Source organism: Notothenia rossii (assembly GCF_949606895.1).
Source record: "Notothenia rossii genome assembly, chromosome: 1".
Taxonomy (NCBI): domain Eukaryota; kingdom Metazoa; phylum Chordata; class Actinopteri; order Perciformes; family Nototheniidae; genus Notothenia; species Notothenia rossii.
Window position 1 is genome coordinate 37,943,598 of NC_136912.1, and position 144,179 is coordinate 38,087,776.

General features: G+C 42.1%; 4 protein-coding genes across 4 annotated transcripts; 2 read left to right on the forward strand and 2 right to left on the reverse strand.

Moving 5' to 3' along the window:
- Window positions 1-23,209: 23,209 nt before the first annotated feature.
- On the forward strand, window positions 23,210-28,004 carry LOC307019044 (uncharacterized protein; the record flags this gene model as incomplete). Its single annotated transcript, XM_079649650.1, has 5 exons — window positions 23,210-23,260; window positions 27,108-27,293; window positions 27,382-27,560; window positions 27,646-27,737; window positions 27,925-28,004. Exons 1-5 carry the CDS (start codon window positions 23,258-23,260, stop codon window positions 28,002-28,004), a joined length of 540 nt encoding a protein of 179 aa, XP_079505776.1. The 5' UTR covers window positions 23,210-23,257.
- A 69-nt stretch (window positions 28,005-28,073) lies between these two features.
- LOC307039082 (uncharacterized protein) lies at window positions 28,074-32,913 on the forward strand. Its single transcript, XM_079680862.1, has 9 exons — window positions 28,074-28,270; window positions 28,412-28,529; window positions 28,607-28,698; window positions 28,810-28,927; window positions 29,238-29,354; window positions 29,470-29,661; window positions 29,907-30,059; window positions 30,331-30,530; window positions 30,699-32,913. Exons 1-8 carry the CDS (start codon window positions 28,112-28,114, stop codon window positions 30,528-30,530), a joined length of 1,149 nt encoding a protein of 382 aa, XP_079536988.1. The 5' UTR covers window positions 28,074-28,111; the 3' UTR covers window positions 30,699-32,913.
- A 4,360-nt stretch (window positions 32,914-37,273) lies between these two features.
- Window positions 37,274-54,396, reverse strand: LOC307025397 (uncharacterized protein). The gene is made up of 5 exons (XM_079660029.1): window positions 54,143-54,396; window positions 52,733-52,898; window positions 51,153-51,425; window positions 37,705-37,748; window positions 37,274-37,323 (listed from the first exon to the last, which is right to left on the reverse strand). Exons 1-5 carry the CDS (start codon window positions 54,353-54,355, stop codon window positions 37,321-37,323), a joined length of 699 nt encoding a protein of 232 aa, XP_079516155.1. The 5' UTR covers window positions 54,356-54,396; the 3' UTR covers window positions 37,274-37,320.
- Window positions 54,397-59,553: 5,157 nt separating this feature from the next.
- On the reverse strand, window positions 59,554-86,075 carry LOC307019048 (E3 SUMO-protein ligase ZBED1-like; the record flags this gene model as incomplete). Its single annotated transcript, XM_079649665.1, has 3 exons — window positions 59,554-59,642; window positions 83,773-85,425; window positions 85,856-86,075. The coding sequence occupies 3 exons, from the start codon at window positions 86,073-86,075 to the stop codon at window positions 59,554-59,556; spliced, it is 1,962 nt and encodes a 653-aa protein (XP_079505791.1).
- Between the last annotated feature and the right edge of the window lie 58,104 nt (window positions 86,076-144,179).

Genomic DNA, 144,179 nt, shown 5'->3' on the forward strand with positions numbered 1-144,179 from the left:
TTGCCCGTGGCTTTAGGATTATCGGTAGTGAGACCCGTGCTGCATTTTCCTCCGGTCAGATGTGATATAAAAACAAAGCGATTATTTTTGTTATTGTAAACTCACGTGGATTAAACTACATATATTAGTGTATTCACTTCAATTCGCGAACATTATGATACATTACATGATCGTGAGGATGATGATTGAAAATCGTTTGTTTGAGCCGGGCTGCATTTCCTGATCTAAAAACATAGCGATGGTTTTCTACTTACGCCAACGTGAATTAAACAACATTATTTTTTAAAATAAAAACATGGTGATGTTTTGTAAATGATTACATGTCTCTTATTTAGCACAGAATATGATCCTATCCGTGACATATGGATCTTAACAAATATCCGCTATATCAGTTACCTGTAGATCTATCAGCTGTTTATTTCACATGAGTTCCAGTGTGGCAGCTTTTCACGGCTCCCCCTGGTGGATCCATGATCAATTGCAGCTGGTTTCATTATAATTACATTTATTTATCAAGGAGGCGTATCAAGTCCTGCGGGGGGATTTTCCTTTTCAGCAGGGGCCCACCCCGTGTAGATCACGGACCCGCACGGATAGGCGTCTGAAATGAATCGCTACATCTGTAAGTCTCTGAAACCTGGGGAAAAGCAGTGAGAATAGAGGGTTTGGGGAAAAAAGATGAATGTTCTCCATAGTTAAACACTTTTGAGACCAATAGACAGACCAATGCCATATTTTGACCAAGACACATGCAAGTGCTGTGAATAGAGGCGTGGAGCAGAGCCAGACAGGATCGGGCTGCGAGACCCCACAGAGCGCACCCAGAGAGCTCCTCGCGGCACATGGCTCTTGCACCCAGACTGCACCCAGAGAACAGAATGCTTCACATCCAGGAAAAGTGATTGAATCCTGGGTATACATGTTTTAAATAGTAGGATGCCTCCAGGGCGCATCACCGCATTTTACAAGCCAGGGGAGGTGTCTGAATCCTGGGTAAACATTGTTTAAGTGTTTTTAAATGTGTGGAACAGTGTTTTGTCACTTTCAAAATTCTCCTGTCATTGACCGGAGAAATTGGGTCGATGTTGTATTCAATCTGGCCATTAATATTCCAGTGAGACGAAGTACGTACATTGACCGGAGTGATCCCATGTTAATTTTGTCCAAAGACCGGAGCATTCCCTAACCCACCATCTACTTACAGGTTCTTGACTCAGCCTTTGCCACGCTCCAAGATGGAGAGGAGCTCTTTGCTCAATTCTTGAACACACTCCAAGACCCTGGTGAAAGGCTGTCTGCTTACCTTCAGCGATTGCAGCTTACCTTGAATTCTGTCGTCAAAAGAGGAGGCATTTTGACAAGTGAAATAGAAAAGCATCTCATTAAACAATTCTGCCGTGGATGCTGGGATAACACAGTCATAACAAACTTACAACTTGAACAGAAAAAAGACAATCCTCTTTCCTTTTCAGAGCTTTTGCTCTTGTTACGCACAGAAGAAGACAGACAACTATCCAAGGAAAGCCGCATGAAAAAACACATCAGTTCGTCCAGACAACGAGTACAAGTGAGTTCACAAAGCACTTGCGCTTGTGACTCAAATTCAAAGCATGACTTCAAGGCAATTGAGGATCTCAGAACGCAGATGAATAAACTGCAGAGCCAGCTCACAACTTTGATTTCTCAGGCACAATCAAGACCTGAACCAAGTGGTTTCAACAGCAGACCTGCGAGAACTGCGATGACACAACACTCAAACAAGCCTAAACCTTGGTACTGCTTTAGGTGTGGAGAAGATGGTCACGTTGCTACATTATGTAGTAATACACCCAGTCCAAATCTGGTCGTGGCAAAACGAAAGCAGTTGCAACAAAAGCAACAGATGTGGGACGGAAAGAACATATCTTCCAATCCATCAAACTAAATGCAGCCCTTGAGGAAGGACAGACGAGGGCTGCAGCGGACGAATGTCCTGTAAACTGGTCTCCTCCATATCCATACCAGTTACCAAAAGGACTCGTTGGCACTAAGAGCACAGAACAAGTGAGCATAAAAGAAACACAATTTAATTGTCTGTTGGACACAGGTTCACAGGTGACTACAGTTCCCCATTCTTTCGACTGTAAGCATCTCTCCGATCAAGAAATCAAACCTTTAATGGATATTCTTGAAGTTGAAGGGGCCAATGGTCAAACTGTGCCATACATGGGCTACATTGAGCTTGACCTTACTTTTCCTGTTGACTTTGTTGGTGAACCAGTTGAAGTACACACTCTTGCCTTGGTGGTGCCTGATGTTAAAGATTCTCTGTCGTTTGTGCTTGTTGGAACCAACACATTGGATGTCCTTTACGAAAAATACTTGGATCACAATGTGCCAGAAAATCCTCGTCTTCCTTATGGATACCGAGCTGTGTTGAAAATCCTGGAACTAAGGCACAAGCAGTCAAGAAATGGTTATCATGGCATTATCCGAATGCATGGAAAGAACCCACAAACTATTCCAGCAGGAGGAACTGTTGTCCTGGAAGGAGTTGTCGCTTCACAGTTTTTGCAGTCGGAGAAATCTGTCCTTGTTGAGCATCCGTCTTCTTTCTCTTTGCCTGGCGGCTTGATGGTTAAATCCTTTCTAGTTGACCTTCCCAGACATCAGCCATACCAGTTGCCAGTAGTCATTACGAATGAATCCGATCACGATATTGTCATCCCTGCAAGATCTGTGGTTGCAGAAGTAAGTGCTATTCAGACAATCTTAAAGGAGCACAGCGTTTCTGATCCAATTCAAGCCTCTTCATCAGACGTTAGACTCTCAAAACTTCAGAGTTTCGACTTTGGTGACTCCCCACTATCACCTGAATGGAAAAATCGCATTACGGAAAAGCTCAATAGCATCCCACAAGTCTTTGCAAAACATGATCTTGATTTTGTCAGAACTGATAAAGTTACTCATCACATCAAACTTTCAGAAGAAACCTCATTCAAGCACAGAGCAAGACCAGTCCATCCTCAAGACATCGAAGCTGTAGGGAAACATCTTCAGGAACTCCTTGAATCAGGAGTAATCCGGGAATCTGAATCTTCCTTCTCATCACCCATTGTGGTGGTTAGGAAAAAGAACGGCAGTGTTCGACTCTGTATTGATTACAGAAAACGAAATCTACAAACTATAAAAGACGCTTATGCTCTGCCAAAGCTTGAAGACACATTCACAGCACTCTCCGGTTCTAAGTGGTTCTCAGTACTCGATCTGAAAAGTGGATATTATCAAATCGAAATGGACGAAGCAGATAAATCGAAAACTGCCTTTGTGTAACCCTTAGGATTTTGGGAGTTTAATCGCATGCCCCAAGGAGTTACGAATGCACCGAGCACTTTCCAGCGCCTCATGGAGAAATGTATGGGAGACATGAATTTGAAAGAGGTCCTCGTCTTCATCGATGACATCATTGTGTTTTCCTCAACATTAGAGGAGCATGAAGCCACGCTGATGAAAGTGTTGAATCGGCTAAAAGAGTTTGGACTGAAACTGTCCCTTGAAAAGTGTATGTTCTTTCAAACATCCGTCCGCTACTTGGGACATGTTGTTTCCAGTAATGGCGTAGAAACTGACCCAGAAAAAGTTGCAACAATCACAACCTGGCCAGTACCCAAAAACTTAAGAGAACTTTGATCATTTCTTGGCTTTGCTGGGTACTATAGAAGATTTGTAAAAGACTACTCTGCAATCGTCAAACCCCTCCACAATCTCACATCTGGGTATCCACCATCACAGAGGAAATTAAAACTAACGTTACGTGCAGAAAAATACCTGAATCCGAAAGAGCCTTTTCATGGCCGTTGGACGTCTGTATGTCAACATGCCTTTGAAACAGTCATCCATATACTCACTACTGTGCCTATCCTTGCTTTTGCTGATCCTCAAAAGCCTTACATCCTTCATACTGACGCCAGCTCCACTGGCCTTGGAGCTGTGTTATATCAAGAGCAAGAAGGAGTTATGAGAGTAATTGCCTATGCCAGCAGAGGACTTTCGCGTAGTGAATCCAATTATCCAGCTCACAAACTCGAATTCCTTGTCCTCAAGTGGTCCGTAACATAAAAACTCAATGACTATCTGTATGGCAATCCTTTCACAGTGGTGACCGACAGAAACCCTCTCACTTATATTCTAACATCAGCCAAACTGGATGCAACCAGTTAGAGACGGCTTGCAGCACTATCCACCTTTTCTTTTAAAATCCTATATCGTGCTGGGAAACAAAGCCCAGATGCCGATGGACTTTCCCGCAGACCACATGGTGATCTCATTGATGATCAGAAATCAATGAAGGAGAGGGAAAGAATTTGGAAATTCGCCCAACAGCATCTGTTTGATCCTGCTTTGATCCCCATTGAGCAATCCACTATACAAGCCATTTGTGATAGACAGCTCATTTACAGTTCAAACGACAGCAACCATACTATCGCTCTTGTGCAGTCCATGTCCACTTCAACTGATGTACTACCGGACAGTTTTGTAAATGATTGTCAGTTTGATTCCTCATTCACTCCTCAGCTTACTGAGACTGAGCTAGCAGAAACACAAAGAGCAGACCAAACCATCAGGCATATCATCTCTCAATTGGAACATGGGGAAACAGTACCACCTACTTTGAGGGATGAACTCCCTGAGTTGCCCCTTCTCCTCCGAGAACTGAATCGTTTGGAGTTCCGGAACATCATTCTTGTTAGAAGGAGGCATATAGGAACTCAAAGCTCTCATCAGATTGTCTTAACACCTGAATTCCGTCACCAAGTCCTGACCAGTCTACACAACAACATGGGTCACATGGAAATAGAAAGAACTCTAGACTTGATTTGTGCCAGATTTTATTGGCCAAGAATGTCCACTGATGTCTACAACAAGATAAAAACGTGTAAGAGGTGTGTAAAAAGAAAGGCTTTGCCTGAAAAAGCTGCACCTCTTGTAAACATTAGAACCTCAAAACCTCTTGAACTTGTCTGCATGGATTATCTGTCGTTAGAACCGGACAGAAGTGGTACTAAGGACATTCTTGTCATCACAGATCACTTTACCAAGTATGCCATTGCTATTCCCACACCCAACCAGAAGGCTAGGACAGTGGCCAAATGTCTATGGGAAAACTTTTTCATTCACTACGGAATTCCAGACAAACTACACAGCAATCCGGGACCGGACTTTGAGTCCAGGACAATAAAGGAACTATGCCAAATCACAGGAATTCATAAAATAAGGACTACACCATACCACCCAAGAGGAAACCCGGTTGAGCGTTTCAATCGTACACTCTTCAGTATGCTTGGAAACTTGAAAGAGTCGGACAAAACGCATTGGAAAGACTTTGTGAAACCCCTTGTACATGCCTACAACTGCACAAAGAATGACGTTACAGGATTCTCGCCATACGAACTCATGTTTGGACGGCAACCGTGCCTACCAATTGACTTAGCTTTTGGACTACCTGTTACAAACAAACAACATACATCTCACTCTCAGTATGTCCAAGATTTAAAGTCTCATTCGGAGGAAAGCTACAAGATAGCAACTGGAAACACAGAAAAGAGCATGCAGAAGAACAAAATAAGATTTGACAAGCATATCATTGCTGCTGATCTTTCGGTTGGAGACCGTGTCCTCGTCAGAAATGTACGTCTGAGAGGAAAACATAAGCTATCAGACAAATGGGAATCTGAAGTGTATGTTGTCGTCAAAAGAGCTGGAACATTGCCTGTCTACAAAATCAAAGCCAGAGAAAAAATATAGTCCTCAACGTACCTTACATAGAGATCTTCTTCTTCCTTGTGGTTCAACCCAGTCTCACGGTATTTCGTGTTCACCAACACGATTTTTAATCTATTGATTCGTGTTCACCAACACGATTTTCCCCTTTTTTTCGTGTTGCACAGCACGATTTTAAAAGCAATGTATTTCTATTGGTAGTCTTTCCCCTTTTTTTTTGTGTTGCACAGCAAGATTTTAAAAGCAATGTATTTCTGTTGGTAGTCTCACGGCATTACGTGTTATAGGAAGACCGGAAGCTGTTTGGTTCATAAAAACATGTTCTTACTCAATATCAAGCCACGATTATTGCTTTTATTTAAAATCGTATCATTTCGGACTTTTGTTGCTGTCTGTGAGGAAAATAAATGGGGCTCATTTTTCCTTCTAATTTGTTATTCTTTTCAAAATAACACACTGTCATTTAGTCAACAATAACACACAATTATCCTTGTTTTTATTTATTTGTTTAATTCTATAATCTCTGGCTTTTTTGCCGTCCTTCAGGAACTGAATTTCAAAATAAAAATAACCGGAAACAGACGTAGGCCTATAGGGGACATTTCGAGCAACATCGAGTTTAGGATGGCTGAAGACACTACACTACCCATAATCCCCAGCTATCGTTTAGGACTACAGTCCCCGTGATTAAACTTCAAGTCGGGATTGGATGTTGGAGTGGCAGTGTGCCAAGGTTACGGACAACAATTAGAAGTTGCCAGTATTAGACACCAATTACCAATTAAAATGAACCGATTAAACATCTCTCTTACACAGTTTAAACGTATTTCAAGTGGAAGAATTGTTCGTGTCTCCTCTTCGTGTCTCGGGAAGCTGGAAGCTGTATTATTTTCAAAAAATATATATATATTTTTTTTTTAACCATACTTTACTTACCGTACTTTACACAACATTGAGTCAAACATTGAGTCAACATTGAGTCCAACTTATCCTTGTTTTAATCCTTGTTTTATTTAGGTTAAATTGTTGTTGTCGGTTAATTTTCCATTTGATTGATTTTGGTTTAAAATATAATTATTTTTTATTTATTATTATCATGTTAGATGTTTAAACTTTTCTGCATTTTATAAGGCAATATATACTTTTTTGTTTTTGTCCGTAGGCTACTTAGGTTATTAAAGAGTTATCGTGTCAAAATATAGGAAATTTATTAATATTTTATTGTACAATCGGTACAGGAAATTACATAATTCAGAGCACCACCTATTGGCCAAGGACGCTGCCACCGGCATTGCGATCCAGCCTCTGACAAAGTAAATTGGGTCACTAAAGTCTGATAGATGTTTTGCTTAAATTTAATAATTGGGGCTTTTTTTTAAGCCTTTACTCGCATGGTTCATCATACATACTGAACTGTTCTAAGTCTGAGAAAAGCTTTCGCCATAATCAGCAAAGCAACATTAATGTGAAATTATTCTTGCGGGCGGCTAGCTAGCTAGCTCACGTTCAACATAAGCTTAAACTAGTTTAGCTACATTTATATCAGCTCATAAGTGGTGTGTGAAAAATATTTGTCTTAATTACGGCTACATACGTCGGTGTTAAAGTGTGAGTTATACGCTATCTTAATCGCTTTTGTTTTACACATGACAGTACTAACACTGGCCGACATTTTAATATATGTTTGGGGGGAGGGGCATAGTCCACGTCCATGTGCTTGTTACGCGTATGAAACAGGAAACACGTAAATGAACTCAGTCTGTCTAAAGTAGTTAAACCGTCAATGTGCATTTAAAAAAGCTAGTTTCACTACATAATTCACTTTTTCTGTTCTCTCCTGCAGCTCCCGTACCCACACCACAAACCCATACACTGATCTACACCATCATAAAACCAACGGCACTTTTAAGAGCCAAACTCAACCTATCTCTCTGTCTATCGATTGTTAACTGTGTTCGTTATTCTCCCGTCCAGGAGAGAAGCTTTAAAAGGAGACTAAATGGAGTCTCTGTGAAAGTTCAATTGGGTACTTTAATTAAAAAAGGCGCGGGTTGGACACAAGCATGATATTGTTCAGTCAGACAAACAGCTGTGATCCGCTCGTCGATAGGGAAGAGAAGAGAATGGATCTCTCCTCCGGTGCTGTTTATATATCCTCTGCTGGCTCCTCCCCGCCAGCCGGCTCACCTCGTCTCCAATGTCCGTTATTGCATTTAAACAGAGGATAGGTTCTTTTCACATTCAATATATGCTTAACACGCCGTTTCTCCTCATATTCTCTTTCATCACTTTTCATTTAACACATTCTAAACGCTGTAATCAATACTCTAAACAATACTTCTCGGCTCGTTTGGTTTCCGGTCATTCCGGATGTTGTCACATGCTACTCTCGTCTGTAAACAATAATGTATTCAAATAAACTGTACCTTCATTTAATATTCAGCATGGTATTATCTCGACATCTATAGTTGTAGTGTTAAATCAGTAGGCTTCGGTTTGCACCACTCCATGTCATTTCGCTACTAAATTCACCTCTTCAGGAAATCGTATATTAGCCACATGCTAAATGCTAACCGTAGATGAAGGATTTTCAGAATAAAAGCTTAACTGCTTGTGCACAAGAATTTCTGGTTTTTCAGTATAAAAGAGCATTAAAACTGACGGCATGTTTAAACTACATTTCCCCATTAAAACATTGATTTTAATTTCTAACAGTCCCTCCTTACACACCTAAAAGGTGTGTATAATACTGAAATCAATGAGTTCTTCATCTGAACTTTGCATATTACATATCACATATTAACAAACATACAATCAAATGGAATGGTTTTACAGCCAGCTTTACAAAAATACAAAATAAATTCTTGTCTGTGTTCAAACATAAAAGTTTTCCCTTGTGCATAACTTCTAGTGTTTACATTCAATATCATTCTTCAAAATAGCAGCAATGGCTTGGTATCAGAACATTTCTTCCTCCCTCCTTTCACAGAAACCGTTCTCATACCACGCTCAGTGTTAAGGCACTTGTTTTTACAAAGTGAAAAGAAATAAACCATTTTAGAATAGCAATAAAATAGTCAAGTCAAATAAAATAGACCATCTTGGTATAGTATAAAATAAATTGAAAATAAAAATACACTATCTTGGAATAGTATAATATAAATTGAAATAAAAATATACTATCTTGGAATAGTATAAAATAAATTGAAATAAAAATATACTATCTTGGAATAGTATAAAATAAATTGAAATAAAAATATACTATCTTGGAATAGTATAAAATAAATTGAAATAAAAATATACTATCTTGGAATAGTATAAAATAAATTGAAATGGATTGGTTCCATGGTTTCATTTTGCTCACTTCTTCTTATGATATCATTTAAAGAATCACATCGGCTGGACATTCATCGAACAATCTCATCTCTGAACATCCATATAATTTAACATCATTCAAACTAACTCGTCATTTTCATCAACATCTGTATATGGGGGTGGATCGTCCTGTTCTACTAACATTGGAAACTGTCCCCCCATTTGATATTGACCCCTAGCATATTCCTGGTTGAGGGCCCCATTAATCAGTCGGTTTACACAAGCGCGGATGCAGGTTGAGAAACAACAACTACCCAGTGCCAATGTCACGATCACACCTGAGACAGAGATCAGTCCATTTAGTAAAAAACCCTTGTACTTCCCCAGCCAGCCATCCAAGAAATCCTCGAGGGGGTTCTTCTCTATCCCACTGTTGTCTGCTAACTCCATGCTCAGAGTAGTGAGTCCTTTCAGAGCCTTGGTTACCGATCCATCAGGTGAGGTATTGTTTGGGATGAAAGTACAACATAATGTTCCAAACATTTTGCATACTCCCCCTTTTTCTGCCAACAACATATCTAGGGCCACTCTGTTCTGCAAAGACATCTGGCTGGTCTTGTCCAGTTGTTCACTTCGTCCCTTCATCGCATCCTTGGAGTCATTTATGAACCTCTGCTGATTGTAGTAGATATAGTTAATCCAGTCCATGTTCTTATTTATGGTGGGCCAAAGAAAGATGGATTCCAACCCTGCTAAGATCTGGTTTCTAGCTTTAAACTCATCTGGGACTCCCCTGGGCACCCCTATGTTGTCAATGTACACAGTGGAATCAAAACTCCCTCTACCGACTGACCTTTTGGCTCTAGTTGCTTTGGGTTGGACCGCCATGTTTGCTCGGCCGTCATTGGTACTGTATAAAAAGGCATCACTAGCTGTACCAGAGCACAGGTCCCTGTCCAATCCCGTGGTAAAACTGAGAACAGGGTTTTAGTACCACAATACCACCACACATCTGTTCTGGGATACTGCCTGATGGGCATGGCTATACCTGGGAGAAAATCCTGCTGGCTTAAAATCGTTGTAGAATTGCACCACTTAAGAGTACCTACTTCTATACCTTTTAGGTAGTCCCTTGTGATGCAATCATAAAGTCCCTCGTAAGATGTGAAATCAGGTGGAATGTCATTCATTTTTACCACTGGATATTTTTGTGCAATGTCGACACAATCTGCTGGGGATTTTTTCCCATAGAGTTTGTACATACAGAGCTGTTCTCTTGGGTTATTGTGGGCGTTAAATGGAAATGGCACTGTTCCCAAACTTGGTCGGGCAGCCGCACAAGCCAGACAGTCCGCCATCTTGCTCTGCTTAACAGAATAAACAACCCAGTCTAACCAGGAATTTGTGTCCTCGTATCCTGTTTCTACTGCTATGACTTTCTGTATAGAGGTCGTACTCAGATAGGTGACCAATGGATTGTTCACAGATTTAGCAGGGAGTATTTCTGGTTCTCGTTTAAAAGGGGATTCAGTATATATTGGGGCGAGATCAGGAATTATATCAGCTGGTGGGTCAATTATTTTCACTAAAATTGATCCCATTGGGTCATTTCCTGGAACTTCTATCCCCATCAATAAATGGAATGCAGTGACGTCTCCCTTTTTCTTGAAATGGGGAGTGAGTGCGCTTTTAAAAGCAATTATTATTGGATTGTGTTTGTTCATGCCTCCACTATGGCGACCTTTGGAAAAAGATAGCTGAGACCTAAACGTCAACCCAGGGGGATTGTTATTTCCTTCTGCCCTAGCACTCCAATATACCTTCTCTGAACTGGGACACCATGAATTATCATCTGGCCGTCCCCAAGCATGAATGCACCCATAAACGTCATGGCCTGTTTTGTCTCGCAGCTCTCCACATACAACCACATCACACACATCAAGACTGACCGTAACCGCTTCACCTCTGGGGATGAGTATTTCTAACCCTTCCTCCTGTCTCTCCGCTGTTCTTTTGGCTCTGGGGATAAATGGAAGTCTATCAAACACAGTTGAAGGTTCATTAGTGACATTGGCATTTTCTACGAGTGCACGAATGGATTCGGGTTCTTCATGATGCTGTATCCCCTTCCCAACCAGGAAAATGCCAATTGTGATGAACAGAGCTAACAATGATATTACGATTCTTATCCCTTTGGTGCCCCTTAATTGTTCTGACTTCTTGAATGGCACTTCATCAATTTTACCCATGGTTATATCAGTTCCAAATAATGAAAGCAAAAATAAATATATAGAAAATAATAAAACAAAAATATTGGACTCTTTTTTGAATAGTAAAATAAATAGGTCTCAGATCTAAAACAAGAATGGTTATTCCGTTTTAGTATTCAATCTACAAAACCTAAAGACAATTCGTCTTTTGAGCTGTTTCTATCTTAATATCTCTTGATTTGTTATTTGCTTTGTTCCAGCTCTGCCAAATCAGTACTAACTTCCGAGAGCTTTCTGGAAGGTGCCGATGCAGGGCGACAATGTGTCAGGTGGTGCCAATTTGCTCCTTTTTTACCTTTTATCCGGAGAGCGTGTGAAGTTCTTTCAACTACTTCCCACGGACCCGTCCACCTGGGTTCAGCCCACTTTCTTTTGTGAACTTTCAACCTCACCCAGTCCCCCGGCCGTACAGGAGTCTCTTCTGGTGTCTCGTCTGGTGTTTCTGCAGTTCTCTGAACCTGTGTAGACAAGACTTGGATAATATTACTCAGAGCCCTGACATATTCATCCACTTCTATTTGTCTGATGTCTAAAACTGGGCCAGTCCCTCCTTCTCTAGGAGGCCCAGGCATTGGCCGACCAGTTAACAACTCATGGGGTGAAAGATGTGTTTTAGCACCCTCAGAAGATCTCATTGACATGAGTGCCAGAGGCAAAGCATCTACCCATTTCATGTTTGTGCCAAAAATGACTTTTGCTATTTTCCCCTTTAATGTTCTATTTGCTCTTTCTACTATACCCTGAGATTGTGGGTGGTATGCTGACCCAAACTTATGAATTATACCGAAATATAACTCAACTTCCTCCAAATGTTTGCTTGTAAAATGTGAACCATTGTCTGATCTTATTATCCTTGGCACTCCATAACGGGGTACGAGTTCTGTTTTGAGCCATTTTATGACTGTCTTTGCGTCTTCTTTTTTGCAGGGAATGGCTTCAATCCATCTCGTATAACGATCTATCATTACTAACATATATCTAAACCCTCTGACCACATTGTCTGCTCCCATGTCTGTATAATCAATACAAATGTCTTTGAATGGGGCTTCTGGGACTGGATATCTTCCCATTGGGCACTTATATGGCTTTTTTACATTGAATGCATTGCACGTGTCACAGTCATTAACGAAGTTTTCAACCATGTCCTTCATGTAGGGATGCCACCACTGTTGTTCAATGTCTTTTGTTGTTCTTGCTTTGCCTACATGAGTGGGACCATGTGATTGTTCTATTAGCAGGTGGCATAACTTTGCAGGTGCGACTAAACGGCCGTCGTGGGCTCTCCACAGGCCATCTACTTCCTTTGCTCCCTTCTGACTCCATTGATTCTGTTCATACACTCCAGCATATTTTTGCATGTCTTTGATGTGTTCAGTGGTTAACTCCTCTTGACTATTAGCCTTTGTACATATCATTTGCTTGCTGTACCCTCCTGCCTTCTTTGCTGCTTTGTCTGCTGCATCATTTCCTCTGGATATTGCATTGTTCAATATTTGATGTCCTTTGCATTTCATTACTGCCACTTGTGCTGGCAACAGCAAAGATGTCAGCAGGAGTTTTAGAGCTTCGGCATGTTTTACTGGTGTCTTAGCAGATGTTAGGAACCCTCTTCTGATCCACTGTGGTCCGTCTATATGCACTGCTCCATAGGCATATGCTGAATCTGTATAGATGTTGACTCGTCGTCCCTCTGCATGCTCCAAGGCTTTGGTGAGTGCCACTACTTCTGCCAGTTGGGCCGAAGCAGGTTGGGGGATGATTTCTGCTTCTATGGTTTGTACATTTTCTCCCTCCTGCCGGACTACTGCATAGGAGGCCACATTCCCGTCATCTCCCTTGTAACAGCAGCCGTCACTGTAGAGAGTGAAGTCTGGTTGGTCCAGAGAATCTCTTTCTAAATCTGATCTTATCTTGAGATCCTTTTGGGAGACGAACTGACAGTCATGGGGTGTGTGCTCTTCCGTGCTCAGTCCTGTAGACATGTTTGTTAAACCACTTTGGTATGTTATGTGTGGTTTCAACAGACTGGTCTGAATCTTGATTTTCCTGATTGGGGAAAATGTGAATGCCTGTGAATTTATGAATGCTACTACTCCATGGGCTGTGTTTACTTTCAATGGGTGGCACATTACCACATGTGCAGTTTTCTCAATGACTTTTGCTAGTGCAGCTAGGTGTCTTGCACATCCTGTCTGGCCCAGTTCTATATTGTCTAGCTTTGAGCTATGGTACATCAGTACCTGTCTCACTCCCCCTTTTTTCTGAAACAGGACTCCATTGACTACTCCACCTGATTCAGAAACATCAAGGCAAAAATCATCGTCATAATCCGGAGTGGAAAGGTGTGCCGCTTGACTCAGGGCTTGCTTCGTCTTCGTGAAAGCTTCTTCGGCCAACAATGTCCACTCGAGAGTGGCTTTTAGATTTCTGTTTCCTGCTTCTGCAATTATGTGTCTCAGTGGTTGTGTCAAATCCACATAGTCAGGTATGTACGTCCTACTGTAACCTGTCAGGCCCAGGAACGCAAGCATTTGTTGCACTGTTTTGGGCTTTGGTTGGGAGAGGATGGAAGTCTGTTGTGCTGGTGTCAGAGTTAGACTGTTTGAGGAAATCATCCTTCCCAGGAATGTAACTGTTCTCCTTGCGATCTGTGTTTTTTCTCTCTTCACCTTATAGCCCACATTGGCCAGTAGGATTAGCAATTGTTGTGTCACAGTCAGACATGTTGCTGCATCTGGCCCGGCTAGCAGCAAATCATCAAAATATTGTATCAAAATTACTCCCTCCGGTAGGTGCAATGCACTGAGGTCTTGTTTCAAAGCACTGTTAAATAGTCCTGGGCTATCCTTGTAACCCTGTGGCATCCGATTATAGGTATATCGCTGTCCTTGGTACGTAAAAGCAAATATATCCTGGACTTTTGGATCTAATGGTAAGCAAAAGAATGCATTAGCTAGATCTATCACTGTGAAATATTTGTGACCTGGGTTAAGATTTTGTAGTGCTACATGTGGATCGGGAACAGGAATATTAGCAGTTTTAGTGACATTGTTGACTTCTCTCAGATCATGGACCATTCTCCATCCCTTGTTTCCAGCTTTTGGTACCGGCAAGATGGGAGTATTCCAATTTGAGCCGGTGTGCCTGATTACTCCAGCCTGCAACAATCCTTGAATGGTGTTTCCTATCCCATCTATTTGTTATTGCTTCAATTTGTATTGCAGCCGCCAACATGGTTTGTAATTTTCCACCAGCTCCACTGAGACTTCATGATTCACTAATCCAACATCGTAGTCTCCGGTGGCCCAAAGATGTGTAGGCACCTGCATTAGCATTTCTTCTGTGTCCGGATGGTTTGTGTGTTCTCGGCCATGATCTCTGTCCAATTCTTGCTTCTCCAATAGTCCTCGTTCCTGGCTGTTGTTCCCAATCCTCCACATTGTCTGGTCTATCGATCGCCACAGAAAAGGTGATTCTGTCGCCATCCATTCAGTGTTCAATGCAGTCTTTATCATTGGACCCAATGATCTGGACTCAGCTCCTATGGTCATGGCGAGTGTGACATGAGGAACAGCTTCTTCAGATAGATTGTACCATTGTTTTTGTTCTGGTGTGAGTTTTACCGCTGCTGCTACACCCTGCGGTCCTACGTAGATGTCTGCCACAGTCAAATCTTCCATTCTTCCCTCTTTATCTTCCATCCATGCATCTTGATATTCTTCATCTGGTCGCCTAAGATAATTGTACGTACAATGTAGAGGATCTTGCGGGGGCCCATAGGATCCTAGTGTATTTATCCATGGTTTCCAGGCCATGTATGTTCTTTGGACATGTGGAGTATCGATTTCAGTGGTGATCAGGCGGCTCCAGTACACAGTGGTTGTGTCATTTTCTTCGCCGTTTTCTGGATTTGCTGCCATCATCATGATTCTCTGTTGTCCGTCGTATGTCTGGTGGAGTGGTATCTGGCCTGGAAACTGGATTATCAGCCCATCTGGTGTGCATAGAATTCTCGCTCCTGATTTTACGAGCAGGTCTCTCCCCATCAGATTTATGGGACAGTTTGGGGCATAGAGGAAAGGATGTTGCAGGAGCTGCTTCCCAATTTTTGTGACCAATGGTAATGTATATCTCTGTACATCAATTTTTCCCGAGTATCCAACTGTTTTGAGGGTATGATTTGAGAGTGGTGGTGGTTTTCCCTTCAATCTTGTCAAACAGGAAGCTGTGGCTCCTGTGTCCACCATCATTTCCACCTTCTCCCCCTCAATCTCACAGGTGACCCATTGGTTCATCTTGGGCTGGAATTACATCACCTGTGATTGGATCCTCTGGGCCTCCTCATACATATGGACCACTCCAAGCTGTCAGAGGCATCTGGTTCATGTTTGGCACCCCTCCTCCTCCTGGTTGTCCCTGAAATCCTCTGCCTCCACTAGGCCCTCCCCTCTGTTGATACTGTGAAGGCATGTACATGGGTGCTTGTGGCTGTAGTTGGACAGGGGTATACACAGGCGGTTGCTGTGCTTGGGGATGATACTGTTGTGTCTGGGGCTGTTGAAATTGCGTAGGGTTGTATTGTAAAGATGGTGGTGGGTTTTGTGTTTGTTGATTTGGACAATCTCTAGCCCAATGGCCCGGCTGACTGCATAAGTAGCATCCCTCAAACCGGAAAACTCTTCCTCTGCCTCTTCCTTGGAAACCTCCTCTACCTCTTTGTTGGTTCTGCATCTGATTTTCTGGCACTATCTGAGTTTGAACTGTTTGAGGCGTCTGCACTTCTTTCTCTGTTAGTATGACTTTTGCTGTTACAGCTGGCATCTGCCTTGTCAATTTCTTGTTTGTATTAGCTTCGTTATCTTTCTCAGCTACCTGCATCTTCAATAGTCTTTTCGCCAGTTTCTTTGTGTCTTCATCTTCTTCCACCATTGTTTCCTGGTATTTCATGTCGTGGTGTATGAGATTTAATCTCCATTCTTCTGGGAGTTTAGCTTCCAATCCCACGACATCTCCCAGGCTTGCCTGCACTGATTTGGGAAGGGCTTTTATGACTGCGTTCTTCCACAACATTATGACAGCTGGCGAAGTGTCATGTCGTTCTCCAGTGCAGTCCTCCCACACTCCTTCACATTTCTTCAGGAAGGCATGCATGTCTTCCCCAGGCTCTTTTCTCAGGCTGTTGAGGGCATGTAAACTGCGTGTTGTTGGGTAAATGTGACGAATGGCAGCCCAATACCTCGACCGGATTTTGTTGAATGAAATATCATCTGGAGAGTTGGTGCATTTAGCCTTGGAATCCACTGCTCTTGCCTCTAGTCTTCCCTCTATCCTTCCAAGCAATGCCCTCATGTCTCCCAAGCACAGGTGGTCTTGGACTGTGTATTTCTCCAGATCATTCACCCACTTCTGTCCTCCTTGGGTGAGTGGAGGTAGTTTGGCCACTAAAGATTCCATGTCCCTGTGAGTCCATGGTTGGTAATCAAATCCTCTTCCAGCCGCTATCAATGGCATGGAGGTATGTACTCCTGTCCTGGTTCTTTGAGAGGTCTTGTTTTTTTAGTTTTGGGGCATGTCCCAGAGTAATGTTGCTCATTTTCGTCACTACTAGTATTCTCAGTAGGAGTTGCAAGACTGCGTTGTTGATGTGATTGTTCATGATATGGGGAGTGTACACTGGTTTCCGACTGTGCACCGTCATCATCTTCCTGTCCTTTGGAATAGTCAGGAGAGTAGTTTGTTCGGCGTGTTGTTTGTGATTTTCCCCATGTTTCTGTTATTTGTAGTTTTCTTTCTTCCTTTTCTTTGTCCTGTCCATTTTTTTCTACCATCATCTCCCGGAATCTCTCCTTTTCTTGTTGTCTTTGTTTGTCTGTCCTCATCTCCTGGAGTCTTTCCTCTTCTTGTTGCCTTTGTTTGTCCTGTTGCACTCCGGACTTTTCCTGATCATCCATCCCTGTGATTTTTTATAGTAGCAGAGAGAAAATCGGCATGTCCGAACCTGCCATAGATGATGCCTCAGCACTGGGAGGTTTCTTGTTGGGCTGGAATGACATAGGTGTTCGTAATGTGTTTTGCGGAAGTTGATGCTGTCTAGTCATGTCCTTCAATTCTTGCATTTCGTGTTTGAAAATCTCCCGCAGCTGGTCAGATTTACTGTGTAGCATTCTTACTTCATAGTCCAATTCTTTAACACTTCTTTCTGTGGGGACATCGTCGAACTTCAATATTCCTCCTGAAACATTAAAAGTTGGGGCTTGTACTGAGGCTTGAGAGAACAGTTCTGATTCCATTATGTAAGGAGGAGGTTTCTGAGGCAGGTCTGGATAGAGTTTTGGAGTTTGGATTATTGGAACTTCTTCTATTTTTTCCGCTGTGTGTTCCTGTTCTAGCGGATTTGGTTTTTTAACGACGTACATGTTTGCCGTCACTGTTACAGAACACTTTAAATGGAGCATCAGACTTGTAACATGTACTTTTCTTATCTCCGCTTTGTTCATAGCAATCTTTGCAGGTCCATACCAGGAGGGTTGTCCGGCTTTGATCCATGCTTGTTGCTCTCGCAGGTATTCTCCATTCTCATGGTCAATTACAGATTGTCTATGGGCTTTCGTTGGTTCAGGCTGATTATCTGCTGGAAGCAGTCCTCTCGTTTGCCACTGTTCCAACAGTTTCTCATATTGGGTCCATGTCTTCCATCTAAGATTTGGAACTGTTGTAGCATCTGATCTGATTTTTACCCTTTCCTTAATATCTGCAGTTGTGCATGGTTCTGCGTCTGGTCTCAACTTAGTGTCTTTAAGTGACATGTTCTCTTCCTATTCGAATGAAATTATGAAGTTATCAAAGATTGAAGCACTAATCCTCCGACTAGCACCTTTGTTCCTGATTTTAATATCCTATGTCAACCGATCTTAACTTTAAATCAGGTTTTTTTTTTTTTTTTATATTATTAAAGTAAATTAAAATATAACATTTGTGCAAATTCTAAATTGTTTAAAATAAAAATTTGTGCAAATTTTAAATTGTTAAAAATAAAAATTTTACAGTGTACAGTATAGTTTTTACTTTGAAATATGAAAATAGAAATCTGCGGTAAAAATCTAAATCCACTGTGTACAGTGCATACCGACGTTTATGAGATTATGCAAATGTCTCAACTTAGTTAGCTTCAATAAAGTGGTGTTTGAATATTCTACAGTCTAGGTTATGTTATTATGTAAAGTTTCTCATCTTATAATTAGAAACCACTTTGCAATTCTATTCTGGCGATCAAGCTTATGTTTATTTATAACACTTAAAATTATACTTCACATGGTATGGTGTTTCTTCTATTTGTGTAATAATTCTGTACTACCACCAGAGTGCGCTATTTTAATTTCCTAGCTTAATCCACTAGGGAATAGCTGTTGTGGTGTGTTGTTTTTTAACAAGGAGAAACTTATTTTCCTTAAAAGTATCTTTAAAATAGGAAGAACATTAAACCATGGTTAAACAACACAGCACGTAACCGCCAAAACACATTTGCAAGCAGGAATATTTCAAAAACCGCCAAAACACATTTGCAAGCAGGAATATTTCAAAAACCGCCAAAACACATTTGCCAGCAGCAATATTTCAAAAACCGCCAAAACACATTTGCCAGCAGCAATACTTCAAATCTTTGGAAATACAACAATCCTTCCCTCTAATATCCAAAAATTGATTCAGCCTTCTAGTTCCAACTGTGACAAGAAGTATTATTCGTTCTTCACAAGATGGAGGTCAGGAAAATGCCTCATTGGAGTGAAACCAGCTGCATAAGAACAAAGAAAGGAGTGCTTTGAATTAGCATTTCACGAAATGGCGATTGCCCTGTCTTTGTTTTTCCACATGTGGGGTGTAAACAAGATGGCACCCGATTATTTCGCACTCTGACCTGTAGACAAAGAGATTTGTCCATGCGGCTCTCAGGTGGGAGTTTAAACAATGGCTAGGTGATCTTTAAACGAACAGTAACAAAGTAAACCACTGGTGTGGTATTATAAACCCTGAAATACAAGCCAAAACAACACTTAGTTTAAAATAACAACATTTCTATCTAGTTTACTATGAAAAAATGGGCTACTATGAAAAAATGGGCTTTATCTTATTGATATCATCACTTAAAGTTAGGAACCCTTACGCACTAGCTATAAACCTGTTCACGTAATATTTGACTTTATAGTCGACTATGGGCTTTATCTTATTGATATCATCACTTAAAGTTAGGAACCCTTACGCACTAGCTATAAACCTGTTCACGTAATATTTGACTTTATAGTCGACTATGGTTAACTGTTGCTATTTGGACACGCCAAACTGGGACTAATATGGAGACCTATCAGCCACTGATAATAGACCGTCGTCTTATTACTGCACTGCTGCTGTAATTATTTCCGATTACCGTAACCCACCCGCAATATCTTTTTTTAAACAGAACAGTTTTAACCACTGATAAAGGCTTAGACCTTAACCAAGCCTTTCTTGAAAAGGACTTTCTTTAAAGCACTGACTTCGGTCTTAACCCTGAGTTGATTCACTATGCCCCGCTGGTTTTCACTTACTCGGCCCTTAACCGATTCGCTATGTCTCCAGATCTTAACAAAAAATCGTCAAATGGGCTATATACCCTTACGTCATAGGCTAAATAACTATTAACGTAACAAGAGACACCCATGTGAAAGCAGCAAGGCACCTATCCGAAGTACAATGTCCACACACTATATATTTAAAATTCAACACCCACACGTGGTTAATAGCATGCAGGGTTAATGGAACAAAAGAAAGTGTGAACTCACCCTGCTTGTGACAAAACAACGCCTCGTGGTTTTAGGGTGATTATTTTATCAATTTGGGTTGTTTTAACATTAAAATGCACAGCTATTTTCAGGATCAGCCGGCTGCCATCAAACACACAAATCTAACTTTGCCTAGTTTAACTAGTGAAGAATCTTTGTCATAACAGGCATCTTCTTACCGATTGATTTGAGCTCTTGTGTGTCGAATGGCTGCAAGCGTCTCCAGGAAACAGCCGGTTGGTTTTCTCTCCTCGGTCAGCGAGATCACGTCAGGGGAACTCACCAGATTGTTAACTGTGTTCGTTATTCTCCCGACCAGGAGAGAAGCTTTAAAATAGGAGACTAAATGGAGTCTCTGTGAAAGTTCAATTGGGTACTTTAATTAAAAAAGGCGCGGGTTGGACACAAGCATGATATTGTTCAGTCAGACAAACAGCTGTGATCTGGCTCTCGATAGGGAAGAGAAGAGAATGGATCTCTCCTCCGGTGCTGTTTATATATCCTCTGCTGGCTCCTCCCCGCCAGCCGGCTCACCTCGTCTCCAATGTCCGTTATTGCATTTAAACAGAGGATAGGTTCTTTTCACATTCAATATATGCTTAACACGCCGTTTCTCCTCATATTCTCTTTCATCACTTTTTATTTAACACATTCTAAACGCTGTAATCAATACTCTAAACAATACTTCTCGGCTCGTTTGGTTTCCGGTCATTCCGGATGTTGTCACATGCTACTCTCGTCTGTAAACAATAATGTATTCAAATAAACTGTACCTTCATTTAATATTCAGCATGGTAGTATCTCGACATCTATAGTTGTAGTGTTAAATCAGTAGGCTTCGGTTTGCACCACTCCATGTCATTTCGCTACTAAATTCACCTCTTCAGGAAATCGTATATTAGCCACATGCTAAATGCTAACCGTAGATGAAGGATTTTCAGAATAAAAGCTTAACTGCTTGTGCACAAGAATTTCTGGTTTTTCAGTATAAAAGAGCATTCAAACTGACGGCATGTTTAAACTACATTTCCCCATTAAAACATTGATTTTAATTTCTAACACTACCTACCTTTCTTATAGTTATTGTCTCTATCTTTTTCTATCATTCATTATCTATTTCTTCATCTATCCATCTCAATCTTACAATCTGTCTCTCTATCTCTGTTTGTCTCATACAGCAGCTGTTGCATATCTGTTGTGTCTGTCTGGCTGGCTGTGTTGCAATGGAAACAAAACACAACCCAGACCCCAATAATCCCACATCCAAAGAAGGGAAACGCATGGCTCTTGAGCTGAAGCATGAACACATGCTAGCAGAAGCTAAGGTTGGTGTTTTAACCCATATTACCTCATTAATTTCCCACTTGAATTTGGCACTATCTGTTATCCAAAAAATGCTGAACAGGCCAAGAGTAACTGGATTTTGGATCAATGTATAGGGCCTTTGCAAAACGGTTCATCATTACAACATGGGGGGCAGAGGCTTACTAAATAAAGCTTGTTCAACTTGTTTTACTTCATTAGTTGTATATGGTAGGAAAAACTTGAAGCAAAAATGTTTTTCAAGTGAATGAATTTACTTTTATTTGTCCACTGTCATATGATATCAGTTTATCAGCAACATCCACCTTACATGAGTTGTTACTTGGTCACAGAAAGCAGCTGAGGAGAGGAAACGGGCACGCTCTGTAGGAGACACTTTACAGTCCCCTAAAAGGGGCTGTGTAGGACGTGGCAAGCCGAGAGGGAGGCATGGAAGGCGACGCCAAGGCTCAGCTACAGGTTGAAATCCAAATTATTTTACATTTTTATGAATTTACTAAGTAAATGGTTGGAAAATCGAATTAAAAACATAGTAATTGCTTGTTGAGGGTCTACAATAATTCCAATATATAAACGCATAGTGACACTACAGTCGGAGACATTCCCACTGTGGTGTCATAAGAACTATGCTTTATTTAATTTCACAAGCTTTTAAACAATAGGTAGATAATACAAATCATCAGTTATCTGTTGTTAACCCTCTGTGTGATGTTTTACCCCCCGACTGAGGGCTTCCAGTCTTCCAGTGTGGAGGTTCTGCGTACTGAACCTTCAACACAACACGAATTTGGTAAATCACAAAAATGTTTTAAGTTTAAAACTAAAATCAATTTTTAAATAAATTGTGTTAGTGAGAGAAAATAACCTTATACACAACTGACAGTTCAGGACTCGAACGAGGAATGTAATTCAGTAAAGATATTGGCCAGTTCCATACTGAGCAAAGAAATGATCCTTGATTTTTAGTGTTCGTCTTAAATATAGTCATTTACAGTTAAAGTTTCCCATTCTGTTCACAGAAAAGAATATGGAGAGACTCTCTGACATTCTTTCCTCATGTCCTCCTCCTGAGCCTAAAAAAAGCTCTGCCTCATCCTGGTCTTTTCGGCAGCAGAAAGCATCAGAGCACTGGAAAGAAATGAGACCACACCACCTACAATGCCTTCTAGAAAAAGAGGCTGTTGGTCATCCCCTGTGTGGCCTCTGCCACGAGCCGGCTGTTATTAGGTGAGATAACATTTACCTTTATTTAAATTACTTTACCTAATTGTAATTTTTCAGTATTAATGCTCAGTGCCCTGCTATTTCAGCTAACATGCATGACTTTTGGGATGTTAGAAAACTGGATACCTATAGAAAACCCACATGAATATGAAAGTAATTCTAAGACGTTAGAATAATTTTGTATTTCCTCCCAAGGTGTAGAGAGTGTCTCCCCGAGGAGTGGTTCTGTGGAGACTGTGATGTACTAAATCACAAGAACCAGCCACTCCACAACAGGGACAGTTTAATGAATGTTTTTTTTAAACCAATTAGTCTAACAACGTGTGTTGTTAGAGTGGGAGGTGGATATGACACCCATGACCAAGGTATGCTCTCTCAAACTTGCATTTTGATGTTCACATGTCTCTTCGGCCAGCATATAATGGTAATTAGTGCTTTTTTTTTTTTTGACAATTTGCATATTGCCAACTGTGAAGGCACCCAACTGCTCCTGTAAAGGCACAAACTTCACTGTGGTACCAGGCAAACCAGTGATTTTAATTACCATCAATGGTAAACAAATATATATATATATATTAGGGATGCACCGAATATTCGGCCACCGAAAATTATCGGCCGAAAATGGTTAAAAAAGGCCCTTTCGGCTTTCGGCCGGAGCCGATGGAACGTGTATTGGCAAGATTCTCCACGGAAGAGGACAAGGAGTTGGCAGGACCCCCGGCGATACAGATGATGTTGAGGCCTCCAACGAAACAGGACATGGGATTGGCAGGGCCCCCGGTAAAAGAGTAGTCGGCGGGGCCCCCAACGGGACAGGACCCAGGGCCGGCAGGACCCCCGGCAGAAGAGCAGTCGGCGGGTCCCCCAGCGGCACAGGACATAGCGCTGGCAGGACCCCCGGCAGAAGATCAGTCGGCGGGCCTTCCAGTGGCACAGGACATAGGGCTTGCAGGACCCCCGGCAGAAGATCAGTTGGCGAGCCCTCCTGTGGCAAAGGACATAGGGCTGGCAGGAGAGTAGTCGGCGGGGCCTCCAACGGCACAGGACATAGGGTTGGCAGGACCCCCGGCAGAAGAGTAGTCGACGGGGCCTCCAACGGCACAGGAGTAGGGACTTGAGTGGAGACTCAAGAGGAAACTTGAGAGTTGACTTGAGAGATGACTTGAGAGGGATCTTGAGCGGGAACTTGAATGGAGACTTGAGAGGAAACTCGATAGGGAACTCGAGAGGAGACTCGAGAGGTGACTTGAAAGGGAACTCGAGAGGTGACTTGAGAGGGAACTCGAGAAGAGACTTGAGAGGGAACTCGAGAGGTGACTTGAGAGGGAACTCGAGAAGAGACTTGAGGGAAATCGAGAGGGAACTCGAGAGGTGACTTGAGAGAGAACTCGAGAGGTGACTTGAGAGGGAACTCGAGACGGAACTCAAGAGGGAACTCAAGAGGTGACTTGAGAAGTGTCTTGAATGGGAACTTGAGAGGTGACTCGAGAGGTGACTCGAGATGTGACTTGAGAGGGCTCTCGAGAGATGAATTGAGAGGGAACTCGAGAGGTGACTTGAGAGGGAACTCGAGAGGGAACTCGAGAGGTGACTCGAGAGGTGACTTGAGAGGGAACTCGAGAGGTGACTCGAGAGGATACTTGAGAAGAGACTTGAGAGGAGACTTGAGACGGTTGGTTCGCCAACAGAACACGAGGGGCTGGAGTCGGCTGGAGAGCCAACAGGAGACGAGGTGCTGGGGTCGGCCGGTATGCCGACAGGACTCGGGGAGCTGGCGTCGGCTGAACAGTCAACAGGAGACGAGGTGCTGGAGTCGGCCGGTATGTCGACAGCACTCGGGGAGCTGGCATCGGCTGAACAGCCAACTGGAGACGAGGAGCTGGAGTCGGCCGGTATGCTGACAGGACTCGGGGAGCTGCCGTTGGTCGATACACCGACAGGACTCGGGGAGATGCCGTTGGCCGGTAAGCCAGTCCTGGAGCCGAAACTGGAGTCCGAACCATGGGTACTGGGGCCGGTACTGAAGCCAGAACCATGGCTGTAAGGTCCGGTTCTGGAGCCGGAAACATGATTGCTGGGGCCGGCACTGGAGCCGGGACCATGGCTGTAAGGTCCGGTTCTGTAGCCGGAAACATGGCTGTAAGGTCCGGTTCTGGAGCTGGAAACATGACTACTGGGGCCGGCACTGGAGCCGGAACCATTGCTGCTGGGCGTGGAGCGGAAGCCTGGATCCTGGCTGTGTAAGCTAGGTAATGGAGTATGGAAGCATGGATGCGTGGGCCGGTACTGGTGCACGGATCCATGGCCTTGTGGGCCGGTTCTGGAGCAGGGACCTTGGCTGCTGGGGCCGGCACTGGAGCCGGAACCATGACTGCTGTGCAAGGAACTGGAACACGGGTCTATGGCTGTGTGGGATGGTACTGGAGCACGGTACCATGGCTATGTGGGATGGTGCTGGAGCCGGAACCATGGCTGTTGGGCACGGAACCCTGGCCTTGCGTCTCTTAGGAGTTTTTTGGAGGCTTCGTGGACCTCCAAACGCCAGACCAGACCCCCAAAAAAAGGTTCAGAAAATGAGGACTGGCTCTCAGGGCTACGTGAAAAAATCCTAAGCCACTCGGGCAATAAGCTCCAGAGCCACGGCTTGCGAGCAACCTCCTGACGTGCCTCCTTCAACGCAGCCTCTCTGCCCCGTCTAGATGAGGAGCCTTTCCACGTATAAAAAATATACTCCAGAGAGTACCCAAGACGTTCCGCCTTTAGCATCAAAAGGTCTGCTGGGTCCATTTCTGGTCAGTTCGTTCTGTTACGATTCCAGGCACTTAGTATGTAGGACCCAAATGCAGACAGGGAGGCAGAGGTAAAGTATTGTGAGATACTTTATTTTTCCATTATTTAGCAAAAATGAACAAAAAGGTAATCACCAAAACTCCAGTCGAGATGACAAAAAAAAAACAGAGGACAAAAAATGAAGGTGCTCACGCAGTGAGGAATCAAAAACCAAAGAGTTCCAAAAGCATAGACCTGACATGACAATAGACAAGACGAACTGACACTGAACACTGGGAGACAGGGGAATTTAAACACAGGATAACAAGGCACAGGTGAAAACAATCAGGGAATTAGACACACCAGGGAACTAACGACAGACATGAAAAACACAGGGAAAAGGACCAGACAATAACCCAGGAGGAAAAACATGACAACACCCAAACCTAGACAGACAACACTAAAACCTGTGACATAAACCTGGGGGTGTGACAGTAACCCTCCCAACCATGCCTAGTAGGGATGCACCGAATATTCGGCCACCGAAAATTATCGTCCGAAAATGGTTAAAAAGGCCATTTCGGCTTTCGGCAGAAAGGGTTTTAGAAAATATCACCGAATGTCAGAAAACAGGGTTACGTTGATCATACTCCGCATATTTGTCCGGGTTTTTTTATTTCAAGTGGTGGAGTAATCCCGAAGTGGTGAAAGTCTTTGCAGTTACACCCCCTCGAGAAATGTCAGCTGAACACGTTTTACAAATCGCAATCCGCGCCTCTCTCTCTGATATTTTTAAATATCTCCAAGCGGCAGACATGTTGGCTGTGAGCCAGCCGCGAGCATGGTCGTGCGCCGTGCTTGTCGCCGCGTTTTGATTACGTCATCACAACAACACGTTACCAAACTTATAGGTGCATTTGTTGTTGTTGAAGGCCTGGCTGTTACAGTCTTTATTTACACTATTTTGTTGTAGGCCTACTGGCCTAGATGTTTATGCAGTTTTAAAGCACCTTGGCTTTGTTCTGAATGCACTTTGTTGTAGTTATCCTACAGAGAAAAGAAAATGCACTTGACTTGGAATTAATGTACTGTATGCATTCAAAAGTGCTGAATAAATGTTTTATGGACCCATAATAGTGATTATTATTTAAGTTAAGCTTTGCCATAATCATGTCTTTTTCCATAATCAGGTAGCTGAACAACATTGGGAAAAAATGTATACATTATATATATATATTTCTATATATATATTTCTATATATATATATTTCTATCTATATATATATATATTTCTATATATATATATTTCTATTAATCATTTTCGGCATTCGGTTTTTGGCCAACTGTTTCCTATTTTCGGTATCGGTTTCGGCCAAGAATTTCCCATTCGGTGCACCCCTAATATATATATATATATATATTTGGATTTCTATTGAATTGTTGTTATATGTTTACTGTTGTGGGCTGAGGCATTGTGCTTCCACTTGGAGTAAAACCTTCATGTAATATCTGTTCATCTTTGACTATTTGTAGATGGAACTGTTGTAAAATGTGTCTTAATTATGTTTATTTACTTGTTCCAAGGGCGTTATGATTTGCATCTGCCACTATATGTCTGTCAAACTTGCCAGCAGCAGTGGACCCCCGACTTGAAAGTCCTCCTTAAGAGTGGATACTGGCCAGCTTCGGTCAGTATTTCCACACTTTACACCTTGGACCTCCTGAGCTCCTTTGAAGAGCTCAAGGTAATCTCTCCGGGATTCTCCAGAAAGGCCTTTGCAAAGCTGCTGGAGCATCGCACAAAATGTGGAGGAAGAGTAAGTGTAAATATTCTTTACCATATTATACATTATAACATTTCCGTAAATAGACAAAATCACAGCAATATATGTAATTATCTTCCAGTCTGGACCTGTCAACGGAGATGCACTGCAGCGCAGCTTTATGGAGTTCTCCTATGCCTCGTATGAGGAAGACCAGCTCTGCTGTGGTGCTCCTTTCATCTGCCCTGCCTGCACGCCGGAGATGTTGGCTGTTTCTGCCGATGGAAACAGGAAGCTGTATCGCTTTCGGCGAAGTGGAAGGTGCTGTTTTTACAATGTTGTTATTTAACTTTTTTGATTATTGTTTATATTTCATGGATATATTTGCTAATCTTTTTTTCGTCAGTTCTGATGGCAGCGCCTTTTTTAATGGGCTCTTTGTAGCAGAAGACGTGGCTGCATTTCTCGACAAAATACAGAGATCACTGAAAAATGCAAGTTTTTATTCGTCATTTTACCTTATAGGTATATCACAAAAATAGCCATGTATATCTGACCCTGACTTTCTTCAAATTCAGCTACTTCTCCTTACCATCTACTCCAAAATCAGATAATTAGAACAAATGGTGTAGATCGTGATTCCATTGCTTTTAACCGATTTGTCATGATGTAATGTGTGTCTTAGACCCAGGGATGAGGCACACGTGGGGACTCCCAGTGGACAGCAGCGAGGGAGACGTCAAGGAGGGCTTCGAAGCTGGATGAAGAAGGGATGGAGGTGGCTGTATGTCGCCATGGGTTTTATTTTGAAGGCCTTAAATATGTACAGGGGGGAGATATTCGCCTACCCCCTGTATCTTCAAAAGGAACTCATGCCAGCCAAAGCCAAGTTCTTCGCCATGGATGTGGCTTGCAAGTACTGGCCGTACATGGAGAAAGTTGCAAGTGTCCTTCCTGCTCTCCAGGAGCTGACCACCATGAAGCCATTCCTCAGTGTAATGCATGCTCGAGTCCATGCAACCAAATGCGAGGTATGTGAAATATTTTTGTATCACGTACATTTATATTTTTTATATTTATAATACTGAAGTAGTAAATATCTAAGCTATACTGTTTAGTATAGTAGTATGTAGCCTCTTTGCACAACAATTCCAACAACCTTTTACCATCAGATTATATGGAGTGGGAAGAACCAGGAGGGGGCAGGGATAACCGCTGGGGAAGAGGTGGAGCAGGTCAACAGCTACCTGTCCCGTTGTGCCCTGACAACAAAATACATGTCCAAAGCAGGTGAGTGGAAGGTTTTGCCCTATTATTGCATACTTTTTTTAGATGACACATCATAACCTCATTATTGCTTTCAAAAGCACGACTGGACATGCTCACAGTGCATGCAATGGGATGGAACAGGAAAAAAGGTGACTCCCTTCATCAGGCACTTTTCACAAGATATGTGAAGGTGAGCCTCCTATTAAAGGTTTTGTTGTGTCCTTTGTCATTTGCACATGGCTTGTTGTTAATCATAGCAAGTTTTAATCTTGATAAATGTCCATCGTCTACTGTTTATCAGACTAGTAAGAGGCTCCTGGAAGAGACTGCAAGTCTTGAGGAACTCAAGAGGGAGCTACATTGTGTCTCAGATGACATGGTGTCGACGTGGATTTCCGACGTGAAGGAATGGGCATCTGGTAAGCACGATGAGATAACACCAGCTACATATCATTGTCCATGACTGTTTGAATTTACAGATTTGATCCTAAAGAGCAGCCAATTTTAAGGCAATAAGGCTGATTTTTCATGCCACGTAATGGGACCCTCACTGGATTTCAGTAGACAGGGACATAATCTTCAAGCAATAGCAAGCCAACTATGTGTCCATGTTTATCTCTGATATGTTCCGGTTTCCATAGTTGTACCATCAATTTGTGTTAAAAGGTGTTAAATATGTTGCACAACTTTGTTTCTCAAAACCGTTTACTGCCAATATTATTTCTACAGGAACATCAGAAACATCGGGTACTTCTGAAGACATCGTTCAAACAGCACTGCAGCAAAGCATTGAGGGGCTTTACCTAAGTGTGAGGCAGCGGAAGCAATCCCTTTACCGACAGAATGGTATAACAATATAATGTTTTAGGTTGCAGATTCAACCAACTGAATTATATATATTTTTTGCACTTGCAAATATAGTTTATCACATCCCTATCCCACTACTTCATGTCTTTTTCAGACAGCAGCAAGCTCCGCCATCGACTTCGAAGGAAGCTTGCAGATGACAAAAAGCGCCTTAATCAGGAGGTACTGAAGTACAACCAGCTGGTACACGACTCTGCCAGAGGCATAGATGTTGCTGCGGTGGAGCATTCCCTCTCTGGAGGGAGCATCATGTCCGCGCTGTGGCCATGGGAAGTTCATGGCATGGGTCAGTTTTCAGATATTTAATAATAATTCATTTGAAGTTCTGTTATATGAAGGTATACCTTGCTGAGTTATGCGCATATCATGTAGAGTGTTAGAACGTTCATTTAGTTTAAGGGTATATCTTAAGTTTTCTTATTGTGTATACATTTGATTATTTTGAAAGTACATGTTTGGAGTTTTAAACATATTGTTATGGTATAATGAAAATGTGATTCATGTATATACATAACTGTGATTGGATTTTAGCTAACTTTACAGCCAAGAAAAAGATAATTGATCAAGTCATGCTTACACGGATACTGCAAGAGGAGAAAGGCATCCTATTGTGGGAGATGGCGCAGCATTGCACATGGTTGCAGAACATGGCAGTTGCTCTAAAAAATAAGGTGGCTGAGGAAGGTAAGTTGAAAGCAAAACTTAACCTACCTTGTAAAGTATGAGTTTTAAAGGAAAAAAAGTCAGCCCAAATCGTTCTTGGTCACAGAAATTGAATGGAGTATAATGGCCTTTGCCCATTCGACCCGGCCATTTTACATAATGAAGTCCCTTGACAGTGACAATCATCTTTATATGTACATGGGAGAGAATATACTCCATTGAAGTGATCTGGCCTCGTGAAGCAATCTTACTTTATAGTATGTCCATATAACAATATTGTGTGTATTTTCAGATGTAGACAAGGGGAATGGAGGACTTGGGTGCACCCTAAGAAGGAAGCATGCTGAGGCGTTGGAGAGGTTGCAGATGGTACTGCAGCAGTACAAGACTGCTTTAGGTCCTGATGCTTGTTTCCTTCAACATGAAGTGGAAATTCAAAGTGGCCTAAACAGTCCAGACACCAGTGAAGATGAAGAAGGAAACATAATTTAGGTAATTCACTTATGAATTAATGTACAGTATCTTTGTTGATTTAGCCTCAACCTAGACATGTTGCTGTTACTTTTGTATTCATTAATGCTAAACATACATTGTGTATTCAAAAACCTCAAATTTGGTTTCTGATCTGCCCCTCTTTTTTGTTTCTCTGTATTTCCCCAGATTGCTGCTGCTCTCAAGCACGAATATCCGCCAAGACTTGATGTGCTATCAGAAATGTAAATACTTTACTGACTTTATATTTAGAGATTGTATTCATACTCCTCAATGGAAGATCACCCTTGAATATGTTGACCATATGACTTTTCCCTATGCCGCAGCATCAGGCCAACAATTTCACTTGTACACAACTTAAATTGTATTGAAGAAAATGCTCAGCGTCCCTGGAATGCATCCTGAGCAATGAACCATTCACTTTTGATCCTTTTTGAAACACTAGAATGTAAATTCCTAAATCTCCAAGTATATCTTGCTGGTTACCATACAACTTGGTGAGCACATCATTGTCCAAGAGCAGGAGGTCTTTCCCTTTTTTCCCAGAACGGGATGCCTATGCATTATTATTTTCGATCTCTTATAGGATTTACCTGTCATTACTTTTATATGACTGCACCTGTTACACCGCAGGCCAATAACAGCTTTCCTCTAATTGTTCATTTTTGTTTCTTTTGCGTTACTTGCTTTAATTGCTTTGTCAGTTATATTTCCTTTTTGTTCTCCAGCTATTAACCTGATTGATTGAAGTACTTCAATCAACATGTACAATGCACAGTCTTTTAGGATGTATAATTAGGGACATTGAGATAAACAACAAATAGTTTATTTGGTGAATCACCTCATTGTTGTTCTCAAAACCAAATAATACATTGTTATAAATTGTTATATTTGATTTACACATAGAATGTACATGTTTAATATACATAGTTAAATCATAAAAAAATTGTTGTGTTGTATGATTTCTTAATACTGTATGTTATAACCGTTTGCATAACTTGATTATATGTTCTGTTGTCCATGCTTTTCATGTTAGACTAACCCCAACGCTCTAGAGCAGGGGTCTGCAACCTTTTTGACCAAAGAGCCATTTTGCTCTTTTTTCCCAAATATTTTTTTGTCTGGAGCCGCAAAACATATTTCATAACTTGATAGCTAATAAAGTTGTATTTATTGTTATATCAGACAAAAACTACATTTTTTTGCATTTATTAGGCTATTTATTACATTATATAAAACTGTTAACCTCTAATAAGAAACAAAGAACTCCTATAAGGAGAATTAGAAATAATACACAGGCCTACTTTAAAATAAATTAAACAAAGCACTTGAGGAGTCATCTGCACATTTGAAGGAAAAAAAAATATTATTAAAATGGGCCCACTTTGAAATAAATAAAACATATAGCTGCACCCTAAAAATAGTTAAAGGTAGGGTAGGTAAGAATGGAGAAACCAGCTCGAGTGCGCTAGAATTTGAAAATACACAACCGGAACAAATAGGCCTCTTCCTTCAGACTTTCTTACAGCCTCCAACACACACGAATGCGCACATGACCAAAGAGGGCACGAGATAAGTTTGTGCACAGATGGAAGGCTGACAGGCAGGTAGGCCATCCAATCATTTTAGCCCGGCCGGCTAAAATGATTGGTTGTGCTTTTTACAGTGCTACGGCTTCCACAGATTATTTTTTTTATGTATTTATTGTCAAAGCATTTAATATATTCATTGCTATCGGGACGTTAAGAGCATTCCATGGAATATAACAAAAACTGTTTTCTGAAATAAATTACATACCCCATTGAATTATGACTGAAGATCGTCAGCTGTCTTCCTCTCCCGTGTTGTTCCTCGACACGTAAAGGCTGCAGCACCTTTGACAACTTCTCTCCACATATCAAACATACCGGTAAACCAGCATCGTTTGCTGTGAAAGCATATAACTCTGTCCGCACAGAATCCTGTGTTCCTCCGGTACTTTTCTATGATTTATCCATAGCTCGCTCATCGAGCCAGGGGTCAGGTTATTCGCCTCCAAGAAAAGGCGCTCGCGCGGGACCGTAGCAGGATGTGACGCATATTTTAGTTGACCTAATTAAAACCGTTTTGTTTTTTATTTATGTGTCACAGTATCACCTCAAAATACAAGATACGAAACATTTTCAACCATGCAACAAAATATAAATAGTCCTACAAATACTTTTATTTTATTTCCTTCTTATTTTTGTCTAAACTCAAGGGAGCCAGAGCAGAGGGCTTAAAGGGCCGCATGCGGCCCGAGGGCCGCGGGTTGCCGACCCCTGCTCTAGAGTCAAGACATACACCCTTATGGTGGCCTTTTACTTGTATTGTGGTGAAATATATAAGTAAACCATTGCCAGAAAGGACCATTTTATTGTTTTAAAAACAATGTTATTGATGTGGTTGGTTGATGAATAAATATAAATTAAGCATACGTCTGTGGTACTTTTTGTTGTTTACATCACACTGCATTATAATGCGTTTGGAAATAAATTCATTTAGAAGTAACAATATGGGTTAGCACTTGAATATTTTTGTAAAGAGATGATCCTCATCCGGAACACTGGTTGTTGGTTTAAGATAAGATAAGAACTTTATTGATCCCAATTTTGGAAATCTTTGCGTTGCAGCAGCATTAAAACACATGGCATTATACAATACAAATAAAAAGACAAGAAATAAAGAAGAAAATATACATGTTGAATTTACAAATGAGCAATAACAAGATATGCAAGGTATTATATTTACATAACTATGTGACAGATGGAATATTAAATATTACACTGAATATGTCAAATGTACAGTGAAGAGAGAAACTATGGAGCAGAGAGTTCTCTTCCAGCCAGAGGTGATTTGTTGTACAGCAACACGTTCTCACTCCCAACCCGTCACATGTTGACGGACGGTCAGGGCCCCTCCCCGTCACCGACTTGCATAGAGCTCCCTGAACGTTGGTAATAGACACGTTGGGATCGCGGCGAAATGCTCTCCGCAGATCCATTCTCACAGCGTTCATCAACCTTTTTCTTACTCAATATCAAGCCACACTTATTGTTTTTACTTCTTTATTTTTAATTGAATAATGTAGGACTTTTGTTGCCGTCAGTTATGGGGAGAGTAGGGGCTCAGAATACTGAAATCTGTATTGTTTCATTGTTTTTTCCTTCTAATTTTGTATTCTTTTCTAAACCACACACTGTTATTTACTCAACAACACATAAGTATCCTTGTGTGTATTTATTTGTTTGATTAATAAACACAAGTTGGAGTCCGTCAGGACCGAGGGTCGGAGCAGCTCATTTGCTTTAGAGAATTTTACACCCGGAAGTAAGTATTCTCTCCGCTTCGGTTATGGCTAGAAAGGAGCCGTCTAGTGTAAAACTCTCGCGAGAGTTTGCAAGTCACGTGGCTGAATGTTTACGTTTGACAGGCAGCCTTTCAGTTACGATCGTTAACATCAGTGGGCCACATCAAATTATGGTGAGAAGCTAAACCATCTATTAATTATGTCAATTACAGGGAGTGTGATTGTTGAAATAGGGTGTTAGCGGTCTTGCTGTTCAAAGAAGAATGACAACACTGTAGATCACCAACACTGGTTTATTTTTTATTCACAGGCGAGGCAAATCAACGTTGTCGCAGTAAAAGTCCCAAGATAGCTCCTTGTGCAATAAAAGTGTTCCCTTTCAGTGTTTTACTATTATGTCTGATGTTTCTCTATTAATATTGCTGCTGCATTAATGTGTATGTTGCATGTTACTGCTGTAGGTGTGTTTCCGAGCCGCTCCAACGAGAGTTACAACGAGAACGTGACGTCATATTTACACAAGACGGATCCTTTCTAGCCATAACCCTCCGCTTTGCTTGACAAACCCATCCATGGACAAACCCCGTGATAGTCCTCAAGCTCTGATTGGATGTTTGAGTGTGCGCCGAGGGTTACGCCGGGCGTTGAATAGCACTTTGAAATGGGATGGAACCACGGCAGACTGTCCAAAACTGGATTTGAACGGATCCACCTCCTCCCCCACCCCGTCCCCAGAACTACAAATGTAGTAACTGTGTAGTAACTACACACTATTGTGTGTTTCACAACATGTTCTGTGGCACGTCTCTGCTGGGAATTGTAGTTTTAAAAGACGTTTTCATATTTCCCATAATAAGAAGTTGCCAGTATTAAACTGTACATCCCTGGAGGTTTAGGGGATAGGAAACACTCACATTTAAAAAATATAATTAATAAATGGGGGGAAATTGCTTGTGCCCATAATGGGCAGCATTAATAAATAATAAAACAATAAATATAAATATAATATATATAATATAAATAATATATATATATCTATATATATATATATATATATATATATATATATATATATAATATAATATAAATAATAAAGCTCTTCTGACCTTAGCTGTCATGTGGGTATATATACCCACATGCCAGCTAAGGTCAGAAGAGCTTTATTTAACAGCTGGTCTTATGTCTGTGACCCCTCCTGTTGTTAATTGATAAGCCTGAAACATGCACTTGTCAAGGTTCAGAGGCACATTTTGCAAATATGGCAGTAGCCATCGATCATCTTAAGATAAGATATACTTTATTGATCCCAAGTTGGAAACATTTGCGTTACATCAGCATGTGTAACAGTTGTAAATATGCAGTGGTGTTTATTTGTAAATCATTTAGTATAATCACACAAATTCTGTGTTTTATATTTAATAATTCTGTGTTCTTTATTTATTGAATGTTCAATACCTGACAAGGTCGGAGATGAAAAACTTGGGTCGCAGGTTCCTCAACAGTGCATTACAAGACATCTATCAATATGTGTGTATACCTCCACCATTAAACTGTCATATTCTGCACATTTCTTATACTATCTACATACATCTTATAAGAGTATAATACATATGTATAATATCAGTTAAAACAATTGCTTAAACATACAGTAGTTAACATTGCAGGAAAGCAATATATTAGTACTTTGTCAGGCTTAATATTTATACCCCCAAAGCTTTTTTCTTATTCAAAATAAGACCTTAACCTAAAGTATTCTTTAATATTTTAAATAAAGCCTTATTAGTTTGTCTGTCTGTGTCTCCTGTTAATATCTAATAATAAAAATAATAAATTTCAATAACGTGCTTTAACCACTAGGTGTCCCTTTCTATCAGCTGTGCACCGTTATGGTGTAAATATACCAATATACCGATTGGATCAAATATAAAAGTCAGCCGAATTAGTATTGATACTGCAAGGAGTTGACCGTCCGTCAACATGTGACCGGTTGGGAGTGAGAACGTGTTGTGTACAGAGTTATTGCAGTGGGCAGGAATGTTTTCCTGTATCGGTTCCTGTGACAGCGGAGCTGCAGCAGTCTGTTGGAGAAGGAGCTCCTGTCTGTCCAGGTGGGGGGGGGGGGGGGGGGGGGGGGGAGGGGTTATCTGTCTGTCCAGCTGTAGGTGGAGAGGATGGGTGGGGTTACCCATGATGGAACCAGAATAAGGTTTTTTTGGCTTACACGCCTTTCATCGTAGTGGAAAATGTTGTCATATGCAATATGTTTGGATAGTTTCACCATTGAAATGCGTTTGATAACACTAGGTGCTCTAGTGCCAAAGTTGTGGCCCTAAAAAAATATCAACTTCATTTGTATGGCATCCAGAGCTTCCACATTTTAGGGAATATGTTTTTTGATTTAAAATATCATCAATGTCATAAGTAATGGTTACATTAAAACCCTCCTATTGTATTCGTTTCCCCCCCCTTACTTTGGTGTTCGCGATCAAATTTGACAGAATAATAGAAAGTTAACCCATTGAAATGATATGAGAGCAGTGCTACAAACTACAATTCCCATTAGATACGCGCCCAACAATCGTTACGAAGTACACAGAGCTGACATATTTTTAGTTCTTCCGGCGTGTGTGCGTGGACTCAATCGACTTGTCTTGCGTTGACGGCCGTATAGGCTCCATTCCCTTTCAGAAATCCGTCAATCGGGCGCGATCCGAAACCAAACCCTGTGTTTAAAAAAATATAGAATACAAATTTGCACTTTTGCCTCCTTAGCAACGGCAGTTTCGTTTGGGTGGCGATCTGAGTTCGGGTACCGTATCTGTGACGTGACAAAGGGTCGCCGTGACAACGTGGTGATGAGATGTGGATAACTTTCCAGCTACAGACCATCCTGATACTCGAGTTGTGGTTTTCAATAAGTGAAAAAGAACATTCAAAGTAATCACTACCATTTTAATATCTCAAGCATTTGTCCCCAAAAACTTTCAAATGTAGTAGCAAAACCAGTGATCCAGATCAGGATCATTTTAATTAGGCCTATAATTAAATGATATAATAATAATACATTTTATTTTTAGAGCGCTTTTCTGAAACCCAAAGACGCTTTATATGCAAGCCTACCTCCAAAGCGTTATACTTCGGAAGTTAAACAAATTAGATAAGGCAGTGGATGGCAAAGTACCAGATTTCACACATGAATATGCTTAAAATAGGTTATGGTGTTCCTATCACTGACAATGAAATCATGTAGTATTTCAACTGTAATTTCCTAAAAAGTCAAATGCATTTTGGTGGAGGTTTTTCATCTTATTTCTAATAGAAACATATTAAATATGACTCAAATGGAGCATATAAACAAGAGAACAAACGTGCAAAAACAAAACTGGTGTTCAAATAACAGATTTTATTTGTATGCATTATCCCGGAGAATTCTTCGGCTGCCAGGAATGAGCCCACTTCTTGTCACTGAAAACAGAATGGAATAATGTTAGATACAGTTACTGGTTTCGTCTTTCCGAAAAGCATAAACCATGTGTGAAGCAAACATCTTATAACTCAATTTATATAAGTAAATGTTTCATTTACCATTTAGAAAAAGTGAACATAGAAATGAAAACAAATTTTCTAACAAACAATAAAAAATAAAAAAAACACATACATTAACAACAATGAAGTTAAACAAACATTTGTTCCTACACTACTTCAGCTACTTCAGAATAACAGCAGTGAAATATATAAGAGGACTGGTGGTAGATTTGGATGTTTTGCATTTGTATATCATGTGTTTGTTCTCCAACATGGGACTACATCAGATGACATGAAGCCAAGTAACTGGAAGATATATACCATACTGGACAGGGCTCCCACTCCACCAACATTTCTGCTTTTCCCTATCAAGAGAAGAAAACAAATCTCTAATTTCGGAAAGACCAAACGCATATTAGCTATTTAGCAAACAATTCTGTTGGAAGTTTGTAAATCATAAAGCACACCCTATGCATTACTTTTATTCCCGTCTAACCTTTCTCATTCTTTCTTTTATTACACTCCTGGGGCCGTATTCACAAAGCATTTTATCTTACCGCTAGGAGTGCTCCTAACTCGCGCTAAAACATTTTACGTAGGAGTTTTTTCTTAAAAGTTATTCACAAAGCCGCTGAGACCTACTCATACTAAGGATAAATCACTAAGAGTGACGCGCCGTTGCTATGGATTACGTCGATTCTCGTGCATGAGTTTAGAAGCGGTCAGTCCTGTGATTGGTTGTTCAGAGCAGGCGGTCTCGGTGAAACTCATCCGCAACATCCCAGATACGAGCCCACTAAATCACCGAAAAACAAGGAAATAGCCTAGGCTAGAAATGTATTCCGATCAAATAGTTATGGACAGTGCAGTTAGCAGAATACACGCATGATGACAAGTTTGTGCAGACCACGATAATGACGTTGTATATGCACGTTAAAGAGAGAGAGCAAACAATAAAAATACGTAAATTGCATTAAATCAAGGAGGCAATTAAAAGCACCCTGCAAACTATTATCCAATGAGAATATTTCCAGCACTTAAACACTTTCAATAACAGCCCATACCGCCGTTCAAGTCCCCCTATCATGATGAATGAAAACAATCTGCGTGTTGATGGAATGTACTTTCTTTCTATTGACGAACACGTCCCCATCTTTTGATGGCGCAATTATTTTTATGTGCGTCCCGTCAATAGCACCGACCGCACCGGGCATACCTGCAATTGCCATGAAGTTGGCTTTGATCCTGTGTGTAGTTTTTGATTGTCCAAAGGAAACCGGATAAACTGTTGGATGATATGTGGTCTAGAGAGCGCGTTGATGGTTTGGTTTTGAAGTATTATTTAAATTATTTGAAGGATTAAAGTAACGTGTTATGGCAGGAAAGTTCAATCTGGTATATTCATTTTAATGTCACCTTATATATATTCATGTGTGTTAAATTTGAAGGGACAAAGTATATTTTTCCTCCCCAATATATTGAGGTGAAGTCTTTGTGTTTAGAGAGGGATGTGAGCAGGGGACATCCTTGTTTGGGGATAGCTCCAAAACTCTGGAATGTTTCCCTCATAAAAGAAGAGGGTGCGTTACACATGCTTAGGGCAAATGTGTGTGTTTTCATTGCCGTAAATATATGTGCTGCGTGATTACTGTTCAACTATACCTCTGTTTTTATTCTTTCATGTGTGGGTACAAAATGGCTACAAACATTGTGGAGAAATTAGCTTAAACATGTTTTATTACTCTATATGAAATGGAAGCAGCTTTTATGACAGGGACGAGAGAGCTGGGGGAGGGGACATTCTTCTTAAGATTTTCAGCATGTCAATTATCAGGGAAATCTACTTGTTTTAAACAGATGTGTGTGGTTGATTACTTTGTATTAATAATAACAGTATGTGTAAAGGAAGCTGGAAATATGCAATGTGAAACCTTTTATTTGAAGTAAAGATGTGAACAATAGCTCAAATGGCTGGAAAGGCTGCAGGACAAATGAGTGTGTTCTCTATATTAGGCCTGTGTGAAGTTTGACTATTTGAAAAACATCTCTATTACTGCTTAAGAGCATAGGTATGGTGTTCCTCGTTATTATTGATATGAAAGTAATTTACATGTATTACGTATATTTAGCCAACTATAACAACTATATCTTAAAACATACTTTTAACTTGTGTGTGGTAACCTGAGGGGGGAAAGATGGACTCAGGGACAAAGGGCCATAAAGGGGATGTGTGTGTGCTGGCTGCAAGATGTGAAATAAGATAAGGAAACTTGTTGTTTAGAGCAGGCTCGTTCCAGACACCAAAAGGTGCCTGGTTTTCGTCAAACTAAAAGAGACTTTTTGTTTCCGGGTTTCTTCTGCTGTGTCGCGCTGATTGGGTACGACAGGCCATGTGTTGGTCTCTCCCAATAAGATGACCTCTGGGGGAAGCATCCACACACCTCCTCCTGTGTTTTTAGTATGAAAGCCTGTGTTTTCCTTTGGTTCGCTCTCTTTTTCTTCAGGCTGACCAGAGAGTAAGACAGGAGAAAGAGCAGGAAGTACTTCCTTTGTATTTGTATTGTTACTTTGTGTCATTAAAACAAGATTATTGTTTAACTTGCATTCTGGTGTTTCTTAATCCCTTCTTTTTTACGAATTTACCCAACTTACCAAACAACACGCGGAGACTAGGTTGGTTTTAAACATCCAAATCTCCAACAAATGGTGACCCGACGTGTCTGAGTGGGGTGTTTCAGGGAAGAGAACACCAACGACAAGCGGACGGAATAGTCCAGGGCTAAACATCTCGGCCTCTTCTGACAACTAAAAACAGAGCTCTGTACAATACCAGGTGAGCAGATACCAGTTCAATTCGAAATCTGTGATTTGACCATATTCCAAATGTTAGGGTTGTCAGACGAAGTTTACAGTGTTTTTATAGTAGCAGTACAAATACATATTTTAGATAGGTAGGAAAGTTATATAACATAAAAGTAAATCAACGAGGTATGTAAGACGAAGGTGAAAGGCCCCATACTTTTTTCAGAAAGGAGACGGCTGAAGACTCGTTGGGGGATGTTCAGTGGCTGTTTTCAGACAGCATCCGGAACAAATCTGAATAACAATTCTTAGGTTCATAGGAATCGAAGTTGAGTTATAAGTAAATCCAAAGGAGAGTAACGCAACCTTCAAAAAGCAATTTTGAAGTGACCGGACCTCATTAATCCTTTTTTCTGTGGGGGTTGAATCTATAAAGCCAGACGTCACGATAAAGAGTTCTGTAAGCCTGGGTTACGACTCCATGTCAGCGTCACATCGTTGAAAGACGGTGTTGAAGCGCGCTGAGAGGCTCGCTAAACTTGTTGGAATAAACATCGGACAATAAAAGCTGAATAGACTGTACGGGGAATCTTTTCTGTGAATATTTACTGGTAACAAAGACAGTAAGTCAGATGAATAGATACGAAGTCATAATGAAGGGAGAATTTGAACGAGAGGAGCGTGAGTTAAGAGCTTACGAGGACAGTGGGTTCAAGCAGAAAAATTGAATAAAATGATAGCAGAAGTGTTAATTGTTGAAAGAAGCCCCCCTTCTCCTAAAAAGGCCGAGAGCTGCAGCGGGGGAGAGAGGGGGGTCGTCAGTATTTGTCTGTGAGAGTCGTCCCCCCCCCCCTTTTTCCTCTTGAGCAGGAGCAGCAGCCCGGAGTGTGTCTGCTTGCTTTTTTCTCTAGTGATCTGAAGTTGGAGTGAAATACATAGAAAATGAACAGATCAAGGTTTGATTTGAAGTGGTAGATATATTGAAATAAATAAGAAACAATGATTTGCTGCTATTTAAACATAGTCTTTGAGAACTGATTGATACCGTTGCATTGCGTTGTGAATTTCATGGTAGTTGTCATTAACTGAGACTTGTACTTAATTAAATTCCAAGGGGAAAATTATATTAAATACAGGAACGAAAGAGTAGAAAGTAAAGAGAAGGTTTTTGTAAGTTTGTCAGAGGGAATCTGTTAATGTTTAAGCATGACAGAGGTCCTGCACGAGGTTTTGCTCCAGCCATCTCACACGGTTACACAAAGGGGTGATTTATGAGAAACTTGTGGTCAGGAGAAATGAGATGTTTTGGAAAGTAGAGAGAGAGAGAGAGAAAAGTAAGGTTGTTGGAAAAATATAGAGAGTAAAAGTTATATAAAGTTAACTACTATTCGGGAGAATGTCATATTGTTGAATGAGTAACCTAAAATAAATGAAAATGGTGAAATAGTTTGATTAAGGATACAACCGGTAACTACTGATTAAATACACAGTGATGGTGTACACGAACATTGAGAGTAGATTCAGTTGTTTTGTTCTTCATGCTTTTCACCAGAAGTCATTTGAATTGTTATTATTTTTAGGTAGTGTTGTTTTGTGTTATATTTCTAAACTATAATGTACCCACATGCATGTGGTTTCTTTGTCCCAGTTCATTTTAAAGTCAGCCGCCTCATGGCTAAATCTATTTGACCCCATGAGGTCAAGAGTCATTCTGTTAGACCACCATCTTCTAAAGACAAATCATTGTTCTTTTGTCACATTTTGAATGAGAGAAGAGTTCATTTTGCTAGATCAATTTATCTATAAATGTTGTAGTGGGAGTTTTGTGTTTGCTAACATTTTTAGGAACAACAACACCAGGAGATGAGAATCCGTGGAGTGTAAATACATTGAGAAAAACACATTTTTATACTCTAACTGTTTGCACATCATAGACAAGGAATTTAGACAATATAAATAAATATTCACCAAAAGTAATAAGTATAATGGAAAGTAGACATAGGCCTACACTTGAGTCAAATTACAGGACTGTCTCAGAAAATTAGAATATTGTGATAAAGTTCTTTATTTTCTGTAATGCAATTTAAAAAAACAAAAATGTCATACATTCTGGATTCATTACAAATCAACTGAAATATTGCAAGCCTTTTATTATTTTAATATTACTGATTATGGCATACAGCTTAAGAAAACTCAAAAATCCTATCTCAAAAAATTAGAATAGTTCCTCAGACCAAGTAAAAAAAAAAGATTTATAACAGCAAAACACAATCAAACATTTGAAAATGTCCATTAATGCACTCAGTACTTGGTTGGGAATCCTTTTGCACGGATTACTGCATCAATGCGGCGTGGCATGGAGGCAATCAGCCTGTGGCATTGCTGAGGTGTTATGGATGCCCAGGATGCTTCAATAGCGGCCTTTAGCTCATTAGCATTGTTGGGTCTGGTGTCTTTCAGCTTCTTCTTCACAATACCCCACATATTCTCTATGGGGTTCAGGTCAGGGGAATTTGCAGGCCAATCGAGGACAGTAATGCCATGGTCAGTACACCAGTTACTGGTGGTTTTGGCACTGTGGGCAGGTGCCAGATCATGCTGGAAAATGAATTCCTCATCTCCATAGAGCTTTTCAGCAGACGGAAGCATGTAGTGCTCTAAAATCTCTTGGTACACAGCTGCATTTACTCTGGGCTTGATGAAACACAGTGGACCAACACCAGCAGCTGACATGGCTCCCCAAACCATCGCTGACTGTGGGAACTTCACACTGGATTTCAAGCAACTTGGATTTTGCTCCTCTCCAGCCTTTCTCCAGACTCTGGCGCCTTGACTTCCAAATGAAATACAAAACTTGCTTTCGTCTGAAAAGAGGACTTTGGACCACTGTGCAACTGTCCAGTGCTTCTTTTCCTTAGCCCAAGTCAGACGCCTCTTCCGTTGTCTGGAGTTCAGAAGTGGCTTGACCATGGGAATACGGCTATTGTAGCCCATTTCCCGGACACGTCTGTGAACAGTGACTTTTGATACCTGGACTCCAGCTTCAGTCCACTGTCTTTGAAGCTCCCCCAAATTCTGGAAGCGACTCTTCTTCACAATGCTGTTAAGGCTGCGGTCATCTCTCTTGGTTGTGCAGCGTTTCCTGACACATTTCCCCCTTCCAACAGACTTTTTGTGGATGTGCTTTGAAACTGCACTCTGTGAACAGCTTGCTCTTTGAGAAATTTCTTTTTGTGTCTTACCCTCCTGATGGAGGGTGTCAATGACGGTCCTCTGGACAGCAGTCAGATCAGCAGTCTTCCCCATACTTGTGATTTAGTTTACTGAACCAAGCTGAGTGTTTTTCAAGGCTCAGGAAACCCTTGCAGGTGTTTCGAGTTAATTAGACGATTCAAGTGATTCGTTGAACACCCTACTAGTATACTTTTTCATGATATTCTAATATTTAGAGATAGGATATTTGAGTTTTCTTAAGCTGTATGCCATAATCAGCAATATTAAAATAATAAAAGGCTTGCAATATTTCAGTTGATTTGTAATGAATCCAGAATGTATGACATTTTTGTTTTTTTAATTGCATTACAGAAAATAAAGAACTTTATCACAATATTCTAATTTTCTGAGACAGTCCTGTATATTATTGTGATCTGATCAGTGTGCTCTGCTGGTTTACTATTGTTCTAAGTAACAGTGGGATTTAGAATATTGAAGAAAGTATGGAGATGTTCTTTCGTAGTGTGTGAAATATGTGATGCTTGAAACAGTTATTTCAATTTATGGAAGAAAATGGTTTCCTGAAAGAGTCAGGTTGGGTAGATATGTAACAATGGATGAAACAATTTACAGAGGGAGTTTTTGTAACATCATTAGTAGACATTAATGGTGTTGTTTGCATTGTTGCATTTAGCAACTAAGACAGATAGTATGATTAGAAAGAGACAGAGTGGAAAGGGTTGGATCTATTTAACCTCAGTGTGCTAGATTTCTTATGGATAATGCGACCGGGACTCCCCCTCTGAGTTAGAAAGGCTACGACCCCGTCCCTCCAAGCAGACAAAAGACCTAACCCAACAGGAGACTCCTCCTTCTCCATCAAACAGACAGAGAACCAGAGCTGAACTGTCTCTACCTGAGGCATCCAGAACCAAACCGCTTGCTGACATACAGAAATACTCTCATCAGTCCCTCAGACAGGGCATGAAGCTGAGCCACGAGATTTGGCACAGGAGCAGAGTGGGGGACATGAGAGCAGAATCCGCCCTCCATAAAGCAGCAGAGAGACTGTAAAGGAGGAGATGAAATGCAAAGCAGTGCAAAGAACAGTGGCATGTTGTGGGCTGCAGATGTGACTGGGCCAAAGGCTGCCTAAAACAGTTACAGCGGATTGATTCAAGAGCTGATGGACTGAAGAGAAGACAGAATCAGAGGGGTTGGCATGATCGATTGGAAGTGAGGAGGCCGGGGTCACGGCTTGAGACAACCAGGGGAGGAGAAAAGGAAAACGGGAATGAGTGAGTTTACACATAAGCACACTTATTCACAAAACGCACATAGAAGACACCACATTTAAAGAACTTGAATTGACTTGATAAATAAGTAAAGATAAAAAGAGGTATTAACCATGAATTAATCTATTGGTAAATTCAAAATAGCAGTAAAGAGGAAACTATTAATGTAAAATGAGAAAATCATCCTAAAAACACACTGAGGGTTAAAGGGGGAGACATGAGGGAAATATGCACTACACTTTAAGCAGGGGGTGTTTTGGAGTAGCACAGTGTAGAACCATATTCTTCAATCTTTCCATCATATTAATAAATCATTCTTCAAGAGATTTTTATTCATGTGTGAATAAAGTAGTGATCTCATTTGTTACAATATTGATTTCACCATTGTGGCATAGTTATTACCATAGGAGGGCTTTAGGATGGAAACTGTTTTTAATCATTGATAGAGTAAAGGGTGATGGTTGCATGTTCGGATACCCAAGGTTCCAAACACTGCTAAAGAGTTTAACATTGTTTTTAAGTAGACCAGAATTGAAGATAAATGAGTATGATGAGCTATGAAATGCAGAGCTACACAGATCCTTGTAATGTTTTGATTTAAGATAATAGTTATGTACACAAGTTTCTGAATTACATTTACTAGAAATTTTAATACTACTTAGGTTTAAATAAATTGCATTAGTAGTAGTACTATTATGAAGTGAGTTTTGTACCAAGTTGCAGGAAATGTGGGAAGCAGCCGTCCCGATGACAAGTTAGAGATATCTGACAATTAAAGTTGTAATCGTGAATTGATAAATGATGGCGCTCCATATATGACTGATTTTTGTAGACAAAGGATACTGGCCTATGCTGAAATATCAAAGTCTCTGCAGAGCACGACACATGGCCAATGAAACTGAGACCAAATGACCTTTGACCCTGACTGACAGTGTGTCTTGAGAAAAGCACTATCAATGACTGACTCTGGGGCTGACCGAACTTGACTTTAAAACCTGACAGTGTGAGTGTGAATGAAATGTCTGCATGTGATCAGTGCAGCTGCATGATTATAAAACAATGACTAACCAAGCATGTTTTTAGACTAACGCATTATTTTGGAGCTCCATGGGAAACACAGGTTTCCTACAATTCCACACATTTGGAAAAACGCACATGTAACCCGTTTCTAATTCCCACAGGAGTTGGCGGTTTGCAAATGTAAAACTCAAACTAAAATCTAAAGATTCTGTTTCTTTTAGGACTGCCAGCTGGAAATAAACACTTATTTTCCCTGGAGTGTTTACTGTGAATAATAATGGATGTACTTTTGTGAATGATGTTTGGTATTTTCTTGTACCCACTGGTTACCTGAAGGTTTTCTTCCCATACAGCAGTTTGTTACACATGTGTACATGTGTAAAAAGGGGGAGTTTGGGATTTTTTCATTTAGGGACTGGAAGAAACCTGCCGCCCCAACTCAGATGTTCAATCTGACCATTGATTGACAGTTTTAGATTTAACCTGCTCCATATCTGGGGATAAGATACTGTTTGATGAATGTTGACATGTTTCTAATATTGATTGAGTTATAACAGGTAACACAGATGCAGAATCAGTGGCCAAGGGGCTACTGAGAGAGGTCATTCCAGAAGGAAGTACCAGAGAAGTTGACCTGTGATGATGAAACAATTTTGTAATATTTCAACAGGTATTAAAGTAACTGAGGTTTGAACTGTAGAAAGAACATATTACAATTAAGCTAAAACATAGTAATGTAATGAGATTTAATTTAGACAACATCTTGTAACTTGCCTGGCAAAGAAGTAAAAGCCATAGACTTTATTGAGGTAACATTATGGGGATACATTTAATTTAAATTCATAATAGAAAGACATTTGATGACAGTATGTTGAATTTCTGTATTCATTTTTTCAGCTTGATAATATCTAAGCAGTGACAGGTAGAAGCAGTCTCACCAGGAAATCATTCACTTTGTCAGTATCATGATTTTAGTTGTTTTTAATCCATTACATTGGTGTGTTTCTTTACCAGAAACATTAGCAGTTCATATTATATTTATATTTTGAATAGGATCTCAAGGATTTCATTTATAATAACACAGATGCTTGTCAGAAATTCAGAGCTATTCAAATATGTTATTTAGTTCACCTGAAGACGTTGGGGTTTATTTTGTTGACACAGGCCAAGTATTAGGATTCTGAAGGGGCACTGGCAGATAGGAGGTCTGCAACTAATTTAGAAAACCTGTTCACAGACAGCTGTTGTTTTAAGACACCCCTCCAACAGGCTCCAAGCAGCCTACCAGTGGTGGGTCAAACACCTGAGGGCCCAGGATTCCTGAGCGTAGACTTGAGGGGTGGGTATCAGATTTCTCCACTCAGGTTCCTGGCGCCAAAACGGGGACCCGAGGAGCAGGAGGCTGACACAGGGGAGTTCGTCTGGCTGAAGGTCGTCAGGCCTACGTGGCTCAACCCCAGGTTCTCCGGCCTCTACTGAGTGACCCAGAGGACATCTCATGCCGTCCGCCGAGGAGCAAAGGGGGACATCTGGTACTACTGGAGCCAGTGTGCGGCGAGGAAATCACCTGGAAGGACCCAGACACATTAGGATGGACCTGGCTATCATCAACGAGGACATCCCTACAGCAGACGACTCGGAAGCTGTCATCAGCGGACTGGAGGAGAAGGACCTCGCGGACATCCTTACAGCAGACAACTCGGAAGCGGCTGTCAGCAGGCTGGGGGACTTCTCGAGGCAGCAGAGGAGTCTACTTCTCTCTGATCAGATTCATCAGTTCCACCTTTGAAGGAAAGGCCGCATCTCCCCCTCCCTATCAGCTGCCCTTGTTGGCGTATTCCTTTGAGGAGGAGGGGGGCCCTGAGGATTCAACAACATGCAAGGATGTTGCTTTCTGGCACTCAGGTTCGCACTCTGATAGTTCCTTCACTGACATGAAAAGTTGTGTTCTGTTCCCAAAGGTTTAATGAAGGGGGACAGACACAGTAGCAAAGAATGACAGTAGTTGTGTTTCAAATGTCTTATGTGTGTTGGTCTCGTGGGGCGAGACCAAAAGGGGGAATTGAAGTATTATTTAAATTATTTGAAGGATTAAAGTAACGTGTTATGGCAGGAAAGTTCAATCTGGTATATTCATTTTAATGTCACCTTATATAGAATGTGTGTTAAACTTGTGATTTCTGCATTGAGAGACTTCTGCCTAGCAGATACCAAGAAGAGGCCCCTAAGGTCTCTCTGTTAATTATCAATAGTCCTTGCAATTAACAGGGGAATTCCCAGATATATTTTCAGATATAAGGCAGTTAATGTCTTGTAGAATTAATGATTTATCTCCTACACATCCTGCAGGCCTTGAGACTTGGGTCACCCAGCAGTAAACAAGATAAACATCCTTTTGAGCTTATCAATAAAATGTATTCATTCCTAGTAAGCTGACTTTGGGGTGAAGGGAAGTTCAGGGAAGCCATTAAGCCACAAGAACAATTAACTTATGTTGGTGGACTGATGCGGGGACTCTCATGGGACGATGGCGTTTGGATATTTACAAATATGGCTTTCATAAAGAAAAACAGGTGACTGTTGTGTGATAAGATACATGATACGATGTTTGTGTGTGTTGAAGATGTTTAGGGGGAATGAGTATGTGTCCTGTCAAAGAGTCCTCTGTCATGACTCCAAATCATTGATTGGGGGATCTGCCTGAGGGCAGAGGGACAAACACACACACACACACGCACAGAAGCAACAGATGGAAACAACAAACTGACTTACTACCTGGGATCCCGCCCAGAAGGGAAACCGACCAATGAAACACTACCAACTCACTGTCTAGCTCGCTCAGAAGTGAACTCTGTGTATAAATGTTGTGATCATTTTGAAGATCGGCGCTCTTGTTTTTGACTTGCCGTTCCTGAGACGTGTCTCACACGGTGGTAGAACTTGAGTCCGGAGTACTCTGCAGAGTGCTTCGTGATTCGGTGAAGTATTTGTATGTTTCCACCATTAAAGCAGATTATTGTTTAACCCTTATCCTGGCTGCTTTGAATTTTTCCTTCTTTTGAGAACCCGCTCATATAGGAACGGCGCGGAGCAGAGATTCTGCCCCAACAGTTTATGGCACGGCTGACTGGTGGTTGCGATATTCCTAAATCGTCGGCATTGCAAAGTTGCATTTTCCCTGTTGCTAAATATCGTAGTGTTGCCAAACATTTTATTTCCGGACTAATCGGGTTATTCCTGTTAGTCGGGGATGTTATTGCATCCCGCATTAATTCCACAACAAGTTTGATACCCTCACGATTTAGCCTATATCTCTTGATCAATTCACAGTCTTCCATTGTCTCCAAAACATTTCGTCTCGCAGCCATTTTCAGATTCTTTGTGAATAGGTCTTACTGAGTTAGGAGTCCTCTCGAGGACTTTTAAGCTCTCCCAGACTTAGGTGCTACTTTTAGGCCTAAAATACTTTGTGAATTGCTCTTAGTGAATACAATTAGGAGTCCTACATTTAAGACTGACACGCCCATTATGTTTAGGAGTTTCTCCTAAATTCGCCAGTTAGGAGCTACTTTTAGCCCTAAGATCCTTTGTGAATACGGCCCCTGATGGGGAAAGTTTCTAGGCGAGTGTGGTAGGAGCAATCTGTGAACATCAAAGCAGGTTCCACATACAGTATTAGTAACTATGAACACTTAAGTAGCAACCAGACTTGCACGATGAAAAGTGACCACACTGTTATCACTGGTCAAAAGTTACTGTATACATCATTAAAATGGAACCAAGCTGCTCTCAGTCCTAACATGGGATGCTTGTTTGAATGGCCATACCACTGCTGAGCCTGAGATGACCAAAGAAAATACTGCACTGCTGCTTCCTTTACTGCCTAGCATTCTCATCACCACCTTATCAACTATGACTGTATGTATTTTAGTCTAATTAGACAATTAAAGCCCTTTGGATTTTTGGATAATGTATCAGTTATAGTTATTAGTCACAATATAGCATTGTTAACTCACTGAAGAAGCATCAATCACTGCGTTTACATGCACTTTGCTAAAGTACATGTCGATAGATTTATTAGAATACCAATCAATTTGATACTTAATACTGTTAATATACCTGACTTTTTATTTTTGCGTCTAGGACCAAGTAATGTGTCCCTCACGGACCCTGTCCTGACAGCTGTGGGTTGAAGAAGAAATATTACTATATACATACAGTACACCAAGTTAAGCTTAAACTCAAGTTTCAAAATACATTCCACAAATGCAGCATCACATGATAATAATAATAATAATAATAAATGGGATTTATATAGCGCTTTTCTAGACCCAAAGACGCTTTACATTATGAGTCAGGTCGACAAACAAAACAAGAACAAAAACACAAACAAAAACAAAAACAAAACAAAAACAGAAAAGCAGTCAGGAGGATGTTGGTTCAGAGGGGGGAGGGGCGGGTTGCAATGATGCAATAGGTGTTAAGTACAGATATTTTTTTGTTATTGCGATTTAATTGAGGTTGATCTATGAAGTCTAGGTGTTTTGTTGTCTTGCCTATATAATTGACTCCATACTTTATGTGTAAGGAATAGTTTGATAACTATTAACATGTTGTGCTGTAACGTTAAATGAATTTAACTTTGAATCAAAAACATACGTTTATTCCCCGTATGTTCATTATGGGACAGTGTCGTATCTAAATGCAGTTCTTGAGTATCAAGTTTAAATATGCTGCATGACGTTGTTGCATGAGTTGCTTCGAAGTGTACCCCTATGGTCAGGGATTGCTTTAGGTAGACCACAATATTAATGATATCAACCTCTCGTACAATATATGGACATAAGCCAAATCATTTTGATGTAATCGACCTACTGCCCAACGCTACAATGTAAGACCCTTTCTGTGTGTAAACCAAATCACATAGGAGTTTTATTTTGTGATTTATCAAATGTAAAGTAAGCCTGCTGTTGCTTTGCATTTTTGTGTGAAAAAGGTATAACCATATAGTAACCACATGTCTGTTCAGGAATGAAAGACTGTATTTTTCTAAACGTTTAATATTTATTTATATCCGAGTACCTAAGGATATACACATACCCAAGTATCCCACTTTCCTTTCATATTTATGAAGTTGTAGGTGAAACTGTTATTTAGATTAAGCTATTGTTGTTATTATTATTTACCTATTGGAACAATCTTTATTCCCAAAAATGCAAGAAGTGCAATTAGGTGTTTTGAGATATTGTAGAAGCATGACTTGTCAACAAGTTACCTACAATAATTTTTTTGGAAAATATCGGAAAACACTCTTGACTTTTATAAATATAAAAGCTGCAAATCTCAGAGAACAAATGTCACTGTGTGTGCTGTGTGCTCTGCATGTGTGACCATTAAAGAGGGTTTCATCCCTCCGATTCTCTCTATCTATTTTATTACCTGGCCCCTCCGTGGTGGTAGCCTGTCTCACATCATCCCGCTGGGGCTGCTCCTCCTGCCCCACCTCTATGATGGTGCACTGCTTCACGGGGGGGGGGGTCTTCAGCACCTCCACCTGCATGGTGCTTGTCTCTGGCACCTGGCTCTCTGTGGTCCCTGCCTCCTGCCAGTTGTTTTCTGGTTCAGATGGGTCACAGGGTGTGAGGTTCAGCGTGACTGTCTCTTCCTCAGGATCTTCCGCAACCCCCTGGCCAGTGGAGTCCTGTGTCCAACCTGTGCAAGTTAAACAAATGTTGTTCTTGACTTGCTTAAGACAAAGAGGTTAACTCATATATCTAGAAATAAGAAATACAGCGTGCTTAAGGTATGTTTCCAGACAGGGTCAAAAATATACTCGTCATGTCATAGGACTGTGTGCAGTCAAAGTTAATAGCAGAGAAATAGTGGTATTTATCCAGTCAACCATTTATGGTTTTGTTTTTGCGATATCATTCTTCCGATTTGTGTCTACATTTCATGTGATGTGACATGTCAATTTCTCGGTTGAGAACATATAGACGTGTGCATGTATGTTCCCTTACATTATTTACATCCACACATTTTGTTCAGAATTTATGAGACTGACGCAAACGTGTTTTGCATAAGTGCAATCAAATAAGTAGCAAGTCGCTTTGGATAAAAACATAAATGTAATGTAAAGGGACCTCTGGATGCACTGGATAACTGCTTTTGTTTACAACCCGAGAAACATGAGCTTAATACAGAACTGCCCAACTGAATATGTGGTCAACTGGGATCGTCTTCATGGATTGTGCTCTTACCATTAACCTCAAAATATTTCTCCCTTTTGGGTGTTGATAAAGGAAACCGTTTAGGAACGGTTTGCTAAAAGGAAATTGCTTAAGGGATGGCTCAAGCCTAAACATACATTTCAGTCATCAAACCTAACTACCTTGACATTAACAACTTTACAACTTTCAATTGTATACAATGAATGCGCAAGTGGTAGCACAATACCCCAAAATTGTTTTTCAAATTCACGTAAACTTGCCTAACTATTTCCTGATAAATAACAGTTAAATGTCCACAAGTCCCCTCTGCAGAGTAAGCCATGTCTCATTAGGCTACATACTCAGTGTTTAAAAATGTATTTATTGTATGTAGTTTGCTAAAATAATAAACAGTCAAACGTTGTCCATAACCCTAAATATTTTGCAATTACTTTCAACTTTTGTAATACTTTGCAGCTAAAACTAGTGACAGTTAACAGGTAGAAAGGATGTGTGTTAGTTGTCTCACAAAAATATAGTTTGCCAAACCCAAATAAATGGCTCGAATGACTGTTTTCTGGCTGTATCAAAGGATAAATACTGGATCAAGTTGTTGTCCCACAAGATTTGGATGGATTGAAAACAGTCGCTGTAAGTTGTTGTTAACTTAACTGACTTTATTAAATGAGTTGATCCAAACTCATTCCATATAACTGTGTTGGTTATAAGGAAATGTTAAGCTCTCCATTGATACAAACATTTTGTGTACACAATACTGTGAACTGTGAAGATATAGTGCAAGCATCTCACCTTCACAAAGGTACTCATAAAAAGTGCCTATCTTGTCAAGGTAATCCTGGGCATAGGCGGTCAGTGTGCAGCGAGGGGTTAGGATTTCACATTTGACGTCCTTCTTCCTGGTCTCCTTGCCAAGAAGCAGCACTGGTTTAAAACCAATGGCATGGAGTTTCTCAAGCTGTAATGACAAAATAATATATTTACTGTTTAAAGAAATGGAAAGGAAACATCAACAACAACTATATAACTACAACTATAACATTACTGATGACAGCATCGAGTCGTATGCCATTCATAAACTTAGATGCTGAGTTAAGCTTTTGCAGAATCATGTATTTACCAGGAAGGGTTACACAGTAGAAACAGAAAATATTTTATAGACAAACACAAAATACAAATAAATCAGTATCCTGAGTCCCAGTTCAAACCCTGATAATCTTAAAGTTAAAGTACAATAAGATACAAATGTGTGACCACTCAACAATTAACAGTTAACACTTACAATGACTATTGCATAATTAAAAATGTAACACAATCCAAGCATAGCTTGACACTGTTGAAATTGAAATTGCGTGCTACGATGTAAAACGTTCCCGTATGTTGTGGCTGCAGTCGTAAGAGTAATATAGAGTAGTAAGATACAATTATGTAGTCTTATTAAAGGTGGGGTAGGTAAGCTTGAAAAACCGGCTCGAGATACACTTTTTGTTTTATTCCATGGAATGCTCTTAACATCCCGATAGCAATGAATATCTTAAATGCTTTGACAAAAAAATCCATTAAAAAATGTCATCTGTGGAAGCAGTAATACTGTAAAAAGCACGACCAATCATCTGAGCCGGCCCGGCTAAAGTAACTGGATGGCCTACCTGCCTGTCAGCCTTCCATCTGTGCACAAACTTATCTTGTGCCCTCATTGGTCATGTGCGCATTCGTGTGTGTTGGAGGAGGGGCTCTATAAGGAAGTGGCAGATTTTCTCCGGTTGTGGATTTTCAAATTCTAGCGATCTCGAGCCGGTTTGTCAAACTTACATACCCTACCTTTAAGGTCTAAAAGTGTGTACATAAGCAAGAATGGAACACAACATGGAAGTGAAGGAAGTGCTCTGTTTATTTAAATGTGTAGTTAAATTAAAATAGTGTCCCTTGGCTGTGAAAGTTAAGATAAGAGTAGTTTTAAAATTGAAAGAAAAGAGAATATTAAATAATACCTTTGCTATAATGTCTATATTTGAAGTTGATATCAAAGTGTATATTGGTTAATAAGACACAAACATCCTTAAGAAATAAATGTATATAAAAACAACATTCAACTTGATCCTGGCCCAATATATTGGCAAACAGTCAGGGTCCGTCTGTGTCAGTTCTTTGGTGTCAGCTTGGTGTGTCCGGGCCTTAACAGACAGTAAAAAGTGTACATACCAAGACAATGGCTTCATCCTTGATGGAAGCAATGTTGTGGTTCTTCTTCCGCCCTGACACCCAACCCCCTCGCTTCTCATCAAACCTCTTGAGCTTCTTCTCAAGGCGCGGCTTTTTTGTCTGCTCCTTAAGGCAATGTCCACAGATCTTCTGTGCACAAAATAAAATGTTCTGACAGAAGGGACATGTCTTTTTTGTAGACCCACCTGGCATGATTAACACGGGATTACAAACAAACAGACAGACTGACGTAAAGTAGAGAAGTACACAGCATAGATAGAAGGGTGAATAAAGAAATAGATGATAGATATAAGAGAGACAGATAGGGAGATAGGTTGAGTTTGGCTCTTAAAAGTGCCGTTGGTTTTATGATGGTGTAGATCAGTGTATGGGTTTGTGGTGTGGGTACGGGAGCTGCAGGAGAGAACAGAAAAAGTGAATTATGTAGTGAAACTAGCTTTTTTAAATGCACATTGTGACGGTTTAACTACTTTAGACAGACTGAGTTCATTTACGTGTTTCCTGTTTTATACGCGTAACAAGCACATGGACGTGGACTATGCCCCTCCCCCCCAAACATATATTAAAATGTCGGCCAGCGTTAGTACTGTCATGTGTAAAACAAAAGCGATTAAGATAACGTATAACTCACACTTTAAAACCGACGTATCTAGCCGTAATTAAGACAAATATTTTTCACACACCACTTATGAGCTGATATAAATGTAGCTAAACTAGTTTAAGCTTATGTTGAATGTGAGCTAGCTAGCTAGCCGCCTGCAAGAATAATTTCACATTAATGTTGCTTTGCTGATTATGGCGAAAGCATTTCTCAGACTTAGAACAGTTCAGTATGTATGATGAACCATGCGAGTAAAGGCTTAAAAAAAAGCCCCAATTATTAAATCTAAGCAAAACATGTATCAGACTTTAGTGACCCAACTTACTTTGTCAGAGGATGGATCGCAATGCCGGTGGCAGCGTCTTTGGCCAATAGGTGGTGCTCTGAATGATGTAATTTCCTGTACCGATTGTACAATAAGATATTAATACATTTCCTATATTTTGACACGATAACTCTTTAATAACCTAAGTAGCCTACGGACAAAAACAAAAAAGTATATATTGCCTTATAAAATGCAGAAAAGTTTAAACATCTAACATGATAATAATAAATAAAAAATAATGATATCTTAAACCAAAATAAATAAAATGGAAAATTAACCGACAACAACAATTTAACATAAATAAAACAAGGATTAAAACAAGGATAAGTTTGACTCAATGTTGTGTAAAGTACCCGTTATGGTTAAAAAAAATATTTTTTTATTTTTACTTTTTGAAAATAATACAGCTTCCAGCTTCCCGAGACATGAAGAGGAGACACAAACAATTCTTCCACTTGAAATGCGTTTCAACTGTGTCAGAGAGATTTTTAATCGGTTCATTTTAATTGGTTAATAATTGGTGTTTAATACTGGCAACTTCTAATTGTTGGGGGGGTGCGGCGTTCGATCCAGTTTCGATTCCGTAACCTTGGCGCACTGCCACTCCAACATCCAATCCCGACTTGAAGTTTAATCACGGAGACTGTAGTCCTAAACGATAGCTGGGGATTATGGGTAGTGTAGTGTCTTCGGCCATCCTAAACTCGATGATGCTCGAAATGTCCCTTATAGGCCTACGTCTGTTTCCGGTTAGTTTTATTTTGAAATTCAGTTCCTGAAGGACGGCAAAAAAGCCAGAGATTATAGAATTAAACAAATAAATAAAAACAAGGATAATTGTGTGTTATTGTTGACTAAATAACAGTGCATTATTTTGAAAAGAATAACAAATTAGAAGGAAAGGAACCAGCAGAAATTGCTGAAGAGGAACAAGCAGACATTGCTGAAGAGGAAAGGGCCCGTTCCTCTGAAGACGATGACTTGCCAATCTCCACTTCAGACAATGTGGATGAACTTCCAAGACGTTCAACTAGGAACAGGAAACCACCAGAACGACTTCGCTACGCAAAACTTGGACAACCAGTATTAGACAGCTTCCATACACTTTTTCATGGGTTGGCTACTGCCTTCACATATGCCTTAACAGACACTGAGTTCCCTTGCACACATTGCAGCAACCAATAAGCACACAACCAGGTCCATGTCCGAGACGTACATGAGATCAGGGGGGGAAAGTGTAACCCAGGTTAAAAACCTTCAATCCTAGCAAGCATCCGTAGCTCAGTATAAATGGCAGCCAGGTTACTTCCGTTTCCTTTGCTTGTCGTTTGTGATGCTAGTGCTACGTTAATGCTACATACTACACACAGGGATTCCTCCACGATTCCTAAATAGATTAACGTTTTGTTAACAATTGCTGCAATCAGCGGTGAGTCTTGTATTGGTAGAATGTATGTAAAATGTTTAATGTTATTGAAAAATGCTCGGAATGTGCCCGCTAGCTTAGCGGCTAGTGGTTAGCATTTTCAATAGGAAATCTACATTGATATAGCTCCCGTTAGCTTAGCACCTAGCGGTTAGCATGCAAATAGTATTGCTAGTAGAAATATCTTATGCATGGTCTTCACTGATCCCAATTACTTAAGTGTAACCTTGTGGGCTTTTGGCTATTGAAGTATTATTTGAGTTATTTGAAGTATTAAAGTAACGTGTTATGGCAGGACAGTTCAATCTGGCATATTCATTTTAATGTCACCTTATATAGAATGTGTGTTAAACTTGTGATTTCTGCATTGAGTGACTTCTGCCTAGCAGATACCAAGAAGAGGCCCCTAGGGTCTCTCTGTTAATTATCAATAGTCCTTGCAATTAACAGGGGAATTCCCGGATACATTTTCAGATATAAGGCAGTTAAAGTCTTGTAGAATTAATGTTTATCTCCTACACATCCTGCAGGCCTTGAGACTTGGGTCACCCAGCAGTAAATGAGATAAAGGTCCTTTTGAGCTTATCAATAAAATGTATTCATTCCTAGTAAGCTGACTTTGGGGTGAAGGGAAGTTCAGGGAAGCCATTAAGCGATAAGAACAATTAACTTCTGTTAAAGATACATGATACGATGTTTGTGTGTTGAGGATGTTTAGGGGGAATGAGTATGTGTCCTGTCAAAGAGTCCTCTGTCATGACTCCAAATCATTGATTGGGGGATCTGCCTAAGGGCAGAGGGACAGAAACACACACACACACACACGCGCGCACAGAAGCAACAGATGGAATCAACAAACTGACTTACTACCTGGGATCCCGCCCAGAAGGGAAACCGACCAATGGAATACTGCCAACTCACTTTCTAGCTTGCTCAGAAGTAAACTCTTTGTATAAATGTTGTGATCATTTTGAAGATCGGGCCTCTTGTTTTTGACTTGCCGTTCCTGAGACGTGTCTCACACGGGGTTAGAACCTGAGCCCGGACTACTCTGCAGAGTGCTTCGTGATTCGGTGATGTATTTGTATGTTTTACCATTAAAGCAGATTATTGTTTAACCCTTATCCTGGCTGCTTTGAATGTTTCCTTCTTTTGAGAACCCGCTCATATAGGAACGGCGCGGAGCAGAGATTCTGCCCCAACACTATCAGCCCTGAAGTATTGTTTTGCTGATTAATGTTTTGTATAGAAATGGATATAGAAATGTTGTACAACCAGAAATGTATTTATTTTATTTAAGAGATTTATACAACCAGAAATGTATTTAAGAGATTTATACAACCAGAAATGTATTTATTTTATTTAAGAGATTTATTTTTATTTAAATGCTTAAAGGGAAAGATACTAATTATTCCTTGTGAGCTTTTACAGGTCAGGTTTTTTGTTTGGATATATTTTTTTTGCCAGGTGCTTGCCGCACCTGATGCCCTTTCATGGACCTTGATGGAGAGCTAAGATTCTAAACCTATCCTCCCTACCACAAGGTGAAGTAGGATTAAAAGGAAATTAATGAACTTTACCCCGGAAGCTTTTCTTTTGTTGTCTTTTGCCTTTACTGGTTACCTGAAAATAATCATGTGAATTTGAATGAACTTGTTGATATCTTGAATACAACTATTTTGTAACGCATACCTGGTTTCAGTTTGTATTTTTCACACACAGTGAGCTCCATAGTCGTTCCTAGTTCTTCTGAATATCACTCATTTAATTACAGCTAATACACTTGCTACAGTTCACATACTGAAGTTGTATAAACATAGCCGGCCAATCAGAGCGAGCCTACCTGAATGCGCGCGCACCTCAAAGTATATAAGGCGGCTACGCCTCCTGACTGTCATCCTACACCCTCTTCAGCGAGCGGCATAGGAAAGACAGGGCCCCTAGGTAGAGGTCTCCACCTGTGCTTATAGAACTAGGCTTACAATATGTAACCCACCGTTCTATCTCACACAGGCTCCGCCCTCTACTGGACTCTATGGGTACAGTGGGTGGAGTCCCAATGGATAAACACCCTGTCGTCCCACAACATCGACCCACCACACTGCCCCTGACCGGCCTTTGGTTAACAGCCACCGCACCCCAACTTCCTATCACCCGGTTGAGACCGTGGAGAAGTCGGGGCCGCAGCTTCCTTGGCTGGGTAGAGCTTAATTGGTATGAATAACCCCATAACTCCCTCTGCAGGTGCCAGTGCAAGTGACTACACACTGCACACCACGTTTCCCAGGTCCCTAAGGAGCATGGGACAACGTAAGTGCATCATGTCCAAGGGGGTTAGATACAGCTTACTGACCCACAGCCCTCCTCCTTTCACCAGTCCTGTGTTGCCCCAGCAAGCACCGACGATGAAAAAGGAGCCAGACATGTTTAAGAGATACTTACCTTATGAACGGGCCTGGCGTAGACCAAGATGCCGCCGTGCATAGGTGGACGACTAAAGCTATCTAGCTGTATAACCCTCGACCTGGAAGAACTCCTTAGGTTCTTGGGAACAGAGGAGGGGTTCGGTCTGAGTGTCGCCCTGCCACGGTCACCACGAACCAGAAGGCAACACTGGTGCACCAATATAGCGTTCAGTTCGCATACTCTCTTGGCAGAAGTCAAAGCAAGCAGCAAAGCTGTTTCCTTTTGCTTCTTTCTCTCTCAATGATAGCGCCCACAGGGAGGAGAGCTCCAGAGGCTCAACGGTTCTGTAACCAAAGCCTCGAGCACCAATTGCAGTTCCCATTGAGGGGTGGAGACATGCACCACTGTGCGCTGTCTCCTGATTCCTTGCAAAAAACGCTTCATAAGCGGTTGGCTAAAGACTGATCTGCCGCCAAATCCCGCATGACAGGACGAGGTGGCTGCTGCATACACCTTGACTGTGGCATGAGCAAGCCCCTTGTCCAACAGTAGCCATAGCCAGGATAGAATAGAGCCCAATGTACCAGACAGAGGCTCTAGAATCCCTTCCTCGCACCACGTCTGTCTGTCCCCTAAGAGAGTGGCCCGTAACCTGCCCTCCTTCTCGATGGGGCGTACACCCCGCTCTCGATGGTGGCGTACCCCTCGTTCTCGATGGGGGCTGCATTGAGCAAAATCCCCAGATATATTGGACTGCTCTTCTTCCAATTGACCGCAACCCCCCAACTTGGTTAGGTGTAAGATCAATTGGGCTGTGTGGAACATCTGCCCATTCCCTGGACCATGACTATGAGGACATTGAGATGAAATAAAACCCTCATGCTATGGTAGTAGCCGAACGGTAGTCTGTTGTACTCGTAGGCTATCCCCTGGAAGGCAAAACGCAAATACTTCCTGTGTTTTGGCTTTCCAGTAATTTTTACGTGAAAGTAAGCGTCCCTCAGGTCGATGGCTTGTGAACCAATCGCCCGGCTGTACCAGTTCCAGTGACTGCAGGAATCCCAACCACTTTGTCCTGTAACAGGCTGTGGTGGATACCGCCCTTGCTGCCTGGATAGTCTGTATAACTTTATCAGACAGTCCACCCCTTCTCAGCATTTCCCTCTCAGGAGCCAAGCCTGGAGAGGTTGGCCCAGAGTGGGTAACGCCCCTAATGCACCCGCTTCCTGAGACAGCACTCCAGGAACTGAGGAACTGTCCAGGGCTGGCCAACAATCTTCTGTTTCACTTCTGTGTACCAGAAAGGCGTAGAGCAGGGGTGTTAAACTCATTTTCACAAAGGGCCACTCTGGGAAATTGAAATCACATTAAGGGCCGGACTTATGCTTCACCGACATGCCTTTTTTATTCAATAAACAACATAAAAACACATCTTTCAATGTATTGTCGTATGTACTACTAGCCTTCCCATATAGATTTAATCACATTGCTTGGCAATCATAGCATTTAGTAAAGCAAAAATAATGCTTTCTGGCTAGCATACAGCCAACTCAGAACCTGTTGCACAGGCCTGAATATGACAACAATATGAAAACATTGTTGTGTTGAATAATAAACAAAAACAAATCAACCTGATATAAAAGGACAAATATTGAACGTTGTCCCACATTTCAAACGATATCACAAGCCTTGATACAACAATTAAATGGTTGTGTAGAACATTGTCCATCCATCCATCCATCTTCTCCCGCTTATCCGTGGTCGGGTCGCGGATGAAGCAGTTCCAGCAGAGAGCCACAAACTTTCTTTTCCCTGGCCACATCAACCAGCTCTGACTGGGGGATCCCAAGGCGCTCCCAGGCTAGCGAAGAAATATAATCCCTCCCCCTGGTCCTAGGTCTACCCCTTGGTCTCTTCCCAGCTAGACGTGCCTGGAACACCTCCCTAGGGAGGCGCCCAGGTGGCATCCTAACTAGGTGCCCGAACCACCTCAACTGGCTCCTTTCGACGCGAAGGAGGAGCGGTTCAACTCCGAGTCCCTCCCGGATGACCAAACTTCTCACCTTATCCATAAGGGAGACACCAGCCACCCTGCGGAGAAAACCCATCTCGGCCGCTTGTACCCGCGATCTCGTTCTTTCGGTCATGACCCATCCTTCATGACCATAGGTGAGGGTAGGAACGAAAATGGCGCGGTAGACAGAGAGCTTTGCCTTCTGGCTCAGCTCCCTTTTCGTCACAACGGTGCGGTAAAGCGACTGCAGTACCGCTCCCGCTGCTCCGATTCTCCGACCAATCTCACGCTCCATTGTTCCCTCACTCGAGAACAAGACCCCGAGATACTTGAACTCCTTCACTTGGGGTAAGGACTCATTCCCTACTTGGAGTGGACAGTCCATCGGTTTCCTGCTGAGAACCATGGCCTCAGATTTGGAGGTGCTGATCCTCATCCCAGCCGCTTCACACTCGGTTGCGAACCGATCCAGTGGGTGCTGAAGGTCGCAGACCGATGAAGCCATCAGAACCACATCATCTGCAAAAAGCAGTGGTGCAATCCTTAGTCCACCGAACTGCAGACCCCCTCCCCCACGACTACGCCTCGAAATCCGATCCATGTATATTACAAACAGGATTGGTGAAAAAGCGCAGCCTTGGCGGAGGCCAACCCTCACCTGAAATGGGTCCGACTTACTGCCGAGGACCCGGACACAGCTCTCGCTTTGGGAGTACAGAGATTGGATGGCCCTGAGTAGAGACCCCCTCACCCCATACTCCCGCAGCACCTCCCACAGTGACTCCCTGGGAACCTGGTCATACGCCTTCTCCAAGTCTACCAAACACATGTAGACTGGATAAGCGTACTCCCAGGCCCCCTCCAGGATCCTTGCGAGAGTAAAAAGCTGATCCGTCGTTCCACGACCAGGACGGAATCCACATTGTTCCTCCTCAATCTGAGGTTCGACAATCGGCCTGACCCTCCTTTCGAGTACCTTAGAGTAAACTTTCCCGGGGAGGCTGAGTAGTGTGATGCCTCTGTAATTGGCACACACCGTCTGATCCCCCTTTTTAAAAAGGGGAACCACCACCCCGGTCTGCCACTCCTTCGGTACTGTTTCCGACTTCCACGCAACGTTGATGAGACGTGTCAACCATGACAGTCCCTCAACACCCAGAGCCTTCAGCATTTCTGGGCGGATCTCATCCACCCCCGGGGCTTTGCCACTGTGAAGTTGTTTGACGACCTCAGTGACCTCCCCCCGGGAGATTGGTGTCGATCCCCCGTCATACTCCAGCTCTGCCTCTAACATAGAGGGCGGAGTTGTCGGGTTCAGGAGTTCCTCAAAGTGCTCCTTCCAACGCCCTAACACTCCATCAGTTAAGGTCAACAACGTCCAATCCTTACTGTACACAGCTTGGATGGTTCCCTGCTTCCCCCTCCTGAGGTGTCGGACAGTTTTCCAGAACAACTTTGGTGCCGCCCGGAACATTGTATAAAAGTAAAACACATCTGAACATGTTGCCCCTTGCAGTCTGTCCCATTGGCATAAAATCAGCTGCACATAAACCCCCCAACATTTACATACTAAACTCACTATCAAAAGCAAAACACACATTTAACCTAATTCACAGACCAGTACCATATGTACATTTATATATATAAATATATATAGCCTTTTCACATTAGTTGGTCAACATAAAGCCCAAACTAAGTCGACAAAAAACAACATTTCTTAGCATAGCGTTTAGTCAAGCAAAACAATGTGTTCTGAATACATTTGAACTGGTAGGCAGCCAACTCAGAACAACCTCTTTGACAGGCCTGAATAGGACTATTTAAAAAAAGGTTCTTTGGGACATTAAATAAAAAGGTATGGCCTGATGTAAAAGCTAAATAATGAATAATGAATGTTATTGCCCACATTCTACAACTCTCAAAAGGCTTGTTTTAAAGTCCTGAATATGGCTGTGTGGGACATTAAATAGTAAGCAAACAAATAACAGTAATAGATCTTTGATCATATGGTTAACACGTCCCATATAAAGAGTGAGAGTGACGTCAGCAGTCGAAAGCTATACACTCTGAAAACTGAAAACTGAAACCTAGGCTCAAACTAGTAAATATGAAGATGGATTATCAGTAATCATTTCAAAGTGACAGACACATTAACCATTGGATTAACCTTCAGCATCGTTTTTATCGTTTTGATGCCATTGAACACAACTTTTGATCAGAAACAGCAAAAGGTAAGACAAATTGGCCGTGTTTGCTCCGCAAAGCTACGTGGTGTGATGTCTGTGTTTTCTTCCCCCTGTCGAGTTCTGATCGCTCAGTGATGATACTTATATTTCTGGAATCTGTGGAATCTCAGCTTGCTAATCGATATCTTGTTTGTGCAGATCCGATAAGTAATAAGGGTATTTTACCTTGAGTTCTTTGCTAAGTGCGTTAGCATTTTTTTCGCTCAGGGCTAATTTAGAGACTTTGTTATAACCCTTGTGTTTCCTTTAGCTAAAACTGTTTTCACATTGTCAGTTAGCTGAGTTTCTTCCCGTTAAGTGGATATGGCACATTCATAGTTTATTAAATGTTAAGAAGCCCTCAGACGCTATTTCTTGCAAGATGTTGCGTTTTGCCCCTGACCTATATTATAGGTCTCAGATATATACAAAACATGTCTGAAGTGTTTTGCTTCACATACGAAACAGATCATGCATTATAGCTTCCCATAAACCCCTCTGTTTCAGCCCTGTTTCAAAAGTGCTGATTCTCTGTCTGTTACTAAGGAGCCACTCCCCACGCCCCTCAGAGATATTTGGTTAAAGATAACACAATGGTGATCTAGGAGGAGATTCAGGTGATAAGGTGTGTGTGTGTGTGGGGGGGGGGGGTTACCTTGGTTGGTTATTGGCTAATGGTGACACAAGCAACATTAGGACATCATAAAGTGGCCAAAATCGGATCAACTCATTTTCAGACAGGTTTTTATATAAATGGATCAGGACAAAAAGTGAGCCAATCTTTTTTCCTGAAACTGTCAGAAGAGGGGACACATGTTTATGTATAAAAGACATGAACAAGTAGATGTTGCATAATAGGTGACATTTAAACAGGAGCACAATATGTCCTCTTTAAATGTCTGTTAGTGCAAAGCTTGGCCACAATCAATTGCGTTTGGGATGAATTGAATTGCATCCAAAGATTTACACAAAATATCACATAATGAATCAATTATGTCTCAGTCGGATAAAAAAGGGAAACACTGATGGATCAAAATTGATAACAACATGTTGTGCTCATCCCAAATAAAGGCAGCACATTTAATGCTTGTCTGTGGATGAATGCTAACGTGCTAATGCTGAGTGGCTAATTGACTGGCGGTGGCCCGACCTTCAGCCTCACCTGAGTGTGCCAGCACGTCTGGATGTTTGCACATTAACTTTGCTGGAGAGATAAAGTGTGGTGGAGAATATCAGTGCTGCCGCAGGGTTTTCCCTCCAGGGAAATCAGAGCAGGCCTGGCGGGGATCAGAGCACGGGAGTGTGGGAAAGCATAGATCCTCGATAAGCCCACTCCTTCCAGGGTCCCGAAGCTGTGCTCGCAACGTCATTCACACGCACTCTCACACATGTAAACACAACAAACAGGCTAAGATACATGCTACACTACATGGTATCAAAGTGTCCTCGGTGTAAACAGCAGGGCCTCCTCCTTCTCACACACACATTTAGCAGCACTTCACAGCTCGGAGCCCTGCAACACCACACTGAGACAGAAAACACATCAGCCTGCGCCAACTGCACAGCCTCAAGAGAAAAGTTCATTTATACACTCAGTTTTCATACAGTATGTTGTTAAATTAACATTTTCTGGCGAGAATGAGTGCGGAATCAATTCTATTTAATTAATTGTAGAACACCTATACTCTGGATGGAAATAAAAAAATGATTATGATTATAATGATAAAATATAAACTTCAAACACAAAAAAAACACATCAGGCTCTTCATCATTAAAGTTTTTTTTGAAAATGAACAAATCTTAATGGATGTTATGAATGATGGGTGGATGACTTGTAGGTCAGGCAAATAATAATGTACAGTTAATGAGATTGTTGGCATGATGGATGAATTTTAACCTGTTACATGACGACATACACTTTCATCAGCTTTTCTTCTGGAATATAGCAGTTCAGCTCAGTTTGAGGCCCATCTTATCAGGTGGACGGATTGTTACCGACCCAACATCCTGCTATGAGGGAGTTCAGAAATACATTGTCTTCCCACTCTTTAGCACCATAATACCAGATGTATGAATGCCGCATCTCATGCTTCCATTACTTTGCATGTTACGGTGAAGAAAACCTAAAGTCAAAGGCCCGGATATAGAATTCAAGGTTTGGTAGAAACAAAAACGTCCAACACCTAAATTAATGAAACCAAAGAAAGACGGATACAAAATCAATGTTTGATCATGGTATCTGACTGCCAACCTCCATGGTCATGGAGGGTGGCTCAGATGTCCTCTTGTGATCTGATATGGTTCTGCAAAAACAGCCTTGCAGAAGTACTGATGGTTTGAGTTAACAGAATATGTATTACATGAGAACGCTAGGTATATAGTACATGGACTGAGGTATTGACCAAGAGTCAGTGGAGGCCATTCTTGTACAGAACCAGAGAGTACGTTATAAAGGTAATGAATAAATAGGCTAGGGTTGGGATTATACAATTTGTCAGTTATTTCAACTGTTCACAGTAGTACAGTAAATTAGCCTGGTTTGCACACACCCATATCTTGTAAATGACCTTAACGCGTTACATATATAGTTTGTGTTGTTATTTTCTGCTTTATTTACTTCATACTGCAATGTTGTTTCTTTATATTGTAATGAAACTACTGCCAAGGGTCTAGGGATAGTGAATGATATGTTTAGAGTGGGAAGGTAAAGGTGTGAAGACCTCCAAAACTAATTATGGGTTAGATAAATAAAGCTTGTTGGCCTGAGACTGAAAACAACGAGTTTCTGTGCTGTATCTCCCTCAGGCATACAGACACATGTTTGAATAGAACGAATATATATTATAGAAAGCTCTCATACACCAGCATTAACACCTTCAATTCAAATTGACTTCTGAGCCATGTGGAAATAAGGCCAACACCTCCTGCATGTATCACTGTAATTGTCCTGCGAGCTTAGTCTCTCTCTGCAGCTGGAGCCTGTGCGTAGTATCTCCATCGTAACACTCACATCGCACAAAATAGTAGATGAAAGAAGGTATACTGCACACACTAAAAAAAGAAATAATCTTTGCTCCAGGCAAAGCAGGCACTCATTCAAGTTTGGGTTGTAATGGACAGAGGTGGGATCTACTCAAGTACTGTAGGCTACTTAAGTAACATTTGTGTTACTTTGTACTTCTACTCCACGACAATTCAGAGCTAAATTGTGTACTTTTACTCAAACACATTTATTTAATACCTTTAGTTAGTTTGTAGTTTTGGATTAATGATGTAAAATACAATCAACTCTTAAATACAACTTCATTTACACCTGGAGTAAATTCACAATCTACCCTGCAGTATACAAAGTCATTAAAACTATATCTATATCTATATCTATATATATATATATATATATATATATATATATATATATATATATGTATGTATGTATATAGCTGCACCTTTCCCAGCTTTGATAATACTTTAATGATCAATAATTATAAAACATATCATATATATTATTCTGAAATAGGCCAATCTGCAGAATGTGTACTTTTACTTTTGGTACTTTAAGTATATTTTGATACCAATACTTTTGTACTTTTACTTCAGTTACATTTCTAAAAGATAGGGATTACTAGCAGGAGAACGATGTTACAACAAAACAAAAAAATGCATTTTATGTTTGTTGTTAAAGGAGCAGCTTTTCTGGGAGAGACATTTTTGGGATTTTAACCATTGCAGACCATTTACAAGCACAAAAAACGATATAACACACTACAGTAAATAGAAAACCCCAAAAAGCACAACATAACTTTTATATTTTTAGATTCTGAGAATGTTACTCATTAATAATTTTTCTTACAGGTAATTAGAAATTGAGATGGAATACATTTTTAGAGTAACCCCCCCAACCCTGCACTTCTGAAATCTCTCACAGAGACACCGGCTCGTAGCATGTAGCAGGCCTGAGCAAACTGCTGATAAAGTTCAGCTGTGACCTGACAGATTTAATCATATTTTCGGACCTCTGCACCACTGGCACAACCACCTAAAGTTTATCAGACTGATTTTCAAAGTCTCAGGACAAGTGGTTGCTCTTAGGAAGGTGTCTTCCTTTATCGATCAGCGAACATGATGTATGAAAGCCCTGTCATCCGGCTGCTTGCTGTTTCAGTTGTTAAGGCACTTATTACAGAGCTCTCCCCGGCTGTCAGACCAATGGAAGCTCTGTGAAGTGATCTCCTGCCAACAAAGCAAACACTCCACCGATGCACCATGTCTCTGCTATTAAAAAGCATTTCGATCTGAGGAGGCATTTCATGTTTCTCATACTTGCTGCTAATAATTTGTCAGGCACATTGTAAAGGCAGCGACAAGCACGTTTACAATTTAAACACTCTGCGGTAAGAGCGAGAGCCCTGAAAGTAGACTACATTTTATTTCCATTATATTATGTATCGTTCTCCATTGCCTTTAAGTTTGTATATAGGCCTAGCTTTGCGAGGGAAAAAAAAAGACCAGCGCTCTTGTATCCCATTGAATAGAATGCACTTTTGTATGCTAGAACAGATCAAATCAAAGTAATGTGAGAGCTGTCACTCGCTTCTCTGAAGTCCAACACATCCACGCTTTGCATCAGATGGAGAGAAACTTTTTTTCAAAGATTGTTCCTACTGATATTTTATTCATACGAATGGATACCACCCAGCAGCTGGTTGATGGAGCTGTCAGACAAAGGAGAAAAGTGTAAATTGGCGAAACATGTTTGCGTGGTGCAATATTTATGGAGCACAGAAGCTTTCATGTTCTCTTTCATTGCTGCAGCGCTGGCGGGCCAAGAGTGGACACCGCTTCCAACAAATCAGTTTTAAAGCGGGAAAAGAGGTATATGTGGAAAACGGCAGTGCAGTGAAAGACTTTTTACAGTTTCTAAGCCTGTCAGGATCAAATGTGCTCGTGTATCCGTCACTTCCTCATCCAATCTGCTCTTTTTCAGGTCAACAGTTGTTGTATTGAAACCTTGTATTTCCAATATGTTGATTTCCCTTCTCCTCCTTTGCGTCGAAAGGAGCCAGGTGGTTCGTGCACTTGGTAAGGACCTGAGCGCCTCCCTAGGGAGGTGTTCCAGGCACGTCCAGCTGGGAAGAGACTAAGGGGTAGACCTAGGACCAGGTGGAGGGATTATAACTCTTCGCTGGCCTGGGAGCGCCTTGGGATCCCCCAGTCAGAGCTGGTTGAAGTGGCCAGGGAAAAGAAAGTTTGGGGCTCTCTGCTGGAACTGCTACATCCGCGACACGACCACGGATAAGCGAGAGAAGATGGATGGATGGATGATTGGTTGGCATTGGTGTAATGTACATTAACTTAAGTACTGTACTAAAGTAGAATTTTAAACCTTTAGTTTATATGAGTATTATAAAATTATGCTATACTTCTACTCTACATTTGGGAAGTCAATATTTCACTTTTTAATCCAATACTTTTGTCTGCTACCATTCGTTTATTAACTTGTACTTTTTTGTCTTTATTTTTAATTTTTTTACAAACTTGTACTTTTTTGTCTTTATCTTTTTTACTCACGTGTACTTGTCTCTATATTTTATATGTTAGTTTCCTCTTTTTTATTTCTGTCACTGTAACGCTGTGGGATTAATAAATGATTTCTGATTCAGATAATTAGCAAAAAAAACAAAATATCAATAAATAAATTAAAGTCAACATTGACATAATAATATTTAATGTCATTCAAATGTGATTTTTCTGTACCAGCTGGGAGAGAAACTCCCTCTGGAGGTAACTTCGGGATTTGAGCTTTTGCAGAACTAAACCTTTATGAAACACTACAGGAAAGGGACTTCCCACCCAAAAAATAAAATAAATAAATACAATGGCCTCTTTAAAGAGCCTGTGACACGAGTTTCCCCCATCATCCAAACCCAACAATTTGAGTAAATATTGTCCCCTTGAAAACCGTTACTGAACTGATTTTGGATATTTGTACTTTGATAACCATTAATCTGCCCTTCAATGTTAACCATTTTCTGGATCTTCTCGGGGATTCTTCAAGTCCCGCCAAATTATGTGTGACGTCATTGCGGGCACAGCGCTCCAGCTGCACCATTCAGGATCCCAGCATCTGCATGTAAACGCACGATGGCGTACACAGCAGCAAGCGATGACAGCGATGACAGTTTCATTTTGAACGTGTCTGAAGGATCGGTTTATGTTGTATCTGTTAGAAGTTTAGGAATTAGGTGCATCAATATGGGCGATCATACGGTCATGTAGCCAGTGATGGACTGGGACTAAAAATCATCCCGGGACTCTCGACCGGCCCACGTCGGTACCGCTAGTAAATTGTCAACGGGGGGAGTGGGGGATGTGCTAGTGACTTATCCGACCAGCCCACTTCGGTACCGGCCCATCGGGATTCGTCCCGATGGCCAGTCCGCCACTGCACCCAGCCCACGTAAACTGTCAACGGGGGGAGCCTCGCTGCGGGGAAACGGTGGACCGAGTGTCCCGATCGGAGTGGGAATAATAATAATAATAATAATAATCCGTGCATTTTATCCATTAATTTCCCCAACATTGTGGTAAAAAAACCACACGTTTAATCCATGTTGGTGTACTACAACTACAAAAAGCATCGGTTTGTTTTCTCATCAGGAAATGCAGACCGGCTCAAACAAACGATTTTTAAATCATCATACTCACCATCATTTAATGTATCACTAATAAATGTAGTTTCATCCTCTTGTGTTTACAACTACAAAAATAATCGATTTGTTTTTATATCACATCCCACGGGAGGAAATTCAGCAGCTCTCACTACCGATTTTTAATCCTAATTTAATCATCATCTTCACCACGATCATTTATGTTTATGTTCGCCGAATTGACATGAAAGCACTGACAAATATGAATATACTGTAGTCAACTTCATTAAAACGTTATTAACGTTCCTAAACTCAGTAATTCACAATTTCTACGCATGACAACACACTTTGTGCGTGTTTGGCTCTCTCGCCGCACAGTGAAGCGTTCCCGCATTGACGTCACTTCCGGCTTCCCCCAAAACTTCAAAATGAGTCGAAGGAATTTCCCCGCGATGTTCGAAATTATTGATATTTATCGGAACGGTATCTCAACTTCTTTTTTAAACTGACGGTTCGAGGTGACTAGTAGCCCAATATTTCATTGCACAACAGTTGTTGGGAGGCTGTCACAGGCTCTTTAAGTAAGATTTTTAAGGCAGGACCTTAATTTGCAACAGAGTCCTTTTGCATTGGCATTTTAGAGTATTTTTACGTAATTGAACGATCTACGAGTACTCTTTCCTTCTTTCTTGGCGTTAGTGTTGTTAAAGCTTACATTGTTGTCTATAGGTTGGCAACCCTTCTCCAGATTCACTCAGAATTTTGTTTTTTGCTCAAGAAAAAGCAAACCCTGACAAGGTGATATTTTGTAGATAGGAAGTCGACGGTGCTGACGATTGTGTGTTTGTGACAGCGTCCTGGGTGTGAGACAGCCTGAGGCTCTCGTGGGGAAAAAGACCTCTCTGCTATCCCAGGTTGTCAGTCATGGCTGCTTCCAGCTCCATAAATAAAGGATAGTGCATCCACCCCAACTGCTCCCTCTCTGTCTCTGTCTCTCTCAGCGTTGCAGGGCCACATATGTGCTGCTTGTCATTTTAAGTGCAGAAGGGGGTTACTGCGCGGGGAGTAGAAAAAAAACACAGAGCAGGCCCTGCGTCCATTCCATGGACTTCAGAAGTACTGAGTAAACACACAATGCTGCTGGCCCGTGACTCCGAATGCTGAACCGTGCACCACATTGCAAAAAGAATGATACGGCCTCATGGGATGCAGGGGCAGAGATATGTCTTTTTTATCCACAGCCAATCACTGCAATAATGTGCTTTCTGCTCTGCTGGCTTTCCGTAAAAAAAAATATAATAAAAAAAAAGCAGGTTGAAATGATTGTTTTAATCATAACAGCCACAGTGTACACTATGCAAATAGTATCTCAATAAAATAGATTGGATTTTCTTCCACCTGATGTTCCACTGGCCGACTCCAGAGCTGTGTTTGTGGCTTTGATTTACAAGGGAGGGAGGGTGTGTGTGTGTGTGTGTGTGTGTGTGTGTGTGTGTGTGTGTGTGTGTGTGTGTGGGGGGGTGTGTGTGTGTGTGTGTGTGTGTGTGTGTGTGTGTGTGCGTGCCTGCCTGCCTGCCTGCCTGCCTGCGTGCGTGCGTGCGTGCGTGCGTGCGTGCGTGCGTGCATGCGTGCGTGCATGCGTGCGTGCGTGTGTGTGGAGGGAAAGCAGAAATACACAGCCTGCCTGGGGATTGTTTCTGGTCACTGGTTCAGGTCCCTGGCTGCTGACGCCCTCTGTCAAGTTGTTGAGATGCAGCTCAGATACTGAGACAGAGAAACACACAGATACACAAATCCTACCCGCCTCTTACACACTGAGAGGAAGAGAGAGACAGATATTTCTCTCTCTGTATCTAAGCCTCTCGTTTTCTTTTTATCTGCCTCTGCTTGTTGGTGAATTTGCATGTGCTGTTGCTTACTAACAAGATTACTAGGCAGAGGGTGGAGTGTGATCTTACAATGCAGCAGTGTTCACCGCCTGCTTTTATACTCCCTGACCAGAATGCTTCCTCATTGCAATGTTACACAAACTGCTGCAATTAATTATGTTTTTAGGTGCCAAAACACTGCAATAACAGAAGCTTCTGGAGCTAAAAGTAACATATTCAAATGGGTCAATGGGTCAAATGTTGAACACATTTAAAGAGCATCTTGCAGGTTGTTTTTTCTTATACATTTATGCTTAAACTTGCTTGAAAATTACAATTAAAAAAGTGAATGTAGGATTTGATATGTTTTACGAGACATAAGGGCAGGAATTCAGAGGGAAAGGAGCAATTTTGAGCTCTACTCTTAAAAACGGCTTTTTTTTAAGGTCATACGTCAAACGCGTCATATTACATCACAAAGGGTAAACATCTCCGCTCTCTGACCGCGGGTATAGTTAGTAGTTGCGTTGAGTTGAGCGGTTGTGTTTTAGTGAGCTGGTATTTTTCGGTAGTTTTACATTGTATTTCACCATTTGTAATCATGGTGCAGTATTGTGTTTGTGCAGGTTGCACAAATACCAGCCTGTCAGGACATCGAGTCCACAGTTTCCCTCACGGGAAAGGGACCGGAGCTAGCGTTCGTTCCTCGGTGCGTTGTGCATCCACCTCCCTGCAGAACATACTCTCCACAGCTTTATCAGGAAACCGTATTACCTCTCTCTCTCTCTCCCGTCTGGTACACGGCACCGTAATACGTAGTGTGGAGTTGCATTAGGTAACGCTGTGGTGGCTGTACTGCTCCAGCCGTCTCCTTTGTGTTTGTTTGTTTCCCCCTGCCTGTGTTGTTTGTGTGTGCGTGGTGGCTGTCACTCCTGGCTCCCGGCTCAACCTCCACTCACCGGCTGCAATCAGCTGTGCACCCTCCCCGACTACACACCTGCTTTCCGTCAAGCCATTTACAACGACATATCAACGGAGGCTCCACACGCTTTCTCCGCCAGATCGTCAAGTATCAGCCGTATCTCACGTCTCCCCTCCGGTACACAGCACCGTAGTTTGGAGTTGCATTAGGTAACGCAAGATACGGCTGATACTTGCGCATTAGTTTCTGTTATGGATCAGTATCAACAGTCCTGCCAGTAACGTTACTATATTATCAATGCTACTTTAGTTATAGCCTGATATATGATAGCTAACTTCACAATGTTGTGATGTGACGTTAGCTAACATTCTGTAGCTAACGCCGGTCACTCACCAAGATAGCTGCCCAGTTCTCCACTGGTTCTCCTCACACCACAGCTCAATTTTTCTCCGATGGCCGTTATTTCTTCTAATCCTTGGCTGCTCCTGGTCTCTCGGACGCCTAGCAGGCTCATAATTATAAGGTTGTGGTCCGTCATATGCATTTGAATATTCATGTTCAACTTCTTCTGTGTCTTCTGTGTCGAAACTAGCATTGGGATCCATGTTTATAAATACGTTACACCGGCCGCTCTCCCCCTTGTTTCCCCCATGTTACGTCACACGCGGGAGGTCAGGTGACGAGGCTTTTTTATGCGGAAGTGAACATTTCTTACAAAAACGACGCCAGATGTCACTGTAGTATATATTTCTGTATATTCTTTTGAAAATCTAGTGTATTCATCATTTTCCTACACATTTATTTACAGGTGTCTTTAAACTGGAAGTTGCTCTTTAAGACAAAATAATGTTTAAATCTCTATTAACTATGAAAATTCATACTTAATTTAATTTTACTTTGATGATTTGTCAAACTACCTGGAGACAAGGACAGGAAATTAATTAAAACCAGGCTTGTTCTAAAAAAAAGTTGTTATAAATGTTCAAATGATTACACCTCTCCAAGGAAGTAAAGGGGCCCTATTATGCTTACTTTCAGGTTCATAATTTTATTTTGTGCTTCAACTGTGACATGTTTACATGTTTAATGTTCATAAATGTCTTAGAAGCGTGTGTGTTACAAATGTACGTCACTATTTTGAAACAAAAGAAGTGTGTGGGAGAGAAACTCCCTCTAGGGAACTTTGGGATGTTAGCCTTTGCAGACCATCTACATGCACAACAACCTATATAACACACTACAGGAAAGGGAAACCCCTTAACGCATACAGTAATAGGGCCTTTTTAAACTAAATCAATGCAAAAAATAAACAAAAAAAATAAAGCTGCAAAAAATGAATTCACAATGACACAAGGAACGAAAAAATAGAGAGCACAAATTAAAAAACTTATGTTGACTGAGAGTTGCGGTGTCTTGCATCTTAAACCAAAGCGAGACAGAGCGAGCTCCTTCTCCTCCAGCCTCCATTTCATATGATCATTAGTGAAGATCAGAACACCTGAGCAGAGGGAGCAAATTAAAGATAGAGAACAACAAGGGGGAGCATATAACACCTATCTAAAGTGAAACCATTATCTTTCACTCAAAACAAAAAAAACAATAAAGACCATTCTACAATTTAATTACAGACATGTTGCTAAATGAATTCCCCTTCTCCAACGGGAATTGCACCTGCAGATCTCCACCTTCAGGGGGCAGTGGCACTCTCCTCTACTGCTGCTACTTCATCAGCATGCTCCTGGAGCCTCATGTACCCTCCACCTCTCTCTGTGTCCACTGTAAAGGGGGGGTCGTGGCTTACAGTGGTGAATTCATTAACCTTTTCGCCACTCCCATTGAAAGCACATGGCAGCGATTGGAAATAAAGCCCTAAGCTCTTTAAAGTGTTTAGCGAGAGGGTTGCGGATTGGAGAAAAGAGGGCAGGACCCCATTTGTTCTTCTCTTAAAAAGTGTCATCTCACATCACACGGTTAGTTATTCAGCAACGCAAGGCGTGTGTTTATGGGTGTGATGCACAATCATAGTCTATCAGAGGGTATGTTGTCGGACAGGCGGCACATTTTGGATGGAACTTATAATTGTCTCACTTGAGACTTTCTGATTGGCTTTCTGCACTTGTGAAGGAGCTTTCAGTAGCTGTTTGTGTCAGTGTGGCCAGTGTGGCATCAGAAGGACAATTTTACCACAAAGAGAAGGATCACAGGACTAAACCCCTGTTTATTATATACAAATAATCCATTGTCAGTGGTGAAGATGTATTCAGATCCTTACTTTAGTAAAAGTACTAAGGCTACACTGTAAAGATACTCCATTACAAATTAAAGTAGTAGATGTATAATGCTACTTAAGTATTTAAGTATGATCTGGAAAACGTAAAGCATTCAGAGCAAAAGCACTATTTAAAAAACGAAAAGATACATTTTAAATATTTAAAAAGGATAGAAGCAACTTTCCACTTGTTAAAGCCATCTTATTGATGTATTTTCCCTTGAGGTTATGGGCATTGCCTTTTTATATTGAGGTAACCCAAAGGTAAAGGAAAGTATCCAGGTTACATGACTTGCACCTAAATTGTGATATTTAGATTGGGTTCCTTATTCAATTTTTCTTACAGAGTACATCATGAACTGCCCAAACGTTCTCATTGAAACAAGCGAAAATATTACATTAAAAGATCCAAAAAGTTGACAGAATATTGCTTCAGTGTGGTAAGACGTTTGTGGGAACATGTCCTGCAGCATCGGAGTCTGCCAGGGAATTAAAGGGAGACATCCCCGAGATCAAGAATAATTCAAACGAGTACAGAAGGATTTTTGAGTCTCTGGTGAGAGGATTGGAATACAGGAGACTGTTAGGGAGAAACCAGCATCAAAAAATGAAGTGACAAGAGGATAGGGAGGAAGAAGTTTGAGTTGAGAAAGTTCCAGAGGGCAACTAATGGGGAGGAACCAGTCATTCGGGGAAGGATTTAATGAGCGAGGATGAGAAGAGGGGCAATGAAGGTGAATTTTAGGTTCAGGAAAAGTGTTTAAAGAACTTCTCACGATTAGATCAGATGTAAAGTGTCACGTCAAATTCAAACCAATCGCACATTAGATTAGATCCCTGTAGTACTGTTAACCTTATGTAGCCCCGCCCCTTTTCCCTCTTCCGGTTACAACCTTATGTCTTAGTTATTCTAGTTAACACTATAAGCATTGTAAACAATGGATATTATTTGAGATCATCTACCACTTTGGCGATCGGTAGGAGGAAATGTTTTTAATAACTTTGTGTTGTAGACAGGGCCGTGGGAAGTAGGGGTGCTGAGGGTGCTGCAGCACCCCCTGGTGGAGGACAGGGGATCTGCACTTCCACAAGATATAATAAAAAAAAAACGAATTTTCAGCCTTGATGTAACAACATTCATAATTAAGTAAAGATAACACCCTTTTCCCCGGTTACATTTTCCATTTGCCCTGTACGATGGGTGCTGTAAGTGATGAAGTGGGGGATGTTGGCTTAGCAGGCGCCCGCAGCTCACAGCCAAAGTGAGAGAGATAGAGAGAGGGGATACCGCGGTACCGGTGGGGATTGTTGTTAGCTTCTGCTGCGCTAACGGATATAAGAAGCTGTTTCTACAATAATGTGGAGGGAGAGTCCTCTCCTGTCAGACTGAGAGGCTCAGTGAGGTAAAGGACTCTGAGGGCTTAGATAGTTCACTTTAGTCGAAGTTATCTCAGTGGGTCTCAAACGTTTTGATCACAATTTATGTAAACAAATATTTCCAAGGCACACCTTTATAATTATTAGGATAAATAAAAACAGGTTTGAAATCATTCCAATGTATACTGTAGGACAGTAAACCAAAAATATCGTTTAAAACGGGAGAGATTTTAAAATATACATACATAAATAAATGTTAACTTGTAAAATAAGATATGAATGAACAACGCAAATAAAATAAGTTACATGTATTTGTTATTGACTATGGTAGGTTATTGGAAATGTTCACATACCTGCTTATTTGATTGATAAAATGCAAACCGATCTTTTTCATATGGGTGTTTAGAGTTGAACCCCCTAGATCAGTCTCTAATTGGGCGCTCAAAGTGCACCAAATTGAAGCATTTTACTTTAAAATGTTTAAAAAATCTTCCCGGGGGGGTACCCCCGGACCCCCCTAGAGGATGTGAAGTCCACCCCTCCAATTAAAACATGTTATAATATATAATAAATTTGAAGCCTTGTTATATAAGCTGTCCAACATGTCAATATATTTCTCTTTTTGCAGTGTAGTGGTCTTTTGTAGAGGTTTTTCATTGCCAGCTAAAATATTGCCTTATAGGGCAGCACATTGGTCAGAACCAGCCCTGGTGTCATCCCCACAGCACCCCTCATTTGAAACATGTTCCCACGGCTATGGTTGTAGATGGATCCTGCGAAAGGTACCAAGGAGGAGCTAGGAAAAGTACCAAAACATATTAGCCGGTCGGACAGTTTAAAATAACTCTCACTGCCAGAAGGGTAAACAAAGGTCCACAGTGTTGACATTTATAAAAACAAGTTCAAACCGAACTCAACTGTCAGTGTGTGATTTCACTATGTTCACTACCTAGTGAGCTAGCTTACCTTAGCAAACAAGCTATCTAGTGAATTTTTGTTAAATAGCGCCAAATTCGTGGCTCTCTTAAATTGGAAGTATTACTTAACACCATATGGTTAGACTGGCAGTACGTCCCAGTGTCTACCGTTCAGGCAGTGAGAGTAATTTAAAAAACATTGCTGATGTGTATTTTTTTAAGCAGACAGTTAGATTAACAGTAGGCCTAGGGAAGACAATAAAACATTCTTGTAGCTGCCTGAAAAAAAATAACATTGTCATGATTCATCAACCCTCAGCTTCTCATTATTTTAAGAAATCAATTTTATAGGCTATTTTGGGAAATCCGTGTGTTTGCTTTACTGACAGATATTCCGAAATTCAGCCTGACTAATCTTAGAAATCATCAGACAATGTTTATTTCTGTTATTTCCTCCAGTGTCTGTCCTCTGGTTTATTCACGCTAGTAAAGCAGATTCGTAAAGGTCATTTTTCATTCAAATGTAACCTGTGCGGTCGCATCAATTTGTGGCTCCTCATTGTCTGTGATTTCAAATGCACCCCATATTAAATGAACTTCCCAAAACAAATGTAAACTGAAATCCTATGGTTATTGAAGTAAGTAGAGCATTATGAAAATGCTTGATTTAAATTATCCAATAGATATTTTGTAACTTCTTATTTTAGGCACAAAACATTTGGGCACTTTTCTCTGAATACATTTCTTGAACCAACTATTTAAAGCATGCTTCTTGACTGATAGGTCAACCAAACCCTTAATTGGTTGAAAAGTCCCAAGAGCCCAATTTGAGCATCTCCTGCTCTGTGTGCTGTCCACCGTCACTGTGAGGCTCAGGTGGGGGTCTTGTTGGGGAAGTACTGATTTCTCCTGAGCACATTGCTCCCACACACACAGATACACACACCACACACACACACACACACACACACACACACACACACACACACACACACACACACACACACACACACACACACACACACACACACACACACACACACACACACACACACACACACACACACACACACACACACACACACTGAAATAGACTCCTACTGTACTACAAAGAACAAAAACGCCACCTCGACATTGTTAGGGTTAGTTACTAGATGTTTGTGTTCCCGACAAACATTGTCAATTAGAAGTTTTAAAAAATATACATTTATGGGGAAATATGTGGATTGTGGATTAATACTTAAAACAACAGCTGTAGTTAGGACAGGGTAGGCTGAAGTCCACCATTGTTGTTGTTGTGAGGGACAATCACAATGGCATTGTACCACTGTAAACGTTGACATTATGAGATGGCTCCTCTAATGCTCTGGTCAGTGGAAAAAGAAAATTGTTTCTTAAGTGGCTCTCAAGTTGAACCAACTGAAAACCAATCTCTGCAAAAAACTACAGAGGAACTCATGTCAGTGTTATGTCTCCAATGACAGTCGGCTGCAGAAATAATTTGCAACTGTATTCAAACCAACTATAACCAATTAGCTATAGTTGATAGTAGAGCAACACATTTTTACAGTCAGTAATTGTGGTCTTTTCCTTTTTGCACATTGAGAAATGTTTTTTTTTGTATTGGGGTGAATTGAGTACTTTACTTCCATGTAAATGAATTACTCACAGCTGATATCAATGACTTTCCTATCGTAATTGTAATTAGTGAGAATACTATAAAAGACCTCCCTCACTTCAGTAAGATGTGTGTGTGAACAAAGTGGCTGATCGAGTAGGTAGAGGAGCTCTGAGAGGAAGAAGGAACCCTGTTGTTCAGCGAGGAAGAGGGAGGGCTGATGTTCAGAGAGGAAGAGGGAACCCTGTTGTTCAGAGAGGAAGAGGGAACCCTGATGTTCACAGAGGAAGAGGGAGGGCTGTACTTATGCGTGGTGGAAGAGTTGAAAGGGGACCAATGCGAACAGTAGTTTCAGACAACACCCGTGCAACTATTGTGGACCACGTCATAAACCATGGCATGTCCCTCAGTGAGGCTGGCCAAAGGGTTCAGCCCAATATACGGAAATCAACAGTGGCATCCATTATTAGGATCTTCAGGCACGAAAATAGGTAAGCTACTGTAACCCTTTTTTACAGCACTTCATGCATTTCTATTTTTATGTAGGTTTCGATCACTGTTTTTATATTACAGTACATAACATTCTCAAATATGTATTGATAGAACTGAAAGAGCACCCCGCTCTGGTGGCAGAGGAAAGGCCTTTACTCCAGAACAAGAGTCTGCCATTGTTGATATGGTTGTGGCCAACAATGAAATCCGCTTAAGGGAGATTCAGGCCAGAATAATTGTAGACCAGGATGTCTTCAGTAACATTCCATCTATAAGTGTTGCAACCATTGACCGGGTGTTAAAGAGGCACCACCTCAGAATGAAACAGATCTATAAGGTTCCTTTTGAACGCAACTCTGACCGTGTGAAGGAGTTAAGGCACCGGTATGTACAGGTAAGGACCTCAATCACAGTGATGGCTTGCCTATATTTTTAGTATGTCGGACTGCTTACAGTAATGTAAAACGGTCCTCTGTTTGTTTCATTTTCTTTGGCGAATGACGGAGCTGGAAGGCAATGCATTACCACTTTTTTTTGTATATGTGGATGAAGCAGGCTTCAACCTCTCCAAAGTGAGGAGATGTGGGAGGAACCATTGGGCAAAGAGCAAAAGTCTTTGTTCCAGGCCAAAGGGCAGGAAACATAACATTGTGTGCGGCTATCTCGACACAAGGCGTCCTTGCTCACATCCCTGTAATGGTAGCATATAACACGCAACGTGTCCTTGCCTTCCTGGATGTCCTATATGACCGACTTGTGCCACCAGAAGAGAGGGATCAAGTGAGGTCGGCTCACGTGGTCATATGGGACAATGTGGCATTCCACCACTCTCGTGACGTGAGGGCATGGTTTGAAGCTCATCCACACATGGCCATGGAGTTCCTCCCTCCATACTCCTCATTTCTAAACCCCATTGAGGAGTTCTTCTCTGCCTGGAGATGGAAGGTTTATGACCATCATCCTCATGACAGAATGCCCCTTTTGGACGCAATGAATGCTGGCTGTCGGGACATCTCTGCGGAATCCTGTCAAGGGTGGTGTCGACACGCAAGGAGATATTTCCCACGCTGCCTTGCAAGGGAAGACATACGCTGTGACGTAGATGAGGCTATGTGGCCAGACAGACGCCAAAGAGCAGATCAGTAAAGCTATATAGATCTCATTCTCTGCTTTACTGCTGATTTACATCATTTACCCATGTTATTTTTTTTCCAGTGTATTGCTATTCATCTTTTGTTTCTGTTACGGTGCTCTACTGAAAATGAGACATAAAAACAATGACATAGTTACAGTAACACACTGTTTTTCCTATATATAAGTTTGTTTCTCCCAACTTGTTAGTTTTCCGTTCAGTTTCCAATATCGATAGCTTGAGGTTTGTGTATTGATGATTGTAGTCAGTATTTAGTGTGCCAATTAGTAATGACTGTTCAAATAGTCTTCTAATGAGCTGACAAATGTTTGTTTTTGGAGAAGTTATCTGGTTTTGAAAGGGGTATTTTTAGTTTTGAGTGCCTTAGAGCACTTTGCAAGAAAAGCATATTGTTATGGTAGAATGTGTTATTATGGTGACCGGAGTTTCAGTTATGAAAACACATTTGTCTCATTAGAGGACAATTTGTTCTGTTTCGATCGATTTATTCTTTTTTGTGACCAGTTTTGGTCATGTAAGTGCATTTTGCAAAAGATATTCAGATTTATGGCAAGTGTGTTTCTGTTTAGATGGCTATGTTCTTGTTTTGAAGAAATGAATTTTGATTCTAAATAGTGGGTTTAGCAATTGAGAAAAACTGTAATGCTCTGCTCGTAAGACCTGCATGCTGCAGTAGATGTGGATTGTGGTAAAACTCATTGGGAGGCAGCTAACGTAGCTACTAATCACCCTCAGAGCTGTAGCCTGAGTGAGAGTATTTATGTGTGTGTGTGTGTGTGTGCGTGTGTGTGTGTGTGTGCGTGTGTGTGTGTGTGTGAAAAGTCACCAGCACACTTGGATGTGGATGGCAACAAGTAGACATTCTATATTAATTGCGTTCCTGGGAAGAAGTGTTAGCTTAGCTGCAGGCCCGCAGACTTAAAGTACAATTAATGTGATCCGCAGGAGAAGGTCCTGGCCTGCGTTTCGTTTTCTCTCAATCAGCCAACCGACACTTTATCTGTCCCATGTCCGCTAATCTAATCAAGCGGGTGATTGGTCTTTCTCCCTGTTCCCAGTAAGGGATATTTGAAAAAAAGACTTGTCAGCCACAGCCAACCCCCGGGACAAAGCGTGCTCTGAGTCCTCAAAGAAGTCCTTCCACTGTCTCGTGCTCGATGTATACGGAGGACGTCCTACTCACTAGCCTGGCATATTAAAAGTTAAGTACATTTACTGTTAGAAGACGCTTTGAACATAGTGTATAAGGACATGTACTTAACAATACAAACATTTATCAGTTTTTAATGCCTCATTGGGTTCAGTGGCACTCATCGACCTCATTGCTTTGAAATTGCATTGGATGAAAAGGAAGAAATATCATTTGGCTTGAAATAGGCATGCTGCAATTCACAGGCAATTAGATGTGTAGCCACCAAATAGGTCTTTCTCCAATCTCACAGTGTGAGTCAAAGAGTCACACAGACCGTGTTTGGCCCGAACAAATTAAATCCTCTTGTAGCTATGCAGCTGTGAAATTAATACTAAAAAGACCTTCTTGAAAAGTCTATTAAAGTGTCTCCAGCAATACTTCACAGAGTTCACTCCCTGAAAGAAGTGTCATGTTGAGACTTCTGTTTCGCCACCAGTTGCACTATTTAGTACCACTGTTGGAGAATTATCATTTCATTATGTACTTGATGTCCTTTAAGTCAAACCATCAGTGTAGTGAGTCCATAAGATAATTTAAGATGGACCTTTATTTATCCTCATAGGCAAATGAAGATAATACATAAAACATGTGACGGTATCTATTATTATCTGACGTTCAACAAATGAGATATGATTTCCCAAAGGGAATTGATGATATAATTCACTTTTAAATGTCTTAGACATGCTGCATTTGAATTAAAATAACCCTGTGTCTGCTAATTACAAAAACACTGTAAAAAAAGATGAAATTACATAGGCATCACTGAATAAAAGAAAGTACAGTAATAATGGTCAACTGAATTATAAATGTCTTTTGGCCTTTAGTTTCATTAGAGAGATATCTGTGAATTACAGCTGAGCCTGTTTTTAAGAGGGGAAAAATGTGGCCAAAAGGGAGAAATTACATTATTTATTCCCTGTTATTCTTTTCTATGAAGAGGGAAATGGTCTCTACATATAAGCACTTTTAGATTCCATCTAATGTTGCATTATGGATTTGCATTTCACTGTCACCCATGTACACAGCAAAGAAAGCTAAATGTAGACTCTGCATTTAACCCATGAAAGTACTAGGAGCAGTGCTATTTTATATATTTAGCGCCTGGGGATCAGTATGGGCCAACAGTCCACTCTCAAGTACTCAAGTCCGTTTTGGAATATGAACTTACAACCCACCGATTCCCAAGCCATTCTTAAAAGAATAACTGGGCATCTTCTGTGATATGAGTGTGGTTTGGTAACATGTGCAACAAGCTAGACTACAACCCTGAGAGAAAAGATTAGAAGATAAGATTTGCCAAATGGAATTGAGGATATAATTCAGTTGTAAATGTCTTAGACATGCTGCATTTGAAATAAAATAACCCTGTGTCTGCTAATTACAAAAGCACGGTAAAAAAAGTGTAGAAATTACATAGGCAACACTAAAATACAATAAAACCCCAAATATTATATCACTGGAGTAGATACATCTAACCTTAATCCAATAAATAGTACATTAAAGAAAACATGTAGAAAATACAATTGTACTGTGAACATATTTTAAAAAGGCTAAATTCATGGAGAATACAACCTGGTCTCACCAGAATGCGTGACTCGACCACGACCCCTTAACACCGCATTGCGTGGTGGAGTCACGCACTCTGCTACATTTACGTGTCGGCACCACGCAAAAAAACCCAATGTAAAGTGAATGAGGCTCCTTTGTCGTGGTGCACACACGTAGTGCTATGTACCTGGACTCACATTCAGGTTCAGGTCCGGACTCAAGTCCAGAGGTTCAGGTTCAGGTCCGGACTTATAAGTCCGGACTTGTGTCAAGTTGTGTGAGTAACTAAAGTGAACTTATTGTGAGCTAATTATCAATTGAAAATAAACTCATAATCAACTCAAATTCAAACTTGTCAGGTTTATTGTGCCCCCTTCCAACTTGTGTCTACACCATGTCTTTTGTAGAACTCTACATGTGTTACTAACTACACAACACAACTACATACATAGTGATGTATATACAAGACTCAATATGCAATAGTACAAGTCTATGTGTTCTTGTTCAAGAACAACAGCATATTGACATTGTCTGGGTGAAGTGTTGCTCTTTCGGCAGACACTATATTACCAGCAGTGCTAAAGACACGCTCGCTTGGTACACTCGTACCAGGAACAATCAGGTACTTCCTTGCCAATGTACTGAGCAATGGTAGCTCATCAGATTTCCCCCCCCAGAAAGCAATAATATCATCTGTTGATTTCAGCTTTGGCATGCATTTGAACTTCAGGATCTCTTGTTGAATACGTAGTCGGACAGGCAGGGGTGGCTCAATGTGGGTCACCATGAAATCGTCTTCATCTTGGAATATTTCCTCCATGGCTGTTAGCTTTGCCTTCTTAGTGGGAGGAGGTGTGTCAGTGTCACGAAGACCATCCTGTTTGACCTGTAGTGGCAACTGTGGCATAGCTCCCCCCTCCTCAGCTTCCTTCTTCACCTGTACTTGGGCCTGGGCAACTTCGATTTTGTTTGTTATCCGATCCCACACATCCACGGTCACAACAGGGGAACCCTTGAACCTGGGGTCTAGGGCGGTAGCCTCTTGAAGGAATTCTCTCCTTGCATCATCCTGGTACCGGGTAGATAGATCATTCCTGATTGCTGATTTGATGTCTTTGATGAACTTCTCATCTTCTTCTTTTTCAGCCAGATGGACTTCCAGTTTGTCGATCATGGGGAGCACCTGTCCTGATGTTGGGCGTTTCTCAGATGACATGGCCACAGTTATCATGTAAGGGAGCTTCATCGCTTCCAAGAAGTGTTCCATCCTCTCAATGTCCTTGTCTGTGCATCGTTGCAGCTTCTTAAAGCTGTCTTTCTTCTTAAGTCTCTCATCGAATGATGCAGCCACTATTGCTGGGTACTGTTCCACAAATCTCTCGACCATCATATAAGAGCTGTTCCAGCGGGTTTTGCAATCCAGGATTAGGTTGTGTGATGGTCTGTCCAGCGCTTTCTGTTTCTCCTTTAGCACAATCTTGCCAAGATATGAGTTGAGGAAAAATATGATGGGAGGTCTGATGACAGCTAGCATTGTGCCTACAGTTGGCACATTCATGGCCTTCTGTGTGGAAAGATTCAGAGTGTGGGCAAAACATCCTAGAGACAGTGGAATCCCTGCACTAGTAGTAGCATTGACCATGGCTTTTTCATTGTCAGTGGTCATTACCTCTACTTTGCCCACGAGGCTGAAGTCTTTCAAACACTGTCCAATCTCGGCCGCGATGTTGTCCCCTGTCTGGGAAACTTCTGCCTTCAACGTTTGTAGGACTCTTACTTTCATCTCCCAGTCTTTCATGTAGTGGACAGTCAGTGTTAAGTAATGGTCAGCCACCCTAGATGTCCAACCATCTCCAGTCAAGGCCGCGAACTCCACCTCTTGTAGCTCAGTCTTGAGATTGAGAAGGGCTGCTTCGTACATCTTGGGGAGGAACCTCTCTGATACTTCTCCACGACTTGGGACTTTGTAGGATGTGTTCAGCTCGCTTGGGAATGCCCGAAAGTATGTGTCTTCCACGATGGAGAATGGGCGCAGCGATTTTACAATGTAATGACACAATCTGCCGGTTATCTTATGCTGTTTCTCTGCAGGCATCTTGGTAAGCTTTGCCAAGGTGAAAGGCGTTACAGTATTGCTGGCCACAGTGGAAGTGGAACTTGACGTTGACGGTAATGAATCTAGTGATGGTAAGGCAGGTGTCCCAGTAGTGGCAGTGTGGGACGCAGGTGGGGGCTGTGGGGCACGTGGAGGTTGGGCCTGGGCTGAAAGCAAAATAAAATTGATTAACCAATTGAACCAAAGCATAGTCCTACTTTCTCAGGGTTACTGTAAATAATAAAGGAAATAAGAAATCTTTAATATATTATTACTTGTTTATTAGTTATCTTGCCAGGTGATCATGCAAAATAAATAAGACTATCATAGATTTCATAATACCTACCGTTGCAAACTTGCCATGATTTAAAAAAAAATGTAGTATTTAAGAATCAGTTGATAATACTAATATATAATATATATATATAATAATATAATAATAATAATAATAATAAAAGATGACGCTGAATAAACACCCTAGTCGGCTAGTCGGACCGATGCTACTTCTAGTATATCTTGCTATAATGCTAAGAATGCCAATTTTTTACAAGCCTATTTCCTGAACTGAAAATCCTCCAAAAGTATTGTTCAGCTTACCTTGATCGTTGTTATTTTGCACGCCAAACATCGCCGCCAATGTGGCTGAGGCCGCATGTGGAGTTGTTTCTATTTTGTGGTTTCTCCTCAAGTGCCTCGCTATGTTCGATGTTCCCCCAGCGCACTTGATCACGTTCCCGCACAGGTTACACTTCGCAGAATTTAGCGGCAGTTTCGTCACATGGTCCCACACCTTACTGGATTTAAAGCACCGCGGCATTGTGTTTACATACAAAGGAGTTAGCTCAGCTACACTACCATATATGGCAACCAGTATCCCATGCTGTCAGTAAGCTACACTACCAAATATGGAAACCAGCATCCCACGCTGTCAGTGTCCACTATGTCTAAGCCAGCTTCCCTTGACGTCACACAGATCTCGCGAGCAGTTGCGATATTTTGCGAGACTTCGTGAGTTCAGTAATGGCCGCCAAAGAAACCAAAACAATGTTTTTTGTCTTTTCTCAGCGCAAATTTCTCGATCTATGGAAGGTTTTAGATAGTTTAGAACAAAAAGGAGAATATACGTAAGTACCAGTTCCCGACGTTCCGGTTTTAACCGGACTTGAACCGAAACTTTTTACAAGTCCAGTAACGGTTCGGCGTACCGGTACGCAGCACTACACACACGCATTTCTATAACGTCCCGCAGTGAGCTTTTATTCTATAAAACGTTTTTTAAATCTACTTTATAGCTTGTAGTAACTCACAGGAGGCTTCTTTTATTTTATTTGTATTCATAATAATTTTTATTTTTCGTCAGAATGTAAAAATTACATTAGTTACAATTTTTTGTTCTAAAAAAACAGTGCATTGTGTGTAATACAACTGTGATTTTTATTAAATTAGTTAGTTTTTAAGGAAGGCCAGAGCTTGTTGGAGATTTGGAGGATGTTGAAAACCAACCTCGTCTCCGCGTGTCGTTTGATAAGCTGGGTAAATTCGTGAAAAGGAAGGGATTAAGAAACACCAGAATACAAGCTACACAATAATCTTGCTTTAATGATAAACAGCAACAGTACAAAATACAGATACAAATAAAAAGACAAATACAAAGGAAGTACTTCCTGCTCTTCCTCCAATCTCACGGATCTGGTCAGTTTGAAGAAAAGAAGAGGCTCGTCTAAAGAAAGCATCGGCTTATATCCAAAACCCCAGGAGGAGCTATGCGGCTGCCCCCCCCCCCCCCGAGGGGTCCTCCACTTAGAAAAGACAGCCAATCAGCGCGAGCCAGAGGCGACCCTTACATTCGAGATAACAAACCCCTCCTTGCAAGTTTCACATACTTTTGGCATTTTATAAAGATAGTTTTAAGATGTAGTTTTTTATAGTTGGATTATACAAATAACACATGTGAGTTACCTTAACCTCAAACAATAATAACAAGAGGAAAACATCAGCTCTGATCTCAAGCAGTAAAAAGTACCGCACACTCATTTAGCCTGCAGCTCTTCCAGACACTTGAGCTATTGTTCTTTAAGAATATTCCCTGCAGAATCTTTATTTCAAATAAAAGGTTTCACATTGCATATTTCCAGCTTCCTTTACACATACTGTTATTATTAATACAAAGTAATCAACCACACACATCTATTTCAAACAAGTAGATTTCCCTGATCATTTGACATGCTGCTTCCATTTCCCATAGAGTAATAAAACATGTTTAAGCTAATTTCTCCACACTGTTTGTAGCCCTCCAGTACCCACATATGAAAGAATAAAAGCAGAGGAATCAAATAAAACACCAATACAGGAATAGTTGATAAATGATTATACAGGACATCTGATCACAGTAAGAAATACACACACATATTCTCTATGAAGTGACCCTTGTTATAGGTCCGAATGTCCTGTCCCCTGAAAGTCATGAGTTTTGGTTGATTAACAGAAGTTTAATTGTTCTTGTGGCTTAATGGCTTCCCTGAACTTCCCTTCACCCCAAAGTCAGCTTACTAGGAATGAATACATTTTATTGATAAGCTCAAAAGGACGTTTATCTTGGTTACTGCTGGGTGACCCAAGTCTCCAGGCCTGCAGGATGTGTAGGAGATAAACATTAATTCTACAAGACTTTAACTACATTATCTGAAAATGTATCTGGGACTTCCCCTGTTAATTGCAAGCACTATTGATAATTAACAGAGAGACCCTAGGGGCCTCTTCTTGGTATCTGCTAGGCAGAAGTCACTCAATGCAGAAATCACAAGTTTAACACATATTCTATATAAGGTGACATTAAAATGAATATACCAGATTGAACTTTCCTGCCATAACACGTTACTTTAATACTTCAAATAACTCAAATAATACTTCAAGCTTCAGCTGTGTCAAATAGATTGTTCCCTTTAGTTAACGTTATTTAAAAGATAATGATCATGTCCCCTTTATTGTATTACGAGCGTCCATTCCCATTGGATAACGGAGAATTGTACACCCGGAAGTAAGTATTCTCCTTACTGTCGATGATTTTACAGTGATATCTGCACTACTCATCAACTCAAAAGCACCAAATTATCCTTGTTAATTACACAACATTGATTGGTTTAAATTGTGTAAAATGCTGTTGCAGCCGCTGCTTTCCTGGTGCCATTAACTCGGTTTGTGTGTGTATATGTAAATGAGCCGTCCCGTCCTCGCAACATCCGAGGTGACTGGATTGACGTCGTCCAATCCCTGCCCGCTTCTGCCACGTCATCCGGGGGAGGAGTACAAAGGCCGGGCACGGACATCATTCGAGAGGCTCTGTATTGTGAGACAGATGCCTCCAGCCTCTCGTTGTGTTGCCGCCATATTCTGTGCTTTGTTAGACTGCTTAGCAGCGTGTTAAGTAGGTTTTCTGTGCTAGTTACACTGATTAGCAGTGTGTCGTAGTGTTCTGTAGATCAGCATTTGTGTGTGTATCGCTTAGACCCAGGTTAGCTTAGCGCCTGTAGATCAGCATTTGTGTGTGTATCGCTTAGACCCAGGATAGATTAGCGCCTGTAGATCGGCAACAGCTGTTTTCTCGCACAGCCTCCTTTTGTTTATTATTTTGGTCCACTTTAGAAGTGAGGTATTTTCTTTCCTTTTGTGTATTACCCGTTGTGGGATAATACTGTGCAACTCTCTTTTGGAGTTCTCCTTTTGTTAAATAGCAACAGTGTGGCCCTTTGTTTGTGCCAGGTTGTTTGTGCATATCCTTTTGTTCATTTATAGTTACAAATAAACCACTTTTAACTTATACCAATTCTATTCTGGTTGTGTTTCTTCCCTTTGGAACCCCTAGACACAAAAGGGAACGTAATAAATGCTTTTATATTTTTCCCCTTCGATTAGGAGAAACAAATATTCTTTCGGAGCTTTTGGATGGCAGAAGACACTACACTACCCATAATCCTCAGCTATCGTTTGGGACTACACCATGTGCTTAGCTTGACAAACCCCGTGATCAGTCCTCAAACTCTGTGATTGGTTGACCTCCAACTGCATTCCATATAAAAAAAACGTTTCGTAAAAGATAAAATCCTACTTTAGTCAGCAGTGCTTGCTTTACTCTTTGAAAGTCATCATATGAATGCATTGTAATAAATGGTTCGGCTGCATTAAATATTACACATCTGTCGTAGTTCTTTATTTATCTACAGATATCGGGCATCAGAATAGACCAGAAACTATTATTTTACCGTTCTGTTTTAATTTCACAATAAAGTTAGTAGTAATCTTTTTTTTGTTGATATTATTGTTTTTTATTAACTACTAGACCGTCGTGGGCGGCGCCAGGATTTTTTGATGCAGTAGCCTAGCAGTTGCTATATGACAGCACAACATTGCTAGTTCATTTTCAAAATAAATAAACAAACAATACCAGTGGGCCAAGCACGAGCCTGTTCATATTGTGGCATTCAACACTATTCAAGATCACATATCACTCGAGCCTTCAATGTCGAAAACGTTCTCTTTATTTTCTGGTATTGACGGCCACAGCCACGCCTTACAGAACCAATAAATAGTATAACACTCATTATGACTTTTCCCCACACTCGAACACAACTCCTACCGTCTCGTACTACCTCCACACACACCGGAAAACGCACACACACAGACACACCTAGAAGGGGCGGTCTCTCCCTAACTCCCACCAACAACATTGCCTAAATAACTTTACAATTGTACTAAAACTGTGCACATCTGATAACTGAAATAACTATTAACTTGGACACGCTACAATATTATCCTTAATATTTACATTAAAAACATTCCTTTGACACTTATAACATCACTTTGCAAGGTAAGCACAACCAAAATAAGTTTGTAAAAGCAGAATTTGAACACTGTTTCTTTGTTCCTACAATATTTGTGTATAATACCATTACACCCTGAGTGTACAAATGCACAATAGCGATCGTTCACTGTTTCAACTGGCATATTGTAGCATTTAACCTCATCACCACACCGCAAACGGACACACACACACACACACACACACACACACACACACACACACACACACACACACACACACACACACACACACACATAGCAGTTGTTCTGACACCATAGTGTATTGGCACCCCCTAGTGGCAAAAGTCGGTACTGCAGTGGCGGTTTTACGGGGTGGCACGGGGTGGCAGCTGCCACCTCAGAAAAATGCAGAGTGCAAGTGAATGCAGCACACGACGCGAGCCTTGTAACCCCTCCCCCGACCCTGGCGTGAGTCTGGAAATATGATTGGCAGCGATTTCATTTGAACGGGGGGACAGCGCAAAATGAGAAGCATTTCGGATCCAAGTAGACGGAAGGAATGAGGTATTTGCGGTCTACAATGACAGAGAAGAGCCTGTCAAGTTTGGCTGTAAGGAAGGCAAGGCAAGTTTATTTATACAGCACTTTTCTGTACGCGACAATTCAAAGTGCTTTACAAAACAAATTGAAATATGGCATTTTACAACAGGCATTACAAAGCAGAGATCATACAATAATAAAAACAAACACCACAGGTATACAATACATGTTTAAAAGGCATACTGTAGTGTGAATATGAGCAGCTCAATTAAAAGCAGCCAAAGAGATATTTTTTTAGTCTCGATTTAAAAATAGTAAGCGTTTTCTGCGGACGTGCATGATTCATGCAGTTTGTTCCAGGGCATAACAGCTAAATGCTGGCTCTCCATGTTTTGTTTTTACTCTCGGAACCGATAGCAGACCCGTCCCAGAAGACCTGAGGCACCTTGATGGCATTATGTAGGAGTTCAACAATATACTTTGGTCCTAATGATTTAAAAACTAGCAATAGTACTTTAAAATCAATTATTTGGCCGACTGGAAGCTAGTGTAAAGACTTCAGAACCGGACTGATGTGATCCACTCTTTTAGTGTTAGTGAGGACCATAGACTGTATATTAGTATATTAGTGAGGACACGTGCAGCAGCGTTCTGGGTCAGCTGCAGCTTTCTGATGGATTTCTTTGACAGCCCTGTGAATACACTATTGCAGTAGTCGAGTCTAATAAAGATAAAAGCATGGACAAGCTTTTCTAAGTCCTGTTGTGACATTAGATTTTTAATTCTCGATATGTTCTTCAGGCTGTACTCAGCATTGAATCAAAACGCACTTAATAAGTTTGTGAGGCGTTTTGCTGAACAAGATGGTAATCGCTACATTTAGCTGTTATAGGCATGCCAACTTGATGCTCTGCTCACGAATGACTCGATGAGCATAAAAAACTGTTAAGATGATGACCTTACGTGTGTAAACATATTTTTTCCTTTGTGGGGGTCTGCCCCCAAAAAACAGTTTTAAGCCTTGAGAAAGTCAAATAAGATGGTGTGTAAAACTACACTTCCCAGCCAAAAAAAAGTAACCACTTTGATTTAACTAGGCCAGTAGGTAAGGACTTTCCACTGGATAATAACTGCAGCGATGCATATGTTTTAGCTGAATACACGTTTTTTAACCCTAATTGATGAGGTTGTAACTGTTTGCAATGAAGTCATGGGGCACTGAACTGTTCCTTTTGATTCTTTCGATATATGATATATGATAGTAACGTCTTTCAAATTTGAAGGAGGGTGAGCAAGCATCTTGAGGAACATTCATCATTAACTCCTTCAAAAAATATAGTTTATTTAATAACACTAAATATGTGAACCATAACAGTGATTGACAGCTGAAAGGAATAATATGATTGTTAATAGTATCATATTAATTCAGACAAACATTGACGAGACAGTTAATTAATGTACTTATTGCAGCAGTCTGCATACATTTGGTACCCCTGCTGGTCTAAGAGTGAGACAAACTCATTCAGTTATTTTTCATTTAAAATTAATTAAATTAAGTCTGCCACCTTTATATTTAAGGCTTTACTGATGTGCCACAATAATTTCACCTATGTTATTGAGTTAAAATAAATATTGTGGCTTTTCAAGTTAACATTAATTGATATGACTGCGATTAAATCAGCACATACTTCTGCCAGGGAATGCCACCCCTGAAATTCTCCTGCCACCCTCTTGCCACCCCATGGATATTTTTCTAGATCCGCCCCTGCGGTACTGTAGCTTTAAGGCACAAAATAGCGCGACTCTCGTTCTTGTGTTTTAGTTTACACAGCAAAGCCATGCACATTGTAGCTCAGTTCTATGCCACAGATCATTTTGTTTTAATCCTTGGAGTAGATCTGTCCGTAAGAAACTTACCTGTGTGCCAAGTTATGTGTTTAAAAAATGTGGTTTAAATGATAGTGTGGTTTCAATGTTCAAGATAAGCTAAGCTAACTAGCTGCTAAGCTAACGGACATAGCTCATTCTTAGCATAGGCTGTTGATTATACTGCACTCTATTTGCATTATGTTGCACATGTATTATTTCAATTGTGTAACTTGTGTTGTACTTTTCAGTTTATTCTTGCAGTTTTACAATTTCAATGTCAACTCAACAACTGTCTTCTGAGTCTTTGTTCACTATCTGTTAACCTCTTAGGCCCCACAGACCCGGTTCCGGGGCCGAAATCGCATCATTTGCAGGAAACAACGTCTAAGGAACCTTCATATTTAATAAACTATGAATATTTTATATCCATATAACGGGAAAAAACTCAATTAACTGATCTTTGTCATTTAAAAAAAAAAAAAAACACACAATGCTAACAGTGAGACTCTGAATTAGCCCCGAGCGAAAAATGCTAACCTATTACTGCACCGAAAATCACTCCTAGCTCCCTTATTACTTATCGTAGCTGCACATCCAACACATAGTTTATGATCGTAAAGACACATAATTTAACGGTGCCCACCTCAACACTGAAAGATACAAACTCGCAACGTTATCAACAAAAACGTACATCAAAACAAGTGGCGCTAGGTAGCCCCAGTGGCGAGCCGTCAGGGGCCTCTAGGCCAGGGGTTCCCAAACTTTTCAGCCCGCGACCCCCAAAATAACAGTGCCAGAGACTGGCGACCCCCTATCGACGGGGGCCCGCCCATCCAGGATTTGGGCCCGCAGTTTTAATCAGGGCTGAATACAACATTTTAATTGTTTCATTATTATGTTTATGGTTGTTATTTGTAGGGCTCTGTCCTAATATTTATTTTTGTTTTAAACTATGTTGAAAGATTAGTTTAATATAATTTTTTTATTTTGCTATGAAATTCTGAATGAAAGGCTGCGCGCGAGACTGGTTTTTTGCTGGGTTGAGTCGTGTGGGTTTTTGAGTGATATGCGGCACAGCAGCCTGTCAGTTTACTCTTGGTAGGTTAGTTTGGCTATTATCATTTATATTTATCTGCAACAATGGTGGAAGTGGTTCATGAAAGGAATATGGCAACTCAGCGCCAGATGCAGGCAAATTAGAAGAAATCAATTACGTTACCAACGTAACTGATTTGCCAGGGACAAGGTAGGCTGGCAATCAATTATATTTTGAAGAGAAATTGACTCTCAAGCCGGGTCTCTCACAAACTCCGGCTATGTGCGCAAGCAGACCGCTGCACAAGCTATCTGCCTCGCTCAATCTCTCTCTCCCTTTCTCTCCATCGCTCAACCTCACTCCACCCTGTGTGCGCTCTTCAAGTTTGCCTGCATGCTTGCCCAAGTTGGCATAGCGTTACAAATGTGCCACAAAACCAACCAATGGATGCAGCCTATAATAAGACCGTCAACAGCCTTATGGCAACCTAAAACCCCTCTGTTTCCGTAAAAACAATTCACAAGCCCCTCCCTATAAATGGTGTTGTTTTGTGTGGTAGAGGGTCGCTGTCATTGATGCGTTTTGCACCAAGGGCCGCTGTTTTGATATTCCGCTGAAGTATACGCTGTGACGTAATATTTCTTCTTTTTAAGAGGGAAGGGGGGGGGGGGAGGGTCAGAGGGCCTAGGTATAAAAGTCACGGCTCGCCACTGGGTAGCCCACAAGGCTAACATGGCTTACCTTCGTCTTTGTCTGGTCTAAACTGGTCTTCAATGGCATTAAAAAGATAACAACGATGATGTAGTTAATCCATAGGTTAATATCCAATGTGGCTGTGTCCCCTTTGAAATGTTCTGATAATCTATGAGCAATAAAACTGCAAATCCGTTTTAAAAAAGTAGAGCAGGCCATTCCTAGGCTCTGTAGCTTCATTGAATGCGCGAAGACGGCATCTTTTCTTTTAACATGAGTGTGTGCGGGACGATTTCCCTTCGATTCTATTGGCTCTAACGATCAGAAAGAGATGTCACATGTCAAAATCAAAGAAGGGGGGCCAGAGATATGGAAAATCCACCCAAATGGCCCCAGAAGAGGTCTTTTTTGGTCTAAAGAGGTCAAATATCACTTGTTTTGCATCAATCTTGATACAGGGTACTTATTATATGTTGTACTTTGGATTCCTAAAGCTTTTAGTCTACTAACCCGTCATCAAAGGTTAGTTTTCACTATAAGTACAACATATTATTTGGACGAACACTATAATTTACTGTTTTTTACCATGTTCAATCCGAATTTTCTTTAAAATAAAAAACATCTATATTGATTCTGACTTTTCTACATCCAACTCACAGATTTATGAGTACTTTGAGAAAAAATATTGTTAATGTAACCCTTTTAGAAGGGAAGATATGGTCATTTGTTTTGGGAATGTCATTTTCGAGCCTGAAACCTGAAAAACAGGCTTGGGGGCTATGCAGTGCGATGTATACGCAAGGGCAGAATAGCAGTGGTGAGCATCTCAGCCTGCCGTCACTGACGTTCAACGTTCAACCAGAAAACATCAACCAGAAAACATCAGAAAACGTTCAACCAGAAAACATCAGCCGTTAGCTGTTAGCAGTTAGCAAACAGAGATCACAGCTCCTCATATCTGTCCAGGAACTGGACAAAAGTTTAAAAAGTTTCCTAAAGGAAGTGGAATCATGGAACACTTTTCCACCAGACCCTCAGATGCTTGTTAATCCTCATGATAGTATCTCCAATGTATCCGATGAGTCTAGGATATCAAAATGTTCAAAACAAACAAGACAATCTGCAACTTCAATAGCCTCAGCTCATCTTAAAGTAGCCACGGAGAAAGCTGCATTGCAAGCACGGATGTCCACATTAAAACGGAAGCAGGCAATGGAAATGAAGAAAAACAGATTACAAGCTGAATTGGAGAGAATGGAACTGGAGGAGCATATAGCCGAATCTGAAGCCAAATTAAAGGTGTTTGAACGTTTTTATGCGGTCCCTGAAAGACATTCTACAGTACAGGAAAGAGATGGAATGAATGAATATTTGACAAGCCCCATTGCTAAAACATCACTTCACAGATTACCCAGAGCTCAAATACCTGCACTTGCATTAGACCCCTATGAACCAGCTCCACTGTTGAGAACATCAGAGTCACCAAGGAGTGACATTTCTGAGGAATCAGACTCGAGTAGTCATAGTAGAGATTTGATAACTGTGATCCAGAGGCAAAATGATATTGCAGATTTACTAATGTTACATCAGAAACAATCCTCACTTCCCTCCAGACAAATACCTGTATTTGATGGTGACCCTTTAAGTTTCCAAACATTCATGCAAGCATTTAAACATGGCATTGAGAATAAAACTAGTTGTGATGATGATAGACTTTATTACCTTGAACAATACACTAGTGGCCAACCTAGGGAACTGGTGAGGAGCTGCTTTCACATGGAACCAGAGAGAGGTTATGCTGAGGCACGAAGACTTCTGAAAGTTCACTTTGGAGATGGATTGAAAATTGCAAATGCCTACATGAAGAAAGCTCTCAACTGGAGCATGATTAAACCTGATGATGGAAAAGCATTACACGTGCCCTTTACCTGAGAGGATGTTGCAATGCTATGAAGGAACTAAAAAGCATGGAAGAACTGGATCTGTATCTACTTTAAAGCTCATTGTGTCAAAACTGCCATACAAGCTGAAGGAAAAGTGGAGAAATACAGCATTCGAGCTTCTGGAACAAAACCAAAGAAGAGCCACATTCTCCGATCTTGTTGTGTTTATAGAGAGGCAAGCCAGTATTCTGCAAGATCCCCTCTTTGGTGATATTCATGATGTTATGCCATCCCAGAGAGCCATCCCAAAAGCTACTACATCCTATTCCAAACAGCAAATCAACCAACGAGGTAAAAGTAGTACCTTTGCCATGGCAATAGAAACGAGGAACTGTAACACTGCAAGTCCAAAAAGCTATCAACGACCTGAAAGCCTGGTTACAGATAGGTGGGATGGTAATTGTTGCATTTGCAAGAAAGGCAAGCACTTGCTGAATGAATGTGAAATGTTAAAGCAGCAACCACGTGATGTAAAGGTGCAACTATTGAAGGAAAAAGGCATATGCTTTGGATGTCTAACCAGGGGATACATGAGCAAAGCTTGTAGGAAAAGGAGTACATGCCTACACTGCCAAGGAAGGCACCCTAGCATTCTACACGTCAATAAACCAGTAGAGAATGAAAGCCACCACATGACTAATTGGACTAAATGATCAGTCAGTGGAACTCCTGTCGGTCTGGATAAAGAAGAGGACATCGGGGCTGGAAAATATTGCAAACTGTCAATAGTACCAGTACAAATAAAAGTTTCCAAAGGCAGTAAAACTATACAAACGTATGCCTTTCTTGATCCTGGCAGCACATCAACCTTTTGCACAGAAAATCTGATGCGACGGCTGAATACAACAGGACGGAAGACTACAGTTGTCCTGCAAATAATGGGTCAAAAGAAACCAGTGGATAGCTATGAAATAACTGGACTACAAGTGGGTGATTTGGATGGGAATAACTTTATTGATCTGCAGAAGACATACACACAAACAAAGATACCAGTGACAAAGAGGAACCTTTTCTCTCAAAATGATCTCAACAGGTGGCAATACTTGAAGGAAATACAGCTACAAGAAACTGATGCGGACATGGAACTCGTAATCGGAGTAGATGTCCCAAAGGCAATGGAGCCAGGGCAAATCATAAATAGCCAAGGTAATGGTCCTTATGCTGTAAGAACTCTCTTAGGATGGGTCGTCAATGGACCGCTTAGTTCAACTACTGCTGTGGACACATTTGGAAGACCAGTGGCATCAGTAAACCGCATCTCAATTGAACAACTGGAAAAGCTTATTGTAAATAGTCTGCCTCCCCCCCCCCACTTTCTGAAAACCCATCTGAACTTGTGGACTATTATAACAGCACCCTCTCCTTCTGTCTCAATGAACTGGCCCCCACAAAAACTAAAAATGTCTCTTTCATACACTCCGCCCCCTGGTATACCCCCGAACTCCGCCAAATGAAATCAAGGAAACGTCAACTTGAACGCCAACACAAGAAAACCACACTAACAGTCCATCTTCAAATCTACAAAGACTATCTCCAGCAGTACAGTAATGCATTCATAGCAGTCCGGTCTAATTACTACTCACAACTCATTCAGTCTGGCTCCAGCAACCCCAAGCGTCTCTTCTCCACCATCAGCAAACTTCTCAAACCCTGTGACAACGCCACCTCGTCCTTCACCACCGAACAGTGCAACTCCTTCCTTTCGTTTTTCCAAACCAAAATCAGCAACATTTACAGCAATCTGACACCCTCATCAGCACCCCCCACCTCCTCTCCTGGCTCCCCCCCTTCACCTCACAGCCCCTGTCCCACTTCTCCCCTGTGACCCCCATGCAACTGTCCAACTTCATGACTGGAATTAACTCCACCTGCACACTTGACCCAATGCCCTCCAAATTTGTTAAAGAGAGCCTCCCTGCCATGTCCCAGCTCATCGCCACCATCATTAACTCCTCCCTCAGATCTGGATCAGTTCCCCCCTCTCTCAAACTGGCTGCTGTCACACCCATTCTTAAAAGACCTGGACTCACACCTGACATCATGTCCAACTTCCGGCCCATCTCAAATCTCCCCTTTCTGTCAAAAATACTTGAACGTGTCATTGCCTCACAACTAAAATCCCACCTCAGCTCCAATGACCTCTTTGAGCCATTTCAATCCGGTTTCCGATCAAAACACAGCACAGAAACAGCTCTTCTGAAAATCACAAGCGACCTCCTCCTCTCCTCTGACTCCGGCAACCTGAACATCCTCATCCTCCTCGACCTCACCGCAGCATTCGACACCATCAACCACACCATCCTGCTGTCCCTCCTCGAATCATCACTCAACATCACTGACACTGCACTCTCCTGGCTGAAATCCTACCTCACCGACTGACATCAGTTTATCAACATCAACAACTGCACCTCCTCCACTGCTCCTCTGTCCCAAGGCGTCCCCCAGGGTTCGGTGCTTGGCCCCCTCCTCTTCATCCTTTACATGCTCCCCCTTGGCAAAATAATTTGTCGCCACAACCTTCAATTTCACTGCTACGCCGATGACATCCAACTTTATATCTCAACAAAAACCATCACCCCCACAACACACTCCACTCTCACCAACTGTCTCTCAGAAATAAAAGCATGGATGCAAACAAACTATCTCCAACTGAACAGTGCCAAATCAGACATCATCATCATCATCGGCCACCCATCCCGTATCAAAGACATCCAGAATTTCAACTTCACCATTGACAGCCACACTCTATCTCCCCCCCCTCACATCCGCAACCTCGGAGTCATTTTCGACAGTCAGCTCAAATTCAACCACCACATAATCACATCACCAGGACCGCCTTTTTCCACCTCAAAAACATTGCCCGTCTCCGCCCATCACTCTCCTCCTCTGCTGCTGAAATCCTGATTCATGCATTCATCACTTCACGACTCGACTACTGCAATAGCATCCTCTATGGCATACCATCCAACCTCCTCAATAAACTCCAACATATCCAGAACTCTGCTGCCCGCCTCCTCACCCACACCCGCTCCCGAGACCACATCACTCCCATCCTCCAGAACCTCCACTGGCTCCCCGTCCGTCAAAGAATCCATTTCAAAGTCCTCCTCATAACTTACAAAGCCCTCAACAACCAGGCCCCCCCCTACCTCACAGACCTGCTGCACCATCACACCCCTTCCCGCTGCCTCCACTCATCAGAAGCCAACCTCCTATCCATCCCCACCCGCACCAATCACCGGACCTGGGGGGACAGAGCCTTCTCCGTCGCTGCCCCCTCCCTCTGGAACTTACTCCCACAACCCATCAGAGACTGCACCGACCTCACCACCTCCAAAAAACTCACAAAAACTCACCTCTTCAATCTGGCTTTTCATGTGTGATTGTTTTTGTATTATTTGACTTTAACTTTAACTATATATTTATTTTTTGTTCCTTTCTTCTCTTTTCTTTTTTTTTCTTCACTATTATCTGTAAAGCGTCTTTGAGCACCTGTAAAAGCGCTAACAAATTAAATCTATTATTATTATTATTATTATTATTAAATCAGTATCATCATGATTTCCCAGAGAGAGAATATGAGGGAAAACTTCAAATGTCAGCTGAAGAAAGTAAATTCATGCAGCTGGTATCAAGTGCAGCTACACTGATGGATAATCACTATTATCTACCTTTACCACTTCGTAATAGTGATGTCATCATGCCCAATAATCACAATATAGCTGAGCAAAGAGCACATTCATTTGCTAGGAAATTCAAGAAGGATGCTGCTTATGCTGAAGAGTACAAGGTTTTCATGGAAGATGTAATCACAAAACGCTATGCGGAGAAGGTGCCATCAAAGGACCTTCATCCAAATGATGGCAAGGTGTGGTACATACCCCATTATGGGGTGTACCACAAGCGAAAAAAGACACTAAGAGTAGTATTTGATTGTACATCTTCATACAAAGGAACATCACTCAACAATGAACTCTTACAAGGACCTGACTTAACCAACCCACTTCTTGGCGTTCTGCTGAGGTTTCGCCAGGAACAGTTTGCCATCATGGCAGATATTGAAGGGATGTTCCACCAAGTCCGAGTTCACTAAAAAGACACAAACTTGTTGAGATTTCTATGGTGGCCAAATGATGACACAAGCCAAAGTTTAGAGCAATACCGAATGAAAGTTCATTTGTTTGGTGCCATCTCCTCACTAAGCTGTGCCAATGTTGCCCTGCGAAAGACAGCAGAAGATAATAAGAACAAGAGTGATGCAATTGCAGTTGACGACATTAAATCAAACTTTTATGTTGATGAATGCCTGAAATCTTTTGCAAAAGAAGAGCAAGCTATTATCCTCACTAAGAATCTGAGTGAACTATGTGCTAAAGGAGGTTTCAAACTAACAAAATGGATTAGCAATAGCCGTGCTGTCCTGGCTGCTATACCAGATTAATACAAAGCCAAACAGATCAAGGAACTGGACCTGGATAGAGAGAAGCTACCTGTGGAAAGGGCTCTTGGAATGTACTGGAATATTGAAGAAGACACATTTGGATTCCAAATTGCAATAAAAAACAGGACCCTTACCCGACGAGCTGTGCTCTCTACTGTCAGTTCAGTATATGACCCGTTAGGTCTTGCTGCCCCCTTTGTACTAAAGACAAAACAAGTTCTCCAAGGTCTTTGTCAGGCTAAGTGTGGATGGGATATAACAATCCCTGGTCAGTTCTCCAAACCATATGAGTTGGAACAATTAAAACATTTGCAGGTTAGCAGATGCTTCAAACCTGAGGATTTTGGCCAAGTGGAAACCATGCAGTTGCATCACTTTAGTGATGCCAGTGAGCAAGGATACGGCACTGCAAGTTATCTCAGATGTGTCAACAGCTTGGGGGAAGTTCATGTTGCTTTAGTGATGGGAAAGGCTAGAGTAACCCCTCTCAAAAAGATGACTATACCCAGACTGGAGCTTACAGCAGCCACCCTAGCTGCAAGGATGGATCGGATGTTATGCTCAGCGCTACAGCGAAACCTCCAAGAGTCCATCTTTTGGACAGACAGCCAGTCTGTACTTAAATATATCTGCAATCAAACCAACCGATTCCACACTTTTGTAGCTAATTGGATTGCAGTTATTCACGACATGTCAAATGACACTCAGTGGAGATAATGTGGATTCCAAACAAAATCCGGCCGATGATGCTTCACGGGGGCTGAACATTGAAGCCTTCCTAAAGTCTAAAAGATGGCTACATGGACCCAAATTCCTGCAAGAGGAGGAGTCTCAGTGGCCAGGGAACCCAGACACAATGTCACAAAGCTCTCTTTCTCCAGATGATCCTGTAGTGAAAAGTAATGTCACTGTAAATGTGATGAGTATTGAGGGGAAAAGTCCCACAAGTGAACTAATTGAGCACTACTCAGATTGGAACAGCCTGAAAAAAGCTGTAGCTTGGATCCTGAAATGGAAAAGATTGCTTTTGGAGATCACTCAAAGAAGGAAGGTGACAAACCCTGGATTGCTGCCGAGTAATGAATCACTGAAGGAACGGGCCATAAACTTTAAAGTGACCGTCAACACAAATCTGACAGTGGAAGATATGGACAATGCTGAAATGGCCATACTTGCATTTGAACAAAGGCAACACTTTGCACAGGACATTAACCTCCTTGAAAAAAGGAAATACTGCCAAAAAGACAGCCCTATATTACAAATGGACCCAATCCTTGATCAAGGTATACAGAGAGTTGGGGGGAGGATTAACAGATCAGCTATGCCAGTAAATGCTAAGAATCCCATAATCCTGCCCAAACAATCCCACATATCAGAGATCATTCTAAGACACATACACATCCAAGTTGGTCACTCTGGAAGAAATCACATGCTGTCTAAACTAGGACAAAAATATTGGATGTCCTCTGCAAACTCCTCAGCACGAAAGATCATCAGAAACTGTGTTTTCTGCAGACGTATGCAGTCTAAAGTAGGAGAGCAAAAGATGGCAGATCTTCCTCAGGACCGCGTGATGCCAGATTTGCCACCTTTCACTGCAGTTGGCATGGACTATTTTGGACCGTTTGAGATAAAGCGAGGTCGGACTAATGTGAAACGATGGCGTGTAATCTTCACATGCCTTACTAGCCGTCCAATCCACCTTGAAGTGGCTAGTAGTTTGGACACAAACTCCTGCATCAATGCAATACGGAGATTCTTATGTCGTAGAGGTACTGTGAAAACCATCAGATCTGATCAAGGTACAAATGTCATTGGTGCGCAAAAGGAGCTTGAACAATCATTAAAGGAACTAAACCACGACAAAATCCAAAGCAACCTTCTCCAAGAAGGGATCGAGTGGATATTCAACCCAGCAGCAGGCCCTCACCACGGAGGCGTATGGGAGTGACTCATCAAGTCACTAAAAAACATTCTGAGCTCTGTGGTAAGATCAATCAATCAATCAATGTTTATTTATATAGCCCAATATCACAAATGTTACATTTGTCTCAGTGGACTTCACAGTTTGTACAGAATATCAGTATGACAATACGACACCCTCTGTCCTTAGACCCTCACATCGTACAAGGAAAAACTTCCAGAGAAAACCCCACAGTTTAAAGGGAAAAATGGGAGAAACCTCAGGGAGAGCAACAGAGGAGGGATCCCTCTCCCAGGACGGACAGACGTGCAATAGATGCCGTGTGTAAATTGAAAAGATAATACATTTGCAACATAGGTAGTCCAAATGTTTTGAAATGCATGTGTGTATAATAAGAAGATGAATCCACGAGGATATCCATCCAGGACTTATGATCCAGGACCGCAGCCACGACTCAAGATCCAGGACTCGCAATCCATGACACAGGACCGCAGGATCATCCATGACTCCGGATCCCGGCGTATATAGACACCAAAAAGAAAGAAATTTGGGGAAGCTGGGTTAATCGGAACATGAGAGTACACAGGTATAGACAGAGAGAAGGAAGAAGTAAGATGTCCCCCGACAAACGAGAACTTTTTAAGAGAACAATTAATGGATGATGAGGCATTGCAAACAGCCTTATGTGAAGTGGAAGCTATAATGAATGATAGACCTATCACAACCATAACAAATGACTTGAATGATGTGGAGCCTTTAACACCATAATAATCTGCTTCTGCTCAAAACTAATCCTGTTATGCCACCTGGACTTTTCGTGAAGGAGGACCTGTACTCAAGAAGAAAATGGAGACAGGTACAATATCTGGCTGATCTTTTCTGGAAGAGATGGGTCAGAGAATATCTTCAAACAATGCAACAGCGAAATAAATGGAATAAGATCAGAAGGAACTTTCTTCCTGGAGATCTCGTTGTTATTGTGGACGATTCGGCTCCCAGAAACTCCTGGGTGCTAGGACGGATTCTGAAGACCCTGCCAGGAAGTAAAGGGCTTGTCCGAAATGTTCTACAGAGGCCTGTCAACAAACTCTGTTTGCTCCTGGAAGCTGGAGATTAAGTGGACTACTACTACTGGTTGAAGCTAGAAAATTAGATTTTTTTTCTTTTTATGAACTCAAGATGAATCTCATCTATGAACAAGAAGAAAATGAATATATTTGTTTTGAATATTGGCTCTATTTATTATTTGTTGTAATTGCTATATTCTATGCAATTAGGGGCTGGAATGTTAGAGCCATTTTCTGTGTTGACAATGAGTGTATTATTTTCTTATTAATTTAGATCTTAATATATTCTTTCCATTTATGTATTAGTACCGAATTAAATATTCGGAGAAAAACCTTGATTTACTGCGAGCCACACCTGTGATATAAGGAAGGGGTGGGACTGAGCGTGAGGATGAAATTGTCTCCAGCAATGAACGGGGAATCTGAACAGTCTTTGACCTCACGTTACACTGATCATTTTGTTTATTTTTTTTGTTTAAATATATGGAAGTAAATAAATCGGCCAAGGAAGGCAAAGAAATCAGCACCGACAGAGGTTTATTTGGATGGTTTTTAACGTGTGAGTCAAGAAGCGGATCCCTGTTGACGTGGCACAGTTTTTAGATATCCCACAAGAATGGGCCACGACACCCATATTTTGTATTGTTGATGTCTCTTTAGAAGTCATTAAACTGTATTACATTGCAACTGTCTGGCGGACTGATCACTAGAGGGTGATACCACTCGGGAGGATCTAGAACCCTGCAAGGTCAGAAACCTGCAGATTAAATCCTGCAGTTGAGCTACAAACAGCTAACCTTTCCGCCTCGTGTGTTTTGCATATACAGGCATAGCCGCGGGAAGTAGGGGTGCTGGGGGTGCTGCAGCAAGTGTCAAGTGGTGTACATTTGAAAAACTATAGGTTACTTACGTAACCCCAGTTCTCAGAGTAACATGAAGTGAGATGTCTCACTATGGGATGCGCCTCATCGCGGAGCAAACAGAAGCATTAATCTCATTACGCCAATCCTGATTGGCTGGTGATCTTGACGTCAGCGTCAGGGAATCCACCCCCTATAAGTAGCTTGCGCTACGCCGCATGCGTCATTCAAAATAAGCACCTCTTCTCGCTTCACCATAGCAAGGAGGGCCGTCTGGTGAGACATCTCACTTCATGTTACTCTGAGAACTGGGGTTACGTAAGTAACCTATAGTTCTCATTCATAACACTCCGTTCGATGTCTCACTATGGGATATTGTAGCTCCCGAATTGCCAGACGAGCTTATCTCAAAAGTCACCAAGACCAACCAGAACTTAACAGTTAGAGCTCTAACTCAGCAGGGGGCCCAGCACTGCATGGGCCACACTGGGAGCAAAGACGTCTAATCTGTAAAAGCGGACAAAAGTGAGCGGCGAGGACCAGCTCGCTGCTGCACAAATGTCTTGGATGGAAACACCCTTGAACAAAGCCCAGGATGTAGCCAGACCACGAGTCGAATGAGCACGCAAACCCGAAGGTGCCTGCAGACCCTGACTCGTGTAAGCCAAAGCAATTGCCTCCACAATCCAGTGAGAGAGCCGTTGCTTAGTAACAGGCTTGCCCTTCTGAGGGTTAGCCCAGGACACAAAGAGTTGGTCATTATGACGAAACTCTTTTGATCTGTCCATATAAGTGCGTAAAGCACGGACTGGACATAGCAAATTCGGCTGCTGTTCCCCGGAGGGACACAGCGGCGGAGGAAATACCTCAATGTCAAAGGGGGTACATGAACCAACCACCTTAGGTATAAAGGCAGGGTTGGGCTTCAGCAACACTCTCGTTAACCCTCGGGCGAACTGAGTGCATGAAGGATGTATAGATAGCGCATGAATGTCACTGACTCGCTTGGCGGATGCCAGGGTCAGTAACAGCACTGTCTTGAGTGACAGGTGCTTCATGTCAGCTTCTTCCAGGGGTTCAAATGGGGCTCGAGTGAGCCCATCTAAAACCACTGTCAAGTCCCATAAGGGCACCAGTGACCTGGAAACAGGAAGGAGCCTGCAAGCTCCCTTCATAAAACGGCAGACCAGAGGATGCTGGCCAGCCGTCTTACCCTCAAAACCCACATGGCATGCAGCAATAGCAGCCAGGTAGACTTCGATCGTGGAGAAAGCTCTGTGTTGATCAATTAGGTCCTGTAGAAATGATAAAATCACTCCCACAGGGCATTGAAAAGAGGTGTGCCCTTTTTGAAGGCACTAGTCCTCAAACACCCTCCACTTACAGTCATAAAGAGACCTGGTGGAGGAAGCAGGAGGACCGGAGGCCAAATGTGCGCGAGCGCGTCCACGCCTAATGGTGCGTTTTGATCGCGCATTGAAAAGAAAAGCTGACAGTGAGCATTTTCTTTTGATGCGAACAGATCTACCGCGGCTCGGCCGTAACGCACCCACAGCTGGCTCACAATCATTGGATGTAGAGTCCAGTCTGCATATAGTGGTACACCTCTGGACAGCAGGTCTGCACCGAGGTTCATCACACCCGGTACGTGCGTCGCTCTCAGAGAGAGGAGACGGCCGCAGCTCCACAAGATCAGTTTGCGTGCCAGCATGTGTAACTGGAGAGAGCGCAAACCCCCTTGTCGGTTTATATACGATATTGTGGTCGTATTGTCCGTCCTCACAAGGACATGGTGTCCTCTGAGAAAAGGCAGAAAGCGTTTTAGGGTGAGGAACACCGCTAAAAGCTCCAGGTAATTTATGTGCGACCGCTGGAGGTCTCTGCTCCAGAGACCCCTCACCGGACGACCTTCGTAAATACCTCCCCAGCCTGTCAGACATGCGTCTGTGGTGACCACCTTCCGTGAAAGGACAGCACCCATAGGCACGCCCCGTACCAGAAAAGTCGGGTGCAGCCAGTGGCGCAGTGCCATTACGCATTTCACAGTAACCATCACTCTCCGTGCTCCATGACGCGCGGGGTTTAGTTTTAGAGCGGCTACCCAGCGCTGAAACTCCCTCATGTGTAACCGTCCCAGCCGTATAACCAGGATGGCTGACGCCATGAGCCCCAGTAACCGCAGGCATGATCTGAAAAGAACATGTTTGCGCAGCTGGAAATGAGCGAGGCAAGCTCTGAAAGCTTTCACTCTTTCCGCTGACAGGCGGGCTGGGCACCGAGTTCAGGTGTAAACCCAGGAAGAGTACAGTCTGTGCCGGGCACAACATGCTCTTTTCTGTGTTTATTATGAAACCCAGGTTGAGCAGGTGCTTTACGAGGACATTTGTCTGCGTAATAGTCTCCTGTTCCGACTGTGCGAGAAGCAGCCAGTCGTCTAGGTAGGTTGCCAGGCGAATACCCTGTTGTCTTAACGGGCTATCGCGGCTTCCGTACATCGTACAAACACTCTTGGACTGAGAGACAGACCGAAGGGAAGTACTCTGTATTCGTAACAGATCCCCTGAAATGCGAACCTCAGATATTTCCTGTGTGGGTAATATACTGGGATGTGGAAATACGCATCTTTCAGGTTGACTGATGTAAACCAGTCGTTTTGTCGCACGAGACGCAGCAGAGATGTGTGAGTGAGCATTCTGAATTTGTATCTTCTTAGATATTGTTCAGAGCCCTCAAATCTAGTATTGGCCGAATTCCGTTCCCTCCCCGTTTGGGAACGAGGAAATACTTGGAATAAAAGCCGCTCTGACTCTGCTCGGCGGGTATTATAGATATAGCCTCCTTTTCTAGAAGTGAGAGAATCTCTCTTTCTATAATGTGGGCTGACTCCCCTCGGGCCTGTGAATACAGAACGCCCGAGAAGCAAGGGGGGGTGACAGTGAATTGGAGTCTGTAACCCCGTGTAACTGTCTTGAACACCCAAGCAGACGTTGTGAGCATCTTCCACTGTTCGCTCCTTAGAGCCAGCGGAGATGTCACGTCTTTTGCCCTCTGAGTCTCTATTTGTTGTGTTATGGGGCCCTCTAGTGTCTGAACACGGTGGTACCCCGATTTGACAGTCCCCACCGACACTGCGCATGCGCGTGACGGAGGTGCCTTCACAACCCCAGCCGGCACTGTGCCTGCACGTGACGGTGGTAGCCTCACAGCCCCAGTCGTTACTGCGCATGCGCGTGGCGGCGGTGCCTTCACAGACCCGTTCATCATCCGCCTTTTGAGAGAGGCCGTAGCTGCTCTCAAAAGGGGAACAAATGTGGGGCTGTTTATTGGTTTTATTGTTTTCTCTTTCATTTTTCTGAGCTGCGCCCTCAGCCTGAGGCCTGGATGCGTCAGCGGAAAATGCTTTATCCGAGAAAACAGAGCAATATTGTGACATGTGTTTTGGTGCACTTGAGGATGGCTTTGAGGCATCTCTCGAGGCAGCGGGAACACATCTGGAGCTGGGGAACCTTCCAGCTCCGTCACCGAGGGAAGAAGAGGAGGCTGTCAGGCCGCCAGCTTCTTCTTCCTCGCCTGCTGGCCGAAATTCCGGGTTGGCTGCGCCTGGGCTGCAGCCGGAACCGGAGACTTTCTGGGCCAATTCGCCCTCGTCTCCTGCCTGGGCTGGGGACTCGGGGCGGGCCGTGACCTCTGCTGTTTCGGTACTTTAAACCGAGCAGCTGAGGTAGCTTGGGCGAGGGACTGCCGCTGTGAAGGCAGCGGCTCGACCCATCGAGGAAGACAGAGGTGGAGGGCCTCGTCTTCCTTCTTCTTGGACTCGCATCTCTTCTGCATAGAAGCGAGCGCAGATCCAAAAATCCCCTCGGGAACGATGGGCATGTCCAGCACATCCTCTCTTTCCCGGTTTTGGGAGGTTGGTGAGGTTGAGCCATCTAGCTCTTTCCTGCACCACCATAATTCCCATTGCCTTTCCCGTGGCCTGGACGGCGCAGCGTTGAACGCGGAGACAGATGTCCGTGATCGCGGCTATCTCGTCCAGTACTGCCGGTCCAGGATTACTCGATAGATCCTCGCAGAGCTCCGCTTGGTAAGCGGTTAGCAGCGAGGAAATGTTCAAAGCCCTGGCAGACAATGCTGCGGCTCTGTAGGACCGTTCAGTCATGGTTGACTGGAACCGGTCCGCCTTTGCCGGTAGCGTGGGGTTCCTGCTCGGTGTAGTCGCCATCCTCGGGAGGAGGTGAGCTGCCACCAGCGGTTCCATCGGCGGTATGCGGAGCAGGCCGAGCCTCTCCATACCGTCGCAGTCTAGGGGAGGAGGCACCCTGGATTGGGGCCTTGTTGCTGAAGGGCCGGTCTCTCCACGAGATCGACACCTCATCCAACATCTCCGGGAAGACCGGCAGGAGTTGCCTCTTTGTCCTCGTTGCTTGGGGCAAATTTTTCCCCTCGTAACGGGACCTGTAGGTCTCCTTGGCCATTTCGGGCCATGGGATGTCTAGGCTGGCTGCGGCACGCTGACACACGGCCTGCAGGTCTATACTCAGACAGGGCAAAGCTGGTGTGCTATCGCCCGGGAGAGCAGCCATCGCTCCCGGCTTTGCAGCCTGAGCTGATGACACGAAGACATCATCGTCTTGCTCATCAGAGTCGGACAGGAGGAATCCAGAGGTTTCATCCTCTTCGTCCTCCATGTAGTCCAACTCCGGGACATCATCCGCGGGCGAGACCATGGTGAGGTCCAGTTGGGAGCCCCAGCTTGACACAGCGCGGGGCTCCGCTCGCACGTCCCTCGCTGCCACCGAGTCCCAGCCTGACACGGCGCGGGACTCCGGTTCTGCAGCTGCCACTACTGATGAGCCCCAGACCGACACAGTGCGGGGCTCCATCTCTGTGGTGGACGCCCCCGTGTCCTGATTTCCGTCCGGTAAATCAGAGGACATGAGGGAGTCCTGACCCGACAAGCTAGCTTGGCGTGCTAGCCGTCGGCGGAGGCTCTTGATGGTGAAGCGGGCACAATGTCCGCACGAGCCGGGGTTGTCGATAGCCTCCTGGGCGTGTTCCAGCCCGAGACAGGACGAGCAGACCTGGTGTGAGTCTGTGCCTGATATCTTCAACCCGCAGCCACAGAGCCGAGCCTCCGAGTCCCTGACTCCTCTGGTGTGAGGGAGAGAAGCGTCCATCTCGGTCGCCGTGGTGACGGCGTGGAGAGGACCCGCTCGTAACAGGTACGTTGCTGAGAAAAAATACTTCCCCAACTGTCGTTAATCCGGAGAAAAAACGACGGTGTAGAATTTTATTCTCAAAGAATATTAACTGGTGTGTTAATACCCTTTTTATCTTCCCCTCCTCTGGTGTGAGAGAGAAAAAGAAAAAACGTCCTCGCTACCGTGGTGTCGGTAGTGAGGGAAGACAAGCTAGCAACACGTGTGTTGCTAGCTTGAAAAAATCAAAACCTTACCTTTATTCCCGAGGAGAAAACGGCGAGGTCGATTTGCAATACTAACTGGTGTGTTGGTATTAACAGTCTTCTTGCAGAAGTATATATAGAAGTAGCCGGCGAGCGCCCGTCGACCGAAGGTTAGCTTCGTAAATCAGTCTGTGGACCGTTAAGCTAGCTAGCTACTGATCTATCTCGAGATGTGCTCTGAAGCGAGAAGAGGTGTTTGAATGACGCATGCGGCGTAGCGCAAGCTACTTATAGGGGGTGGATTCCCTGACGCTGACGTCAAGATCACCAGCCAATCAGGATTGGCGTAATGAGATTAATGCTTCTGTTTGCTCCGCGATGAGGCGCATCCCATAGTGAGACATCGAACGGAGTGTTATGAATGAGAACTGAGTGACCACCTAAATAACAATGATTAAACTACATAAAATAGTTATGATTTTACTTAAAATAAAATTAGCTGTATACAGTAGCATATAATAGTCATAGTACATATTTGTATTAGTCAGGTGACTTGAATTTATTTTCCAAATAAATCAAATCCGAGTCATCTAGGTCGTAGGTCGTGGGATAGTGACGTAATTGACGCGACACACACACTGCAGAGTGATAACTTTCTAGAATGGCGCAAAAAAGGATTTTGGATTTTCTTTCTCCAAAAAACAACCCAATAAAAAGAGTGGACCACCAGCTACTCCTCAGCCCACCACCTCTACAACTAGAGTAATATGACACAGAAGAGACTGACACATCTGACTTTGATGCATGTCCATCAGGGGCGGCCCTGACCAATTTGCCGCCCTATGCAAGATTTTAGCTGGGGCCCCCCCCCCCCAAAATGCAGACACTCACTATGATTTGCGTATGTATGCACGGTTGTGGCATCACCAAAACAGAAAGATATGGACACAAGCTGTGTGCAAATGTATTTAGTATCCTATCCATTTGAGCATGATTTAAGTGGGGGGTGGACCTCACCTCCTCTAGAGAGGTCCGGGGGCATGCTCCCCCGGGTTTTTTTTTTTTTAAAGTATTGAAGTTAAAAGCATCAATCTGCTGCACTTTGAGAGCAACATTAAGAGATCTATGGATACATCTCTCAACACCCATATGAAACAGAACTGGAAGCAGATTTTCTTTTTCTTTATAGATATTTTACAAATCATTCCCCTTTTAAACTGTATTCTTGTTTATTAATAACAACTTTATTTTACTGTCATATAGTATTTTATACTATAAGAGAATAGATGAAAATCTATTCTCTCATTTTTTTATAGCTATAATGATCATATAAAGGTGTGCCTTTACCTCACTGAGCTGAGGTTATCAGAGCCTCTCAGTCTTTCAGGAGAGAGCTCTCTAAAGCTCTCCCCCCACGGCTGCTTACACAGTAAATTCCAATGTTAATAAAAGCGGTATACGTTTTTTGGGAGTTTGATTTATTTTAAATTAACACAAATACAACATTTAAAACCTATAATTGCACACTAAAACCATTATTTCAAAAAAGAAGTATTTCACATAAACCTTTGGTTTTTACTGGGGCTGGGGCAGTTCAACTTGATTTGGGGGGGGGGGTGCGCCATAGTTTATAGGCGCTGTACGCAATATAGGCGTAGTTCTGTTAGTATAAGATAATAAGATGTACTTTGTTGATCCAAAATCGGGAAATTGTGTTGTTATGAAATAAAAAAAAATTAAAAAATTCTAACTTTATTTTTTTTTTTAAATGTTTGGCGCCCCCCCATTGATTGATGCGCCCTTAGTATTCGAATATACTGCCTATGCCAAGGGCCGGCCCTGATGTCCATAGTAACATGTTGGACAATGTGCCGCTGTGCAGTGTTTTGCCTTGTCAATCAGTTAAAATTGAATTCATAGTTTTATTAATATTGTAAATAATATTTTCTGACTATTTGTAATGTTATGTAGATTTGTAAGACCCATAGTTAGCATGTGGGCATGTGCAGCTGTTGCTAAGTGATGTAGGTATAATGGTTTATTAAGCCTAACAGTTAAGGCAAGACACCCCAGGTGGATAGGGTAATGTTTTTTAACTTAAAGATATAAGCTAGAAATTTCTCCAGTTAATTACCTACAATAAGGCAATTGTTTCTTGTATTACAAGTTTTCTGAATATGCAAATGATCCATTATCTCATAAAATGTGCGCATATTTTTAACACATTTCAGGAACCGAAATCTGAACTTTGGATAAAGCCAGGTTAAAATTTCTCGTTTCATTTTGTAGTCATATTAGCATCTAAGGCTTTTACAGAAGAGATTTTGGATATCTCTTTTTTTATCACTCCATAAATCAGAAAATACTGTCAACAGCCCAAAAATATCAATTTTCGCCATGTTTCTAGGTATACAATCTTATATAATTCAGGCTATGAATGACATATGAACAAACTCTTCTGTAAAAGCCTTCATACTAAGGATAGGAATGTAACTGGAAGGTTTGGTGTATGTAAGTGCAACTGAAGTGGACATTTCGGACTCAAGAGTAGGAGAAAAAACTCATTTTGAGAAAACGACCTTTAAAGATTGCAGTGTGGCGCTAGCTAAACCCTCCTGTTCTTTGGATGACAGCTTGCGCCTCGACGCACTCCGTGAAGGTATTTCATGTTCGGGGTCATTTGTTTTTTGTATAATCTTGCTTCGTGCAAGTGACAATTGTTGTTGTTTTTTTCGCCATTCTTTTGCCATTTTGAGATTTAAATTTATAGCGGAAAGCTAACCAGGAAGTGTTTTAGCACACCACGTGACGCATCTGAACGAATCACGTTGTCAGAAGTTGACACCAGCCAATGAGATTTCGTTTCTTGGTTTAAGACCCTTTTGTACTTTCACGATTGGTTGCTGATACAAAGGAAATGACCATATTTGGATCCAATGAGATTGTGCAGGAGAGACCAACCTTTCCAACGATATCTCTGATGACATGGTGCAAACAGCGGTCGCGGTACTTTATGTTACGTTAGAATGCTAACTTTTGGTGAATTTAGGAGAAATATACAGACGGAAATAGACAAACTATAGTAAAATGAACACGTAAATGTGTATTTTGTACGTTTTCCTTCGAAAAAGCCTGAAAGAAAACATGTTATGGAATCAAAATAGCACAACATCTCAAAATTGACCAGTGCATGAAAAACGATGTTTTTGCCTGCCGTGTCTCGCCTTTAACAAACAATTTATGCGGCTCGTAACACTGACAGCCGGGCACCGCCTTTTTTCTTTTTTTTTTAAGCGGCCCCCTCCCCACTTTTGGCAGCACCCCCTGAGCAGAATGACTTCCCGCGGCTATGTATACAGGTGGGTTCTAAGTCCTTCAAATGACACCATAGTGTCCCAGTATAAGGGGTATAAGTGTTGTGAGTGTGTTGTGATTGAGTGTGATATGTCTAATCGTTGTTTTAGGCAGTTATGTATAGTTATGTGCAATGTGACGCTAGCGGCTAGCGGAGCTAACGCTAAGGTGAAACAGTACTAGACACGTGTTGCTTGGTGTATGATATAAATTACTATGAGAGGTAGATTGTGTTTATGCATATAGGTTATTGTTGGGGCAGAACCTCTGTCCCGCGCGTTCCTTTATGAATGGGTCAGATTAACAGAGGAAGAATTCAAAGCAACCAGGATAAGGGTTAAACAATAATATTTTAATGGTAAAAGATACAATGCATCACCTAATCACGAAGCACTCTGCAACAGCATCTTCAAAATGCTGAGCACTCCGGGCTCAGGTTCTACCACCGCGTGAGACACGTCTCAGGAACGGCCAGCCAAAACAAGAGCGCTGAGCAACAAAATCATCAAAACATTTATACACAGGTGGGGAGGAGTTTTGTCGCTTGCTCCTTCCTAGCTATTTGTTATTGGCGAGTTCACTTCTGAGCGAGCTAGCCAGTGAGTTGGCAGTGTTTCATTGGTCGGTTTCACTCCTGGGCGGGACCCCAGGCAGTGAGTCAGCAGTTTGTAGATTCCATCTGTTGCTTCATCTCTTGTGCGTGTGTGTGTGTGTGTGTGTGTGTGTGTGTGTGTGTGTGTGTGTGTGTGTGTGTGTGTGTGTGTGTGTGTGTGTGTGTGTGTGTGTGTGTGTGTGTGTGTGTGTGTGTGTGTGTGTGTGTGTGTGTGTGTGTGTGTGTGTGTGTTTCTGTCCCTCTGCCCTCAGGCAGTCCCCCAATCAATGATTTGGAGTCATGACAGAGGACTCTTTGACAGAACGCACACACATTATATCATACAAAGGACACATGTTTTCCTCTATGAAAGCCACAATTCATATGTTTTAAACGTCCTGGTCTCATGACATCCATAGGATTAGCTAACTAACTAAGGTTCACTGTTTTCATAGCCTAAGGCCATCCTCTGAACTTCCCTCCACCCCAAAGTCAGCTCACTCAAAAGAATACATCTATTGATAAGAGTCAGAAGAACCGTTGTCTCTTTAACTGCGTTTGACTTAATCGTCTCCTGCTCTGTTAAGAGTCTGGCAGGAAACACACATACATTTCAACACACCAACATCCTTATTGTTTCTTAACTAATGCAGGCTGGATATGAAACACTAATTAACCAACTATATATATACAAAACCTCTCTATAATTAAGAGGAAAAAATAGACTCGTTTATTCACGTTTAACACACATTCTATATATCAGGTGACATTAAAATGAATTTACCAGAAATACGCTGAATAAAACTTTCTGCTATAATACGTTACTTTAATCCTTCAAATAATTCAAATAATACTTCGTTATATATGTTTCTTTGAAGTGTGTGTGTGTGTATTGTATTGGAATTTGAGTGTGAGGATAACAGTGTGTTCTGAGTGTGACAATGTTATTGTACATTTCTGTTTTATTTTATGTCACCGTAGTTATGTGGATGCTGTTGCCTCATTGATCTCTGGTGTTGTTGCCTCATGGAAATGAGCATGAATAAATGCTTTTGTTGTGGATTGTTTCCAAATGGGCAGATTAAATCCTGCAGTTGAGCTACAAACAGCTAACCTTTCTGCCTCGTGTGTTTTTCATATACAGGTAGAGTCTCCTGCTGGCCCAGGTAACATTTGGGGACTCGTCCGGGATTTAGTGTTTTTTTCCTGAGGACAGCTAATCATCCTTAAATGAACCTGACACCAAGATTTGAAACAGCATGCTGAACTCCTGCTATTTGAGAGATGTCTGCTATAAAAGATCTGCGAAGGGACATCCAGAGGCAGCTTCATCAGCTGATTAACTCCAACGAAAGTGATGTTCTCTACAAGCTGGCAACGTCGATTGATGATGAGGCAGAAGAAGAGCGACCAGGGGATGATGCAACAGATGTGGAACTCTATGACCTCATTGTGGACTTTCTGAAAAGTGACCAGTTGGCAAGTCAAGAGGACCAAGGCATGTCCCGGCTGTTAGTCTTCAACGAGCTCATCACTGAACTACAACAACTGTCAGAAGCTGTAGAAGAGCACCGTGAGTTAAATACAGAGACTGAAACACAAGCTACACCTTCAGTAATTAATGTTAAAGCAGACAAGTCACCAGTTAACTAATTTGATTAAGTGGTCGGATGTTGCTGCTTTACTGCTACGTAGAGAATTTAAGATTCACAGTGGACACATTTCTGACTCAGATTCTGATGTTAGCTATACTTCACTGTGTAGGCAGATTGATGAAGGGTTATCTGAGAATTTCGGTGAGGCAGAGGTAATCCGCACTGTTTTGAAGATAATCAAGCCTGGTAACTTTAAAGACATGCTGATGACCAAAGATGGGTTAACTGTAGCTGAGCTCAAGAGTTTCCTCAGAGCACATTTGCAAGATAAGAGTAGTGCAGAGCTATTTCAGGAGCTTAGCAATACAAAACAAAAGGACAAAGAAAGCCCACAACAGTTCATGTATCGTGTAATGGGACTAAAACAGAGAGTAATATTTGCTTCCCAACAAGGTAGCTCAGAGTTTCAGTATGACACTAAACTGGTGCATGGAGTATTTCTTTATTCACTGTATCAGGGAATAAGTGACAAATATGAATATGTTCGGCGAGAACCAGCGTTTCCGCCAGGACGCCGTCTTGCCGTCATTTGACGCTCTTATTCAGCTCAGGACGCCCTGAACGCGAGCCGAGGGCGTCCAAAAATGTTTAATAATTCGAGAGAAGATCGAGAGTTTTTATCGCTTGAAATGACGAAAAGGAAAAAGGACAAGGACATCCCGCTGTTGGAGGGGCAAAGGAGTCTGGTGTAGGGATGTGCATCTCCATCACTGAGGCCGATGCGATGCGCATCTCGATACGTTGCCACGATACGATACATTAACGATACCTTTGAAACACCAGGCGATGCGATACGATACGATTCACCCCTGTTGCGATACAGTTCGATACGATTTGATTCAACATTATGCGATTCGGGGCGATACGATGCGATTCAACACGATGCAAAAATAATGATACTTCAATATGGTACGACAGAGGATTTTTGTTTTATTCCTTATATGCAGAAAATCATACATTAACAAAAAAGTGCTTTACATATTTGGTACTGCACATCCCATCATGCCATTTATGTTTTTACCTTTAAAAGCTCTCCAGAGTACAATTGTATAACACCTCACAGTTAAACAATGTAAGGATGCATTGCTCATGATTAACAATGTGCAAATAACAGCTACCATAGAGCAATGCCCATACAGCTGCCAGCCTGATGTGCTTAACACTCAGAGGCTAACTCACCAGTGAGCAGAAAGCAGTGGTTTCTATCTGAACAATAAAGAAAACAAATAACCTTTCACAAACAGGTATTTCATAAATGCTTACAGTAAGGAAGACATTTAAATTATTATTGGCCGTCACAGGCTGCCATAAATGCTTACAGTAAGGAAGACATTTAAATTATTATTGGCCGTCACAGGCTGCTGTAAGCTAAACACCTCTCTCTGACAGAACACCTCACTGAGTGATTTAACTCATACGTCTCACTTTCAGGTTTCTCTTTTCAGCCGCAGACCCCACGTCGCCTCTTTATGTGCGTCGCTAAGTTCCTCGTACTACTTGTGTACTTTAAAGCGGCTCGGCATCGTTAACAATTTGCGAGTGATTTTTCAAGTTGACCGTCTGTAGTAATAGTGCCGCGCACATATACCATCAGGACGTTACTGATGGGGTGCGGCTGCGGAGTGATACTGTGTGTATGCAAGTCCGCATCTAGGACGGATCTATGTATCATGGCTGTTAAGTAATAAAGATAGCTCATACAAAGGTCTACGGATACCTTATTACTCTCCATGACCTGCGGTCAACTATATAGCATAAATGACTATTACACCGTCTTTCTTGAACAATCCGAAGTGTTGCCAAAGGTTTGATTTGTAGGTATTTTTCGGTGCGCTGTGTTTCTCTTTCTCCTCAACTTCCGTGTGTGTTGATAACTGAGACTCTCGTTCTCCGTAGTGGCGAAGCAAATATCAAAGATCGTCTCTGCTGAGCTTTGACAAGATGAGGGGATTTTATATGAATGAATCGGTTTTTTACCGATGCAAAGACGCTACGCAATCGATGCATCGCGAGTTCAACCCGGTTCAACCCAAACTGTAGCCGATGTGCACTCTTTCAACCGGTGCACTCGCATCTTGAACGTTTATGCCGGTGCACCGATGCGAATCGGTGAATCTTAACATCTCTAGTCTGGTGGGATTCTTTTCGGAGTATTGAAGATCGTTTCCCTGACATCGAAGGTGCCTGCTACGGGACAACACGGAACGTGCACGATTTGGACGCGATGAGCGGGGGGTTTGTAGTTGAGCACGCGCGTAAGCTGCGAGCACCAGAGCCTCGCAGCGGCGAAACTGAGGCTCTGTGGTAAACTGTGGTAACATGAGGAGCCGTTTGAGAGCCGAAACAGCCGGCGCTTTAAGAGAGCCGAGCCAAATGATCCGGCTCACTAACGTAAAAAAACAGTATCTAGGTATAAGTGATGGCTCAAGTCAAGATTCAAAACAATGGTGTGCAGACAAACACTTTACTCAATACTGGAGCTCAGGTTACTATACTGGAAAAATCCTGGCTAGAATAACACTTACCTATTGCCAAAATCCAGTCACTTGAAGAACTCTTGCCAGACGATCCACTAAGAATAATGGCAGCAAATGGGACAGATGTACCTTATGATGGATGGACTGAAATACTGGTTGAAATCAAAAGTTCAAGACATGGTCAAGTAGCCATTAATGTACCCATGCTTGTGAGTCAGAACTGTGTTAACGGTTTGTTGCTTGGGTTTAATGTGATAGAGGAGATAATTCTAGAGAGTCTTGAAAATCCAGGAAGTGTCAATCTAAGTGAATTACTTGCCGAAGCATTATAGCTCTGACAAAAGACAGCTGAAACCAGTGGCGGCGCTAGGGGGTGGCTACTTGGGCTCAAGCCCCGGATGTTTTCTGAAAAGCCCCGGATGTTTCACCTAAAAAAATAAAAAATAAAAAAATATTATTTTTTTTTGAAAATGTCTCAGGAGTAATGTCCAGTACCGGAGTCCACCAGAGAGGCAGCCACTGCGCGACATTGGCCTGCGTACTGCGTAGCCTTCCCTGCCCTGAAGAAGAAGTGATCCTTTCTAGTAGTGATGGGAATTCCGGCTCTTCTTGGTGAGCCGGGTCATTTGGCTCGGCTCACCAAGAAGAGCCGGCTTATTCGGCTCCCAAACGGCTCTTCAGTTTACCACATATTATACCTTTTATAATTAAATCAAATGTCGCCCTGTTTTGACTAATGAATGATGTATAGGCCTATGTGTACACATATATCACTTAAATTAATCATTACATCCTTTGTACTGAAGTATTCAAAAGTAAAAATTACATGTTTAATATAAATGATTTGCTGTGGCCAAATGTTTTCATTGCATTTACAGACCCTTGTAACTCTCTGATACCAACCCATGAATGCACTGACTTGCTTGTAGAAACATGCTACACAAAACAGTTAGCAACACCTATAAAAACTATTTTAAAAAAGGGGCTACTGTATCGACATTTAAAAATTATATTTAAAGAAAAGGTCCTTACAAAACAGCAGGGCTCTATTTCAGTAACTATTAGCTATAGAAAAAAAGACAGCAGCAGCTGACATCAAATCTTTGCTGAGCCTAAGGATAATCATAAATAAATAACATAGTGAAAATAAATATATTGCAATGCTCAAAACAGCAGCATCCAACCGTCTCTAATCATTGGATATTACATGTCACTGCATGCATGCACGGAGCAGCTGTAGCGCGGAGATCATCATCATCATTCTGTCTTGTATTACTTAAAGTGGACCTATATGCTATATTTGAACAATATATTGTAGGGACATACCTATATAAAGTATATAAATATAGTTTTTTTTTCAAAATACCAAAAAGATCCTGCATTTTAGCCATGCCTCATTTCGCTCTATTTGCTCTTTCCAGCGCTGTTTTTGCAGGGGGCTGATTCTGTGAGCTGCAGCTGACCACAGCCCCCTGCAGGAGAGGGGAGCTCTGAGATCAGCTGCTGGGCTCTCAGAAGAGGAGGACAAAAATAGATCTCCCTCCTCCGTGTTTTATTCTTATAGAAGTAAGAAGAGAAGTAATGAGGCAGAAACCCTCCTTTTTATGCAGTGGTCCAGACGTAGACATCAAACGGCGACACATATTCAGTTTGCAGTCAGTGGCGGAGCCAGGACATTTTCAGTGGGGTGGCCAGGATGGAAGCAGTGATCATTTTGGGGTGGCATTGAAATCACTATTATATGAACATAAAAATACATCTCACTATAAAATAAGGGGTTATTTAAGGCACCTACAACACACCTCTACATTATTTGGGATTAAGTGGTGGAATAGATCAAATAACATTCAGTATATCTAACTATTTTTTTCGTATTCCCGCAGGCAAAGTATCAACGAAGCTTACATTATACAAATGTAATGCAATATACAGACTGTTTAGCTTATGATGATCAGCAGCACAATGAGCTCATTCTCTCAGTGTATCATCAGGAATACAGAGACAAACACACATCATTTAAATAAGAGTTTTTAAATTAAATGATAGGCTAAGAATAAACATTTTAAAGTAAATAACAATAAACAATAGCCCTTAACCCTGTAAGGCAATGCTATTGAGTAGTAAATGTGTTTATAGGTCCTGCCCTCTGGCCATACACGCCAGGGATTTTGGGCCCCATGAAAAGATATCACATTAGGCCCCACCACCAGGCCCAGGCCACGCTAACCAAGCACACTTGCTGTAACCACAACCCACTCATTTATGCTTTAAATAACTCTACCTGTACAGGCTTGGATCTATCTTGTAGTCCAATACTAACTAGGGCTGTAACGATACACTAATCTCACGATACGATACGATACACGATATTGAGCTCACGATACGATATATATCACGATATTCAGCCAACGATACGATTCACTATAATTCGATACACTTACATCATTTTCTGAAAGATTTTAAAGGGACAGTGTGATTTTGGTGACATCTTGTGAGTGTTCCATTGACTTGGATTGAATTAATTCAACTGAAAAATGAAAGCATCAACTATACAATATATGGCTCTGACTAGACAGAGAGTCTACAGCAGACGTGTCAAACTCAAGGCCCGCGGGCCAAATGTGGCCCGCCACGTCATTTTATGTGGCCCGCGAGAGCTTAATTACATTACATTGCATTTTTTTTTTTTTTTTAATTTTTCTTAATTTTTTTTTTTTTCTTAATAGGTCTGATTGTCTAAAAATAAATAAGTCAAATGCGTGCCGTGACCAAAAACTACATTTCCCACAATACATGCCGATTATGTTACCCGCGAAGTGACGGCATCCCGCCACTAGACTGCAGTGTTTCCACATCGATGCGATTTTCCCAACAAGTGGAATTGAGAAATACAAATAATGATCCCAAAATGTCAAAGAAGAGAAAAATTGATGCAGATGGAAGGGTGTTTCAAGAAAGATGGGAAGGCGAATACATGTTTGTGCTTCAAGGAGAAAAACCGGTATGTCTTTTGTGTTATGAGGCGGTGGCGGTTGTCAAAGAGTACAATCTACGTCGGCATTTTGAGACCAAACACGGAGGTAAGTATGCCAAATTTAGCCATCAAGAAAAACAACAAATTGCCCAAGAATTAAAAGGCAAACTGCGATCGCAGCAGAATGTGTTCGCGAAAGCCACAACCAAAAACAACGCGGCAGTGAAAGCTAGCTTTGTTGTGGCTGAAGAAATCGCCCGCGCTTCAAAGTCTTTTTCAGAGGGAGCGTTTTTGAAGCAGTGCATGCTGAAGGTCTGTGAGCAGGTGTGTCCCGACCAGATACAGACTTTTAAAAATGTCAGTTTATCAAGAAACACCATCGCGGACCGAGTTAAGGAACTAGCAGGAAACCTGGCAACACAGCTGGCCGAAGAGACACGCAGCTACATAGCTTTTTCATTAGCTGTTGATGAAAGCACAGACAACACGGATACAGCGCAGCTATCTATTTTTTATTAGAGGCGTGAAGTCGGACCTCTCTGTCACTGAGGAGCTGTTGGATGTGGCTGCCATGCATGGGACCACAACGGGACGGGACATTTTTGATGCGGTGGAGAAGTCCGTCAGTAAAAACGCATTGCCCTGGGAAAACTTGGTGGGATTAACTACAGACGGTGCACCTGCAATGTGTGGAAGAAAAGTGGGCTTGGTTGGACTAATGAAGGAGAAAATGCAAGAAAGTAACTGTCACACGCCTCTGATAACGTATCATTGCATTATCCATCAAGAAGCTTTGTGCGGGAAGGTGCTGGGGATGGATGATATAGTGACCACGGTCATGAAGACAGTGAACTTCATTCGGGCGCGTGGCCTGAATCATCGTCAGTTCCAGCTGTTCTTGCAGGAGATGGGCTCGGAGCACGGAGACGTGCCGTACCATACAGAAGTAAGGTGGCTGAGTAGGAGCAAAGTCCTCAAACGATTTTTTGAGCTTAGGGAAGACATTGCTCTTTTCATGCAGAGTAAAGGAAAACCCTTGTCTGAACTGTCAGATCCAAACTGGCTGTGTGACTTTGCTATGTTGTGTGACATAACCGAACATCTCGCCCAACTGAATCAGAAGCTGCAGGGACGCAAACAAGTCATCACGCAGATGTCCGACACGATCACGGCTTTCCAGCGTAAACTTGACCTATGGATGTGCCAAGTGAAACAGGACAATCTTGCCCACTTTCCTGTTTCTCAGAGCATCTCAGCCTCATGTCCCGGTACTTTCTCATGTGTTCAGTTAGCTACCAAACTGAGCTTGTTGATGAATGAGTTTGATCGGCGATTCTCTGACTTCAGACCACAGCACTCTGGATTTGCCATCTTTGCTAGTCCTTTCACCACCGACGTGTGCACTGCACCCCAACAACTTCAGATGGAGTTAATAGAGCTTCAAAGCGATAGTGGCCTGAGAGCAAAGTTCCAGGATGTTACAATCCAGGACTTTTACCGTCTACTGCCCCCTGCTTTCATGCCACAGCTTCGACTTCATGCTGCCCGTGTTCTGTCTATGTTTGGGAGCACCTATCTGTGCGAACAGATGTTTTCAATAATGAATCTAAACAAAAACAAGCACAGATCACGCATCACTGACGACAACCTCCACGCTGTTCTACGGATTGCTACAGCACAGGACCTAAAACCAGACATTGACACACTGGCCACGGAAAAACGGTGTCATACATCTGGTCAGAAAACACATTGGTAAGCATTTGAAAAAACCTAATAATATATAATAAAATGCAATTCAACCAAGAAGAACAATAGTTAAACTATGTGCAATGTAATGATTGTGTTTGCATTTTGTTTTGTGTTTGTTATTTACAGAACATGATCAATGGATGAGGATGGTGGAGAGGGGATCCACATGGTGTGTTCAAGGACAGGCAGCATCTCCTCATCAAAAACTAACCTAAAAACTTGACCAATATAGTTGTGGACTGAGACAACCCTTATTTTGTTATTTTGAGTTTATTACATATACTACTTTATATGTGTAGCAATGTATTTAGTGTTTGCAGGTTTTATGTGTTTCTGCAAACAAATGTTTACTGTAATCAAACCATCTCTCATGAGTTGGATGTATGCCCCCTGCAAGGCTGTGTGCAGCCATTTGTTTTTGTAAAATGCTACATCTGTCACACATGTTCTTAGCAGCTCACAATTGTTGGTTTTACAGTTATTTGTTATTTCAAGTTTTGAACAAAGTTAATGTCATAACTTGTGTTTGATGTTATTTTTCTTTATTCACTTGGATAGTTTGATCGTTGATTGATGGAGTAATATGGGTTTCATAACCTGACAAATTAAAAGGATTTATGTTATAATAACAGAGCAACAAGCAAACATATTTTTTACATCTATGCAAATATATATGTAATATTTGTAACTTGAATAAGTAATACATTCAGTTATTTAACATTAAGGAGTAGTTACATTTATTTTACATTGCATTTAGTTACATTGCATTTAGTTACATTTATAAGTTACATCTGGCCCTTTGAGGGCAACGATTATGCTGATGTGGCCCTCGGTGAAAATGAGTTTGACACCCCTGATTTAGAGCATCTTACACAACAGCAGCAAGAGATTGCGCAACAAATGCTTTTCGAGGAGTCGGATGTGTTTGCAAGAGGAGAGGGAGACATAGGTTGTATACCTGACTTGCAGCTGAAAATCGATGTTGTGTACAACAAACCTTTTAAAAAGAACTACAACTCCATACCCAAGCCCTTGTACAAGGAAGTGAAGGACTATGTGCAGAATCTCCTGGACAGAGGTTGGATCCGCAAGTCTGTGTCTTCTTATTCCTCCCCAGTTGTTTGTGTCCGGAAAAAGGACCAGAGCCTGCGGCTGTGTGTGGACTTCAGAGGACTGAACCAAAAGACTGTTCCTGATCGACATCCGTTGCCACGAATCCAAGACCTGCTTGACAGTTTGGGGGGCAACACATGGTTCTCCATACTAGATCAAGGCAGCGCTTATCACCAAGGTTTCATGAGTGAAGAATCCAGACACCTCACAGCTTTCAGTACACCATGGGGGTTGTATGAATGGATCAGAATCCCATTTGGCTTGACAAATGCACCTGCAGCTTTTCAATGGTGTATGGAGGGTGTGCTGGAAGGGATCCGAGATGAATGCTGTGCTCCATACCTTGATGATGTGCTGTGTTACTCATCGTCCTTCGAGGATCACATTCAGCACCTCAGAAAGGTTCTCAGTCGCATGAGAGAACATGGCATCAAACTGAGACCAGCAAAGTGCGTCTTGTTTAAACGAGAGGTTCGTTACCTTGGCCGACTGATGTCTGGAGAAGGAGTCAATATTGACCCACAGGATTTGGCAGCAGTGAGAACGCTTAAAGAGAAAGAGCCTCACACAGTTGGAGACGTCAAGTCGCTGCTGGGGTCTTTGGGATATTACCGCTCCTTCATCCAAGACTTCTCTCGGATTGCTAAGCCTCTGTTTGAACTGTTGCAGAATCCCACCGAAACAGGGAAAATAAACACCCAAAACCAGACCACTAAAAGAGCAGGCATAGCTAGGAAAGGAGATAAAGGGCAGCTTCCATTAAAAACACCCATTATATGGAAAGCAGAACACCAGGATGTTGTATAAGCTATTGAAAAACTAACACATCCACCTATCCTAGCTTATCCAAACTTTGATCTCCCATTCGTACTGCACACTGATGCGTCCAATGAAGGTTTAGGAGCAGTGTTATACCAGCGTCAGGACAACAAGTTGCGTGTCATTGGGTATGGCTCAAGAACTCTGACGCCTGCTGAGAGAAACTATCATCTGCACTCCGGTAAACTTGAGTTCTTGGCTCTGAAGTGGGCCATTTGTGACAAGTTTTGTGACTACTTGTATTATGCCCCGACATTTACAGTATTCACAGATAACAACCCTTTGACCTATGTCCTCAGCACAGCCAGACTAAATGCTGTTGGACACAGATGGGTTGGTGAGCTTGCTGACTTTCACTTTGACATTAAGTACAGGCCAGGGAGGATGAATGCAGATGCAGATACTTTGTCAAGGTACCCTGTTAACTTGCAGGATGGCATAAAAGAGCACACAGAGATGATGTCACCTGAGGTTGTGTCTGCAATATGGCAAGGAAAGAAAGCTGTTCAGGAGAGTGACGTGCCTTGGGTCGCAGCCTTACAGCTTGATGGTGGAAATGCAGATATTTTGTCACCTGAAAATGTTTCAACAGTTACCCATGAAAACATCCGTGCAGCAGAGAGGGCCCAGCCATCACAGAAGTTGTCTCTTTAAAGATTCAAAACTGGATTCCGAATGAAAGGGACAAAAGAAACATGAGGAAAGAGACAAAGAGACTCCTGTATGAATGGAATAAGCTCAAGGTTGATGACGGGATCCTCTGCAGACAGACAGAACAACACAGGCAGCTCGTTCTCCCTGAGAAGCTGAAACCACTGGAGCTAAAGACTCTACACAATGACATGGGTCATGTTGGCGCCGAAAAGGTAATCCATCTTGCCCGAGAAAGATTTTATTGGCCCAACATGCAGCTTGAGATAGAGGACTATGTCACCAAAAGATGTGCCTGTATTAAACAGACATTTCCTAATCTCCAACAGAGAGCACCTATGGAACACATCTCCACAAGCAGTCCATTTGAGTTAGTGTGCATCGATTACCTCCATCTGGAACAAAGTCAAGGTTTTGAGTACATCCTCGTCGTGGTTGACCACTTCACACGCTTTGCTCAGGCGTATCCAACAAGGAATACATCTGGAAAAACAGCAGCAGGCAAGATATTTCAGGACTTTATTTCCCGCTTCGGATATCCTGAGAAGCTCCACCACGATCAGGGGAAGGAATTAGAGAACAATTTGTTCAACAGGTTACAGCAGCTGGCTGGTATTGGTCATTCAAGAACGACACCCTACCATTCAGGGTAACCCCGTGGAGAGACTAAACCGCACACTCCTTCAGATGTTGCGCACCCTGGAAGAGGGAAAAAAGAGTCAGTGGAAAGACCATCTTCCACATGTTGTGCACGCCTACAACTGCAAAAGGCATGATTCCACCGGCTTTTCACCATTCTTCCTCTTATATGGTCATACTCCACGTTTACCTGTTGACTTACTGTTCCCACCGAAAAGACAACCTGAATCTACCAATCAGACGACATATGCAGAGAAATGGGCAAAAAGGATGCGCTCCGCATATGAGATTGCTGCAAAGAACAGTGGAAGATCTTCAGCCAGAGGCAAGAAATAGTACATGACAGAGCAGTAAGAGGTATTATCCTTCAGCCAGGCGACCGAGTGTTGGTGAAAAATCTGACAGAAAGAGGTGGACCTGGCAAGTTAAGGTCATACTGGGAGCAGGTTGTTCACTGTGTTGTGGAGAGAGTGAACAACGGACCAGTTTATAGAGTTCAACCTGAGAGGAGATCAAGGATAATGCGTATTCTTCACAGAAACCTACTCTTGCCAGTGAATGAACTGCCCCTGGATGAAGTAAGTCCTGCTCAACGTCAAAAATAGAAGCCAAAGTTGAGGAAGAAGACACAGACCCACATTGCCGGAATAAATGAAGATGACTCAGACACCTCGGATGACGAGTACACTGTTCAGCCAGTTCCATGCTACAGGTTAGTGAGACCTCAACAGATGGAGCATAGACAAGCAGTGCACCGCCCTGAGACACAGTTGAGAGCCAGAGCCTGTGAGTTTCACCCCGCTGTCAGAGAGGAAACATGCTGGAGGGAGCTGCTGAGGATGTTGCAGTGGAGGAAGAACCACAGAACAGACATATGGAAGGAATGGTAGCGGATGAGGAGGGACATCAAGTGGAGGCGGAGACAGTCAGAAGATCTCAACGGACAGCACGTCCAAGAGAAATGTTCACCTATGGCACAATGGGACAGCCATCTTACCAGCAGTGGAATGCCGGTGTTAACTCACTTCTGCCAATGTACCCTCTCCCAAGTCAACTCAGTGCTGTTCCCCTTCCATACTTCACACATTCACACCTTTACATCTACAACTGCTTCAGACAGGCATATTGACATATGATAGACGGCACTTGTACTTTTTCAGATTTGGTCAAATGTCAGGACACATTAAAAAAAAAAGAAAAGAAAAAAGCAGGGGAGAGTGTAAAGGGTTAAACCAGTTCATTGTTAAAAAAATAAGTTAAGTTAAAAAAGTGTCATCCCCATATTTTGTATTGTTGATGTCTCTTTAGAAGTCATTAAACTGTATTACATTGCAACTGTGTGGCGGACTGATCACTAGAGGGCGATACCACTCGGGAGGAACTAGGACCCTGCAAGGGCAGAAACCTGCAGATTAAATCCTGCAGTTGAGCTACAAACAGCTAACCTTTCTGCCTCGTGTGTTTTGCATATACAGGTGGGTTCTAAGTCCTTCAAATGACACCATAGTGTCCCAGTATAAAGGGGTATAAGTGTTGTGAGTGTGTAGTGATTGAGTGTGATATGTCTAATCATTGTTTTAGGCAGTTATGTATAGTTATGTGCAATGTGACGCTAGCGGCTAGCGGAGCTAACGCTAAGGTGAAACAGTACTATGTAGACACGTGTTGCTTGGTGTATGGTATATGTAAATTACTATGAGAGGTAGATTGTGTTTATGCATATAGGTTATATACTGTATGTTTCTTTGAAGTGTGTGTGTGTGTATTGTATTGGAATTTGAGAGTGACGATAACAGTGAGTTCTGAGTGTGACGATGTTATTGTACATTTCTGTTGTATTTTTACCATGTCATCGTTGTTATGTGGATGCTGTTGCCTCATTGATCTCTGGTGTTGTTGCCTCATGGAAATGAGCATGGATAAATGCTTTTGTTGCGGATTGTTTCCAAATTAGCAGATTAAATCCTGCAGTTGAGCTACAAACCGCTAACCTTTCCGCCTCGTGTGTTTTTCATGTATACAGGTAGAGTCTGCTGCTGGCCCAGGTACCCCTAGGCCTGAGGCCAGTAACATTAACACTGTAAACCGCTGGCTTTTTAACCCGCACCTCCTACTGGTTAAAGCACGTTATTACACGTTTAGAGTAATTGCAATGTTGGAAGATTGTGTTGCTTTTTAATGACTGTTTTAAAATGTCTTACATTTTTGTAAAGCACTTTTGAATGTGTTATATTTGATGAAAACATTTAAATATTAAGAGTACATACAAAATAGTGGGAAAGTAGAAGGTCAATGATATAAATACAGAATTCTGGGTAGTGTAGTGTCTTCTGCCATCCAAAAACTCAGAAAGATATTTGTTTCTCCGAATCGAAGGGGTAAAATACAAAAGCATTGTACACAATTCCAACCAATCAATGTTGTGTAATTAACAAGGATAATCTGTTGTTTTTGAGTTGATGAGTAGCGCAGACATCACTGTAAAATCAATCGACAGTAAGGAGCATACTTACTTCCGGGTGTAACATTCTCCGTTATCCAATGGGAATGGACGCTCGTAATACAATAAAGGGGACATGATCATTATATTTTAAATAACGTGAACTAAAAGGAACAATCTATTTGACACAGCTGAAGCTCTTGCCTTCCTTAAAAACTAACTAATTTAATAAAAATCACAGTTGTATTACACACAATGCACTGTTTTTTGAGAACAAACATTTGTAACTAATGTAATTTTTACGAAAAATAAAAATTATTATGAATACAAATAAAATAAAAGAAGCCTCCCCTGAGTTACTACAAGCTATAAAGTATGTTTTAAAATCGTTTTATAGAATAAAAGCTCACTGCGGGACGTTGTAGAAATGCGTGTGTGCATCACGACAAAGGAGCCTCATTCACTTTACATTGGGGTTTTTTGCGTGGTGCCGACACGTAAATGTAGCAGAGTGCGTGACTCCACCACGCAATGCGGTGTTAAGGAGTCGTGGTGGAGTCACGCATTCTGGTGAGATCAGGTTGGGAAAATAACATGTGTAACAAGCTTTTAAATACCCCAAAATTAATGATATTATTATTTTATATTATAGAATTAGCTGATACATTTCAAATGTACAATATAAACATTTTACTCTTCAGCAATAACATACCTTAACTTTTACAGAAAATTAAATGTTAAAAATATTGTATGTTTGGTCAATAAGGTTAATTTTAAGGTCAAGCACCAGCGTTGTGACTTATTGTTGCTCACATCTAATCTACTACAAGGGGAAGATTGAGGACTGCTTCCGGGGCAACGACTCCAGGCAGGTGTGGCAGGGGGTCCAGCAGATAACCAACTACAAACCTAGACACCCCTCCGTCGACGGGGGTGACCCTCAGCTGGCGGAGGAGCTGAACTCCTTCTACGCCCGCTACGAGACGGGGCTATCGGAAGCAGCCACACCATTACACCCACCTGCCCTCAGCAGCCTCACCCTCACGGAGCACAAGGTGAGACGCACACTGAATGCAGTGAACCCGAGGAAAGCAGCGGGGACGGACGGAGTCTTGGGACGGGTGCTGAGAGACTGCGCTGACCAGCTGGCGGGGATCTTCACTAAGATCTTCAACCAGTCCCTGTCCCAGGCCATCGTCCCATCCTGCCTGAAAACATCCACAATCATCTCGGTGCCGAAAAAGAACAACATCGGCTGCCTAAATGACTATCGTCCAGTGGCGCTCACCTCCACCCCCGTTAAGGTTTTTGAGAAGGTGGTCCGTCCCCACATCGTCTCATCCCTCCTTCCCGGTCTGGACCCCCACCAGTTCGCCTACAGGGCCAACAGGTCCACGGAGGACGCCATTGCCACAGCTCTCCACTCTACCCTGTCTCACCTGGAGAGTAGGGGGAGCTACGCACGGATGCTCTTCGTGGACTTCAGCTCTGCATTTAATACCATCCTCCCTGACAGACCTGTGACCAAGCTATTAGTCCTGGGAGTATCCCATTCTTTGTGTCTATGGATTAAGGACTTCCTGTCTGATCGCCCCAAGGGAGTGAGGATTGGCACCCACACCTCCATGTCCTTCAGTCTCAGCTCCGGGTCACCACAGGGCTGCGTGCTGAGCCCCCTACTATACGCCCTCTACACCTATGATCTCGTCCCCGCCCACACCAGCAACTCCATCATAAAGTTTGCTGATGATACCACAGTGGTGGGCTGCATCTCAGGGGGTGACGAGACCGCGTACATGGAAGAGGTGGAGCAACTGCTAGCGTTGTGTAAAGTAAACAACCTGCAGCTGAACAAGCTGAAAACCCAGGAAATGATCATTGACTTTAGGAAGAAGAAGACCGACATGCAGCCCCTGTACATTGATGGAGGCTGTGTGGAGAGAGTCTCAGTGATCAAATTCCTGGGCGTTCACCTGGCGGAGGACCTGTCGTGGAGGACCAACACCACGGCAACCGTCAAGAAGGTACAGCAGAGACTCTACTTCCTGAGAATAGTCAGGAATTACCACCTCAGACAGGACCTGCTTGTGTCCTTCTATCGCTGCGCCGTGGAAAGCATCCTCACCTACAGCATCTGTGTGTGGTTCCTCAGATGCACAGCCGCAGAGAGGGGTGCGCTCCAAAGGGTCATCAACTCGGCCCAGAAGATCATTGGTTGCCCCCTCCCCTCCCTAGAGGTACTGTACAGCTCTCGTTGCCTTAAGAAGGCAGTCAAAATCCTCAAGGATCCACACCACCCGGGAAACAAGCACTTTGTACGGCTGAGCTCAGGCAGGCGCTTCCGTACCATGTCTTCCCGGACAAACAGACTCAAATTCAGTTTTTTTCCCAGGGCCATATGTGCAGTAAACACTGCTAATATTTAAATTATATAAGCCTTCCGTGCAATACGAGGGGAATCGTGCAATTTTATTTATTATTTATTGATGTATTCCCTATCCTGTCTATTTAAGTCCCATTTATTGTTTTTATAGTGTCTTGTTGTTTTTATATTGTCTTGTTGTTTTTATATTGTCGTCTGTAGTTATTGTAGTTATTGTAGCTAAAACGGCGCTTTTGAGAGATTTTAAATCTCAGATCTGCTCAACTCAACCTGTTACACAGGTCTCAGTGGGTCACGCGCCTTAACCCTGCATTACAATAGGCAGGGACACTCTGATGATTGCGTGAAGTGCAAACAGCGTGATTTACTAATCCCTCAGCTAAAAATCACTCAAATACCGCATTTCAAATCGGAATAACTCAGTTTGCATCTTGACTGGGTGAGGACACTACCTACTGACTCAGCAATCACTGTAAATTATATTCTTGTTTAAATAGACTTCTCTGTTTCATTTATTCTACTCTGTATAATTGTTCTGTCGTTATTGTAGCTAAAACGGTGCTTTTGAGAGATTTTAAATCTCAGATCTGCTCAACTCAACCTGTTACACAGGTCTCAGTGGATCACACGCCTCAACCCTGCAGTACAATAGGCAGGGATACTCTGCTGTCGCCCATCAGCTGAAAAGAGTTAACTAATTAGAGGGGTGTGGCCCCACAGCTGTGATAACTCTCAGCTGTAACTCTCTACCCCTTTAAAAACATAACAAACTAATCTCTTCTCATCCTGCACCTGTCCGCCGTAACCTCCGTTCCCTCTCCCCCTCTACCTTTGCCTCATCGGTGCTCTCAGCCCTCCCTTCCTCTGACTCGTTCCAACTCCTGCCTCCAAACTCTGCTGCAGAAACTCTCCTCTCTACTCTTTCATCCTCTCTGGACTCTCTCTGTCCTCTCACATCTCGGCAGGCTCCTCAGTCCCCTCCTGCTCCCTGGGTAAATGACGCACTGCGTGCTAATAGAACCATCCTTCGGGCAGCAGAGCGGAAACGGTGGAAACACCATGACGACCTCCTAACCTATCAGGCTCTCCTCTCCTCTTTCTCCGCTTCGATCTCTCAGGCAAAAAGCACTTTCTTCCAAGATAAGATCCAATCTTCCTATTCCAATCCCAAAAAACTATTTTCAATCTTTTCCACTCTCTTGGACCCCCCCAAAGCCCCTCCCCCCTCCTCCCTTCTGTCAAGCGACTTTGTTAACTACTTTGAAAAAATGGTTGATGATATTTGCTCTTCTTTTTCTGACTCACCTTTACTCACCGCTGGGTCACCAGACCCACCTTTCACCCACACATCAACCTCCTTCTCCCCTCTCTCTCCAAGTGAGGTTCTTACCTTCGTTACCTCTGCCCGTTCTACCACCTGTCCTCTGGACCCTATCCCCTCTAACCTCCTTCAGACTATCGCTCCTGATATTCTACCGTTTCTCACCCATTTCATCAACACTTCTCTAACTTCTGGTCACTTTCCAAACAGTCTCAAGGAGGCAAGAGTAAACCCTCTCCTAAAGAAACCCACTCTCAACCCGTCTGATGTTATAAACTACAGGCCTGTCTCTCTCCTCCCGTTCCTGTCTAAAGCACTTGAACGCACTGTCTTTAAATACATTTCCTGTTTACCATCCGATCAACCTTCTGGATCCGCACCAGTCTGGTTTCAAGGCAGGTCACTCAACAGAAACTGCTCTCCTTGCTGTCTCTGAGGAACTGCACACTGCTAAAGCAGAATCCCTCTCCTCTGTCATCATCCTTCTGGACCTTTCTGCTGCATTCGACACGGTGAACCATCAGATCCTCCTTCGCACTCTCCAAAAACTTGGAGTTTCAGGCACTGCACTTTCCCTCCTCACCTCATACCTCAAAGACCGCACCTACAGGGTAACTTGGAGAGGGTCCGAGTCCGACCCTTGTCAATTAACTACAGGGGTCCCTCAAGGCTCTGTTCTTGGTCCCCTCCTCTTCTCCTTGTACACAAACTCGCTCGGATCTGTCATTAGCCCGCATGGTTTTTCATACCACTGCTACGCTGACGACACCCAATTAATTCTGTAATTTCCCCGCTCAGAGACCCAGGTCGTCGCACACATCTCTGCTTGTCTAGCTGACATCTCTCAGTGGATGTCTGCTCATCACCTCAAGCTCAACCTTGACAAGACTGAACTGCTTTTCCTTCCGGGAAAAGATTGTCCCACTCTTGACCTAACAATCAACATCGGCACCTCTGTTGTTTCCCCGACTCAGACTGCAAGGAATCTGGGTGTGATCCTAGATAACAAACTGTCCTTCACTGCAATCATTGCTACTACAACCCGCTACTGCAGATACACGCTTTACAACATCAGGAGGATACAGTACGTCCCCAGCTGACCCAGAAAGCGACGCAGGTTCTGGTCCAGGCTCTCGTCATCTCACGCCTAGACTACTGCAACTCCCTCCTCGCTGGTATACCTGCATGTGCCATCCGACCTCTGCAGCTCATCCAGAATGCAGCGGCTTGTCTGGTCTTCAACCTTCCAAAATGCTCCCACACCACGCCGCTCCTCCGCTCCCTTCACTGGCTTCCGGTAACTGCTAGAATCCACTTCAAGACACTGGTACTTGCGTACCATGCTGCGAATGGTTCTGGCCCTTCTTACATCCAGGACATGGTTAAACCGTACACCCCAGCACGTGCACTCCGCTCTGCATCAGCCAAACAGCTCGCTGCACCCGCACTGCGAGGGGGACCCAAGTTCCCATCAGCAAAAACACGTGGGTTTGCTATCCTGGCTCCAAAATGGTGCAATGAGATTCCCATTGAAATCAGGACAGCAGATAGCTTGCACATCTTCCGGCGCAGACTGAAAACGCATCTCTTTCGACTCCACTTCGAGCGATAGAATTACTAACAAAGCACTTATATACTAATAAAGGACTGGCTTATCTAAAGCCAGTTGAGTAGCACTTGAAATGTTTGGCTCTATGAAACCTGATGTACTTATATGATTCTGTTTTCTTCAAGGTTGTATCTTCCTGGTCGAATGTAATTATTGTAAGTCGCTTTGGATAAAAGCGCCAGCTAAATGCAATGTAATGTAATGTCTTGTTGCGTGTTGGCACCTTGAGTTCATTGCAATTTCGTTATACTTGTACAATGACAAAATTAAAGATCTATATCTATCTTTTGAAATCCGTAAAATAGCAAAGACAGAGCATACAATTATTTATCCAGCTGTTCATCCTCAAACTTACTTCCTATAACTTAAAAAGGAATATGATTTCAACTGAACCAAAATAGTTATGAATTTGCACTGTCCCGTCTTAAGGGACATCAGTGTTTCTTTTGTTAATCTGTGGGAGAGAGCATCCCCCCCTCATTTCTGTCCGCCTCTTAAAACACAAGGGACTCATCCATGAAAAATTGATCTTTCCTCACGGAGCATTTACCAGGCCTCCGAGTTCAAGCCCTTTACATTGTACACACACAAAGTCCAGGCCCCACAGGGGAGTGAAAGACGGAGGGAGAAGAAAGAACAGGGAGGGTCGGGGTGTGGAAGGGAGGTATATGCATGCTGAGGTGTTCTGAGGTGAGGCATTAAATCAGTCTCGCCTGCTTGGAGAACATTATGCTTTCAGCAATTTTTTTTTTTTCCAAAGGAGCCAAATAGGAAAATAAATGAAAAGGGTTTCTGCATCTGGGGACAGTCAGGTGGATGAATGGGAGATAAGTTGCTCCTCCATCCACTGTGGAGAAATGCAATGGGACGGTTCCATTGTTGAGAGGGTAATGAGAGATGGAACAACAATCTCCGGAGCGGCTACTCCACAGACCAGGCCCATTCAACTGGCGGCCCGCGGGCCGGATGCGGCCCAGAACCAACTCCCGAGTGGCCCAGCCTCCCGTAGCCAAATTCCTACACTAGTACAGACCATGAACGCAACACTCCGCGTTGCATAGAAACCACCAAACCACAACGCAGCACGTTTTTTGAAACTGCATCTAGTGGTGCTAGTAACGGTGGTCCTATGATAGCAACTCTAAAACATGTCCCTCTCAACTCCGAAGCGTAAACAGAGACAAAACGGTAATTGATCTTGTGGAGCAGATCCAAGTCAAGCTGGACCTTTTCGCTACCGACTTGAGCACGGGTCGGATGCTGCATTTTCCGACGCTCCCCAAACACATCACATCTCGGGCACAAATCAAGGATGTGATGACAGATTTCATTACGAGGTTGAAAGAGAACTTTGCCGGTCGATTGGATGGACTTGCTCTGCCCACAGACGTGATGATGGGCTTTGCCAGAGACCCCTTCACTGTTGCAATAGAGGGGGACGTATCAACCAGAGCAAAGGAAGTGGTCCCCTGCATCGACAAGGGGAAATATACACTGGAATGTATTGACATGAAGCGCACTAACGGGCCAGCGAAGTTTTGGAGTGATGTCAAAAAACAGCAGTTCCCTAACGTTCAGAAAGTAGCGATCTGTGTGCTCAATATGTTTGGATCAACATACACATGTGAATCAAGCTTTTCACACATGAACTCAATCAAAAGTAGCACTCGCTGCTCCCTGACTGACAGCACTCTTCACCAATGTCTTAGGATTGCATTGACATCCTATGAGCCAAAAATCACTGCTCTTGTTCAAAACAAAAAATGTCCCTTCTCCCATTGAGAAAGTCAGCGATGACAAATCACAAATGAGGTGATAGTAAGCACCTAGTTTACTATAGTAGACGTGTAGTGTAGTATTCATTCATATAGTTACCCGTATCCCTTGTTATGGGTTTGTGAACTGAAGTGTTTGACAGTTCTTTCTGTATTTATTTAAGTGCACTTTGTAATGTGTCTGGGACAAATGTGACCAAAACGTATGATTTTTTTGTTATTACTTGAAAAGTGAAAAAATATTGCTACAGTACTACCTCTTTGTGTTGCATTGGAGCTCTTTAGCTGTTTTTTTTGTATGTGAACACATTTATTAAGACTGCTATTATTGTATTCAGTAAATGCACTTTGTGATGTGCCTGGTTCAAAAAACATAACCTGAATATTTGACTTCTAAAGCAAACAAATGTAATGCTACAACTGTGCACTTTTTTTTCAGATTCTGTTAAATTAATGCTAATTTGATGTGTTTTTATGCACTTTTTGACCTACCTTTGTTAGATGAACCATGAATAAAAATTGCATGTTTTTCATCGCAGTAATATGTGTTAGTTTAAAATGTGTCACTACCCACTTTTTACAGGCCGCTGAATGTCTGGCCCAGCTGAATTTTGTAGTTATAAAATCTGGCCCAACTGAATGTGTAGTTGAATAGCCCTGCCATAGACTGTTTAGCCACGGGATGACATACTTCCAAGACAATTACCTGCACTTTTATCCTTCATGCAACATGCACACACTGCAGGTACACCCATTCTTTCTTCTACTGGGAACATTTGGTGGCATTGTTAGGTGATTGAAGAAATAAAAATTGAACCGAGAAAAATATTTTCACTTATCCTGACGCATGATGTTTAATTTGACCATCTAACATGGAAGAGTACTACTACTGTAAATGAACATCTCAACTATCTGAACTCACAAACATGGCGGAATAAAAAGATGAATCCTCTCAGGTTATAGACTAACCTTTTTTCCAAACATTATTCTACCTGCACTACTGACGGTCTTCCTGAATTGGTTTAATACTTGTTATGTTCAATATTTTTACATGAATATTGATTGCAGAAATACTGTAGGTGGCAAATCAAAACGCCTGTCTGCATTAGTTTTCTCTGATGAAAGCTTGGCTATGTTTCTATAAGGCTCTGAGTGTCAGGTTTATCTGAGTTGGAATGAAACTCATACTATCCCTTGTGGAATTATAGAGGAAATATTAAGCTCCTCTTTGGGTTCATATTTTTAATTTGTGCCTCTACTGTTACATGTTTACATGCTTTGATGTTAAAAAATGTGCTCTTATCACCCTGTGTATGAAACCAGAGCATAAAAGTGTGTTACATAATCCAAGCGAGGCATTTCAGGCAGGGGAAAGAAACTCCCTTTGCAAACCTATTACATGCACTAAAACCTATATACAAAGCTACAGGAAAAGAAAACCCCCAAAACTCTTTAGCTGAGCCTAAAGAGTTTATATTATCATGAAGATAACTCACTTGTGTTACCATGTTAACAAATGCTGCATGGCTAACCTGGTCTGGAGTTTTATAATTAAACTGGCGCTTTTGGAAATAGTGTCACTATTCCTACACTATCTTATTTACCTCAGTGGCAGAACTTTGAGAGGTTTACTTTGGAGGGAGAGACTGTTTAGAGACTGAATTAATGAGAGATATAGATTATCAGCTGAGGGAACATCAGTAATGCCACTGAATTAAGCTGTGCAATAACAGCAGTGTTAGCAATTAGCATTGTTTTTTTGTTTCAGGAACTATTCATCTATTATTTTGACCTCCTTCATCCATGAACAACTTTTATTTGCCTTTTACACCTAAAAGTATGAACCAAGGTTTGTGTTTTTGTGTACAACATGTATTACATTGCATACATTTGATCTACCATAGTTAGTTAGTAGTCCAATTGCACAACATAACTTTACATGACATACTGTATCTACGTCCTGTCGTCATTACCTATGAGATGTGTCTTCTTGAAGCGCTCGATTGGTTGTAGACAAGGTCTTCCTTCTTAGAACTTTACATAGGTCTGGAGGAAATGCAGTGCTTGTTCAGAAACAAAAACCTTTACATTTAGTACCCTTTGACAACTTTAATGTTCATTTTTTCTCTGCACAACTGTACCTCACTCTTGTCAATTAGTAGGCTGGGATATGCTTCTTTTATAACATGATGATCAGGCTTAGAATTTCGTCATTTTAGGAGCAAGGCCATTTGGCCTTTGGTGTCACATATTTTGGTAGGGCACAAAGGCCATTGAGGGAAACATTTGGATTTGGTGCTTACAAATAAATAACTTAACTTTCTGATAAGAAAAACACACGAATGACATGGAAACAAATCACTTTTTTAATATGAATAATGTCAAATATTATATCGTCATATAGGCCTATGCCTACTTAGTATTACCGTATATAAAATGAAATACTCTACTTTGAATAATTTGTGTTTGCTATGTTTTCCATCTACTACTTCTCCCATTCACAAATTCTAAAACATATAAAATTCTATTAATATGTAACAAATATATTCCATTTCAGAGCAGAAGAAACAGCCTTCAAGAGTCAAACGCTGCACATACATCCTTCAGCAGTGCACAGTGAATCTCCAACATTCAACTGTATGAACAAGCAATACTTTGAAATGCAAATGTCTGTCTTTGTGTGTGTGTGTGTGTGTGTGTGTGTGTGTGTGTGTGTGTGTGTCTGTGTGTCTGTGTGTCTGTGTGTGTGTGTGTGTGTGTGTGTGTGTGTGTGTGTGTGTGTGTGTGTGTGTGTGTGTGTGTGTGTGTGTGTGTGTGTGTGTGTGTGTGTGTGTGTGTGTGTGTGTGTGTGTGTGTGTGTGTGTGTGTGTGTGTGTGTGTTTGTGAGAGTCTCTTTAATACATTTGTTCAACTCGAGCATCAAATTCACCTGACGTTCTCGCGGTAGCCAATCAGCAGTGAAGATCTCAGCCTGCCGTCACTGACGTTGAATCAGAAAGCCAAAACATCAGCCGTTAGCTTTTAGCACACAGAGCTCACTGCTCCTCATATCTGTTCAGAAACTGGACAAAAGTTAAACATGAACAAAACACAGACTGTCTTTGTAATGGCATTTTATATATAGCCCAGAATTTTGAAGTTGTTTTTTTTCCGCCTGTCGTCTTGTCTGCACACTTTTCAAAGCATTAATTCCTGGTTTTTATGAACCGTTATCAGTATGTTGTTACTTCGGCATCATTTTCAAACGTGTATTACAATTAAATCACGGAAAAATATGTTGATTTTGTTTTAGTTGGTTTCTACCAAAGTATTTACATGGATATAAGCCCCGCCCCCCTCCCAGCGCATCCTGTTTGAATGACAGGAGTAAACATAGCTGACAGCCACGGTGAAACTCCAGCGATTAGAGCAATGCGAATATTCGCATCGCTTCCGTGTGAACGCAGCATAATGCAGTTCAGAGACCAGGCCACTGCTCTGACGCTTTCATAGCAACTTCGAGATCTTAACAGTGTGACGGCCCGTCTACACTACAGGCATCGAAAAATACTTTAAACGCTTCGCCCATTCACTTGAATGGGGTGACGTAGAAGATTTGTAATCTTCGCCAAACTGCATTGTGGGGAGCATGGCATGGCTTTGCAAGCATCACAAGCATCTATCGGCATCAAAATTTGAACAATGTTCAACTTTTGAGGCTCGATGCTTGGCATCAGCGAATCAAATCCCGTTTATGCAAATCCCGCCAGTGCAAGCGCTAGCCAATCAAACCGCGTGCAAGCTGGGAGAGACAGACCGCAGTTCATTTCCTCATATTCCAAACGAGATATTACGGTAGCAAATCACCTCTCTTTACGACCAGAACTATTTACCGGGATACAAACCGGAGCAACCAGGCATGGAGGGAGGTGGTAGAGACAGTGGGTGAAACTGGTAGGGTTTTCGCCGGTTTGGAGAGTTTATATCCAGTTTACTTCGTTTTAACATTGCTATTGCTTTGTATGTCGGGGGCGGGAGATTAATGTGATTGGTTGTTGGTCGCGTTGCTCGCAAAAAATCGCCAAGCTTCAGACACACCCAGCTTCAAGATTTTTTGATGCCTGTAGTGTAGACGGGCCGTGAGGGGCACAAATTATTACAATTATTTCCGGGGCCTCACGGCCAGACCGAGGGGCCGCCGTGAAATTCCCACCCTGATGATGATAGCCTACCAGGATTCCCTGCAATTGTTACGAAAGTCAGAACCTTCGATTAAATGCATTCAAACTAGAGTGGATAGAACTAAGCATTCAGATTGCTGAGGGTTCTGTACCAAACTGTTAATGCCCTAGCAACCGGATGTCTGCATTTTTTTAAAGAAAGAAAAGGATATAGAGTGCAGTGTTTCCCCTACCATTGTGTTGGCGGGGAGCTGCGCCCTGCCAACGGAGCCCCGCGCCCTGACTGAAATTCAAGGTGTTTTTTTATTTTTATTTACTTTTTTTTTTTTTATTATTTAAAAAACAAATATATATATATATAGCACCAAATTGCAACTGAAGTAATCTATCTACGGTCACATTTCACATTAAACATGTGCTCTTTTTATTAAATAAACTAAACACATATGTTATTTATCCAATGTGCATGTTTCAGTGTCCACTGCCTTGCGTATTCACATTCTCCCTCCGCTCTGTTTCTGAAGGGCAGGGCTCCGCTTCCCTCCCCCCCACACACACACACACGCGAATGCACACACTCACAATCAGAGACAAGAGCTGAGGAAAGGAGGAGAACAACAGCTCTGCTGTCTGCCCGTTTGTGTCCCCCCCCAGTTTCAAATTTGTTTATTATTATTTTTTAACCGCAAGCCGTTATCGTCACGGGAGAAGGAAACAAACAGCCAGGTGGACGCGCGCGAACGCGACAACGAACGTAACGTGCGCATTCTAAAAATAGCTCAGAGATGGTGAGCAGGTACCGTGGTTTTGAACTACAGTATTGAATTTGACAGAAAACAACAGTGAAACGGCAGCAGAAGAATAGTCTAATGAGTTGGGTGAAAAAAAAGACAGGAGATGTGAGTTGGTTTATTCAGTAAATTAGCTCAGGATCACTTAAAATGTATCGTCAGCAATGTATGACAAGCAGAATGCTTGTTTAATGTTAGACTCACACCAATAGCTCAATATGATCATAACACGATTGCTTTCATATCAGAGATCAGATGAGGTAGAGCTGCCTCCAGCAATAGAGGATGAGGCAGAGAGAAGCAGCAGCAGCACAGGGTTGCAGCAGGTATGTTATATGCTGTAGTCAGGTCATTTAAATGTATCAATGAAAGGAAGAAGTGTGGGCTACATGATAAGAAGGGAATACAGTTTGAATTAAAGTAATAAAGTACAGTGTAACACTGTACTTTATTACTTTTTAATGTACAAATACTTTGTTACTGTACGATATCAATAACAATAATCCACAGCTCCTCTCTCTGCTCCAGAGGATAAACAAAATTTGGGGGCCCCGAAAAATGTTTTCGGGATACCCGAGCAGCACCCTGCCAAGGCAGTAAACCTAGGGGAAACACTGGAGTGGTCGTCCTCCAAATTGGAAGGTCAATGGTTCGATTATCAGAGCCTGCAGACAACCTGTTGATGTGTCTTTGGGTGATCAAATTCATTCGAAAATAACGAAAAAAGTGAAAAAGAAGAAAATTCAACTTATTGTCATTACGTAGTACAGGTACTATGTAACAAAATGGTTTCTCTGCATTTGACCCATCCTAGTGATAGGAACAGTGGGCTGCCATTATGTACGGCGCCCGGGGAGCAGTGTAGGGAACGGTGCCTTGCTCAACAAAAGTTGGTTGTACAGCAAACTCTGCCTGTATGGTGTAGGGTGAGTCTATCTATCTTTATCTGTGTACATGGAAAACTCTTACACATCATGCTTGGCTTGTCCTTATACGGAGGCAGATTTTGTATGAAGGAAGCCGGCTTCTCTAATAAATTAAAGCTCTGGATAAAAAACAACTGGTGTTTCCTCTGCAATGCTCATACAACATACAAGGCCTTTTACAACACAGCATGTCAGTTAGCTAATGTGTGTGTTCCTGTGAATGAAGTATTTTATAAAAAACGATATTTCACTGTGTATACAGTATGTCGGTTAGCTCTTTTCCCCACGGAGACCAGCACTCACCGCTGTGTTGCAAAACCCACAGAAGTCTGCGTCACCGTTTCTTTGTTTCTCATTGGGAAAACAACTCCAATTAAATATTACAGCCTTGGATAAAGTTGTCATGTAAATCCAGGATTGTAGTCAAGCTCAGTGGGCTTGAGGAGGGGAGGGTGTTTTCTCTGCTCAATAAGAAATAAATTCTCAATTCTCTGCCTCATTTGTTGCTGCTGGCAAACCCCCATGGATTCTTGAAATCCTTTTTAATAATCAAGCATGAAAAGCCGTGGATAATAGTCTATTATGAGATGTCATTGCAAAAGGGAAGATAAGCTGCTGTAATTGAAATATCATTCACATCACATGTGCTTAAGGAGAACCATGGTAAGATGTGTTGGTGACAGAGACACATCTCATCTCTGCACTGTTTTCATGGGCTGACAGGAAATGAATGAAATCCATAGACCTGTTGGACTCCTCCTAATGTGATAAATAATTTGCTTGATTGACTCATTTATCAAAGCAAGTGTTGTCAAGAAGAAAACAACATGCCTTGATACTGAAACCATTGAATAAAGGCCGACATTGTAATGGAAGGAAGACAACTAGGTGACACACTATTATTATATTTTTAGGACAGTAAACACAATTTCCCCAAAACAGGTTAGCCACTTACCTCTTGTGTTATCTATCTATGGAACAAATTATAATTGAATTTGTCAAAGTTTTGAGATACTGTATCTGGGATTTCTGCAGCCACCCTGCTACAGTAGAGTTGTATGGAATAATGTTTTTCGCAAAGCTTACAATATAATCACACATATTCTTAATGGTGCGATTACACGGGACACCTATCGATTGCATATCAGGTCAATGCAAAGATGCTGAAGAGGTTTTCTTTTGCTAAATCTGTCTAAAAAGGTAAAATATCACTTGTTTTCCATCAATCTTGATACAGGGTACTTATTATATGTTGTACTTTGGATTCCTAATGTTTTTAGTCTACTAACCCATCCAAAGTTAGTTTTCACTATAAGTACAAAATATTTTTGGGACGGACACTATAATTTACAGTTTTTTACCATGTTCAATCTGAATTTTCTTTAAAATAAAAAATATCCATATTGATTCTGACTTTTCTACATCCAACTCACAGGTTTATCATTACTTTGAGAAAAAAGACTATTAATTTAACCCTTTTAGAAGGGAAGATATGGTCATTTGTTCTGGGAATGTCATTTTCGATCCTGAAACCTGAAAAACAGTCTCGGGGTTTAACAGAGAGCATTCCATGGAATATAACAAAAAGTGTTTCTGAAGTGAATTACCTACCATACCTTTAAATGTCAGCTAAAAGAGCAGGGAAATGAGAGACCTCTGAATTTTCTGTAAAGATATTAACAGTACTTAACGTCAGCTTAGTAAACAAAAAAACATTAGCTAACAGACTAATTTCCACCACTCATGGACCACACCCACCTTTTCTTGTGAAAAACTGGGTGACATACTGTCGCCCTTTAGTCCCTCTCTCTTGTCTTTCTCTCCTTTCTCTTCTTTTCTTAGAGCCTGACTTTGTTGGTCGTTGAAACATGGTACAACACACGTATGTAGGCTAAGTACTAGCATCCCTCCTCACATGCTTTCACTCTCTGCAAGTGCCGGTGCCGCACTGCGTTTGGAGGCAGGAGTCAACCATTACATGTAAATAGAAGGGGTGTACAGAGGCTTTGGGTAATTCACTTTTGGAAGAAAATAAGTTAAATGAATCGTAAGTTTAGTGAGTACTTTATCAATATAACGTTCTATTAATGTTAATTATTGAGGATTGATGAAAGGTTACTTACATTTTTTTTCTTAATGTTCTAAACATTTGGGGCCCCTGTCAGTCACGGGCCCTTAGAATCGTCCTAACTGTTCACCCCCTTACGGCGCCCCTGATAGTGAAAACCGCCCTTTGATGATGGGTTAGTAGACTAAGGGTGCGTTCACACCTACCCTGTATAGTCCGGTTGAATCGAACCCTGGTGCGGTTCATTTGGGTCGGTGTGAACACAGTCCGAGACCTCTTAAGTGAACTAAACAACCGGACTCTGGTCCGCTAAAATAGGTGGTCTCGGAGCGCTTGCTTGCGAACTCTGGAGCGGTTCATTGCTGGTGTGAATGCAGTCCGCACCAAAACATAGGAAGCGCAGTATTTACGTGTCACAAGAATGCAGATATCTTCAAACATCTTTAGCGAAAGAGTCTTTCAAGACATCCGCGGTTGTTTAGTTAAAGAGTAGAGCAGAATTAAGTGTTGAACAGTGTTCTGTAAAGTAAAAATTCTCCGTCAGCTACATAAAAGTAAGAACATCTGTCGTCGGTGAAACGCCGCTCCTTACTGCAGAACGTCTCTCATGGATAATGTGCAGCAGCGCGGTCATTATGGGGAAAAAAACACAGACAGGCTGATCAGGAGCCCGACGCGAAGCGGAGGGATCTAGATCGGCATTTTCTGAAATCTGAAAATGCAAAACTACTGATGCTGATGGATTATCAGAAATAATTTCAAAGTGACACAGACACATTGGATATAACCTTATATATGGATATATGGATAGCAGGGTTTTTATCATTTTA

What these genes read in the sequence shown, in the direction of transcription:
- LOC307025397 (XM_079660029.1), bottom strand. Translation starts at nt 54,355, where the DNA reads ATGCCAGGTGGGTCTACAAAAAAGACATGTCCCTTCTGTCAGAACATT. An exon ending in AGGATGAAGCCATTGTCTTG is followed by an intron (nt 52,899 to 54,142) that starts GTATGTACACTT and finishes TTGTCATTACAG; the next exon opens with CTTGAGAAACTCCATGCCAT. An exon ending in TACCACCACGGAGGGGCCAG is followed by an intron (nt 37,749 to 51,152) that starts GTAATAAAATAG and finishes TTCTCTTGATAG; the next exon opens with GGAAAAGCAGAAATGTTGGT.
- LOC307039082 (XM_079680862.1), top strand. Translation starts at nt 28,112, where the DNA reads ATGCCAGCCAAAGCCAAGTTCTTCGCCATGGATGTGGCTTGCAAGTAC. An exon ending in AAAATACATGTCCAAAGCAG is followed by an intron (nt 28,530 to 28,606) that starts GTGAGTGGAAGG and finishes TGCTTTCAAAAG; the next exon opens with CACGACTGGACATGCTCACA. An exon ending in ATCCCTTTACCGACAGAATG is followed by an intron (nt 29,355 to 29,469) that starts GTATAACAATAT and finishes TGTCTTTTTCAG; the next exon opens with ACAGCAGCAAGCTCCGCCAT.